Below are 144,179 nucleotides of genomic sequence, written 5' to 3' on the forward strand. Positions count from 1 at the left end.
AATTTACCTTCTTGCTATATATTTCACAAAAAGCTGGATAAGGTATTGCATTCTTGCCTCGCTCCAGACAACCAAATGCTCTTGAAGTCTGTTGGAATTTTGTCAGGGACGGCAAAAATCCAGGATTTCATATTACAGTATCATTTTTAGTGCACAATGCAGTGTCCACGGAAATGACTTGTTCTGTCACAGCTGGGCTTGGTAAGATGCTCCATGCTAGAAGGGGTGGTAGGACCTGCCTGCCTGGTGCTGAGTAGGACAGAGATGTGGGGGACTCCCAAGAGCCTGGATGGAAGGCAAACTGGCAGACGGCTGGGGAGGATTTCTTCTTCTCCTGACACAAACTCTTTGGTTTCTTTGTGTGGAGCTCTTAGGAGGGAGGAAAACAGCATGGTTGTCAGAAAACTTGTCAGAAAGCCTGCTGTAGACTAGATTTATTTGCTAGATAACTTCTAGTGCAGCTAACCTGCAACCTTCCTTACACTGAAGGTTAAACATTTCTCTGTCTGTTACTGAAATTCAATTTACAGGAATGCTAATTAATCCTAGTTGGGACTCTCAGTGCAAACTGAGAGACTTGGGGCCAAATTTTATATCTTTTATCCTCCCAGAGAGTATTTACATTGCAAAAAGGTCAGGCTTCTAACAACTAACACTGGGGAAGCTTTGCATTTCTGAAGGATTTGAATAGTGCTATTCTAGCCCATTTGCTGCAGGTTTTGTTTCCACAAAAATGACATAATCATCATAAATAGCTTTTTTTGTATGGTATTGTGCATGCCGTGGATTCATATGGTAATTCCCTGAAGCATCTGTTCCTCCATATTCATAGGTCCTTTAAAGGATCCCAGTCTATATGTACAGATCTTTGCATCCTAATATTTCCTGAATTCTGCCATAGATGAAGAACATGTTTCTCATATGCATGTCAGTGAAATTATTATTAAAGACACCTCAGCTAGATATCCTCTGAAAGATCTTCCTAACTCTGTCCTCTTGAAAGGACTTTTTGGAGGATGGGGTAGAAGGAGTATGTAAAGTACTTTGTGAGGAGCTAGGTGGTATTAAGTCTGCAGCTGTCTTGGGAAAATCTGGCATCCAGAAGCAGGGTTGGCAATGCTGACACAGAGTGATGCTCTCCAAAACCTGGTTAAGTGCTTTTTCTCTCCAACAAACCTTTCTCAGGCATAATTTAGACTGAAATGACTTGCATATTTAAAAGAAATCAGACTGCTGTGTAACAGTGTCTTTTCCGACACCAGCTTCCAGTGCAACTGCTGATTTACAGCCTTTGGTAGGGTTTGTCTGGTTGGGGAGCCGGTCTAAGCTGGGCCCTGCAGTGCTTTAGTGAAGAAACAAAAGTAAAGAAAACACTTGGCAACTGATAAGCTCCTCAGACATCTGTTGTTAAAACAAAAGTTTTATGCCAATAGCTGAATTAATACAGTTCGTTGTCCTGGGCGTTACTGAGTTTAGATCTTCTTTGATGGAGTTGGTGCTACAGTCATGTGTTTGGGCACTTATATAGCAAAGGGGAAACCTGGGCTTCCACTGACTGTTATTCAGTTTTATATTGTCATTTCTGAATTACTTACTCAACTAGGCTGGTCACAAGGCCAAGACTTCCCACCCCAACTCACACAGGATCTCTGCTGTTGAGTAAGAAAGATTCTTAGTGCAGGCCAGCAGCAAGAGTGGCAATCACAAGTTTCATCCAGAGAACATCTATTTTCCTTTCAGCATACAAAGATGTAGAGCTGGAGATGTGAGAACAGACACATCCTCTTGCTCCATGGCCAGAGCGTCAATAATTTTGTTATGCTCTGTTTGAGGATGGAGCACATTCGAGACTTGGAGAAGCCAAGAAGATATTTTCTTGGTTTGGGGAATCACTGCTAATCCACCCCAAACTCAGAGAGCCCCACGCATTCTAAAATAAAATCTACAATGTGTTACTAATTCCTCAGGCTCTTCAGAAATCCCTCACTCCTCTGCTGTACTCACTCTCCCTGCTGCTAAAGCAAGACTCTCCTAGTTATGACCCGTCAGGAAGCAGTGTCTGGGTGAGGGTTTCATGTCTTCCCTCACCATGACCTACTTCTTGCTGCTCTGTGAAGGTGGTGTCAAACAGATCATTTCAGCTTATTCAGTTTTGCTCGACTGTTTTTCTACTAAGTGATCAACTGTAATTCTTGTGAACCCACAGCAGGGATTTCCCATTGAAACCTTGGGCAGGTCCAAGCTTAGCTTATAATAGCAAGAGTGTTCAGACCATTGAAGACAAGATTTTCTTTCTTTTTTTTTGGATACTCTAAATATCAGCAAAAGAGGAGATGGTACTGCTATGTCTATGTGTGAAGGGTGATACTCTCTGTTCGCTGCTGGCACCTGTACAATCCTTATGTGGCTAAGAGGCCTATATCCCGGTCCACACTCATTTCCTTAAGAAGACCATCACCTCTGTTCCCCTTTGTCATATGCTCAGACAGATTTTTTTTCCTCTCTGGATCCCAGGCCTGCAGACTTCAAGGAAGGGATTTTCAGAAGTGACTTAAAAGAGTTTATGTTTTGAATAATACTAACTCTTTTAATCCCTTAGCTCCGAGTTGCGGCATGCTGTGCTGTTTGAGTACCAGTACATGTGCTCCACAGATTATAGGCATGGTTCTGGTATGAGGAAGCTCATGTGTAAATCAAGATTTTTCTCTGTAGCCACCCTTGATGACAAAAGAGTGTCTTGCCTTGGCTAGAGGAGCAAGTGAGTCATCAAATGTGATGACTTCATTCTTCCCACACACGAGGCAGTGTGAAGTCATCACATCTTTTCCTTTCCTTGTGTGCTAGAAGGCAGTTTGGAGGGTGAAAGATCTCCCACATGAGTTCAGGAGAGTACAGGGAGTTTTAAAACAGAAGAGAGAAGGAACCTACAGAGATTCATAGGAACCACTTAGCAGGAGGGGGAAAAGATGGACATTGTTTTATCAAGACAAAGAACTAATATTAGAGAAGGTGAAAGGCACCTGGGAATTCAGAGAACTGTCATGGAGGACATGACCTGAAGCCCCCAATATTTTATTTCCTTTGAGTCTTAGTTTGTCGTTTTCATCATACTGATACATGAGGAGAAACGATGAATTCAGAAACCTAGTGTGAAAGTCCTGTGTATTGGTGTGTGTGCATGTGTTGCATATTCCCCTGTGTACCTCCCAGAATGGCAATGGTGGTAAAAGCTGTACTGAATGCACAGGGCAATCTGAGGGCTCCTCACCAGGCACAGGAGGTGGTGTATGTACAAATACTAAGATTATATTAGGCCTTTGAGGCTGTGCCTGGAGTCCGAGGCAGGGACAATGCCAAGTTTCTGCTGAGAATCTACTTTGGCTTAAATCAAACTGAGGTTTGGGGATGCCTTGGATCTGGTGAGTGTCTGATCTGGGGAACAGGATGAAAACTGGATGTAGAAATGCCTTTCAGGTGGTTATAAGGAGCAGTCATCTCCAGGCTCCTGCTCTTGGACTCTTAGTCCTTGTAGGTGTAAATGCACAGTTGGGAAGTTCTGTGTCTGGCATTGGCAGGTACTGGAAACTTGTTGCTTGATTGATCAGTTTTCCCCACATCTGGTTTCAGCTTTCCAGAAATAGAGCAATTATTAGTAGCACAGGAAAGGAAGCAAGGAGAAAAGTGCAGGCAAAGTTGAAGGTTAGCAGATTATAAACCTTGCTACATTTAGTGAGCTCCAGGCTGAGCTGTATAGCGTTAGGAAAAGAAAGTAAAATTTTAACCCAGACATAAGTCCCAGTGGTGAATCAGCAACCTATTCTCTAAAATTACGTCCTTGCAAGCACGTCCATCATGTCTCAGAGGAGTGGGTGATACCTTTTCCTGGGACACACACCTTTCATGTGATGTTTCTGAGTTCAGTGCTGAAAGAAGAACAATGCTGCCTGGCGTGTTTTGACCTGCATGACCAATGAGCACGTCATTGCCTCTGATGAACTGTTCTCTTTCATCTTCCTTCTTCCCTTCTTGATTGTTTTTGACAATTAAGGTCTGTGGCCATAAAAAGTACTTCCGCTCATGTCCGTTGACTACAGGTCCGGGTGTGATTTGCTTCCATGTGAACATATTGATTTGTTCCTGGAAGAGAATGCCTTTTCTTGAAATGCAGATAGGAAGAGTACCTATCTTCAGGCAAGGCTATGAAGAAAAACTTCCCAAACACAGCAAATTAGCTTTCCTGATTTGCAGGTAGTATGTGCCTGTAACACCTGGTTCTGCCATGAACTCTCTTTATCTGAGGATTTCAGAACAGGTTACAGTGTACGGACATCTATTTGGGAAAACTCAGTGGGAAATTAGTGGGAAGCTAAGACACAGGGAATTTACTGTCTTGACCCTTGGCTGTTGCAGCCATCCAGCCATTCTCTTACCTCCACGAACAGCATACAGTCTGTATGTGTTTGTCTCACCTGCAATCACTTGACTGAAGGTACCCACCAGAAATTTTGACATACCAGCAATTGAGCATAAAGATGAATTGGTTGCACAAGCGCTAGCTGAATGTAGATAGAAATGTACAAAGTCATTACTAGCTTGTTAACAATCACTGAATAGGGCAACATATTGGTGGTTTAACCACTGGCCTTTCCCAGCCATCAGGAAGGCTGATGTTACATGCTCAGGGTCTGGGCACCTGGAGGGTCCCCATAGTTACAACCTGGATGCTCTTGGGCCAGGCTCTCCCCTCACTGCTGGTCCTCTCATTTCCTTCTGCAGGTTTTACTATGAGAAAGGAGAATGAGTGCTTGGTTCTCGATGATCCCTGCACAGAAATGCAGCCTCCCCTTGTCCATCCAAGCCCTTGAGGAGCAAGCAAGCTACAGCGCTGCAAGGGTGGCTTGTGCACCATCACCCTCTCTTCAGATGCCCTGTAAATTTCCTTGCAGTGATCTCTAGCTTGGACAAGGAGGACAGACCTGGGAACCTCCACAGTAAACACACCAGCAGCGGCAGCTGCTTGGGATGTGGACTGCAAGCAGTCTGCGTTGGGGTGTAGGCAAGCACCAGTGAGTTCCTGAGAGCCTCAGCGTCTGCTACCAAACAATTTCTGTTGTTGCAGGAATGAGGTGACTGACCCAGACAGGTCAGTGTGCTACCTGCCAGCCTAGTTCCAGGAGTTCTTTTTGGTCTTAGGCCTTGTCTTGCATTCACCGTGCCCCATTTTTCAGGGTGAGCCCAAAGTGACAGGCAGTCACTTGCACCACCATGGTAAGGCAAGAGGTCTGCCTTTTGGCATGGTTTTGGGCACATGCAAACAATAAGGTAATTGCCAATTCAAATTTGGATGCCTCAGTTCAGAGAGGTGCCACCTGAGCATATAATTAGAAAACACAGTTGAGCTATATAAGAAAATTTGTTGTGCTGTCAGTGGCATACAAAATACTGCCCTTCAGATAAATGTGCATGCGCTCACTGTTGTCTCTTACCACAATAAATTCAAATCTGTTGGTAAATATATGAAGATAAAGCAAAGTTTTTAAGGTTTAACACTTTGGAGAGCCCATGCAGCATTTTACACCTGGACAATGCTTCAGAAAGAATATTTTATAGTTGAGCACTATGCACCTGCAGAAGGCTGGTTCCCTTCATTGCCTGAAGCCTTACAGAAAATGCTGAAGAAAACTTTGCATCCAGGGATGACTTTGGCTTTCGCATGAAGCTTGTTTTTTCTAAGACCAAAGCTCTTCAGCCTCCCCAATGACTTTGTATAGCATTTGGGTGCTCAACAGGAGACATGCTGGGGAAGACCAATCCATGCAAGACCATTAAGCCTCTCACTGTGGTCACGGGTTTTCTTGGCACATTCTGTGGATGCTAATTTCTGTTCATGCTGCAGAGCATGGAGCTTTGCTTAGTCTTTATTGTTCTGTTGTCTGTGACCAAATTACTACTCTACCTCCAGCAAATGACAAATGGAAAATTACTGACCCCCTTTTTTGGTGGGATCTCCCCCTCTTGGTTACTCTTTTCTTTTGCCTCCTTAACCTCACTGCATATAACTGACAGAGTTAAAAAAATGATAACATATAAAAATATTGTCTCACTGAGGAGCTGGGGCTTTTCAGGCAGCTTAATAAATAGTACTATGAACCTAGGGCTGTATTTGCAATAGGTGGCTTTAATTAGTGTTTCATTTAGGCTGGAAAGAGAGGGGAATTTCAGAATCAATGCTAGGAAGCTAACAACATCATTGCCAGGTCAAGAGAGTTTCTTCTCTCAAAAGCAACCATGAAATTTGCCCTGCGGAGTTCCAGTTTTGTTGTTTCTGGCTGCCTGTGGTCAGACTTTTTCAGTTTACAGGAAGAATATGTCCATCAATCCATCTTTCCTTTCCCAGTACCACTCCTTTAAACTCTGCCTGGGCTGTTGGCATCCAGCTGTGTGCTTTCAGGCTCAGACAACATCACCAGGAGTAAAGACTGCAGAAGCATTGCTGCCCTTATTTACTTTTATGCCCCTGGATTTTACTTTGAGTGTGCTCAGGCCCATGTTCACAGCCTACTTCTCTGCTGGAGGTGATGCGGGTGAGTGGAGGCTTTGGGGCAAAGACAGCCCTAACTGGGAAGATGGAAGTGAATTAAAGAGAGGAGCTGTAGCACTTCTGCTGGGCAAAGAGGAGTTAAACCTGGTAAAGCATGTCGTTATCAGTAGAGTGGATTATGAATATACACAGAGCTTGGGGGAGAAATGAAACACGAGAAGGAATCGGAGCAATAGGGTGGGAAGGGGCACAGAGAGGTCAGCACATCCCCTGTACAGGAAGAACTGCATAAAAAGATAGTAATGCTTTATATTGCCTTAATAACACTCTTTTATAGATGTCCAAAAACTTCATACTCAGCTGATTTACCATTGCAGTGCTCAGAGACAGACCACATTGCTTCAGGTTACATGTGAACAGGTAGAGTTGTTGACTTGCCCACATTCACACAGGTAGTAATGGTAAAACTGGGAACAGCCCTAAGTCCTCCCCTATAGAAAGTACCTAGTCCAAAATTCACTGTACGACAAGATTTGTTCACCTTCTTGCTCCTCTCCCAGTAAATGGAAGCACTGGCATAGAGTAGATGGAAGATACATGGACCAGTTAACCTCCAGAGATCCCTCTGTTTCAAATTTTTCTGTGGTTCTTTGTGAACAGGTGGAGAGGAAAGGGCAACAGGAGATATTGAGAGAGCATATAAGGGGTAAAGTCTTACCAGTGTGTACATGGAGACACATGCCTGCAGAACAGCGCTGAAGCTGGGAACATGCCAGACTAGGCAGTGGGAAGGACTGGCCTGTACTGAACAGGCTAAATTTTTTTTCTCTCTAGAAACACTTGAATTTTCCTTTCCGTGTCTTAATGAATGTAGGATACAGCTGCTTACAGCCAAAATGGCCACCACCAAAAAGTCCCAATATGTTGAGAGAACAGGTGTATTTAATCCCCTTCCCAGTAGTTACTCATTAAAAGAAGATAAAAAAACAGGCAGGTATTGCAAGGGAGGAATAAATAGTTAAACATGCAGGTGATAAACATCGGAGTTACTGATTAACTCCTGGCTTTTGTAACCCCAGCAGTTCTTAAGTTGGTTTAATAGGAGACCAAAACACAGACCTGTGCCAAAAAGGCCTCAGCCTTTAACAAGTATTACACTTTATCTCTCCTTGCAACACATATCCCTAGGCTTGATAGTGAGGACAGCACTGCCCTCTATTGATGGGAAGAATTCAGACCTGTTTCAATGCCTGCAGCATTGGAGCAGAGTCAAAAAAGCAAGAGAAATTGGTGTAGGACGGGACAGATACAAATATAACCTCTTCCTTGGTGTTTCAGCTGCCAGGAGTTGAGAGAGAAGAGAGGGAATAATGGACTTGTTCTTTGTGCACATCCTCAAGCATGTGCTCCAGGACTTTCGTTACAGATGGGATGCTGGGGCAGCTGAGCCTTTGGTCTGACACTCTATGGCCAGGCTTGTGGTCTCAGGGCAAAATCCGGGCTGGATGGGAAAGGGGAGACTTAGATGTTTCAGGAGCAGCCACGGTTAGTGAAAGCAATGCAACACTATTGGCAGGATGGAAAACAGGCTGATGCTCATCTCTGAGTAAGAAAAAGGTGATTTCAGACATCTTTGGCTTCTTCCATCTGGAGAGGCTTGTTTGCCCTCCCGCACCCAAGCAGCTCCATCCAGTCTGGAGTGTTGCCTCAAGCAATATCTCTCCCTCGCTGTCATTCTTGCTGTTGTCACTTGTTATTGCAGCCTGTCACTTGGTTTAACTGAGAACATGCTGGTTGCCATCTGCAGGAAAGACTGAGGAGTAAGGTGGCAATAATCACTGCAATTAGGGGTTCAGCTGAGCCTCCTCAGAAGCTGGTTCTCCCTTATGATGGCTGACCAGAGCATCCTGAGCTCTTGCAGGGATGTGAGGAAACTCCTGAAGATGTTTGTCCCTGAAGAGGGACAATTTTGCCCTGTGGTGCAAAGGAAGTCCTTCCGAAGTTTAATAACTGTGTTTTTAACTAATCCAGCTTGTGTTCAAGCAAAGTTGCTTTGGCAAGGAACTGATCCTGCAACACCCCAACCTTTGCTTCACTCAGAGGAGGTAAATTTGAAGAAATGAGCAGAAGCAATCAGCGCCATCAGTATGGATGGACACAGGCTCGCTGGATGAGCAGGATGTCAGCACTGGTGAGAGCCAGGGGACCAGCAGACTGGGAGTGGATGATAGACCATGGTGAGCTGAGCCAAGGAGGGCCCAGTTATGTCTCCAGGGATAAAGGCTGCCCTGTGAATGGAGCCTGAAAGGATGCAAATCTGGTTCAGGTTCTGTCTTACTTCTGCTCAGCCTCTAATAATACCCCTCATTACTAAGCCAAAAACAACAATAGCCATAAAAAATACAAACTCTTGCTCATCATCATCAGCTGTCACAGAAGGAAAAAAATGCCCGTTTGCTGGGACCAGCTTATTCTGCTGCTTGACCTGCCTTTGCTGTGCTCAGCTTTAATTTTTTTCTTTAACAATTTCACAGTAAGGCTCTATTTTCCAGGTCCCAAACAAACAGCAGGGTGCACACTGAACAATAGTGAAGAGTTTGGCAGCATGCAGGTTCCTCATCTCTGCCAGAAAAGCTTCTCTAATGGCCCTGAGTTCCTCTTTACCCCCTTCTGCCAGGGGCTGACATCAGGGAAAGAGAAAATACAATTGAAAGCCATCAAGAGTAATGTCCTGTTTATTTTCCTGCTAACAGAATTATTTTAAGGACATCTCAGAAATCAGAAATGGAAGCGGGGGAGAGGGACGACAATGACAACGACGACAACGGGAAAATCAGAACAAGCACACGTTGGGATTTCATTTGCTGTTAGCAGAGAACACAGTAGAATCAGGACTAAAATGCAGGTCAGGGACAGGATAAATGAGGCTGTACATATGTCATGTGTCCTTGTTTGCCCTTTTGGGAGAAGACCATAAAGAGCTGGAGAGGTTTCTATGCCAGAAGCAGGACGATGTAATCTGTTAGTTATGTTTTTGACCATACTCCATACTCCAGTTTAGTTATTGCTGACCCCTATAACTGTGTGGGACGGCCACTCCAGAGCAGCACTAGCACCAGCATGGATTTATCAGGGGGGAAAAAAAAAAAAAGGAGATTTGGGCTCCTCATGAGCAGTGGCTGCTGCTGTTTGCCCTTGTGTCACATGACATGGTCGTGCAGCTGCAGAGCCTCTTCCTTGCTATTAGGGTGAAGTTACACAAAATGAGAGAGCCAGTCTGGCATCTCTTGCCCCTGCTGAAAGGGGCTGGTCTCACTCCCTCTCTTTTTACCTCTTCTCCTTCCCTGCCCATAGTTGCAGCAGTGCAGTCCTGCTTTCTTGCACCAGCTCTGGCTCTGCTTGGATGTGAAGAGGAAAAAATAAGCATCAGTGTGGTTTGGGCTCTACCAGCTTCTGTAAAAAAAAAAATTCTTTTCTTGTTCAGTAAGACTTCTGGGTTAAACCTGCTTCTTTACCTCTTAACAGTGAAGATCCTAGACTGTTCTTGTTCAGTAAAACTGCTCTGACTTAAAACTTGCTTCTTTGTCTCTTAACAGGGTCGATCTTAAGATGCTAAGCTTCCTTATCCAGCACACACCAGCAGGACACATGGACTATCCAGATCATCTCAGGGTTAGTGAGGTGTGCTGTGTGACATGGTTGTCTTGTGTTAGCAGGGTCTTCTTGTCCAAATGCTATGTGGCTGTTGGAGATGCTCAGTCCTGCCTTCCAGGTTTTCAGTCAGTCCTTGGGAATTCAAGGATTCTCTCTGTTCTGTGCAGGTCAGGAGAAATGAGGTGGGACACCCATGTGCTGAGACATGGGGGGAGAAAAATGGGGTGGCTTCTGTTCAGGCATGGTTTGCAAAGTGGAAATCAGAGGCCAAGTACGCTGCTCTTGACCATGCGGTCTCTGGACCACCTCTGTCCACTCCTGCATGGGAGATGTGCCTCTTCTGGTAACCACCAACTCAGGGTAGCAGGTTATGCTGTTCCCACTGCTCTAATTGCAACTCCCATCTCTGGAATTACAGCTGCTGCAAGTGACATGGATCAATAACAAACTGATGAGCAAGAGCCTTTCCTGAGGCTACTGCATGGAGCAGGGGACGAGGAACAGAGCAGAGGGCTTTCTGGCTTTCCAGCTTTTCCTCCTATCTAGCCAAGGTCAGTGAAGACCAAAAATCAGGAACAGCCATGGGCTGACTCTGCAGGGACCTCCCGCTGGGGTTGCTGCCTGCTTCCCTCTGAGCCTGGCAGCAACCCTGCAGGTCTGCCAGGCTGAGCTGACCCCACTGGAGATGATGGGGAAGAGAAGATATGAGGAGGGGATGGATAGTGGACCTGTCACCTCCTCCTGGTGTCAGGCTGATACAGGCCACGGACTTAATTGGGGGTGGGGTCATAGGCAGGACAGGGGACTTGATGTCTCTCCCTTCCCCAGGGCCATTCAGGGATGTCTTACCACAGCTAAATGTGCTATGAAATGAACAGACAATTTTCCGAGTAGTCCTTTCCATAGGAAAGAGTGAATGAAGCCATGAAATTACATTTCTGTCCTTTAATACAGCATCCAGACCCACACCTCAACTAACCTTTTAACTTGGACAAGCTACTTTACTAATCTGTGTACTGTGAACTCCCTTCCCTCACCCATTCCCATTTTGGTAGGGACTGCATTCGTGGTATCTTTTTCTTTCTACAACTATTTTCCAACATAAATTGCTTCCCATTGTTCCAGTCCAACCACCCAGTGGAAAAGCAAACATGCACGGGCTTTGATTATCATCTCTTTTGCTAGTAAAGGAGAAATGCAAAACCTGGTCTCTGAGCCAAAGCTAACAGTAGATGGCCAACACCTGCTCTGCAGTGGGGAGGAACGGTGATGGTGATGGCGAAGAACATGGGGAGGCTCTACCTGCCCCTGGCAGAGTGGCCTTTCCCACTGCTCAGGAGTACGTCAGTGGGATTTGGGTTTGAGCTGCCTCAGGTTGGGCCTATACTGATAAATAAAACAAAGCACCGACTGAAGCCCTGTCCCACAGTTGTCCCTTCTGCTTAGTTGCTTGCACATTTGCTGGCCCAGTTTTGGGAGCCATTGCCGAGAGGCAACACCTGGTACGGGGGTCTAAACGCAGCTGGCTGGGTGGATGTGAGCTGTGCCGTCTCGTAGCACCAGTACCAGGGAAAGGTCCATGACTTCTGTTCGCTGGCATGGCCATCACCTGCAGTCCTAATCCAAACCCACTAAAGAAAATGGAAAGATCTACCGGTGCCTTCAGTAGTCCCTGTGTCATGTCCTAAACTGAATTCAGGCCAACACGGGATCAGACCAACTTCACATAAGCAGCTTTAGACTGATGTCAGTGGAGCTGTTGATACAAATTTTCAATAGTGGGGTTAGCATCACAGGGTGTGGGCTTCCTGAAAACCAAGTCTGCACGTGTTATGTCAAGTCTATGAGTTTATAACTGTGAGCATGACACAGTCCAGTCAAGGTAAGTTTTAGAAATGTGACCTGGATAATGGTTAATGACTGACCTACGGAGCAAGAATGAATTATTGTAGTGTGAATCCTGTTAACCCCATGCTTAAAGCAGCCTTGCTGTACCCTCCCTCCACAGATGAGGATTCTTTCAAAAGGGAATGGGGCTTCATAAATCATTAATTTTTCCAATGAAAATTTTCACTTTGCTCCAGTGCTTTTTGGTACGTTGTAAAAGCGGGTGTTCTTTATTTTTCTCCACCTTTTAAAGTTTTTCCACAACTCCTAAAAATTTGGAAGGGGGAAAAAAGATTGGGACAGCATGTAAAAAAAAAAAAAAATCAAGCCCAAAGGAAAGGTGGACATTTGATGTGTAAATACACATATATGTCTATATGTCTCACTCTCTATATACATATACATTAGGTGTAAGGTAAGTTTGAAAATTATCTTGTCATAAATGCCATTTCTTGATTATTTTTGGTAACAGAGTGGACATATTAAATACTTACCTAGCCTTTATATCTTGGGGATAAGAATCATTTTTTGTTCTGAGTTTGTACATCTCCTGGTACTGAGGACAGACACTAGATTACTGAAGCTCCCGGATGTTTGTGCTACAGCAGCAAGGACTCATCATGTCACTATCATTTTAGTGACAACTTGTGACCCTGCTGCATACCATTAAGTGATATGATTTTTAGGAACCTGTTGAGGTGCAGCAAAATGTTTGACTGGCAGATAGGTTTTGCTGGGCATTTTTTTTCATGGCTACTGAGCAGATCAGAACTCTCTGATCAAGGCCCAGACCCTCCTGTGCTAAGCACTAGACAGGTCTGACAAAAGACAAGCTCAAATAGTTGAAGGGAAAGGATGCTAGGGTATGGCAGATCTATAAATGCAATATGGCATTTCCATAAATCCAGATCCAGAAAGTTAAATTCACTGAGAGTTCAGGTGATGACAAATATGGCAATTTTTTTCTTTACCTTTTTTTTTTCTTCTGGGATGTAATGGAAAATCCTGCTGACTGGTGTAAATTGATGTAGCTTTGACCTCTGGGAAGAGGAGCTGATCTACATCCACTGAGAACATGGCCAAGTAATAACGTGCTGCCTTGATCTCTGCACTAAGCAGGTTTACAGAGCTGATGAGTTTGGTTTGTTTAGGGGGTTGGTTTAGGTGTGCTGTATGATTGCACAGGAGAGGAGGGTCTGAAGGGCACTGTTACCAAAGGAAGTGAATACCTGAAACACAGAGCTAAAGCTGTTCTGTACCAGCTGTGAGGCCAACCTTTGCTGTTTTAAGCACAGTTACATTTCTGTCCTTCCTGCAAAATACAGCCTCTCCCAGAAGAGCTGGATGCCAGAGACTCTTTGCTGATGGGTTTAAAGAAATCTTTCTGTCTTCTCTTCAAAACTCTGCAATTTCAGCTAGTTCGCCAGAGCCATTCCACTCCCGGAGAAGCATGCTGCCCAGACATAACCCCAGCCTTGCAAATCAACAGAAAAATGCTGCAGATCTGCAGTTCACCAGAGATTCCTAAAATCTTTGGCTGAAAGGACTCTCTGAAGGTCTCTAATCCATGTGGGAATCCCCCGTGCTGTATCAGATCAGCCATGGCTTTGTCTAACCAAATCTTGATGTCCTCCAAGGACAGAGGTCCCATTTCTTCTCTTGGCTGACCTATTACCTTCTCACCCTCCTAGTGAGAAAGACCTTTTTCCTAATGTCCAGTCTAAACCTCCCAAGCTGCAGTGTATTGTTGCTTCTACTGCCATTTGATACTACTGAAATGAACTTGTCTCAGCCATCTTCACCTCTCCTTAACACAAGGGCAAGGACATCAAAGCCAGCCAGTACTTCTCAGCATCTTTATACATTGCTTGCTCTTATTGCAGAAAAGAAGTCACAGGGTATACATGCAGGCTAGGGACTAACTAGGACCAAGCTGTGTCCAGAGATCATCCATACTGTTTAGTCTGAAGTCTGTTCCCTGGCCCTGTTTTAGCTCATTGCTTCTCATCCCCTCTCAGAGAATGCCCAGGCTCAGCCTGGGGCACAGCATGAGCCAAGGACAGTTCCCAAAAGGCAGTATAGATGAAGACATCCAGTATTTTTAAGGCACAGAGGTTTAGCTCTACAGGCATACTCCATGGTACATCTGTGCCCTTAGTCACAAGAATGGGACTTGAACTATTTTATTATATCTTATTTTTATTTTTATATATTTACGTACATAAACATCTCCCCAAATGTGCCTACTGTTAACTGCCAGCTGCCAGCTCACCCTTGTACTTTCCAGCTCTCCCTTCATGCCACCTCTGGGAACACAACAGAAACATTCAGCTTTGTGTCATAGGAATCCCACTCTGATGGTGCTGCTGTAGCACTCTCACGTTATTTCACATACTTTTACCTAAAATACATATATGTTTTTAGTGATAATTCTTCTTTAAGGTTACAGGGACAGTACTCAGGGCAGACAGGAGATGCAGGGTTAAGTGCTAAGCAGCATAGATATGCTCAGTCAGCTGGAGAGAACTGGTCCTCAGCACTTTGGGTGAGGCCAGCTCCCCAAAATGAAGTATCAGCAGTGTTGATGTAGCCACAGGAATGAATAGTGGGTTATTCATGGACAGATGTCTAGAACTGGTGAGTTGAGCCTTACTGTGCTTTTCATTATCATGAAGGAAGCGTTGGGAAAAACAGCTCAGCCTTACTCTTGCAAACACAGGTCAGCATGGTCACCACAATGTACCCTAACTGCCCCTAAATTCAGATGACCCAGGGTAGGATTATTTTCAATGATGTATACGCTCAGAAGGGAAAAGTCCCATTACAAATCCCAGTGCATCCTTTCCCTGCCTGCTCTGGGCTTTTGCTGTTCCTGGGCTATGAGTAAGGACAAGCTACCATGCTGCTGAAAACAACTGGAAGCTAAGCAATGCAATAGCGGCTAGAGCATCTGCAAGCTGGGCTAGCCAATTTTACCCTGGGCTGTAATCCTGCATCACCCGTGGTCAGCTGTGAGGATCTGGCCAATGAATGGGAGTTACTGGGCTAGGTGGGAGGCCTCAAACAGATCTCAGAGTTGGTCAAAGAATGAGAATAACAAATAAAAACTCTTCAGCTCAAAATGATGAGTGGACCATGGAAGTATTCAGCAGAAGAGATGAAGTAGAACAATTGTTCGCTGTACTGATATCACAATATTGAAAACTCAGGGGCCTAATGAAGTATTTGGGCAGGAAGTTTAAAACCGAAGGCAGTAGCTGTTCAAATAGGACAATTTTAAACAGGGGGGCTTACTGCCACACACCCTGGAAAGGGCCCAGCATCACCATGGGAGGTACATCTTTCCCACGCAGGCTGAATGTGCTGCACTGGGTCAGTCTCTTTTGTTGGTCTCTCAGACTTGGCACAAGCATCTCCTCCCATAAGGTGAGTGGGAGGCAGCTCTGCATCCATGTGGGGGATGATGGGTGATGCCAACGTGCCCCAGCCAGAGCCGTGCCCAGGAGTGCCCCGGATGGATGCACTTTTCCCTGCAGCAGACAGGCAATGGGACTTGGTGTGGTCACCCAGCAGAGCCGTCCTGGGGCCTGAGGCAGGAGCCACGACCCCTGAGTCCCTGCCCAGGGCTCTGCCAAGTGGTTCCCGCTGCTTCCCACAGGGCATTCCACTCTGCCTCGGCTCTGGGGCACGGCTGAGGCATGAGTGTACGCACTGCTGGCAGTCAGCAACCAGATAGGGCTTCTGCTTTCATTGAACCCAGCTAATTAATTTACAGCATTGATTGCTTTTTACAATATATCTGCCCCTCATTTAACATCTGGGTACTACAGCTGAGAACAAATAAATCCAAAACTACACAAGCTGATTATATTGGTAGCATAATATGCAAGTCCTGTTAGAAACAACCGAGTTGTCTTTATGGTCCACAAAGGACATTTTGATCTGCTATAACTAAAGCCTTTTACATCCCCAGCTAAAAAGATTTGAGCATTACCACATAGCCAGGAGTCTCAAATATTTGTCCCCGGTTAGGGAATTAAGTTTCAAAGGAAGAATATATTTTTTTGTTGTTTTGTTTTTAAATTACAACTGTTTCTAAAGGGTCAGTACAAAAGACAACACACACATAGCTGGGAGTGTCATCCCCTCTCAAAGCAGGAAAGGAAAACTGCATGGATAACCACATTGATGTAAACCCTCAGGGTGTGAAGCCTTGCAGGACTTCTCCCGTCTCGTGCTGCCCCATCCCCTCCATGGCCAGTGGACTCCTGCATTTAGTCCTCATCCAGAGGCCAAAATAGAAAGATTTAGTAAATAACAAGCGTTATAGCTGTGAAGATAGTAATGTCAGGAGGGAACAAGCTCTGAGCCGGTGATGTGACACACGCTGCTATAAGAGAGCCCTGTGCTCCAGAAGTCACCAGATAACTCACGGGAACAGGAAAACAGCACGCTCTAGTGGGGGAAATTATTAAAATCTATTAGAAAACAAATCACTGCACTGAGCACTCCATGGGAAAGCAGCTGTTGCTTCGTATCTGTATCCAGTGTTCCTTCTCCCTTCCCTGCGCACCTCCAGTCACTCGTTGCCCCTCATACCCATTAGCCCAGGGAGGGTGACGGTATCTCCAAAGCTGTCCCGCTTACTGTGGTGCAGCTTGGGCTGATTTCTTTTTCAGGAACCAGAACTGGGTCCTCTCGCCTCTGGCTTGCTGAGCGTGCTTGGCACATCACACACATGCCCACGCCAAGGTGGTAGGGACAGTTACAAGCGTACAGGGAGGACAATCAGGTCAGTGATAGCAATGGCAAGGTGCCCTATTAGCACAGTAATTAGAGGGCTCCTTTCCTCTCCTGCCCTTTCACCATCACCCAGCAGAAAACTCCATCTCCATTAAGAAGGAGAACTCATTACTGGTGAAACAGAGACGCTAATCAGATATTAGTTGTAACCATTAATGAAAAAGCTAATGAGGTGCTGAGATCCCCAGCGCTGACTGAAATGAGTTAATCACACCTCACTGCTCAGAGACCCATTAATCTGCGTGCATGCTGGTGTTTCCCATTCCTTTGCTTATTATAGGAAATAAAAACATTGTTCCAGCCTCATTTACTTGCGCCTGCTGGATCTCTCTGCTAAGCTGTGGGCCAGACTTGCAACTGGTGGCAAGCAGCAAAGTTCCCTTGGCCCCCCAAGAAGCCACCACTATCGCTGGTGGAATGGCACACACCTTCAGGGAAGGAAGCGTTGTGCCAACCCAGGGAGGGAGGGAGGCAAACACCATGCACACAGACACATAAAACAGTGATTTCTCATTGCCCCTGGCTGTTGGTTTAAAATATTATTCCAGCTCCTACGGTAACAAGAATTGAACTGCCACCAGTGCCCCTGGCTCCACTCCTTCTGAAGCAGCTCCTAGTTTTTTCAGTTTGAATGTCATTCCTGCTAACAGTGAGTAGTAATCTCACCTGGTTCCAGTGGGTTGTCTGTGGGATGGGTGAATAATTGGGAACAACTAGTAACTGAGGTAGTTTGGTGTAGATTTGACCTAAAGATTTATCTCAGGTGTTATTGGTATTACCTGCTCTCAGACATCAGGAAAGGTCTTAGCACCTCTTGAATCCATAGACTTCTTTAAGTCTCTAGTTTATTTTAGTCTGGCTGGAATGGAGTTAACTTTTTTCATAGCAGCCCACATAGTGCTGTGTTTTGGGTTGGTGGATAAAACACTCTTGATAACACACCAGAATTTTGGCTGTTGCTGAACAGTGCAATGTCAAGACCTTCTCTGTTTCTCACTCTGCTCCCCCCCCCAGTAACTCAGCCTTTACATAGCTTGGTTTTTTTTACTTCCTTTACTGATTAAACTGTATCTCAACCCATGAGTTTTTTTACTTTTGCTCTTTTGCTCAAATGACAGAGGGTCACCTTGCAGAACTTCTCCCCACAGCCAGCTCTTTGATGTCCCCAGTGATGAACCATCGGTCATCAGTTGCTCCCATGACCCTGCCTGTGACTCCACCGCTGCAGGCAGAAGCTCGGTGCCTCACCAGTGTCTTCCGGAGCTTGCTCACACATTCCCATCCTCTGATATCTGAATGTGAGGATGAGTTATACAAAATTCTCTGACACTTAAAGGAGAAACAGGAGTGGAAATCACTCTTTCTGTTATTTTCTGTGAAAGCCACCCAGGCATGTGTGCAGGCTGAACACATGATGTGGCTACAAACTGGGCATGCTTCAAAGTACGGCCAGTCCATTCAAACACCCAGCCCAAACTGTGGATTTGGGCTGGGGGAGCAATATGCAGCTTCCACTGGATGGTGACAGCTCTTTGGGGCCAAGAAAGCAAGAAGGGGAACACAAAAAGCCACATGGGGAGAAACTGCCATAAGGGGCTCCTTGATGTAACACCTGATTTGGAGGCTTGGTTGGGGTGTCCTTGGAGGAACATCATGGTGCTGCAGGATGCAGTGTTAGTGGCATAAGCCAGGACGCTTTTCTTACTGCTTTAGTGTCTGGGTAAACAGGGAGGCAGCTGGTAGTTGCTGTGTAACTCTGGAGTCTCTGATTATGTGGAAAAAAGTAACTATTCTGGGAAATGTCCTGTCTTAGTAGGAGTGTTAATGTCACAGGTCTAAACAAATTCCCATATGGATATATTTATATTCTGCCAGGCAAAGGTTACCGTAGAAACTAAGGAGTAAAGCAACATAGTTAATTTCCTATAGGAGAAAATTAAACTGAAAACCAGAGATTTACCTCTGCATGCAAGTACCTAACCTTGGAGAACTTTTCTCTGTGTGAACCACATTTTATTTCACATTGCCTGAAGATAACAAAATGTAATGAGATCTGCTCCCTGAATGTCTGTAGGAAAGAGAAGTGAAAACAGAGATTTTTAAAAGTGGCAAGGGACTCCCTTGCCTTTTCATTTGTTGTGTTTAATTGCTATCCTGAATGTGAGCCATCAAAGGAAACCATGCCATGAAGTGAAGCCATATTGTTCCCCTGTGGGTACTTTCATTCTTCATTTGATGGTATAAGCAAAGTCCTTTGTCCAACTCCTGTGGCCGGTCCATCTGTCTGGATGTTGCTGTTGTCGCTGCTGCATGTCTTACTGGTCTCAGTGGGTCTTCAGATTGTAATTTTATGCAAATTACTTCCCTGACAAAATCATTTCAGACCTGGAAGCTTCATTTCAGTCCGCTTCTTGTGAGTGGACATTAAGCAAAATGCAAAATGATTTTCAAGAGCAAGCTGTTCCCCAGTGTTATTTTGCTTTGCTGAGGATGACAGAGGAGCAAATGCTTTGCATCCCCTCTGCACAGGGGCAAGTATGCAGGTACAGAGCCACTGTGAATGACAGTTCAGTTCAATAGCCATCCCAGGTTAGCACTCCTTTCTCTGGAACAACCCTGTGACCAGCCTGGTTATAGCTCTGGGCAGAAACCAGGCTTTGGGACCTAAAGTGACTGGGATAGCTCCTCAGACTTCTGTGCCTCTACTTCCCACTCATTTTCAACAACTGTGATGCTGGCTGGGTTGTATCCATTAGCAGTGGTTAATCTCTCACTGGTGCAGCCTGCCTAGAGCCTGGGTTGAAAAGCAAAGTGTGAAGCAGTTCCCAAGAACTTGGTCTTCTGAAGGTCCCACTGGAAAGCAGCTCTTACGGTGACCATCAGACCATTGCCTGTATCTGAACGGGAGCTTCCTGAGCTGCCCTGTGATGATTTCTTGAGCTTCTACCACTAAGCAACCAGGGTGGTTGTGTTTTAATGGGCAACTTGCATCACTGCTAGGCCATCTACCCTACTCACTCACTTAAACAATGAATGGAAACGGTGCACAAGGAAACTGAGCAGCTTATAAGGTCCACAAGAAATAGTTAAGGCGTCTTCCCATGTAAAGCCACAGTCATGCAGATGAGGTGGTGTGGCATGCTGAAGTGATACCTGATCAAAGATGTCCATCTCATAGATGGGCTTCTTCTAATGGACAGCCTAGGCCATCCATGACTAAAGTGCTTGTGTGATCATAGCAGCTGAATTAGGCCCTTAAAATAGGGACCTGGGGTGAATCCTCAGCATCTCCCCTATGAAAGAAGCCAGGTCTATCAGTCCCAAAGAACAGGTGAGTTGAATCTCTTCTCAAGCCACTGATTTCTGAGTCTGCCTTAATTTCCCTTATATATCACCTAAATAGAGCATAGATCCATCAGGAGACCACAGGCATACAAAGTTTAATTTTTTTCTCCAGAGAGGCCTAGAGGTGCCATAAGCTGGGCAGCGTGATGCCCATGACCACAAGCTTTCCAGCAACCTGAAGCATGCTGATGTCACCCGAGGGATGGGTGGGAGGGAAGTGGAATAAGGCTTCATTACACTGTTATGTGACAGAGGAGGTTCTAGGAGCTAATGGAAATATTGTGGGAAGAAGAAGGGTGCACAGAGAGAAACACCTTTGATTTGATTACAATAAAAAATTTATTTTGATTCATATCATACTGAAAAATTAAATAAATAATATGTCAAAGAATGATTGAGTGAGACTCCCCACCAACAGGGAAAAAAACCCCAAACATAATCAATCATGTAGTCAAAGAAAAATAGGAAGAAAATCTGGTCATGGGAGAAAAAAAGTGCTCAAGAGATTTGGCTTTGGTAAAAAACATAACACACACTCAAGGAGTGCTTCAGAGACTTTGCAGTGGTGGCAAATACAGTCCAAGAGTTTGAAGCCTTGACATGTTGCTAAATGTTTTCCCTTGTTCTTTTAAACAAAATAAACCCAGAAAGTTTCTAGCAGGAAATAGGACAGTCTTCAACATTGTCAGTGGGAATTAATTCTTCCCTCAGCGTCATCTGTTGGTATCTCCTTATTCTGAAGGCATTTGAAAGAGCAGCAAAATTGTGGAGAAGCTGAGACAAAGATCTAAAACAACAGTCAGTTGCCTGAAGGACTCAAGAAAAAGTTCCTCTGGAATGGAAATGTGATGGCACAGACTATGCCTCAACCTACAGCTGGAGAGGTTCACTCTCTGTTCTCCCCACACTCTGAAAAATAGACAGCAGTGGTACACAGTTGGTGCTTGCTGTCGGCAAGAAAATTAAATGGGAATTGCAGCTTGTTCCATGATGAAGACACCAAATCTATCCACAGTAGTACAAGCCACGATGTTTCGTATGTGCTGTCAGAGGCAGAATATTCAGGGGAAAATTGGAAATTTAATTTGGACAGCAAAAGGAAACTTCCAGAACAACAGAGGCTAAAAGATAGCTGATTTTTTTTACCACTTTCTTTGCTCCCAAGCTGCCACCTGTGAGAAAAAAAAAAAAATCAATGGGATTTGGGTACCAAACCACTAGGAGTTTTCTTCCAAGTCTTTCTAAAAATGACTGAAACAGCAATGAAATATTTCTGAATTACTCACATCTGTCCATGAGAAATAAAAACAAAATATTTGAAGCTCATGATGAAAAAAGTATCTCCAAAATCCAGCCACAGGGTGAAGATACCATTGGGGTGTTCCATGGAGTCTTTTTCCTCTTAAAGTTCCTTTGCTTGTATTACTGTGACATCTCACCAGAAGCATATGGATTAACAACAGTTTAAACAGTGGGAATGCTTAAAACAAACAAACAAACATGGTTCAGGTAGAAATGTTTCATTCTTTTACAAAGGACATGGAGTAGACAGTAAGCCCACTCAATTTGCTGCGCCTGTGACATGCAGGTGAGTTCTGCTGGCCACCATGCTGGGAAAGGGCTTCTTGACATGAGGATCATGAAAAGATCTCAGCATGAGGATTTGAAAATCCTGCCCTTTCCATATTGCTAAACTGAAGGGTCACGTGTGCACAGCAAAGGGAGCTCAGTTCTCTGCACAGACGTTTGGCATCCTTGGCTCTTTATACGCTGCGAGTCCAGTAATACTCACATAGGTAAAGCAGTTCATGTTGGTGAGTGGTGCTGTGGCCCAAAATAGGGATATTCCAGCTGACCGTGCCATTGTGCTGTGAATTGCTGCCTTGGAGGGGAGCTCACTGTTAACAACTGGCACGGAAAGACAAGGGGGTAGATAAATCTTGGACTGAAGCACATCACTTGTTGAAGGGCTGCGCTTTCACTGAGCTCAAATACTTACCTGCTTGGACGTGCTGCCACAACTGGTGCATGAAAGACAAGTCATTTAGATGATGATTTCTAAATTGCCACAAACCCCAACCATCGTAATACACTAAAAATGAAATATGCCATTTTTTCCAAGCCTGATCTAAAGTCCCTTGAAGGCTGTGGCACGAACTCCATTGGCTTCACCAGAGCTGAAAATGGGTCAATAATCCATGAATCCTGTTTTCATGATATCAGGAAGAAAAAAACACTGTTCTCCATTCTTCACTACCTAAACTTTTTTCTTGGATTCATACTTTATCTGTCCTTGAGGATTAAATGCATTGATTCCAGCAAAAATCTGTGGATATAAAATCTCCACTGTCACTTCCCTCCTCTCACTGCCTCGAGGTACTGACATTAATACACCCATTCCTCCAGAGATGCACATAATTTTGAAGTCTGGCTTACACTGTAAGATCAGCTTGCGTAGATTGTGTCCTTGTAGATGCTGCTACAGTGCTACAGGACAAAAGATTCCTATTGTATTACTAGCTGGTATCCCGACCCATGACATTTCTTCCATTTCAGATAGAGACCTTGTAAAGAGATACAATTTGTAAAAAAATAAGAAGAAAAGTTTCCTTGGAACTTTTGAATATTTTCCCATAAAAAAAGGTAAAACCTACCTTTAAAAATTAGTCTTGTTTGTGTTTGCTCAAATACAATATAGGAGCTGTTATTATTGTTTTTGACTACAAAAGTATACCACATGGAGGCTAAACTTTGGTAAATTTTCCCCCTTTTATAAAAAAGTTTAATTTAGGGTTTGTCATCTTAAAAAAAAATCACATCTGTTGCACAATTATAAAAGGCACATATAAACGACTGAAAGGAAAAAGTCCACTTTCCAACCTTAAACTGATTAAATAAAAATGAGCATTCCAGAGTATTTTCCACCAAAAAGAAAAAAAAAAGAAAGAAAAATTATATATAACCAAACAAGACAAACAAACAAGTGGCTAAAAAGGCCAGTTTTTTGCTGGAGTTTTCAGTATTGTTTTCTCTCTCATTATGGCTGTATAGGAAGCAATATTAAATAATATATGATCAGAGATGATTTGATCCATATTTTCTAGACACTATCAAAGCAGAATGAGGCAATGGCTGAGATATTTACTACTCCAGGCAACTTCATCATGTTTTTGCTTAATACAGCACAAACCCAGAAGTAATAGAGGAAACAGAAGAGACAGTTCAAAAAGAAGATCAACAGCACAAGTGAATTCATTTCTTTGAGGTAATCCTTACTATGATGTTCACAGCTGCCCTAGTGGGTCTCAAGTCCCAGAAGTCGTTTTCACTCTTCTTCAAGGATCTCCTGCCTTACTGGAGGAAAGAACGGACACACAAACAGCAGTTCCTGTGCCCATGTTTCCCCTAATTGCAACAGGCAGATCTTTCATCAATAATTCAAGAACTGAGCCGTAGAGCCTAAGCAGAGATTCATTTATTCCCACAACTGATTGGTAGTTTCCAGCTATCCGTAGATAGGAAATCATGTGCAGTGTGGAAGCCGGTCCTCGGCCGAGCTCCCTGCGGTGAGCATTGCAGCAGTGAGACGCTCCGAATCCACCGCAGATACGCGCATTGAAACCTGGCTGGTGCCCAGATCATCTTCACTGAGCTTTGTTCTGCTGCATGTTGGAAACTGCAGCCCCACTTTTCCCCGTGGCCAGGGTCATCTGCCCTTGAAAAAATTTATTTTTTCAATGGAAGCAAGAGTCAAAGTTACATTGAACTCAAAATCCCCGTCATGGACACCTGTCTTCCGGAAAGCCCCAGCTGAACCGTTGTTTTCCCAGTAGTGATGCCAGTGTCCTTTGCTGTCTGCTCCAAAGCCATACACGTTCACCTAGGAAGTAAGAGAGAAGTAGTCTTATGGCCTGGAAAGCAATTGGTCTTCATCTGAAATGTTGAAGAAACTCTCTTGATTCTCAGTTTAACTACAGGCAGCAGCACCTGGAGACCTCGGTGGTATGCCAAGCTATTCTGCTGCATGCGATGATGCAACCACAGAAGAATGACCAAGGCCTACTCAAGGGACATTACATCTTAAGCTATGCTGAGACCACCACCGTACCTCAACTCAGACAGAAAAGGAAATTTCTAGCCATGAATTCTTGTTTAGCAATATGAAAAACACATTCCTGTCCCCTAAGCTTGGTGTTTGACCTCAGGAGGTCAGAGGCTTGGGAAGTGAATCTCCTCTTTAGCTGGTTAAGGCCACAAAGAGTGGAAAAATTTTGGTTTTGCTCCTAGTCTTCCAAATGATGACCCATGTCGACCCCCACTTATGTGCTTAATTATACAACATTTGCAGTCACTTCAGAGGCAGATGGACATTATGTTCTTTGTGTGTATATACACCTATGGCCTTTCCTCTCCCAAAGGCTCATTCATCGATGGCTATGCCTGTCTCCTCTAGTGGTAAAAGTCCAACCATCACAGTTGATTTATTTAAACTGAGAGTGGCGATATGGCTGGGTTTGAGTGGGTCATAGTCCACAAAACAAGCACCCTAACCCACCCACACCTGGACCCACCCAAATACTAGCTGGTTTTAAGTTATTTTTGGTAATGTCAGAGCCTTGTGCATTGCCTGCTTACCAGAAAACAGATTCCACCCAAGCCGCCCCTCCTCTCTGCCTTGACTATGGTACAGTTTCTGCCAGCATCATTAGGAGTATTTCCATCACCTCTCCAAGCAACACAGGCCTAGGTGACAAAAGCTCTCTTTCATCAGCAGAACTGTGTCCAGGCCAGGGATTTTTCCAGCATAGTGATTTTTAACCCCCATGCTGACAAACCCATGCTTGCAGGATTTTGTAGAGCTGACCTGGTCTCTGAGGACTGATGCTGAGGACTCTTGCATCTGTCTGAAGAAGCAAATGGCAGAGAAGATGGAGAGGGGGAAATAAAAGCTGACTGAGTGGCCAGGGCATGTTCCTGGCACGTCAGTATGGAACGTCCTGATTTTTTATCCATGTATCCAAACATAGCCAGACTTTACCTCATCGCATACATGGAGTGCAAATATCAAAGACAGAAAGCCTGTGGAGGGGTATCTCCCATGATGCTGGAGCCAGTTTTCATAGACGTATTTTATAAAAGCTGGATTATAAACCAGGATCTAGGCAAAATTGGAGAGAAAGACTCATTAATAAAATAGCCTAGGAAAAAACAACAGTAGCATGTCATCCCTAAAGGACACTGGGGTAGGGGACAAAGGAATAATAGTTATTCCCTGAGGGCAGGTGAAAGGAAAAAATACAGTCCTATAGTTAAATGCATTGAAGGATATTTCCCATGCACAATTACACAAGAATATTCCTTCCTTGGTCTTGATACCTCACCTGCTTACACTAATGTAAATCTTGGGTGCTTCTTACTGAAACCAATGGGTATGAAATGGCACAAGTGAGAAGAAAATCAGGCATTCAACTGTCCCTGCAGCATCCTGCTGTAATGCAGATGAGCTCTGGGGAGTTGGAGGCCTGAGCAAGGCAAGCGTAAGATGCCATGCCCGATTTCATAGAATCATGGAATCATTTAGGTTTGAAAAGACCCTTAACATCTCGAGTCCTACTGTAATTTGGGTGGGAATGTAGGAGCAACTGTATCTTCTGCACAATATGCCAACCATGTCTTGGTATGTCTATAGGTACAGGTCTAAGAAAACCAGGGGTCAGGTGTAAACTATCATGAAGCCTATCAGGTTGTATCAGCTGCATTTCTCTTGTTTCCCAAACATGCTATTTTTCTATGCTTTTTTTTTTTTTTTTTTTTTTACAAAAGATAAATCGCACATGGTTATCTCCTGGGGAAATTATGAGGCCATCTAATGAAGACAGAGCACTTTTACTTAAGATCAGACCTGAGTGTACAGTAAATCCAAGGACTGGTGGGAGCCCTTGGTTTCAACCCCCTTCCCTGAATGTGGCAAAGAGAGGCTTTTCCCTCCATGCTGCGTTTGTAATTAGAGTGACAGTGTTTCAGTGCTATCTGGTTAGCTGCAGGGCTTTTCCTTTTATAAAGTCAGAGGTTAATTGCTGATATTGTATCTGTGTGTAATCGCTTCTCACAGGGTGTTTTGCATTGCATGGTGTGATAAGAAATACAAACTTCTCATCTCCCTGCTCGGGAAGCTGCTGCATATCACCAGTCGTACCCTGGGCTGGTGCTACTCAACTGTGACATGAGTTTAACAACCTGCCATAGTGCATCTCATGAGGGTTTTTCAGAGGTTATTGTGTTCCCCACAACAGGTAGGGATGAGCTAAGTGATTATTTAATACCCCCTAGAGGTCCACGGTTGGAAGCACAGGGATATAAACTGATACTGGTTAAAGGTCTCATCTGAAGCCTTTGGCAAAAGCAGGCCTCCTGAATGAAGGACATGTGCTTTAATTTGTAATTTTAATGCTCTGGGGCTAATATCAAACTTTACCAACCCTTGAGACATTAGGAGCCTGAGCTCCTTTGAAAATCAGCCTCTCGAAAGGCCGAGAGAATGAGACGTTTGTTTTGCTGGAAGGTCTATGGCAGAAGAAACATTTTTCCTCTCCATAGCCTGCCGTGGTTACATCCCCAAAGCATACAGCTACAACAAAAAAAGTCTTTGCATGGTGGCTAAAGGTGAGACACAGGAATGACCACCCTGCTGCATGGGAAAGCCTGCCTCCAGCCATAGGACATGTCTGTTAAACCACAGCATACTTGGGCAATGAGTCAGTATGCATGGGATGGGCTCTCTTCTGACTGCTGTAGGGTGGGAACCAGGTTTGTCCATCTTTCTTTGACCTTCTCCGAGAAGTGAGGTCCCCTGACTGATTGCCTTCTACACATCCACACTATGAAATAAAATGGGTGAGAGGTGTTTTGTTAGCCTTGAGGGAAGTGGCATGGCACAGATCATGTCCACGTTGCTCAGTTCTGTCCCAGTGTAAAACAGGGAATATTCCCTGGTCTGTGCTATGCTCCAAACCTTGCTTCAACATTGCCTGGGACAGTATTAATACACCTGGGACAAAACCAGCACGGACTTGGCCTGAGCCCAGTCTCCAAGCTTGTTTAATTGGGTGCAGGTAGTTATTATTACAGCTGTGGGCTAAGAGCCTTCCCCAAGAGCTGTTGATAGCATCATGAATTCTCCACTGACTTGAAAACACACATCTTTGTTCAGAGTTCACTTAGCTCCTTATGACAAGGAACTGACCCAGGAGTGAGGAACATCCTTGGAGTTCAAATAGTCAAATTATTTAAAAAAAACTTCAAAGGCTCTCCACAGCTCAAAGTGTCGTTGCATCCAAATGACTGCAACGGGTGGGAACAGAGCAACTGCTGTGAAGAGCGAGAACTGTTGGCCAACAGTGCACCTTAAATCTCCCTGAGCAGGACCAGAGGAAGCAATGAAACCTTCAGAACAGTGGTAATGCAATGGCATAGTCACAAGAGCAGTTTCTTTCCAACCTCAGTTATTTAGTGGTTGATCTATGGCCTGAATGGCACACAGGAACGAAACCTTTAGCTTAGCTGAGCCTTGTAAAGTGTGTGTATTTTGGCTGCAGTTTTTATGAACGTCAAGAGGTTCCTTGGATTCTTGCAGTTTCCCCCAAGAGACAAAAGACCTACAAGTGGATTAGAAGAACAAATTCACAAACCAGCATTGCTCACCTTCTCTTTTTTGACTTTGATTTTCCGTGGAACTGGAACATATGTGCTGTTAAAAGAAAAAAAACCACAATGCCAAGATTAATAAAAGCTCAATATAATTAATATTTTTAGGTATTTCCAAAGAAAAAAAGAATATTCTTCATGTACAGTAATAAATTCAAATTATTTGAAAGTAATAAATTCAAGAAGTTGTTGGAAAATGAGGCTGCAATTAAGTGATACAGCATGAAAAGAACTGAGCTGTCACTGAAGCAAGTTTATAGGAAGCCATTACATTTTTAAATTTTCGAGTTAATTATTGACAGTAGGACACCAAAGACTTATTTAACAATATACTGTAGAGTCAATATTAAGTGGAGCCCATGACTTCTAATTCTTGGATCACGACTGTTGCACTCTGATGACGGGGCTTTCCATGTAATTTCATGGCAGAAAAACCTTTTCCCACCAGGGGGAGACTTTTCCCCTCCTAATACTTGTAGCTACTGCATGATTTTCAGATTAGGTGGTAGCAGAGTTCATAATTTCTGTGGTTCTGTGCAACTCGGGCATTCCCAGTACACAGTCCCTCACCAGAAAGCTATTCCCCTCCTCCCCAGGGGGATGCTGAGGGCTTCCTGCAGTTTCCAGCATAAAAATTCCAAGTCATACCTTATGACTGGGTTGAAATCACAAGTCATGTCTTGAAAACAAACAAAAAAATCTTTTCTTCCCCATATCTCATGCATAGTGCATGCTGGCATTGCACAGCTTATCATGAGCGCTGTAAAAAAAAAAAAAAATCTCCCTGATTTTGTTTCAAGTGAAAAAATTCTGGTGACCTAGCTTTGTAATTGGAGTATATCCCAAAATATACCTTGCATGCTTTTTAGATGGGTTGTGGTAAATCACAAAAGCCTTCCATTAGTTCAATTTAAAGGTTTTTCACTTGATTTTTGGTAACGACAAGGTTCCTGTCATTACGGTTTTATTTCTCTTTGAACTATGGATGATCACCACTTTGAAACATTAGTCTAAGTCTCCCTGAACCAGTGGTGACCTGGCAACGTCTTCATCTCCTTAAGTACTTCTGGGCATCCCTGAGCTGCAATCCCTGCTCTGGGCTGGATGCAGTGGGATAGGTGACGGGTGGGTTCCAGCCCTCCCGAGATGAGACACAAGACACAGGGAAAGGGACAACCATGCAGACTTCTTAATCTGCTTTCAGCAAATCTGCCCTTGCATCTGCTTCCCACGCCTGACCTCAATTAGCAAAGTCAGTAGAAGTAGGCTTGGTGATCCCACATCGGTTTTGTGGTTATGAAAACAAAAGGGCTTCTTTGCTGGTAAAATCTCATTATTATATAAATAAACAGCCAATCTTTTCTAAAAAGGTGATGTGGAGGAAGCAAGGGGGACATACTTCATGGGCATCTAGCTAGGTACAGTAGAAGACCAAAGAGAACGGTATGCAGTGTTCAAGACAGTATTTGCAGACAGCTCTGCTCCAACCAGGAGACTACTGTAGCTCTTGTCAGATGACACGTTAGGCATTTTAATCATGGGATATTTCATTTTTTCAGAAGCAGTACCCAAGTCCTGCTGTCACTTGGCTGCAGAATTTCATACACCCGCACAGAAAGTATTGGCACACTGATTAAGAATGAATGGAGACCTATGCCATTATGATCACATAAAACCTGGGCTGCATAGCAGTCAGGGAGTTAGTAACCCAGTAAATACTACACAGGAACTGAACAAAGAATGAAGCCTGTGATGAAGGTGGCTACAGGTAGAATACATATAATTTGGAAAACATCTTCTATGAGCCACTTTGCAGGGTTCTAGTGAAGCCTGCCATCATTACTGGCCACCTTGTACAGGACATTTACTGTACCCTTGACCCAAGTGGAAGATATGGAACATTTTAAAGAATACAAAAATTGCTCTTTGCCAAACAAAGCAGAGATACATGGAGCTTTTTTCACTATGGAGACTCCTAAAAGACTTGCAGAAGGCAAGTTAAGGCAACTAGGCTAAATATATGACTGATGATGGCCTGAAGGTTTTCTGTCCCAGAAGGCTTTTCTTGGTCTTTTCTGGGATAATGCTCAGTCTTAGTGAGCAACTTTGGAATGGGACATCCATCAGTCAAATGGGACATGTCTGAGAGAATCGTTCAGCTATCAATTCTATCTAATATTAAGGCCATCTGCAGTTTGGCTTTTGTTTTAAGCTGTAAAAATTGCTTGAATTATAATACTACTGGGAGGAGAATATGATTAATTCACAGGTTTTGAGTCTTAGGAAATTATTACTTCATTTGAATGGGATACAGAAAATTAAACATTGTGTAAAAGTCTAATCAATACAGGATGCTTATCTTTTTAACTATGAGTGCACTTAGGTTGTTGTTAACCTAACCTCAGTTGATATTATTCAGCCTGTGCACAAGGCACAATGGCCATGTAGGTTGGGGTCAGGAGGTGAGTATTTCTTCTCTTGTAAAATACCGCATTTCAGATGGGTTTTACTTTTATTTCATGCCTTCTCCCCTTTACAAATGTACAGTCAACAATTTCTTTATACTCTGTATCTGATATTGTGTGTTTAATGCGTGCTCATAGGTTTATTCTGCTAGCCTAAAATTATGTTACATATATCGTTATGATTTGTGTGCTTACAAATTTCTGGTTTTATTATTCCACCATGTACCAGCTTATTAATTATGCAATTTCCCCACTTTGAGTATGGCAAAAATCTTAAAATACTGATATTTCTTCCATGTGGTTGCTCACACACTAATTTATACCAGATGCTTACCAAGCCCATGTATACAATCTGATTATAAAGACATAATATATCCTGTAATTTATTAAGCAAAGATGTTTTTCCTTTCATGTGCTGTGACTGCCTTGTAGTCAAGCAGTTATATCCTCCTGATAGGCTAAGGGCTCACTCAAGTTTACCACTGCAACCTACTTGCTACCACTTCTGAAGGTAAATACTCGACAAAAAATAGTGAACAGCTTTGCAATCTGGGCACAGAGCAGTGACAGTGATGGAAACATGGATGGGTGATGATGGCAGCAACTGGCCCTCTGTGGGCTCCTCTTCCCAGTGCAGGCACAGATATGACAAAGATGCAGCAAGGGGCTTCATTCAAAGGCTGTTGAAGGCAGCTGGGATCTTTCCATTGCTTCTGATAGGATTTGGATTCAGGCTTAAGGGCAGAGGTTCTCAATCTTTTTTATCAATACAGTTTCTAAAAGAAAAAAACCTAAGCCTTGCAAAAAAGGTGATATATTTTATCCAATTTTCTAAGAAGTGGGCTGATTTTTCCAAATTATGAGTGTGTCCTGAAGACGGATTTTTTTTCAAGACAACTTATGACTGTATATACTAAGTGCTGGTGGCAAAAAATGTAAAAAGAGACTAAACCAGATTTGTTACAAGTTAAGAGAATCTTAATAAGAAGTGAAAAGAATCTAAAATGCATTTTCAAAGAGAGAAAAGGAAAAGAGAAGAAGAAATAAAACTCCATTTGTTGTCCCATCAAAAAGTTTTCCTTAAAAATGCGAAGTGGGTCTTATGCCCAGTCAACAGGGACATACTTTTCCAAGTTTTTAATCTTCTGAGACTCTGAAATTGGGAAAAAAGTTGAAATGTCTTGAAATACTTCTCTCTGGAATAAACTGAACTGCTCTTGTTGTCTATGTGTAGCAGGGTGTCCCCGAGCAATCCCACAAGGTTGTGGTTTTACGTCCAGCAGATAACCTCACACACAGTACAAATGTCACGTATTTCATTCTCTGGGTTAGGAAAAACCAGCTTACAGGAAGTGAGAGAATCTGCTAGCAGGCATCCAGAAGAAACATTCATTTTGTTCACATTTCTAATTCTAGCGCTGCCATACATGTATTAAGCAGGGCATTTACTTCTGAAAGCACTCATAAAGAAGAAATGGAGAATAAATACCAGCGTGGCACATTATTGCCAGGTAGAATGTTGCGGACACATATTTAGCTAACAGTCGCAAGAGCATTCCAGATGCCTTTAGAAGGCCTTGAACAGAATAAACAAGACGACAAAAAAAGAAAGTTACCAATTAGAAGAACACAGGTGCGCATTCCATGATAAAGGGAACTTGGCACAAACAACCTCAATTCAGCAGTTTATCTTGACCAATTAGACTGAGACAAGTTTCGCATGTTTTAGTTGACATAACCAATTATGTCCTATGTTTATGCGCATGTACAGAGTTAGTATAACCAATTATGTCTTATGTTTATGCGCATGGACACTATATGCTTGCATGCGGCAACCAATCAGAGCTTTTAAGGAACTTAGAGAATTGTATAAGAATGATCTGCTATGCTCAATAAACTGGAGACTTTGATCATCATATTGGTGTGCTGTTGTCTGTCCCCGCATGGAATTTCTCTACAGTAGAACACCTGAATTTAAGGCTAAGGTACACAGATGACACACAAAACAACAGTGTCTCCTCTGCACGGCGCTCAATCATGTTCCACCAGGAAAGACAGACCAAACTCCTGACTGACCTGTCCAGGGGAGGATGCTGTGGATGGGGGACTAAGTGCTGCAGTCTGCTTCTGCTCTCACTGCCTTGCGTGAGCAACCTGCACATACTTCTCTGCCTCCTTGTCCTCTTCTGCAAGTGGGATAATGTATGTTGGAGGACCACTTGGCCATGCGAGTGTCTCAGGTGGGATAATCCAGGTGTCTAGAACCACCACTAAATGAATAACCCACCAAACACCGGATTCTGCAGATAGCTTTCTGATGGGTACGTCTGGGTATGGGCATGCTGGCTGCACTCACTATACTCCCAAGGGACCGGAGAGGAGGAAGGATGAGCAGAAGCCCAAAATGAGGCACTGAACCCCAAAGCCCAGGAAGCCACTGCTCAAACTGGCTGCCTCCAGCAGCAAAAACTCCCCTTTTCATTTCTCTGAGACCGCTGTGTGGGGCTGTGAAGAGCTGGGTCTGGTTCTTCGCCTCAGAGACTGCACCATAACATTAAGCTTTTCCTAGAAAGCAAGTGTTCAGGACTGAACTCTGACCTGAGGGGTTCTGTAAAGCTCCCTTACGCCTTATCAGAAGCCCATTGTAGGCTTTTATTTCGTACAGCAACATGAGGTGTGGGAGCTCCCACCCTTTCAGCCTGCCCTTACTCACAAGTTGATGGTGCCTGTGGTGAGAGCGGTGACAACCCAGCGCAGGTCCAGGGTTTTGAAGGGGAGCAGGATCATGCTCACGTTTTCTGCCAGGTCTTTGTAGCTCTCCGGGTAAATGAAGTGATGAGTGGTCTTGCTCCCAACATCAGATTCATAGCCAGCAGTGGGAGCACGGTTCATTCTGCAGCCCAAAAGTAAGAAGTGAGAGAGTGAAGAAGCAGGAGAGGAATTAACTAGGTACAAACATGTGTGAATCTTCCCCAGATCATTTGCTTGAGGTGGTAGGAAAATGCTCCCATGGCTAAGGAGAGTGCTGTATGCAGGCTTTTCAGATGACCTTGACAGGTGGTAGGGGTCCTCAAGCAGGCTGAAATGACCATCACCCATGTGGATAAATTAGCAGTAAATGAAAGTTCAGCTTTAGTGTGGGATTCCTTGGACTGAATGGGAGTGCCTACCAAGCAGGTGTATCTCTGAGCACATCCCTGCGTTCCCCTTACAGTCAGTGGAGAGATAGTCAAAAGAGTGGTGAGTCCATGAGGACACATCTCCCTTCATCCTAAAGCTGTAGCCTCCAGTAGGTGAGAAAAGCATTGCCCTAAAGGCCATCAGCTTGACTTCTTGCAGTTTCATTCCCCCCCATTTGTACAGGTGTATTTGGACGTCTAGGGTCAAGGTAACAAACCATGTTATGTGTGATGAGAAGCAGCAAATATTTCTTATGGTCCTCCCACGAGAAGGCACCAAACCCACAGTAGACAAATTCAGGACCTGCTGCTGACACATCATTTACTCAAACCTTACTCTGTAGTATATCCTCCAACTTTGATACATCTACTTAGGGTCACTATCCAGACATGTAGTGTGCTTTAGGTAGATCTGGGGTCAGTGTATGAAGATCTGCCCAGGGCCCACCAGGGCTCGGTCAAAACCTGTTGGCCAAACAGGGCTACCTTATGTTGGGTGTATCAGGGAATAGAGTGGGTGTTTCTGAACTCAGGACTGCAGAAAGGCCTCTACACTTGTGTTCACTTCTGAAATCAAATCTGGGGACACATCAGCAATTCCTTCCCTGATGCATTAGCTCCTCACTGGTAGAGATTTGCATGTTTCTGTGGTGCAGAGTAATGCAGATTAGAGATCCCCAAAGTGGCTCTGACTGACCTTGCATGAATCCATGGTGCTGTGCAACACCATGAAGAAGCCCCCAAACTGGCTCTGAGCAGAATGGGATTTCTTTGCAGCCCAGTGGAGTCTTCTGCAGAGACATTAGCTCAGCTCCTGGCAGAAATGCGGGGAGGACAAGGAACGATGTAGCTGATGAGGTGATGAGGAGCATTGTACATTGCCGGACAACATGCTACCCTGGTCACCGATCATGGGGGAGGCAACATCTGTTTATCAAGTCTATGCCAGGCTATGTTATTGCAGTGCTCCCCCAGGTGAATTAGTTAAGTTTATTCTGACTCCCTCGAAGGGAGTTATTAGCGTACAAAGAACAGCCTGCAAGCCTATGTGGACTTGTTATTGAGTTAGCCTCTTCCCTGCCAGTGACCCACATCGTACTGTGTAGAAATATTAGTAAAGCATGAGACTTATGATGTTTTCCTTGAGATTAGTCAGTCTAAGGTATAAAATATGGGGGTTTCTTTCCATCAGGACAAAGCCAAGGGTAGCACCTGAGTTATCTTACTCACAACCTGCCCTCAGGTCCATGTACCTTCCCCACCATCTGTGGTGGGGCTGCCTGTGTGACATGGCAGAAGGCAGTGTTCACACCCAGTCTCGGCAGGAAGGACTGAGCAGGAATTTCCTTCCGTCATGAAAGCAGATAGTTAAACAAATAAAGGTGGGCTCTGGAATACGGTGTTTGGATGGAAAGGTCTCCCCTCAGACTCCCTGGCTCTTTCCTGCACTTGGCTGTATTGCCAGAGCACGTGCAAGTGAATATCAGGTCACCAGAGATTTTGGTTTTTGGATTAACACACAGAGGGGTCACCTTCTCTGCACAAATTTCCATGGTGAATCCTAAAACCTTGTGCCATCCCTTCAGATCTGGCTTGAGATAGCTCAAATATAAATCCGAGACTGGAAGGTTCAATTCCAAGTCACAGAGAGTTTCTCCCCTGCCAGGGATGCACGGTTACGGGAAGGGCAAGGCCTCAGAGCAGAAACACGCATCTCCGTGTGTTACTCTTTAGTTACTACTCCAAAAAATAGCTTTTGAATCTAGCAAAACCTTTTCCGTGTGAATCTGGAAACATAGGCCAGGCAAGATAAGAAAGTCCACACAGGAATAGGGCTGTCTCCATAGCAAGGGACACAGAATTAAGCATGAATGCACCTCAGCTGTCTTACATTTGCAGCCTGCAGGACTAATGTCAAGGGCTCTTCCCTTCACGGATCTGAAGATCAGGTTGGCTGCCTTTGCCTTTGGGGAGGTACTTTTGGCAGAGGGTAAGGCACACAGCTGAAGGAATCAACTCCTGAAATGACTTATCGTGAACATCTAGATGTCATCTGAAGACTCTACAGCATGTCCAAGCCACATTGGAAGCCAAGTGGCCTAAGGTGGCTTAGCAGTTCAAATAGTGTTGATCTTCTGGTGACTCACTCTTGACTTCAGTGTACAGCTTCCTACTAAAGGTTACGTTATTTCTGAGAGTATAATCCCATATGTGGTATTTTCAATAGCAATCTCTCCCTTCCAGGCCCTCTGACCTGCCCCGCATTGCTCCCCAAATTGTGCTGTACTCGCTGCTGAAGTGTGAAAGCTGGACAATGTGTTGGAGGTGAACTTAGTCAGCACAAGTATCTTGGCTGCCCGCTGGGTGATTAGCTCTGTTTACCTAGTTCCTGCTTATGTTTCAGTGGGGCAAAATAGCCAACCTTCATGGCCTCAAAAGGAAGAGGCAATGCAACTCTTTACAAAGTAGCTGCAGCCAACCAGTTGTCTCCTGTCCATTGCAAAGTGACTTTGGCTTTCCCAACCCACCGTTGCTTAAGAATGAACCAGTGCAAGAAAGTCAAATCTGATACAGTCAATTAAGTGTGTAAAAGATCACTTGTGAGTACTAGCTGCAGAAATACCTTTTACTCAAAACTGCATGTTTTTTCAGCTATATTTTTTAACAGAGGCAATTATGGACAGTGCAGAACAAGCTACAGTATCAACTTCTATTCATGTTTTTTTTCCGAGCTAAAACATGAGGTCGTATCTCCAACACACATAATTTACATCCCTGGAACTTAGATTTGACCCAAGTACAGATATCACTAGATAGCTCCTGAAATCTTCTTTGCTCACTTGTCCCCCAAAATACCAGTGAATCTTAACAGAGACATGTGAAGCCGAGGTGGTGCCTACTCACCTGAGCACAAAGTCATGGGAGTCAATATCTTGGCCATACTGAGACTGCCGAAGGTTCCCAGAGTTGCCCACGACGGCGCATCGTCTGCATGTGTAGGTGCCTCTCTCCTGCAGCGGATCCCCATCCCCGGGAATGATCCCAAACAATTCCTTGAGAGTATCATTAATATTCTTTGGAGTTTTCTCTCCTTGCAATTTCTGTTAGGGAGAAAAAATCACTCCAGGTTATCAATACCGCTAGCTTCTCTGTGAGCAAGACGTAGCTTCAAATGTCTTCTCAAAGACTATTCTTGCATCTACCTGCAGACACTGTCTCCTGCAGTATGCATTACAAGGCTTAGGGTTGGGAGCAGAAGTATGAAAAAAACCCTAGAAAACCCCTTCCCATTAACTTTTTAAACTTGGTCCCCCTTTTCCCCTCCTTCTCCTTGGATTCCCACAACTCCTCAGTCTCTATCTAGCCATGGTGGAACAGATCACGCATTCTCCCCAAGGCTGACCTTAGCAGAATAAATGTTCCTCTGGTGTCTATAAGCCTAATCCCACCTTGGACCAACTATCTTCTGTTAGGGTACGTATAAGATTTCTTTTAACCCTCCTAGAAAGGACAGAAGAGTCTCAGGGAACCCAATGGAGCACAGAAGTGGCTGACATCCCTTCCACAAATTTTGGCATATGCCAGAAGTGGAAGCAGGAGATCTCATTGCTGCTGTTCTGGACTGTGGAGGAACCAGTTGCTAGTGCAATAGGAAACTACGGTAAAGTAGAGTTAGCCCCGAGAGCTGGGATGTAAAATAATTGAAAAAATTCTCCAGGATGAAGAAAACCACCCGGACCTTGGTCATTGTGTCTGTTGCCATGGAGGGAAACTCTTTTGTAGCAGCTCTGTGGTGCATGGTAGAAACAATGGCTGGATGGGGAAGGTACAGGCAAGGTGCAGGGCAGGTGATGGTCAGACACTCTCTTTCTGGAGCTCTGCTCTCTGAGGGCTACAAAAGAGATTGGGAGTGCTGGCAGGCTCACGAAAAGCATTGCCCACCCTTGTGGTGCCGCTGGCTTGCAAGCTCACAAAGGGAGAACGTCTCCTAACACGAAATCTGCCAAAAGGCTCTGCCCTGGCTCTGCCAGCCTAGGGCAAGGAGAGACAGGGAGGGAGAGAGGAGAAACACCTTTTCCCATGACTCCCAGCAATGGCCTGGGGTAATTTGGCTTTAGTTTCCGATGTGTTTCCCTTGACTGCACCAGGAACTGTTAATTTGTCCTGCTTGCTCTCTTTCTCACAAACACAGACAGATGTATCACTGTAATTTTTGTTTAAATTTCATGCTGTCTCTTTGCAGAACTAGGTAAGGCAACCTTATTTGCACTGAACCGAAAAACACGTCTGTGGAGCTCAGAACTTCAAGACAATATTGGGGCCAAGAACTTGAAACAAAGAAGACAAAGAAATGTTGCATACATAGACTTAATCGTTCTGCTAATCCTTGCTAGCCTATATACTCATATATGGACTGCACAAGGTGATTAGGATGCAAGGTAATTAGGATGACCAGACAAGCACTGTCATTATTACCATGTATGTCACTATTCAGTGGATGGCTCAATTATTTAAGTGAAAAAAGTTATCTTCTAAATTTGTGTGTGATGCTACAAACACATGTTCACATATCTAAACTCTTGTGTATTCTTTATGAATCCGATCTAACCTGTTTTTACTCTCAATATATGAAAAAACACTTAAAGTTAGAAAGCCTGCAGCCTTCAAAATAAATGGAAACTTCATAGATGTCTTAGAGTGTAGTATCAGGTGTATAATGTAGAAAAATCCAACCCTTTTAAAAAAGGAACTTATTTTGATTTTTTGAACACATATGTACATACACCCATGTAGACTGTCTCTCTGTAAAGGTGAGCTGACTTTAACTGACTTTAAGAAATTGAAGGGAAAACCACCAAACATGCACCAAAACATTTTTAAGAACATAGTAATTCTGGGAAAAAAAACAAAAACCTGTTCTTGAAATGATTTTGCCTGAGAAAATTCAGATGAGGAAGGTAATTTTCAGAAAATTGTAAGTACCTGAGCCCCCTTTTTAAGTTAAATTGCCTTTTCAACCAGAGTGATAGCATCAGGAAAGGACCTGGAGTATTGACTTCTGTTTGATGTATTAAAATGGTAAGAAACATTATCATGGATAGGCACCTCCATTTACACAGAAGAGGGATCTGCCTTTTCTTTCTGTTATGCTGCTGTCGGTCTAGAGCAACTCGGTTGCAACCAAGTTAAAACATGGGCACCAACACCAGCCTGAAAGCAGGACACTGTCATCCTACGATCCCTCAGTTGTGCCCAACTTCCACAGCAGAGATTATTACTTATGTTAGAGATTCCCTCAATGACCTCAAATAGGATGATGACCTTATCGCACTGTGTGCTGAACTCCATACAATAAGACATCCATCCTTAACTCATTAAAAGTGCTCTGTTTTAATTTCCTCAGTGATTATCTGATTGGACTACATTTTTCAGGCCTAATCTTCAATCAGCACTGGTTAGTCTTTGACATTTCAGCAAAACAGAGCAGAGCAGGCAATGACGCTGGTTAACTCCAACGCAGATACAGCTTTTAAAAGTTCAGACTTAATGTGCAGCCAGTTCCTTATTGCACAATGTTTACTTGACTTCTTGAAAAAGGCCATTTTAATAGCATTACAATTACAAGCCAATTATAGTTCACTTTCCCACACCGAATTTTTGTCCCTTTTTTTGAGTAATATTGTCTTTTTTTTTAACAAGCTCCCACCAGTCTAGCCTTTCCCATAAATCAACAAAAGCACTGGGTGAAAGTTTGTCTATGCAGAGCCGTGTCAGCGCCATGTGGCTTTGCTGGGACAGCATCCTCCCTCCAAGTGCCATAGATGTGTGCCAGGGATACGTGTATGGAGATAGCTGCTAGAAGTGGGTTTAAATACACTGAAATACCTGACCCCTGTGTCCTGAGTGAAGTGGCTGCTTTTCTCGGAAGTCTGTGCAATCAATAGCCATGTCTAATGATGCAGCTTAACCTCTTGCCCAAGACCAAAAAGCATCTTAACCCACCTTGTGTCCACATATAAAATATCACTAGATCACTTAAAACTCCAGCTCCCCTCCATAAAATATTTGTCTGGCACTTGAGAGTCAACTCTTCACCTTAGATTGTTAAAAACTGTAATTGGGAGTCCAGATTGAGAAGTTTCCTAATCATCTTCACAGGGAAGACAAACTACACCATCCTCCCAGCCTTAGAAACTCCCCACTTCAGATACAGAAGTTTACTAGCTGTTTTTGCTTCTTCTTATTTAAAAAAAAAAGCAAGAAAAAAGAAACCGAGAAAAAAGAACCCTCAAAGTTTTTGCACTTCCTTTCTTTACCCATGAATGGCTTTCCAAGGAAGAGCCTGTTGCTCCTTCTCTCATCACTACGTGTACACCTCCATTAAGGATGACAAGAGACTTTGCTGCTTTTATAACCTTCTCGGAAGGCTTTCCTGGGCTCTCCGGTACCATCACATTGCCAGCGATTGCCAAGAAGCAATATCCAAAACTCAGCTAAAGGGATGCAAAGGGAGGGTGTGAATTCAGAGCTAATAGCTTGGAGTGGTGAGGACACAGCTACAGCCAGGAAAGCCTCAAAGGAAAGCTCTCCCGGTGACCGTGCATCCTGCATCCATGGACAAGTTTGGCAGCATATTAAATACACCTTCAAAATCCCAACTTATTAGCAGGTAGGAAATATCCTGCTTAACCTGTAATCATTGGTGTGATGTGGATGCAGATGGACCAAGACACAACCCTCGTGGTGGACAGGCAGGCGTTGCTGTGGTTCTGGCAGCAGCCGGCACTGCCAGGGCAGCCCCGCAAGCACACAGCCAGGCTGCCTGGGAAAGTTGGTGTAGCAATACTGTGTTTTGTGGCTTTTCTAATTTTTTTTAACTGTTTTTAAGAGATAAAGAGGGAATAAAGCCCCATGAGAATCTCTTTTGCACAGCTACTAATTGCCTCACTGCAGCAGTTTGGAGGCATTAATACTCACGCAGCACTTCCCAGCTATAAGACATTGTACAAAGATTAATCATAGCAACAGCCTGGTGGGGCAAATCCAGGTAATCTCCATTTTGCAGATTGAAGGAGAGGTTAAAAGGAAACCATCAATTTTAAAAATGCCTCCTTGGTCTGGAAAATATGGAATTATTATTGTTATATTTAATGTCCTGCAATTACTATGTATCAAAGAGATTAACGAGAAGAATATAGGGGCTTTCAAGAGTTCGGTCTTTGTTTAATGATTTGTGTCTGTCAAAAAATACACATTCTCAAACATGAATGTAATGTGCATATATTATGTAAATAACATACACTAATATGCGTATGCCAAATTGTATGATTTCTGACTTCCATGGCTGCTACGGGTCACCTCTACACTACTCTAAGGAGCAAAGACCCTGCCTCTGCCAGCTCTGTGTGCACTCGTTTCTGGCTGCAGGATGCTTGCAGCTCGGCAGAGCGCATCGCAGGGCTTAGAGGGACCCATGAGCTTGGACCACCTTCAGATCCATCTGTCCTCGCCGGGGGGGACCCTGGAGCTGCAGCCCAGCTGGATGTACGCAGGGGCTGCCAGTGGGAAAAACAGGTAGCCCAGGGTCAGGTTCTCCCGGTATGGCCAAGGCCGGTCTAAATGTCATGCTTGCACCCAAGCAGTACAAACCCAGGTGGGACTGGGCACTGGGACTAGAGCCTGGGATCTGGGCTGGATTTGGTTCCACTTGCTGCAGCTCTCTGGTAGCTACATGCCACCTTCAGCGCGCTGAGCCCTTTGTATTGCTTTCAAAGTATATCACAGACAGCGTCCCAGTTTTAAAGACGACTTTGGGTGATCAAAGTATTTGGGCAAATTTTCTACAAAGAGCATTCAAAATGCATGACTCAGGTGCCAAGTAGCTCTGCTGCTGTCTTAAAAATAAGTGCAGATTCCACAACTTCCCCTGCGCACATGTTGGGGATGCCCTTTTGTTCGCTGTCTGGTTAGCAAATCTTTTAATTACTTTTTTCCTACAAACGTTAACAACTAAAAGCTAACATTTTCTTTTAGATACACTAATCACATGGCCCCAAGAGCTGAGCTTTCTTCCAAAAAAAAAAAAAGAAAGCAAAATCCTCAAATGTCATAAGACTCGAGATAAAAATTGTTATAAAGTGGTAGTTTATGAACAAGGTGTTACAGATAAGATGGCCAAGGAACTCTGAGCCTGATTTTATTTATCACAGCTTTAATCCATCAACCTCAACAGGGTTATTTTGAATTTAGAACAGCAGGTTCTGATCTCATATTTTTAATACTTTCTGACCACCAAAACCAATGCCAAAAACCCCTGAGAATGAAACGAGAACTATAAATAAATGCTATGCTGTGTTACAGCATATAATTCTTGCCCTGTTTCCTTATATACAGGTTACTAAATTTAGTGGAAATGTCCACAGCATGTGTGTCATGGAACAACAATGAAAAACTTGTAGGTGAACCAGCTCAGGGAGGCGGGGAAGAAAATACAAGCAGAAAGAAAAGCATCGCCTAAAATAAGGTGCTAACTTCCAAAACACTGAGACTCTCACAGTCCCTGAGCGTAAGATGAGGGAAGGCAGACAGACAGACAGACACACACGCATGTAGAGGAGAAGAGAAAGGGAGAGCGGAGGAGAGAGAGGAGGAGGAGGAAGGAATGGAGGGACAAGGGGGGGAAGGAAGGGAGGAAGGAAAGAAGGAAGGAATTTCTAACAAGCTGGCTACAGTTCGGAGTATTATTAATGCCCAGATCATCTCCAAGAGAGGAGGCCTCCAATTCAAGTCACAAAAAGCACAGAGCAGCTGCAGGGGTATACCCAGGAGAAGAATTTTGGCCATTACTTGTTACCCAACTAAAGTAACTAAGGGAGAGTTTATCAGCTGGGTAGGTTTAAGCAAATGAAAAGCAAGTAACAGCCCTGACAACAGCCCCCTTGTTTCCATGAACACAGAAACAGAGACGTACATTTTCAGGTGCCTTCTCCAGAAGCAGCCTTGCCCCGTGCAGCAAGATGAGCTGCTGCAGCGATGGTGGCACTGACCTTCTCTTCCCTGCTCCTTCCCACCAGCACAGGTGGCACCACTAACTCCAGTATGGACAACGCAGTTTTATTCACAGCAGCCAGGAATATTTCCTTCCAAAAGGCCACATCCTACCAAACTGGAAGAGCTGAAACCATGTATTCTCCAAATAAACCACAAAGCAGCCTGGCAGTCATGTGAAGAGCTGTAAGCAAGTGAAACCAACCCATCCTTTGGCCCCAAATGTCACTGCTTCGCAAATACTGGTCATTAGGCTCTGAAATCAGTCCTCGCCTTCCTAGAAGTGGAGGGATACTAATGCTACAGGATTATTTGGATGAATAATCCTTATTCACATATACAGCAACAGGGTTAATGGGAAGGGAGGGCAGACTGAGGTTGGTAGACAGACAGCTCTCCAGCAAGGGCTCTGCCTGTGTTTAGTCCAAGCACATCACATGGGTGTCCCTGTGATAGGGAAGTCACAGCCTTATAATAAATAGCTCCAGTGCAGTCACCGTTGTCTCAGTTACAGCATAACAAAACAACCACGCTGTCTCAAGTCAGTTCCTGAGAATGAATGTACAGTCATTTCTCCCCTGAAACAAAGTTTAAGCACTCTCAGGTCTCTTCATGCCTCATCCTTTAAGTACAAATATAGTAAAAAGTCACAAATTATTGAGTTGGCAAAGCAAGCAAGAGTAAAATATGGCCATGAGCAATGTTTTCTTTAAGACTGGCTGAACTCTCAGAATCACTTTGAAGACAAGCCTAAAAATGAACAACAAAAAGGGAGCGCAGTCAGGATGCACCTGGGAATTACTTACTGTAGAAATGACACTGACTGTCTCGGAAAGGCTTACCCAAAGCAACATGTATATAGTAAATACATCGCAATGAGGACCTGAGGCCATGTCATGCCTGGGTTTACCCAGAAGCATCTTTCAGAGGAGTCAGGGCACCTTCTCCATCTATCACAGATTAGGGCAAGCATTTTCAGTATGTAGCTGACTTCCAATACACAATGCAGTTTTGGGGGACACCAAAATATTGCACACATTCTGGTTGAAGATAACTTCTAGCTGAAAAAAAATATGGTGGGAAAAGGAAAGAAATCTTAGAAGATTTATTTTTATCATCTAAAAAAAAACTGATTTGATTTTGTGTTCTGAAATGGTGTATTCCCTTTGAACTTGACCTGAATTCAAAAAATGAATGAAAACACTAAAAACAGGGTTAGACAGCCCTGAAAATTAATGGACAGCTTTTATTTGGGCTGGGGGGGAGAAAAAGAAGACTTTGGGCTGTCCTGAAAGTCACTAGTTTTTAATTTAGCTGAAAACAAAACAACCCTCCCCCCCCAAATCTGTTTCAGCTTGAGCTGAAGTGAGATATTTGTGCCTTTTTTTTTTTTTGGTTTCACTACAAGATGGAGAATCAGAAATTCAGACCTCTGTACTGAAAGTCCCAAGCTTTTTCTTCCTTTTCAATTTTTTTTTTTAAAGAGAATGCATTGAGACACCATGTTTAAATCAGAGTGGTGTCTGAGTGCAGAATGCAGTGTGGCTTTGCTCACAGGGCTCCTCCTCAGCCCGGGTGCTGCAGGAGTGCAGCCCCTGCACCGATGCCAGGATTTAGGATTGATCATCCCACCCTCCCCTCGGCACCTCTTCAAGGTGCTGAGTGCTCCTGGTTTCTGTATTCAGAAGCAACCAGGAGGCACTTCACAACCAGCCTCAACACTCATGGTGTCCGTGAACAACCTCATCCTCTCATCTACTGAGCTCAATTTGGGGTATCCCCCCTCTCTGAAAACTGCCAGTTGTTAGATCAGATCAGCTCCCTGGTGAAACCTCACCCCGGGGCAAGGGAAACTAGGACCTGAGCTTGCTATCTTCCCTTCTCATGGCTCTGGCAAAGCCCAGCTAGGAAATGTGGGGATCAGAAGCAAAAATGTCTGGGGGCTGCAAGAAAAAACACAAGGAATGGGAAATCTGAGTCATGGCCAAGGGGCAGGTGAAAGGATACAATGCCTGGAGTATGTGAGACTCTCAGCAAAAAGGAGGGTTTCATCATAAAACAAGGATATCATTTATGCAACAGTTAAAGACGTCGGAGTTCAGTGGCATCTCTTTTTTACCAGTAAATGCAACAGCCAGTGGAGTGAGAAGTGATAAATCAGATACAGCCTCATTCCCACAGCACTTGACACTTCCTCCAAAACTTCCAAAACTGCAAAAAGTGGGTGCCTGTCGCAGGGGTCTCCCCAGGGCACCAGGGAAGGGCTGAAAGCCCCAAATTCAACATCGAGGGTTGTGCTCGCCACAGCACACCAAGTTGCAGGCTGTTGTGCGTTCAAAGAAAGGCACAAGGAGACTATTTTTTCTCAGGAGTGGGAAAGCAAGTCATAACGAAACTGTGATCTGACTGGGGTTGCTGCAGCCAGAACCTGCGCTTTAGCAGCTCACCAGTGCAGGCCATGAGCAATTCATTTAATCAATGCCTTCTTTCAAGAGAACATAAAAGGAGTTTTAATTAGGCAAAACATCAGGATACACCTTCTTCCTTTCTGTGCTTTTCGAACAAGGTATCTGCTAGATTTCATGATGCTTGGATCGGGCTCTTTGGACCACCCTGCTCAGGGATACGCAGGGGCTGCTCCTTTCCAGTGACCCACAGCCGCCCATGCGCTTTACAGATCCATTTTACATCATCAGCCACAACGGAGACTGTTCTCATACACACGGAATTAATAATTTTCTATTTAATCCTGCTAATTATTTACATGTCTTATGGTAGGGAGAGCCCCGGGGAAATTACACACTTCACAATGAGTTTGCTTTGCTACCTCGATGGATGGCAAAAGCCCTTTTTACCATCTGAAGTGAAACAAGCCAGCTGACGAAGTCTAGTCTTTCAAAGAGAAGGGAGAAAAAGGCAATATTGACATTTGCAAATTCTAGCTTCACCACCTAACTCTGCCAGGGACTTTTCTAGCTTGGAGCAAATGAACATGCACTCCGAGCTCCTGCAAGCTAAACAGCAGCACAAACACCTGTTTTCTTCCACCTCTGCCTGCCTCATCAGCTAAGACGGCAAATGCTTTTGGCAGGAACCGTCTCTCACTATCTGCTTGGCATCACTCGAAGCCTAACACAACCGTTGCACGAACTCTGGGCCGTATCCACACCTTCCACTTACCAGCCACCACCTGTAGCTGTCTTCTGGGATCAAGGCATTTTGTGAGGTCAGGAAAGGTTGCATAGTTGAATTAAACCTCTGGTCGAACCAGAGGGAATGTCCTAGCTCAGAAATGCATGTGCGACAGCTGCACGGTCTCCTGGGGTGCTTGAAGACTTTTTGGACTTGCTCTGAAAACTGCATGACGAGATGTCTCAGATCCCAGGTAGTCATGGTCACCTGGTGCGTGTAGTTCAGCAGAAATGACGTTACTGTGATGAGCAAAAAGGCGAAGGTAAACACTTTCACGTTCCTCCTCCTTACGACGACCATCTTTCCCGCTCGGGTTCTGCCGTCGCTGCTGACCAAGTACGGTGTAGGGTCCAACGTAAGGCAAAAAGGAAGGGTTGCTGCAGCTGCCTGCCAGTTACCACCTCGGGCTTAGGCTGAACACACTAACTCCACTACCTCCATCCATAAAGGAAGAAGCTTTGTTTCCTCCAAATGGGCTTAAAAAAGGCAAAGCTGGGTATTTCCTTTCACCTTCTCACAGTGCTTCCCAGTCTCTTCCACTTCTCCCTGACCTCCTTCCTGCTAACCTCTCCCAATGAGGGTTCAGCAAAGATGGACCCTTGCCCTTCTATGTACCAGAAGATTTAGAGGGGAGCAATCCCAGCATTAAAATTTAGGTTTTCTGTATGGGAGCAAGCCATAAATTAAAGCAAGCGAACTGTAGCAAGAAGAGGGTGGTTATTTTTTTCCTTGGAAGTTAGTTCATGAAGGATCAGATCATCTGGGGAGGTACATGCCAGCAGAGAGATATCCTTTGATGTCCATTTAAGCCATGGAGAACAGTTTGCAGCCTGGACACACACACACAAAAAGAAAGAAAAATTATTGTCAGAAAGTTTTTTGCATTCCTCCCAGCCTTATTTCTCTGCTTTTCTCTGCCCATCCCAAAACTTCTGATCAGCTCAGAGCCCTTGACACAGTAGCTCTGGCTGCAATTTCTATTGTGGTATTTGCATTCTGAGAAGTTTCAGGGTGAAATTTCCAAAAGGGCAGAGCATCGACCTGTAGACATTGAGTCCCTTTGTATCGAATCAGCCCCGGTGCTCTGGCCTTATTTGAATTACAGTTTGTAGCCTTTTGCAAGGCAATGACTCACCTCCTTCCCTTAGGCTGACCTTGATAGCCACAAGATACACAGCAAAGTATTCATAACCCAAAGCAGCTGAACAAAAAGCACTCGGCAAAAGAGGGAGGAGCAGGACATGGAGGAAGAGGAATCAGTTCCTTTCTCTTCCTCCCCTCAACCGGCTTAATTTCTTAAGGATCGGGGCTGGGCTCGTGATTCAGAGAGAGCCAAGCAAGAACAACTCATACGTTCTGGGACAGACGGGGGAAATCAAAGTATAAGTGGCCTTTGTTTCACGTGGATTATTGCTATTTTTCCTGCCAAGAAAGGGTAGGTGAGGGCAGCCAGTGATCTCAGAGAGTTCCCGTGAGACCCTGAGCCAGGCAGGGAGGCAGGAAGATTCTTTGCCTCAGCGAGTCGGGGCATACAGAGGGACCCGGAGCTGCTCTCTGTTCCCCTCCTGGTGTCCCCTGCCTGGCAGCAGTGTTTTAAACAACTTTTTAAAAGTCAAAAAATGGATCCCTTCTTCCCACAATGCCATTGTTTTGTGGGAAGAAAAACATGTGGGTTTTAAAACTTCAGATGTTTGCAAAAAGCCCCCAAAGTGTCATTGCTTAAATAACACTCTTTTGAGTTAAACAAAAAAAAAAAAAGAAAGAAAAAAGAAAGAAATCGGAGAAGCAACTGTGTCAGAATATATGCAATTTATGAACAAGCAAGAGCCTAGCAAGAAAAGTCTCATTTGCTGCTCAGCTGCAGGCTTCAGGCCAGCAAACAAAAAGCAAAACGGAAACTGTTACTGTTAAACCCCATCATTTTAACCCTTTCTGTGCACTACATTGATGCAGAATCCCCTCACTTCATCACTCAAATCCCATGTGTACCCAGACATGGGGGAAGTGCACCTGGTGGCCACAGGTCTGGGCTGGGCGCAGCATCCCCAGCTTTGCTGCTGGCTTTTCTCCTGGGGATCCGCGAGGAGCTGCCCAAGGCCAAACTGCTTTTCCAAGGGGTTTGACATGGTGTCTTGGAGACAGCACAGGCCTGGTTTTTAAAGGCAGCGTGTAAATATTTGCCGAGTCCTGTAAATCCAACTCCGAAGGCAGGAGCCTCAGACCGTGGTCTTAAGCCTTTGCTCTGCTTCAGGTTTCACATCTGCAGCCCATGATGGGTAGTGTGTGCCATTCAATTAGCTGCTGTTTGCCAAATGCCTTGAGATTTATTTTAAGTCTGGCCCCTACAAATGCATTTACAGGAGCTCAAGGGCTGACAAGTGGGTCAGGCTGGATAACAAAAGGCTTTATTAACCCCGGCTGCTCGGGCTCGCCTGCACCAGTAAATTAAACTGTACCAGGGAACAATCCTGCGCCCGCTTTAACTTTTTAGAGGGAAGTTTTGGGGCTAACCAGAAATCTTCCAAACTATTCCTGGATAAAATTCAGGAATCGCAACCCAAAAGGTGGTGGGGATGCTGCTACTGTGCCTTGGAGAGTTAGACAGGGAGCTTAAGAGCACGGCCCCATCCACGCCAGCTGGCCTCTGTGCCGGAGTGGCCCCAAATGCATTTGCTTTACTAGCCTGGATGTAGTTGTTACTCTAAACAAAAACACAGCCTCTAAACCCCCCCAAAATATGCCAAATCCCAGAAGTAGATCGGTTTATGGAGTGGATAATTCAAGAGCTGTGATGCTGGCGGGTCGAACCCCTACTGCTGTTACGGCTGGGCCAATTCAGTATTTGTAAACACAGCTCCTGCTTTTCTATTATTTTTTTTAAGTGGAGGAAGGAGGGGGATTATCCAGGCTTTCTTGGGAAAGCCTATAAAATGGAGTATTGTTCATAAAAGAAACAGTTCTGGCCTCCAAAATAAACATCCATTTCACCAGATTTTGTTTTTGGTTTTGGTTTTTTTTTTTTTTTGCAACTGAGCTAAGGTTAAACTTATACTTAGAATTTGAAAAAAAAAAACCAACCCCAAACCAGTGTTTATGAGTGGACTGCAGTGTCTCCAAACTCCTAATCATCCCGCCTTTTACAGCACGTGATGAGAAGGTGAGAAGCCAGAAGAACTCCCCAGGCCCTTCTCCAGTGTGGAAATAAACACCAGATACTCTATTTTAATTCTCACTACTTACAGTTTCCTATGAAAGCTCATGTTTCCCATGGATACTCATGATAGAAAAAAAAATACATATAACCTGACAGAAAGGCTCTTAACCTGACAGAAAGGCTCTGGGGACTATAAATGTGATTTAGGGCCTGAGGGAAAGGAAGGCTGAAATAAATGGAAAATGCTTTCATTGAGTTCACTGTGACTTGGACTGGGACTGGTTTTTTCCTTTCTTAAAACACACATCAGATCCAACCCAGACATCGGTACTTTCACTCTTCCCAACATCTTGCACCTCATCTCAGACCGTCCCTGTGTCATAAATCTTTGCAAAAGGGTTTCCATAGGATTCGCCAAGGTGCCGGGAAGCGGGAAGGACAGGGACCATGCCAAAGCAGCAGCTGGTGTGAAAAACCATGCAGGCCTGCCAAACCCAGCTGTTGGGAATGTTTTACCTCCTGATATTATTTGTGATAGTTAATCTAAGCCATTACAAGTAAGTAGCGTGATACTAGCCACGCTCCTTATCAACATACCTCAGTGTGACCTTGGCATTAGTACATCTGTGAACAGGAGATTTTGGCCTCAACCCAGAAACAACTTCTGGGGACTTCAGGTATGGAGATTTAAATTACGTGCCCAGCCCTCGTCCCAGCTATGGTCCCCTGAGAGTTAAAGAGAGTTTAAGTACAACATGCCTGTGGCTAAGCCTTCGGGCAGCTATCCCAGCTCAGCTCATACAAGCAGCAGGTTAAGCTACCTTAAGTGATTGGGTGCTTAAGGTCTTATTTATGGTCTGGATTTCTCCTGCTACCTTCCCACCTCCTCCCCCTTCCTACATAATATACCCTTGTCTCCATGTAAGACACTCCTGTATATCCCGGGATAACTTATTTTATGTGCAATGCAGGGAAAATGTGAACTGAGGTGTCCCAGGCAAGAGCAGAGGGGGGCAGCTTCAGAAGAAGGGGTAGGTTCCTCCAAGCTCTGTCCTGAGTGTAGGAGTGGGTCCAGTGTGATTAAATGGCCATAAAGGAAAGCAGAGCTTAATCTTTTGTCTACATTTTATATTATAAAATATACTGGGTTCAATCTATTGCAGTTGTTTGTCTTCATTGTCTTCTCACATTTTAGAAAGAAGGAACAGAAAGAGCACTTTTTTTTTCTTTTTTTTTTCCTTTTTTTCCCCTGGGTAGATCTTTTTTGTATTGTAAACTCACAATCTGAAGAATGTTCCTGGTCCCTTGCCAATCTGGCAATTAACAGACAAGAACTAGTATAAAGCAATTCTTAACACCTTCAGAAAATATTTTTTTGACAAACCCACCTACAAATGCAATGTATTCTCACTGCACTTGTTAGGTTATGTGATAAAAGCTCATCTGCACACCCACAAAGGAGCACAGAGGGACAATGGCAGGAGGGGAGCCCAAATAATACCTTGCCCCAGCTGCTCCCAGGCCAGTCCCAGGAGCCATCAGCCCATCAAAGGCCTGTCTGCACCAGACCAGAGGAGCACAGGGGCAGCACAAAGGCAGGTGGGAACCTGAAATAAGGACTCAGAACAAGGGACACCCTGTCTGGGTCCCTCCCAGGACTGGCCCAGGACAGCCTCAGCCCAAGGCATGAAACTCAGCCAGATGAGTCAACATCAGAGCACCTTTGGGAGTGAGATGAGTTGCTGCCTGGGGACATGGCACATGTTATGGGGTGCGGTGAAAGAACATTTGGGGATTGCACAAGATCTGTATGGTCGGTCACACAATATTAGCAGAATACTTAATTTCTTTTTTTTTTTTTTTTTAAAGATGGGTCTTAAACAAAAAGCATGTAGAAAATAATAGTGAAAAAACATTGAGAAAAAAATCACTGCACTTCTCATCCCCCCCAACTTGTAAATGTCCCACTACACTAAGGTAGAGTTTGACCCCTTTTTGATGCCTACTTTGCTAGCAAAGAAGTACTTAGTATCAGCACCACTTGAGGAGATCTTTGTTAGCTCATGTTAGATGCCAACGGTTCAGGATCCAGCTTTTGCCTTCTGGTCCGTAACTCACATTAAAACCCTGGTGTGAAACGCATTTCTCTAGTTTAAAGTTGCCAGCATTTTCCAGACGCAGCGTGTCAGGCAGAACAGCACAAAGGCAACAGGGAACAGCATCCCTGTACAGGGATATTTCCAGCTTTCTATTCACTGCTTGAATAGTTCAAAGGTCCCAAAGTCCTTTAGACTCAAAACCCACATACCCACCTGCCCTGATGGAAGATGGGGAAGGACAATGTGGCCTGCTGCAGCTCTCTCATGACTGATGGTGGCCATCATACAACCTTTCTACGACCCATAGTATTTTACAGCTGGAAACTGTATACTTCAAGGAGTAGAGATTTGCTGCAATTTGACTTCGAGAGACTGTGCTGTGCTAGAAAGGTCTCAGCAGCCAGAACTGCAAGTGCTCATTTTCAGAAGCACAGCTCAGATCCCTGCCTTGCAAAACCTCCAAAGATGAATTAGTTTCCCAGCTAAGCCACTGACAGCTATATTGTTATAAAGCCTTTTGGCAACACAAACAGTATGTCCTCAAGCATCCTTCCTGCTGTTTTGGGTCTTTCTTCCCATCCGCACTCCTTGCGAGTAACTACTTGAGCAACCCTCAGTCTCAAAGCCCTGGCCTGGGAGAGGATGGAATGTTAAATCTTACTTTACTGCACCCACAAAGGCCCAGAGCAGTCTCGGAGGATGTCATCCTGGGGCAGCAAAAAGCCTGTCCCTGGAAAAATACACATAAATTTCCGCCCCAGGTCTATGCTTAGGGCTGGAGAGGAACAATGGAGGGGACTGTTTCACTCCAAACCACAGGCTTGTCTGCCCTGCCCTGGCTCATCGCTGGCTGCCTCCCACTGCCCGGAGCTGGCTGACATTTAGAAAGACACACTTCATTGGGCTGACACCTTGCCAGAGACCTCTGAGCATGAGGCTTTTGCTACGTGAAATAGATTGTGCAATTACGAGACGGCCTGGCAGCCCGTCAGTTAAACACAGGGCAGAAACGTGAATCTCCCTTAACCATATGATTCTGGGAGCCCATGCAAGACCTCTGGTCCATCTCCTTCAGCTCCAGGAGATCAGTCTCACCATGCATCGAAGGCCACATGAGGGCTGGAGATACGAGGGGGTGCTGCCTGTGCCCCAGCACAGCCTCTGCGATTTCAGCCTGTTCCTGTGTGACTTCTCACGTGCTGCTGGCCCCATGGCACTGGCAGGCAAAGGTGAGCCCCGTCCTTCTCAGACACCAAAAGCCATCACAGAATGCAATTTTGGAAAAGCACCAGCTGCCACATGACTTTCCCCTTTTCCATCCTGTCGTGGTTTAACCCCAGCCAGCAACTAAGCACTGCACAGCCGCTCACTCACCTCCCTCACAGTGGGATGGGGGAGAGAAGCAGAAGGGTAAAAGTGAGAAAACTCGTGGGTTGAGATTAGAGCAGTTTAACAGGTAAAGCAAAAACCACGCATGCAAGCAAAGCAAAACAAGGAATTCGTTCACTACTTCCCATGGGCAGGCAGGTGTTCAGCCAACTCCAGGAAAGCAGGGCTCTGTCATGCGTAACGGTTACTTGGGAAGACAAACACCATCACTCCAAATGTGCCCCCTTCCTCCTTCTTCCCCCAGCTTTTATTGCTGATCATGACATCCTATGGTCCGGAATACCCCTTTGGTCAGTTGGGGTCGGCTGTCCCAGCTGTGTCCCCTCCCAAATTCTTGTGCACCCCCAGCCTACTCGCTGGTGGGGTGGGGTGAGGAGCAGAAAAGGCCTTGGCTCTGTGTAAGCACTGCTCAGCAGTAACAAAAACATCCCTGTATTTTCAACACTGCAGCACAAATCCCAAACATAGACCCATACTAGCTACTATGAAGAAAATTAACTCTATCCCAGCCAAAACCAGCACACATCCATAACAATTAAAATCAGACTGTGTTTTGTTTCTCAGAGCTAACTGACTCTTCTCTCCTGTCTATCGTTAGATCCTCAGAGGGATGACATAGGTGCTGCTGTCCCGTGTGCTCACAGCCACGGAAAAGCAGCCCCAAGCCTCCTCTGCCATTTAATCAGGGAGAAAATGATCTGTAACTCTTCTGCCCCATCCCTGACCATGCTGCAAGGCATAAATCTGTTTGACTGTTACTGTCAAACAGGGTCACAGCATTGAAGTCAGGCAAGCCGGTCCATATATCACTCTTGGATTTATTAAAAAGCTCACCCGAAGCAACTCCAACTAATCATATCAACACTGCCTAGAAAACAAAACCATTCACGAACATTTAAGACATGAGAAAAGGTAGCTTTAGACAAATTTGAAGGCAGCAACTCCTCCATGCTTCTTGAATTTGGAGCCAGCTATTGGGCAGTGTTTCATCCATCACAGTGAACAGAAGAAAAACTGAAGGTGGTTTATGGAATGTAACTGCATGGCATTTTAGGTGCCAGCAATCTGAAAAAAAATCATTACCTACTTGACTTTTATCAGTGGGCAGGTTTGCTGGCAGGCTCAGGCTGGCCAGGTAGATAGGAGATCTCCCTGGTACTTTTAGACAGCCTGCGCTGCTTACGTGCATAACAGGTCTGTGTAGTCAGGGTAAGCAAACAGTTTTTTGTGCAAGATGTGTATAAGATTAAGAGAAACTTGGGTGGAGAATTTGCATTCTGTTGCCTCAAAATAAATCTTTATCTTGGCAGACTTTATCAGGCATGTTGCTGAGCGGTCTGGAAATGAAAACTCCCTCGCAATGCTTGAGGAAAGGGCTGGAGTCTCTGGCTCAGAAAGGGTCATGAGCCTGCCCGTACCCTTGGGTGTTTAGAGCTGCCATCCCTGCTTCCTCCCACTGGGGTGAAGCCGTTTTGTTCTCCACCGCTGCAGAGGTGTTTGCAGTAGCAAAAGCTCACATACCAAAAGTCGATTCCTGCAAGGAGTGTTTGGTCTAGAGAAACTGCAGTGGTAGTATCCAGGATTAATTGTGCTGTCCTCCATGGACTACGGTTCCTACTCATGTCTTCAGGCCAAGTGGGAATTTTTGCTTTGAATGGGGCTGGAAGTGCCATGAAAGATGGTCTGGCTCCAAAATCTCTGCCCTCGCCGGTCCAACATGTCTATGGCAAAGTCGTCTTAGGAGCTGAGCATGGAGAAGGGTAGATGCTCCAACCACCTCTCCTGTGGGGCTATAGGACAACTTCACTCTGCTCCTGGGGAGCCATAGGTAGCCTCGGCTACATAACAAGAAGCATGGCCAGCAGGTTGAGGGAGGTGATTCTGCCCCTCTACTCCCCTCTGGTGAGACCCCACCTGGAGTACTGCATTCAGCTCTGGAGTCCTCAGTACAGGAAAGACATGGACCTGTTGGAGCGGGTCCAGAGGAGGGCCACAAAAATGATCAGAGTGATGGAACACCTCTCCTGTGAGGACAGGCTGAGACAGTTGGGGTTGTTCAGCCTGGAGAAGAGAAGGATCCAGGGACGCCTTATTGCAGCCTTCCAGTACTTAAAGGGGGCTTATAAGAAAGATGGGGACAAACTTTTTATTAGGGCCTGTTGCGGTAGGACAAGGGGTAATGGTTTTAAACTAAAAGAGGGTAGATTCAGACTAGATATAAGGAAGAAACTTTTCACAATGAGGGTGGTGAAACACTGGAACAGGTTGCCCAGAGAGGTGGTAGATGCCCCATCCCTGGAAACCTTCAAGGTCAGGTTGGATGCGGCTCTGAGCAACCTGGTCTAGTTGAAGATGCCCCTGCTCATTGCAGGGGGGTTGGACTAGGTGACCTTTAAAGGTCCCTTCCAACCCAAACCATTCTATGATTCTATGAATAAGAAATGCTGATGCTGCAAATTCATTCCAGGATCCAAATCAAACTGGCACCAATCTGTTAAACGCTGTGTCCCCTACTGCCATCTCTTCATACCGCACCTGATCTTCAGCCTTGAGAGCGGAGCGAAACTGGGCTTGGGGTGAAGGGCAAGGCTGTGGGGAGCCCAGGTGCCTCCCCTGGTGGCAGCAGCTATGCAAGGACAACATTCAGCTGGGTACCATTTATCACTGAGAAACACATGGATGACTGTGACTGTGGAGATAACCTCATGATCAATTTATTTCCAGTGGGAGTAAGTAAATAAGTATGTAAATAAGTCACTGTTTATATAATAGCCCTTTGTTACGGAGGCCAGGCTTGGTATCATGCCAGGGTCAGTGAAAAGGCCCACTGATAATGTACCAAAACTTGCCAATGTAAGCCTAGTCTTAACTTTTCCTGGTTATTACGGTGCCAGGGGAGCACTCAGCCACATCTGCAGACCATGAAGCAACCAGCCCTTGCAAAACTGGCCCCTCTGTGTCTTTTTCATGGGATAAAACGGAATAGGCCAGTGAAAAGGGCGATTAATTCAAACTTAACGGACAGCTCCACTGCTGACCTGTTTATGGTCCATTCCTTTGGCTCAAGCCTCAGATCAAGTATTTTCAGGACAAAATAGGAGCACTAGAACGAGAGCGCTGTCCAGCCAAGCCATGAACAGTAGTGATTACGGCCAAGAGGCTGGAGGCTGCCAGGTCTCGCCAGGGATGTGCTGAAAAACAACAGTGGAAAAATAAGCTGCGGGTAGTAATGTCTTTCACAGCCTCTGACTTGCTAGAAGGTGATTTTGGAGGAGCTATACCTCTTTGCACACACTCTATTAATCAAGAAATGGCACCTCTGCTTCCCTGGTGGTACTTAATTTTCTTCAATATATACCAAATCCCCTTCCCCACAGACACACTGATGTTTTAAATAGCAAATATATCACTACAAGCTCTTTAAATATATGCTTTTCCTTCCTCATCCTGTAGTTTGCAATGCTGGACAGACACATAGGTTTAACCTGCTGGTTTATGAGAGCTTTTCTGTGGTGGGCCAATATCCACCGATGGGTTGGGATGGGAGTTTTTGTGTTGTCTTTATATAGGCCAGCACACTGAGAGCCCAAAGCTGGGGCAATGGAAAGAATAACTATGGTGAAAATCCTAAACTAAAATTCACTGACTAAACATTCACTCTATCTCTGTGAATTGATCTACTTCGAAGAGTTCTTTAAAAACATCCAAGCAGACAACGGGACATATAAAAATTGCTGTTTGATTCCTGTTGACAACCTTTGATAGCAGAGTCCATGGTGGACAGAGTGCCCTTGTGGTGGGTTGACCCTGCCTGGACATCAGGTGCTCACCGAAGCCACTCTATCACTCCCCCTCCTCAGCTGGGCAGAGGAGAGAAAATACAACAAAGGGCTTGTGGGTCAAGATAAGGACAGGGAGAGATCATATCCCAATTACCGTCAAGGGCAAACCAGACTTGACTTGGGGAAATTAGTTTAATTTACTGCCAATCAAAAGTCAGAGCAGGGTAATAAGAAATAAAACCAAATCTTAAAAAACCTTCCCCCTGCCCCTGCCTTCCTCCCAGGCACAGCTTCACTCCTGAATTCTCTACCTCCTTCCCCTCAGTAGCACAGGGGGATGGGGAATGGGGTTTGGGATCTGTTCATCACATCATCGTTGTCTCTGCTGCTCCCTCCTCCTCAGGGGGAGGACTCCTGCTCCAGAGTGGGGTCCCTTCCACGGGCTGCAGACCTTCAGGCACAGACTGCTCCAGCGTGGGTCCTCCACAGGGTCACAAGTCCTGCCAGAAAACCTGCTCCAGCGTGGGCTCCTCTCTCCATGGGGCCACAGGTCCTGCCAGGAGCCTGCTCCAGCGCGGGGTTCCCACGGGGTCACAGCCTCCTTCGGGCATCCCCCTGCTCTGGCGTGGGGTCCTCCCCGGGCTGCAGGTGGAGATCTGCTCCACCGTGGACCTCCCTGGGCTGCAGGGGGACAGCCTGCCTCACCATGGTCTTCCCCACGGGCTGCAGGGGAATATCTGCTCCGGCGCCTGGACCACCTCCTCCCCCTCCTTCTTCACTGACCTGGGAGTCTCAAGGGTTGTTTCTCTCACATATTCTCACTTTCAAAAAAGAACGATCTTCAACATTTTAAACAAAAAATTCTAGTTTCAAAAAAAACTTCTTCTAGAAAATGTGTAATTTATGGTAATTAAAGGAAAGGAAAACATTTAGAAGTTCAATATGAAAAAAAAACAAGCTCTATTTTCACTCCTGCTAGGAGAAGGGTGAAAAAAATTACCACCTCTTCTATTTGGTTTTACCTTCATATTGGGCTGGCTATGTATTTTTTTTAAAGTCTTTCTAATTCCCCAGAGACAGTAAGAATGCTACTTTCAGGCAATCCAAATACAAAAAGACAAACTAACGATGGCAACAGTCACAGTAGAAATAGAGGCAAGCTAAAAGTATTGTAGAAGTGAATTCCTGTACATGCATTAGTTTCAGTTTTACAGGATTACAGGTGAGGATATAGGATTATTTCAGATTATAGGAGACTCTAAACTAAAGGTGGAACTCAATCACATTGACAGCAGGTGTTTTCCTAGACTGTCTATGAGTATCCAGCTCAAAAATATTCACCAATCTTATTTCTTGGTTAAAACTGTAGGGAAATGTATGTGACTATAAATACAGTTGTTCACGTGGAACAGACTTCAAAGGATATGTTGTGAGGAACTCTGATTTCTGATATTAAGAGAGTGATTAACACACCACAGGGACCCTCATGGCATTATAATTCTAAATGCAGAGAAAGATCAGATGATAATGATAATGATAATATTGATGGTATTTTCAATAAACCCTAAAATCTAGGAAACATGTTTCCGTGCCCATGTGAGCATCTCTGACTCTCTTCACTGAGATTCCTGCCCTGAAGCAATACCAAGCAGTTGTTGGCACTGTGAGGTTGTTAACTCATGTTCACACTGATGGGCTCCTCGTTAAACCAACAGTGTTTATCTTACAATCGATGACACCAACTGATACGGCTCTGCATTAAACATTTATTTATCAGACTGAATTCACCCTGGAGAAGGTTTCATGACACCACAGGGATTTTCTCCTTCATTAACCTGTGATTTACATTTAGTCTTTCTCATGCTACGAAGGTGTCAAACTGCCCACAATTAAATTCAGAGGTGTTTTAGCATCTCTGCATAGTCTGGACTTGGCAGTCAGTGCAAACTATGGCGAGTACAAAATAATACTTTGAGTTTTCCATTTATGTGCACACTTCTGAGAGTTTGGCAGCCACAGTAAGTTTATAAGGCATCAATAAATAATACATTAAAAGCCCAGGCATCATCCAGCTTCTGTGCATATGGTGACGGTCCCATTCCAGCTCTTGCCCTACATCTACAATGTTGTTGACAGTCAAGAAAGAAATGAATGATTCAGACTGCCTTTTATCCAGAGGAGTGCCAGATCTTAGGTTGTCTCTGATACCTGATGGAGAGAAGTAGCTGCCCCGAGCAGGCAATATGAATATGGCCCTTTGGTGCTCCATCGGTGGCAGATTTGCTTTGGACCATGTGGTAGCCTGGGTACAGAAAAACCACAGGTTTTCAGTGAAGAAGAAATTTGTCTTTTTTTCTGGACTTTTAAAAGTGTTTTGAGAGAAATAAAGATTAGCATACATCAGAGTGGCACAGAAAAGGCTTCCCATAATCCTGAATATGAAAATATGTCAAGAGCTGCATGCAAAATGGATTTACATACATCAGAACTGCACATACAGCCGCTCAACTGGGCAACCTGAAGTGCATTAAAAATGTTAATACTGAATTATGTGGATGCTGATAATTGAATGCTGGAGAAACATACACAGACATGCACAAAACTACGGCATCTTTTCCACTTGTCTTACTTATATGGTTAAAACATAAAAAGGGAGACTGCTAAGGTAGACAGCAATCCGTGAATATTTAAGGGCTTTCTGGTTCAAAGAGAAATTCAGAGTATCACTTATCCATACAGAAATAATTAGCAGAGGAAGATTTAATTTATTTAGTATTAAGATTTTAAATTCTAAAATAGCATCATACTATCAGCCATTGATTTTGTAAAAGCAGAAATTTGAACACAAGAAAGTGGTGATCAATTCAATATTGCTTTGGTCTTGCCCTCTGCAGTGCTGCCAACCACATCCTACCTAGAAATCAAGCCATAGCAGGCCAGATGCTGGAAACATCAGCCTGGATTTATTCTTTTAGTGATGACAAAGAGTGGAAGAGAGAGGATGTCTGTCCTTGGGCTCTGATTATCGAACCAGGTCAGGGAAGCCTCTGCTGCTTACTTTTCCCCAACAATAATTTCCAACATCCGCCCAGTTGCTGGTGCATTAGAAAACCAAGAACTTTTTCTCCTGCATCACCAAAAGATAAACACCAGTCCTACACGGGCTGGTTTGGCACTGGTCAGAAATCCCAGCTTCAGCCCTGGGGTCACTATCCTTAAGTGACCATAACCATATCAGCACTATGTCAGCACAAACCCCACAGAGGAGCAACATCTAAAGCTAAATCCTGTCTTTGAGTTCAAGATCATGTCTCCCTTTCAAACACTGAGAACAGGAATCCCACATTCATTGCAATATCCTTTCCCTATCTAAAACATCCCTCCATTTTCAGTGGCACAGGGACTCTTTTTCTTTCTGTTGCAAGCTTTTGTGCATATTACTATTGCAATAAATGTGGCATCCCATTCCCACTCTGATGAAAAGTTTCACATTAACTTTTAAAATGGGACTTACAAAAATGTCACCACTTGCTCTAGCCATAAAGCTCCTGGCAAGTTTTAATGGGCACAGTGTTAAAAACTAACAGTCCTCAATGACCGCAGGCAGTGGAGCCCTGGGACTTTGGGTTTTCTTTTAAATGAGCCACCAATTTGTGTCAAAAATTTGCTTTGCAAGTGGGAGCTACAGGATTTTTATTTGTGTTTTGCCTTTATAAAGCAAAGGAAAAAGAAAAGTCATTTCACCTTTAATTAAAACCTCTCAAGGATTTCCCAGGAACTGTATACCAAGAAAGACTTGAAAACACGCTGTTCTGCTTGGCTAGGTTTTAAACAGGGTGAGATGAGTTTTTAATCTCTTTTATTATGTCTCTCTTGCTCAAAACCCAAATTGAATGCTGAAAAATAATGACTGCATCCAAAGGGAAGTCATTACAAATAGACCTTAAACATTCCCAGAGGAGAACTGACCTATGACTTCTTATGGAGGAGATGTAGTATCAAATGAAGGGTATCATTGCTTTTAAGTTGCTCTAAAAGGGGACAAGAGTCCTCAGCCCCAGAACTGTTGTCACACTCAGCTACAAGGGGTTAATCCAGTACATGGTAGTTGTTGTTGCTGGGGTATTCCCATCCTTAGGAAAAGAGAGTGGATACAAGGGGATCCTGTGCCTCGACAGATTCCTGGATCACTCCTAAATCTTTTGTTTAAAAGATGAAGTTTCCAGTGACCAGCATGGCTGTGCAGAGGCATTTCCAAACTTGCAGTTGATGGAAATCATTCTCATGTTACAGCCCCTTGTATTTCGTACTTCTGAATTTCATTGACCTTGCTCTGATTTACGTGCACAGCAGATTTGGTGCCTCACTGATTTGTATGAAAAACAGCGAGGAAAGTGTGGGAGACAGACGGCGATGGGGCTCACAGTGACAGCACATGGCATACGAAGGCAAAATGATCTTGCCTGAGTTTTACAAATATATGCATTCATTTCTGTTCACAGAGCTATCAACCAGAAAGAGAGAGAGGACTGCTTACCCCCCCGCAGCCACTCAGCAAGGTGCAGCTCCTGCCTGACACCCAAAACTGACACGATTTGGCTTTAATTCTGGACATTTGTTCATAGACTCACAGGATGCTCAGCTGGGTGGGGTGCTAAGAGGTTTCCTCCCGCGCAAAGACGGCACCAACAAGTTACACATAACTATTTTAATAGAAGTTTGTCTTAACTCCTGAAAACAGCCAGTAGAGGAAATCCTCCTGCCTCTCTGAGCAATTTGTTATCCATACAAGAATATCCCTGGCTCAGACAATAGCAAAAACAGCCCTTCCCCAAACTCCCATTTGAGTTAGTCTTAAAGAAAGAAATTGAAACAAGTCCAGCTTTCAGATGAAACACTATGCTGCAAACCTTTCAGCCCTGAACCAAAACCAAATTCTTTGGGAACACCTCAGAGCATCGCCCTGTAGCATCTGTGAGCATCCACCTGCTGCTGAAGCTGCACCCCGGCTTGCACAGCGGTGCAGGGGGGCAAGAATCACAGGAGCATTTACATTGGAAAAGACATTTAAGATCATCGAGTCCTACCGTAAACCTAACACTGCCAAGTCCACCACTAAACCATGTCCCTAAGTGCCACGTCGTCTACAAGTCTTTTAATACCTCCAGGGTTGGTGACTCCACCAATTCCCTGGGCAGCCTGTTCCAATGCTTGACAACCCTTTCAGTGAAGAAATTTTTCCTAATATCCAATCTAAACCTCCCCTGGTGCAACTTGAGGAGGTTTCCTCTCGTGCTATCACCTGTTATCTGGGAAAAGAGAGTGACCTCCACCTTGCTACAGCCTCCTTTCAGGTAATTGTAGAAAGCAAGCGAGAAGGTCTACCTGTCTCCTCTCAGCCTCCTTTTTTCCAGACTAAACAACCCCAGGAGGAATGTCCCCCTGCTTCCAGATACAGGTGTCCTGGGAAACAGCTTCAGCCTGTGATCCCATCCCTCACTTACAGGACATGACACTATGCCAGGAACGATAGGAAAAATCCCGGGATGCTGTGGGCCAGGTGGCCAAATGGGGAGGACCATATAGGCTGAGTAAACTGCATATAGTCGTATGCACGTAGCCTGCAGGGACAGCAGGGGCTACGCTGTACCTGTGGGAAACTGAAGTGTGCTTCTGTAACTTCCCTTTGTCCTCACCTTTTTACCCCAAGGTAGTGGGAGAAAGAGGAGAAGGTACAAGGAAAGAGGATTTGCCTGGATTAGCTGGGAGCAGGAAGGGTCTGGGAGCAGGTTTACTGCCCGTCTGACAGGGCTTACAGCTGGAATTAACCCTTAGATGGATCATACCACTGCGTGCAAGGAGGCTGAGGGGCACACAAGGATCTAGCCACTGTCAAAATTTCTGGTGGTCTGAACCAAACCAACCTCCCACCGTGATAAAAAGCCTCTTCTACAGTAAGGCCTGAAACAAATGAGAGGGACATCACCCCTTTTCCTCCCCATGGCTTGTATTAGAATCACAGAATCATAGAATAGTTTGAGTTGGAAGGGACCTTTAAAGGTCATCTAGTCCAAGCCCCCTGCCATGAGCAGGGACATCTTCAACTTGACCAGGTTGCTCAGAGCCGCATCCAACCTGACCTTGAAGGTTTCCAGGGATGGGGCATCTACCACCTCTCTGGGCAACCTGTTCCAGTGTTTCACCACCCTCATCGTAAAAAATTTCTTCCTTATATCTAGTCCAAATCTACCCTCTTTTAGTTTAAAACCATTACCCCTTGACCTATCGCTACAGGCCCTTGGGGATTACTGGTACCGTCTCCAACTCATCCTCTGCAAAGCAGCGCTGAGGCTGCAAAGCATCCATGGGATGAAACATGATTTATGGCTCAACCTGCTCAACACAGGCAGGATAAAAATGGGATTTGCTTTCAAAAACAGCTTTACAAAAATCATGGAGGTGAGCTGCATGTTTGGTGACTGGGCTCCACGGCATCATCACAGCAAACAGAGGGAATGAAGAAGATTTGCAGCCCACCAGTGCTACTGGGGAGGAATAAAGCCCCTTTGCTGCCCAGATGCCCATCAGCAATGTTCCCCTGCATGCAGGTGAGGTTCCTGTGGACGATACTTGCCCAAGCCCCAACAATACAGCTTTGTGAGAGCACATGTGGCATGTACGTGTTCTCCCAACTCCAGGCCACCTAGCCCTGATATGTAAATCCCTTGGCTTGACAGGTGTTGCACATTACTTCAAGTTGTTTAGACATCTTTAAGTGACTGTAGAAATACCAGGCTAATTAAGAAATGAAAATAGAGCTGTCTTCCTGATGAGCGAGCAAAAAAAGAAAAACCCTAATAGTCCTAGAGGAAAAAAAAAAAAAATCCCTGGCAACGGCAGACTTGAAGTGACAAAATCCGGGTGGCATTTGTGGCTGCATGTTGACAACCAAGTACCAGCCAAAGCACTCACTGATTACAGTTAGGGTAGTCCACTTGAGACGTTTGGGGGCTGAGTTTCCAGAAATGCTGAGCACCCACCCCTCACTGGTTTCCACAATTTTAGCCACTCAACGACCTCAAGAAGCCAGAGCAGAATCCCTCAGGATTGCTGTTCCTCAAACTGAGAAACCCCCAATTTATCCCTGTTTTCAGCAACATCCAGCTTTGGGCTGAGAGCATCTCTTCCCACGTTCATACACAGACATCACAAACAGCCCAGGTGAGACAGGGCTTCGCTACTGGTTTCAGAGCACATTAGAAAGGTGTCACAGAAAAGGATTTACCATCTCTGTTTTCATTTCCTGACCCACCAAGGCTGGTTTGCTACGGGAAGGTTAACCTGGGGCCAAACCCTCAGACGGGGAGGTGACAAATGAGCTGCTTATTCAACTCCCATGACAACTCTTCACCACAAGCCTTTTTTTCCATGATCCCCCGAATACCACCATGCACAAGACAGGCTGCTGTCAGCTCTGCTTTACAGATGGGGAAGGGTTGAGCGAGCCTGCAGGCATCCATCTTTTTCTCACCCTTACAGAGCTCAAGGCAGAAATGCAACATCCATGCCCGGCTCCCAACTCTGCTCCTGACTCCGCTTCTTCCCTTTCCCACTGCTGCTCAGCATTTCAAATGTAAATTATTAGGAGTGGGAAGCTGGAGCAGTAACAGAAATGTTACTTTGCCCTCTGCAGCCCCCTTCACACCTCCGACCCGCAGCTTTTTCAGGGCTGTGTGTTCAGCCTGGGTCCTCCGAGCACTTGTTAGGCAGCCGTCCCTGGCAGGGGTAAAAATTAGTTTAAGATGGAGTTGGCTGCTGTTCCCATCGCTCTTTGCCAAGTCTGATGCGGCCCTCAGCAAATTTCTGGCATAATGGGCCACAGTCGGATGGAAAAAGAAGCACAATGCATGCAAGGGCTACTGATAAGGGCAATTTACTTTGCAAATGCGTGGCTAGCCATCTTAACACCAAGAAGGTAACAGAAGATTCAAAGTATAAAAATTTATTTTAAGGCTTCTTTGGTCCAGTTCACATCCTTGTGCGATGTTTGTGGCGACGCAAGGTGAGTTTCATTTACGTTCATTGTACAGAGAGTGCTGCATCCCATCGGCTGGCAGTGCACAACCTGCAGTCACGGTGGTCACTCCTCCGTCATTAATGATGGGAGTTTGGGGATCCACTGGAGAGCCTGTACCCCTCCACCCCATCCCCAGCTGTGTTGGGACATTAAGCCCTATTGCCACTTCCAAAGGTGTTCATTTTGCAGTGGCTACAATGGCTCCTGCTGCAGAGCTTTCCCATTCCCACTTGCCTTCGCTGACACCAACAGAGCTGCTAATTTGAGTTACTGCCCCTTGACCCCCATATGATAATCCCCATCTATACGAACCCTAGAGTTAAGGAGTCACATGTTCCTTTTTATAAGTTTACCACCAACTCAGTTTTTAAAAGCCTTTTCTTTCACTGTTCTGGACAAGATTATCCCCTGCAACTTGATTGTGTTGCTATGGCAGTAATAAGAAAAAAAGTAATTTCTTTTTCTTAAAAAAAAAAAATCAATAATTGGTATTACTGTGCAAGGTCCCTAACATTAATTATAAATAAATGTTAGACCTACTAAAATAAGAGAGTGAATTTACGGCAGCAGGCTGCACGCTGCTGTTGCTGAAGCCTGTGCAGCTGCCACAATACAGATGATACAAAATATAAAAACTATTGGGGACTGCAGTTTGCATTTTATTGCCTAGGAAAATGAATGTGTAAATAGCAATAAAATGCACAATTATTTAGCACAAAGCCAAAATACTCCGCAGCATTTATAGGCTGATGGATGGCTTGCCTGCCTGCTCTAATTTACCATAAAACAAGGAAGACAAGGACGGAGGAAAATAAACAATGGCTCCTGTCAATATGATTAGCTGCAAGATGCCAGGTGAGAGCAGCCGGTCTCCGAAGAGGGTAACACTGCACCGCTTCAGCTGGCTTTTGCTTCGGTAATTTAGCCCAGATTGCCGAGCTGCTTGGCAAAGGCAGCATCGCGGGAGCTGAGTGGAGAGGCTGGGATTGCTGCTCCTGGGGTCTTTATGTGCCCATCCCTGACGCCTCCGGCAGAAGGATGGAGCAGCCGCTCGAGGTGGGGTGAGGGCTTGGTGCCGGTGGCAGGAGGAAGGGGTTATTAGGCAGCCTTGTAAAAGATCGGTCTCTGGACAAGAAAAAAGCTTGCTGGCGCAGAAGTCAGCAGTCAGCTGTCAGGGGCATCACCCGTGACATGACGAGAGGCAGGGAGAGCCTAAAAAAGACTCAGGGAAAAAAAAGGTAAAAGTCCTTCAATGCCATCTGTTAAAAAGCAAGGAGAGAGAGGTGGGGCGGGGGGGGAAGCATTTGAAACACTTTATGGGATAAAGCAAAGTGCAGACAGAGAGCATGTTACCAGCTGGCTCACTGGCTGCGATTCAGCGACCCGCGGCGATGCCTGCGAAGGAGCCGCAGGGTCCCAGGCTGGGTCCTGGCGGCAGGAGCCAGTTTGCCCAGCAGCCACCACCACATTTACCCGCTGCCTCCACCTGCATCTAGGAGACACCGTGATATTGTCACCCACCCTATTCAAGAGCATTTTTGAGTGTGATACGGGTACATATTATCAACTCAAGGTTTTTATTTGTTTTCTAGCTGTGTATCTCCATGTAGGCATACAAGTCCAAATTTCACATACTGCCTTTCTCTGGGGCTGAGAAGCCATGTGCATCTACTCACACTTGCACAACCCCTTTTAGGTCACTGAGGTTGCAGAGACGTGAATCTGGTGCTTAGCGTGACACTACCAGCAGGTTCCTTACACAGTGGTGCTCCTGCAGAGGGTAATGTAAACCACCTAAGGATGATGGAGCAGGTGAATGGAGGTAGGTAAGCACTTGGGTCACTCCTCACGAACAGCTGGGACGAGAGCCAGGACGTGCAGCTCAAGCCCGGTGCTGGAACATGTGCCTCGATCTCACACTTTCAACTCATACTTGTAATTTCCAAGTTAAATTACTCCACTGAGTGACCGTGGCGCGGGAACTCGCTCCCTCCATTGGCAATGTGGGGAGCCTTGCCTTCTCATTTACTGAGCTCCTGATTTAGACATCAAAATTAAGTGCCTAAGGAGAGGCAGTGCGAATAACCCAGAGTGCAGGGGAAGGTTACATTAGCTGACAACAAACACAGAGATTTTTTTCACTGCTGGACTTAGTGTATTTTGAGCCTGCTCCAAGTTCACATACAGCCAGCTGAGTCTTCCAAATGATTTTCACTAGCCGTTTTATCTAAAAAGTCCCTTTTTTCGAAATTCAGGATGAATCTTAAAATTGCTGCTGTTTACAACAGTGGACATTACATTCAGGACAGCTCCTATATTCAACAGGATCAAGACCAAAAAATACAAAGTAACAGAATGGGGACAGGTGCTTTCTATCCAGATCTACTCCATTCACTTCAATGAAAACTCCAGAAGCAGGTCCTGCAAGAAGGATCTTACTCTAGCTAGAGCAAGCATCCTGTGAAGGATGCCTGATGTGGCTTCTCAGACCTGGTTCAAAGCACAAAGCCAACAGAAAAGCTTCTAGCAACACATGCCAGGATCTTTAATCAGTTACCAAGCTGCAACGTAGAGTCAAAAGTAGAATGCTAAATACCGAGTTCTACCCTTCCCCACACATTTACCTTTATAAGAGGGAAAAAAATCAGTAATCATCAGCATGACTGCCTACTTGGATTTGAAAGCCGATAATAAATAGTACATCCATCTTTTAGTTATTAACATAACTAAGCTTATTGCATAATATGTGCTTATTTTTTGGAAAGCAGCCCTTTATACCTGTCCCAACAGCACATTACTGAGTTGGCAAGAGGCAGGAGCTTTTGAGTGAGTAAGAGAATTTCTTCAGATCAAACTCACTTGCCAAAATTTTGTCTTGAAAGTCTGGGTCACCAATTACATAACTTTTTGAAAGAGAAAGTCTCCTTGACTTAAAAGTTCCTTGTTATAGTCCCCTTAACCATAGTCCCCTTCGCTGTAGCTTCCATTTCATTTGGCTGTGTGTGATGCTTGCAGTTTATTTATCTCACGATTACAAAGACAATTTCGGTAGAGAGGACTCCTCTGCCAGATCACACAGTCAGAGTGCTGAGATGACATACCTCCTCCCACCTTTTTTTGCTCAGGACAAAACCTGTTGCTCCAAACACAGGGTTAGACTCTCAGAAAATGGTCCACGATGGCTATCACCCTGCACCCTGTGCCGGTTCTGATCCCTGGATCTGGAGGCTTGATCCTGGACCATGCAGAGGATGAACACCACAGAATACCCTGATTGGGCTTGAGCCCCAGGACATCTCATCCCTGCACCACCAACACATCTGCAACAGCTGATGACTTCCTGCAATGTTTTGATGGCTTCTCTCTGCTGTTCTGTGCTGGCTCTTGATAACTGGACAGACTGGTGGTATAGTCCGAGTAGCCAGTCCCACTGTGCCTGTCATCCAGTGTTTATATTCCTTAGTTTGTCTCATAAATAGCCCAATTGCTGGTCTTGGAACAATAAATCAGCATTTCAGAATTTACTCTTGCTTCCATGCAGTGCTATCAATCACATCCAATATATATTTTACAGTGCTTACTGTGGCGGGTTGACCCTGGCTGGATGCCAGGTGCCCACCAAAGCCACTCTATCACTCCCCCTCAGCTGGACAGGGGAGAGAAAATATAATGAAAGGCTTGTGGGTCAAGATAAGGACAAGGAGACCACTCAGCAATTACTGTCATGGGCAAAACAGACTTGACCTGGGAAAATTAGTTTAATTTACTGCCAATCAAAAGTCAGAGCAGGGTAATAAGAAATAAAATCAGATCTTAAAACACCTTCCCCCCACCCCTCCCTTCTTCCCAGGCTTAACTCTACCCTGGATTTTCGCTACCTCCTTCCCCCGAGCGGCACAGGGGGACAGGGAATGGGGGTTGGGGTCAGTTTGTCACACATTGTCTCTGCCGCTCCTTCCTCCTCAGGGGGAGGACTCCTCATTCTTCACCTGCTCCAACGTGGGTCCCTTCCCACGGGCTGCAGTCCTTCAGGCACAGACTGCTCCAGCGTGGGTCCTCTGCAGGGTCACAAGTCCTGCCAGAAAACCTGCTCCAGCGTGGGCTCCTCTCTCCACGGGGCCGCAGGTCCTGCCAGGAGCCTGCTCCAGCACAGGCTTCCCATGGGGTCACAGCCTCCTTCGGGAACCCACTTGCTCCGGTGTGGGGTCCTCCACGGGCTGCAGGTGGATATCTGCTCCACCGTGGACCTCCCTGGGCTGCAGGGGGACAGCCTGCCTCACCATGGTCTTCCCCACGGGCTGCAGGGGAATCTCTGCTCCGGCTCCTGGAGCATCTCCTCCCCCTCCTTCTTCACTGACCTGGGGGTCTGCAGGGCTGTTTCTCTCACATATTCTCACTCCTCTCTCCTGGCTGCTGTTGTGCACCAGTTTTTTTTTTCCCCTTCTTAAATCTGTTCTCCCAGAGGCACTACCACCGTCACTGATGGGCTTGGCCTTGGCCAGCAACGGGTCTGTCTTGGAGCCGGCTGGCATTGGCTGTATCAGACATGGGGGAAGCTTCCAGCAGCTTCTCACAGAAGGCACCCCTGTAGCCCCCCAACTACCAAAAACCTTGACACTCAAACCCAATACACTTCCCTTTGACTTAACCATATTTTTGTACAAAGCACAGTGCTGGAGGGGGTGGGGGGGGGTGGGAGAACACCACCAGCATGTATCTGAATATGAACAATTACAAGATTTTAGAGTTTAGGGTGTTGTGCTGGATCTGTATCTCTGAGTGGAGTTCTCAAGTTTTTATGAAGACAACAAAGCCCCTGCTCCATGCCTTGGGATGCTTTAGCACTCTCGTGCTCATAAAGCTGATGATAGAAAGAAAAAGACCAAACACATTAACCTTTCTGACTCTGCTTAGTCTAGTTTTGTCCCAGCAAGGGAGAGTCAACACTGCAGGAATACATTAGCACAACAAATAAGGCACTAGCTGGCAATTTAAGTGGCTCCTAATGTCCCTCCACAACAGTGCAATGTGCTGTCATCATGACAAGCAAGGCACCAGATGCCTTTATTTTTAATTGCACTGAAGAGATACGGTCTTATATCACAGGCTCTGCCCAAAGGCAAGACTGGTCACAGCCCCTCCCCAGGCAAGTGCTGCTCCGAGATGCCCTTTTCCTGCGCACTGAAAAATGTTTCTAGTTCATAAATTCATGGCGTGGGTTCAAATGTCTCCCAGAAGCTCTTTCAGCCACAGCCACAAATATGGTTTCACTCTTCAAATGCTGCATTGGCAGCAAAATCAAAGCTTTACCACTGCTCGGCCGTTCCAGTTTGGAAACAAATTTTTTGGCTAAGATTTCTCCAGTCAACCTAATTCCCACTAGCCATGAATCGCAACGGTCTGCTCAGATGAAGGCAATAGTCTGAAAGCTTTGCCTACAGAGAAGTAACCCCTTGATTTTGGTGCTCTTATGAGCTTTTCCTCAAAGGTGAATTTCTCTACGTGAATCATTTAGACAGAACCATTCTCTCTTCTGGCTTGCTATTGAACTGTCTAGGAGACAGCATTTAAATGCAAGAAGGCAAAACAATAGTATTGACTGTCCTTTGTCCAGGTTTATTTAATTCTGTAAAGCAAACAGTTTGTGTGAAATGCATTCCTGGTAATAAAATCGTATTGCACATTTGCTTATAGAGGGTCACCAGGGAGAGCAAATGCGCCTGTACTCAGCAATAAATGTTTGATTCCGTGTTGCACAGCAATTATTCAAAATGAGAGAGACTATTGGATCCAAGAGTGCTGCCCTTTAGGACTCAGCCTGTCAAGTTGCATTGCTCTGTGCTTTTTATCCAAGTGGATTTCATCTCCACAGTCTTATTGCTGGGTGATACTCAAGTCTTTAAGTCCAGGTTGCACCGAGCTTGAAAAACAACATTTGACTGCCAGACTGCCCTTTCTTTGTTAAAAGGAGCATTGTTTTTTTATTATTATTATTTATCAATATGCCATAGCATATTAGAGAAGTAAAATTTAAAATGCATGGATGGTTTATTCTGAGAGGACAGGGAAAGACAGAGATTTCAATTTAATCACCCCTAAAACTGCTTCTTCCCTAGCTTTAAAAATGCTGTAGCTTTAGTCATCAAGGGGAAGTTAAGATGCTATCATATATCTATTTTCTCTGGGTTTTGTATATACTTTGGAAATTTATCAGGAATCTGGTATTTTTCTGTCTTCTGAAATTAAACAAGAAGTCATTAATATCTGTTACACATACATCCCCCTATAGATACTTTCTCAACATTTATTACCTATCTAGCCTTGCACTTGATGATAGACTTTTACATATTGCTCAGCAAAGAGAAATATAACGAAATTCCACAGAGCTTAAGCGCATGCAGAGATGTGTGCCGTTTCCTCTTAAAGTAAGATTTAATAAAAGCAGTGTGCCACCTCAACCCTGACCAGATGATCAGTCAATGCAGCTCTGAGTAATATCTTGGAAAGTCTGAGCCTACAGACAATTACAGACCACTTAATCACAAAATTTAATCAAGATAATAATTAGGCGCTGCATCCTGTTTAATGCACAAGGATGTGAGCCTTCCAGCTCCCACTGCCAGATTGGAACTGAACACAGGAATGAGGGAAAGAATGAGTGAAGTGAAGTCAACGGACTATATCCTTGATGACAGAGGAAAAACTAAACTCAAACAGCTTCCCAAATCCTTAAGAAGAACTCCAACGCTTTATGCCAGTTGAAAACCCAACCCTACAAGATTCTTTCAAAGATCTATTTCTTCAGAAGACCAACTTATTATTTTTTATTTGACCAGGCTTGAGAGATAAAGCTCAGGGTCCTGGCACAGTAGGTACTCTACTGATGCTTAGTAAGCACTTTTTGCTCAGATAAACCTTGCCCTGCAGAATGGACAAGGACGGAAAGGAAAAGCTCTATTAAGTGACTTTTCCAAGGTCAAAATGAAGAATATAAATCTGCCAGTCATCTTAGCCACTGTACTACACTGCCTCTGTTGGATCAGCTTTGTAGGTCTAAGCAAAGAGTTACAAGACTCTGTAGTTAATAAATTTTTTGAAGTACCTCATATTTACTGTAAGCTAAGCAAAGTCACTTTCTGGAATAGATGCTGTTAAGAGGATTTTTCCATATTTTCCTCTGACTTCAAAGTGCTGTGTGAGTCTCCTTGTTAGAGCTGAGTGACATCCACACATTACTGAGCTGGAGAACCAGCGGCAGCAGCAATGCATCTGTAAACATTAAAAAGCCCAGAAACATGAAGGCTTGGAAGAGGAGTGGAGGGGTGTAGAAAATGGACTAGACGACCCAGAAGGTCACTTTCATTTCTAAATTCTACAAACTCTCTGCGTTAAAAATCAGATGAAAAGTAGATCTTTTTTTCTTTACACCAGTGCTATGTTATAGGTTGAGAGTAATTAGAAGGTCACAAGTGACTATATATGCTCTGTCTGTGCAGAGAGAATGTGTCTGTGAGAGGGTGCTAAACACTGCCTTTGCAAGTATGGGCATGTTTTAAAGATCTGTTGGACGGCTTCATTTATATTAAAGTTCATATTAGTCACAGTGGTTGGAAATCAGGTGCCAAGTCATTTGAAACAACATCTCAATGTAACCTACATGTTGTCTTTTCTTCTGCTTATGCATGGTTTGCTGTGAAAGGAAGAGGGGCAGAAAAACCTAGGAAAGGTGCATACTTTCATTGCACCGAGACTTCACCTCTCCCATTGTGGTGCTGAGACCAGTTTGTACCAGCTGGGGATACTGGTGAATATTTTAAATTCAAAAAGTGAGTAGCTTCTCATAGGGGCCAGCAGAAAACCAACTCTACAGACTACACAGGGAAGTGAAATACTCTTTACACATACAAGACAAAAAAAAAAAAAGAAAAGAAAAAGTAGAGCTGAATGATGATAACATCTCAATCTTCAGAGCCACTGTTAGCTGTGATGAATCCCTTTTGTAAATGCAGTGTCCTGAGCTGCAAATACTTATCAAGAGTGTTATTATCAGCCACTGTGAGGCTGGCTGAACAAGAATTCCCACTGTATTTTAATGGCTGCTGGCCATATCCATCAAAAAGGGGACTCTAACAGACATACAGTTATCATTGTTCAAATTTTAATGAATATATGGCATTCCCATTCATTATTTAAGTGACGTTCAGATGCAGTTTCAGTCAAAGCTGCCTCTTCATAAATGTTATTAGCTACAAATGCGGCTTTAATAAAATATTACACTGTGTGAAAATAAAGTGTTGTACTGATAATCAAAGGAAAATGAATAGAAGTAACTAAAATCCACAGCAATACAGTCTGAACTCCTCATTCACTCAAAAACCTCTTTGATTTTAATGGGCAATTTCTCAGAGCCCAGCACAGGAATGCAGGGTCAGGCCCACTGGGCACACACAGACACAAGAAGCACCTTCTCCACACTCCTGTGGCTCACACGCAGACTGCTCCTCGATTATTTGAGTCGGAACAGGTCTATCTGTGGTCAGTTTGACCACAACTCAATAATACTGTCTGCAAATCCAATATACATGGCCCTCTGGACAGCTTTACATTCATTATCCAACTGTTTGGACCGCGCACTTTGGAAAACACTCTGTAAATTAGTGTTTGGGCTGTTAAATGTGGTTCAATGCAGTTAAAGCTCTGCTTTTCTCATGGGTGCTTGTGTTTTTTGATAAAATTGTGTGCTGAGGTATCTCAGGTTAGGTACTCAGAACTGAAACATCCTAAATCTAATCAGGTTGCAAATGCTGGCCCCAGACTGCTTGCTACCCAAGCCAGGAAGCAGCTATTTATTTTCTCTAAATTAATCCCAGCTCAGCAAGACACTTAAATGAACATCTAACTTTATAAAGACAGAGTGGGTTTCCCACTCACTTAAATAATGCAGATGCAAATGCTCTGCTGAATCAGGTTTATAAAAATCCAATAGCAGTCAGTAATAAATACTGTGACATACAAGAGCAATCTCTGCTCCACAGCCAGGAGGTTGGAGCGCACTGCTGGGATCTGTAATGTAGTGTCCTCACCAGTGCCATGGGACTGCCTCCGCTTCGCCGCCTCCCACTCTATTCCCTGGGCTGAGAGCCACACACACTCCTCCTCCTCTCTCTGTCTGGGAATAAGATATGTCTCTGTATTGAAGGTATCTATTATGCAAGATTTATCTTGGGTTTCCCTGCCCCGCTCTTCTAACCATGCATTTGAGATGAAAATACTGTCAGCGCCTAGGCTGGGTGTCTGAAGCAAGAGGGGCAGAAGCAGAGACGGTTTACTTGCCAGAGCAGAAGGCTTTTCTTCTGCAGCAACTTTCTATTAAATTGGTTTTATTTCTGCCAGGATAAAAGACCAAACCGACACTTCACTGGAGTTGGGAACCTGCCCCCACTAACAATATACATGGAGCACGCCAAAGACAAAGGCAAAACCAGTCCCTGCTAAACCTGGTCAGCTCTGATAGACTCTGCTCCAGGAAAGGGTCAGAGAGACAAGAAGAGACTTTAGTCTCTTGTTGCCTCTGGATGCATGAGTGCAAACTTGCACATCTAACCCTTTCTAGTTAGCAGCCCTCTTCCCACACTGGCTCCTAAACTCTGCAGGGACTTTGTCTTAAAGGAAAAAAATTATCATTATTATTATTTAATATATAATAATAATTATTATCATAGTAGTAGTAGTAGTAGTAGTAGTAGTAGTAGTAGTAATGTTCCCAGAGGTACCAGGGGTGATGTCCCTGCACATTGCAGGAGTATGTATTTGCCATCTATCTCATGGCTGCGCACAACAGGCACCCAAAAATCAGGCATTCCTGTGTCTGTGCTTCCTTGGGGTCTCCACATTGTATGTGTTGTGCCCAACACACATGGACAAGGGGGGCTTTTGCAGAAAAGTCAGCCACAAGATCAGTTTTGTTGAGAAGGAGACTGAGGTACATCCTCCCTTCCCACTGCTGAGTGCTCTGCTCAGGATCTCACCTGCAGGATTAATAGTCTGTGCCGTGAAAGAAGATAGCCAGTACTGCTTGTTGGGGGGGAGGAAGAGCTTGGGAGGTACTTTTGGGTAAAGGTTCAAGGTGAGGGATCTGGAGCACAAGAAAGGTAGCCTCCTTGTGGCTTTGAATAAGGCCTTCAGAAAGGCATGACTTCATCCACATACAGGTCCTGTGAAGATCTGGCCCTGACTGATGTATGATACATAAATGATACTTAGTGGCTGAAGGAAAAAAAAACCACCACCCTCTAACATTAGCCAATTTAATAGCTTTAGGAGATGGACGATCAGCATCAAGAAAGACGGGGCCATGGAGAGATGCTCCAGGGCAGAGCGCAGTTTTATCAGAGTAAATCTGGATTAATTCAGCCATTTTTGGTTCATACTCATCCCAGAGAAACACACCAGTTTCTCTATGCATCGATAATGGTTTTTTTCCTACACTTCGGGTAAGCTCTTCACAGATACCCACCATTTGATCCTGAAGGTTCGACTTTGTAAAGAAGATGCAGTGGGAGGTGGTTATCCTCCAGCCTGGGTGGAATCTGTCACTGTTGTCATTTTAAAAGGCGATCGAGAGAAGGCATCTCACCAGGCTGCAAGAAACAGCATCTTAATCTTGAAACTCTTTCTGTTCTGCAGGATTAGTTCCATGGAGCCAGAGGTAGGAAGCACCGTCTCCACTGCTGCTCCTTGGGTAGAGTTAAAATGCTCTCCAAATCATACATTTATAAGCAAGGTAACTTCTCAGTGCCTTTGCTAGATTTAAAAATTAAAATTAAAGCTTTATTAGGGGCTAAGGGTCAGGCATATACCCAGCCAACTAGCTGGCAATGTCTCCACCTGGAACAAAGGGATACCAAAATAAACTTTTTTAATGAGAAGGATGGCGAAAAGCCAAGCCGAAGTTGCAGAGGATACCTCATTAAAGAAATTGATAAGCCTAAGTCAGGTCAATCTGTTTAAGTAACTCAATGGCTTCAGTCTGATAGGAATAGATCTGTTTAATTTGCCTTCAGAAAAGCAGCAGCACAGTGGGAGCGGAGGAGGAGACCTCGTAGGGAGCCATAAGCTTTCCATAAAAGTTGGTAATCATGCGGGAAGTCGCATCTGTGGTTTACTCACTTGGAAGAGAGACATCTCACACAAAGTGAGCTGAAACAGTTGTAGGCAGCGAGAGCAGCCACACACGAGGAGTGGATCTGCATTCGGCAACATGTGCTAATACCGTGGGATCTTCCCTGCACAGCCACAGCCTGTACGGGGAACACAGGGCCGACCAAAAGAGCCAATCTGGCAAATGCAAAAAATTAAATTTAAGGCGTGAGCCAGAACCTGATTTCTTTTTACACCTTTGCAGCACTAAGAGAGCTTCAGCAGGAAAAAGCAAGCTCATTTTCTGCTGGAACAAAAAGCTCAGAATATGGCTCTGTTTTGAAAGTCAAGCCCAGGGGCCCCAAATGGGAAAATAAATTCTTGCGGTTCGAAAAGACTGCCCTGTGAACTAAACAGCATTGCCGGGCCTCCATCAGGATGTCTGCTCTGCTTATATTCACCCGTGCTGACGGCAGGGTTATCACTTACTTCAGGATTTCCGTGATGCTGAGAACAGCACAGCCACCAGTGTGCTGTGCGTTCAGGCTGGAAACTGCCAGCAGCCGAACAGCATCTTGCTAATGATTGCTGCTTACAGGGCACGGTATCAGCAGTAATTAGCAAACCGCTGCTAAGCTCAGAGATCTCATTTGCAGGTATCCGGGTGACCTCACTGATACGACTTTGGGGCTTATTTCACCATTGACCAGAAAAATAATGTCTTCAAGTAATTGCATAGTCTGGTAATAGGTAAATAAAAACTTTGCTTCAAAAAAATTAAAATATACACATGGCTGGTTTTATCTGGCAGATCTCAGCAGCAACCCAATAGGAGGTTTTGTCATGATTGGACTTAATCTACCTTTTAGAGATGACGTATAATAAATTATCATAATGATTAAGAGCCAAACACAGCATAAATGGAGCCCCTATCACCCAGGCTTCAAGCAAACATTAAGCTTTGTAATGAGTGTACACAGTAATGAATAAGTATGTCTCTCAGGCTTTTGTTTCTTGCAGGCATACCCTGAGGGGTTTGGTGAAAGTCAGCAGCCCCAACCATTAAATAACCTTCAGTCAGGCCTCAGAAATCAGGAGGTTTTGAATTCTTTGAACAGACCTTCTGGTCTCAGCACTGGGAATCACACCTCAAAGCTTCTCCTGCTAATAAGAAAGTTAGAAAACAACTTAAAAGGTGAAGGAAGAGATGCCCACATTTCTACTCAACCTGAAAAGGAGGCGTTTTGGGGAAACACCATTAAGATAATCATGACAACATCATTAATCTTATCAACACAGCAATAAACACAAGACTAAAGCCTGCAGCTCCAATGTCAAAGTGAAACCCATTTGTCTGGAACTGAGTAGATTACTTTTTACCCTGGAAAAAGGTACTACATCCTGATTGAATGCTCTCCTGATTTTCCTAAAGGGACCATGTTAGTCACATACTTCACCAGGGATGTGGGGATCCCAGGGGTCCCAGCCACTTCTGCTGGACCAACTTCGCCTGCCCTGCTCATGGCATAGAATCATAGTATCACAGAGTGGTTTGGGTTGGAAGGGAACTTACAGATCATCTAGTTCCAACCCCCCTGCCATGGGCAGGGACACCTTCCACTAGACCAGGTTGCTCAAAGCCTCATCCAGTCTCGCCTTGAACACAAAACAAGGACCCTCCAATACCCCACCACACACACAAATGTTGTCCCCTTTGGGCTGAAAGGAGGCAAACCCAGGAGCTACACAGGTTGGAGGGATGAGGATATTTTAGCCAGATTTTGGCTAGATGATTACTATAGACATTAAGCTGTTCTCCTCTGGCTGCATTTATTGTTGACTCAACAAAAGAAAGCACAGAGAGCTGAGTACCTGCCAAGCCTGTGCAGAGCAGTTGCGCCAAATGCAAAAAAATTTAAAAAAAAGCCAGCGTAAAATCAGAGGGAAGTCACAGACACTTGTTTTCTCTTACACCTGCAAACCCAAAGCTAACTTCCCTTTTCTCTCAATGGAAAACCTGCAAATGCAGAGCCTTGGGAGAAAACCACCCCCCCCCCCACTGTGAATACTCAAAATGGACGTTTAAAAATCCCCCCCCCTTCGCAAACTTCACTTCCTGAAGTTGAGCATATTTTGATTCACCTTCTCCTAGCAACTTGCAGTTCATCTTCTAGGGGATATGAATGATAAAGCAATGAGAAGGGGGAAAAGCAAACCTGACACATGCCCACGTCCCCAAGACAGCCAGCTCCAAGCAGGTGGACACAGCAGGAATCACTTGCGTCTCAAGAGCAGCGAGAGATGGGTGATCTGGATCTGCAGAGAGCTTGGGTTAGTCAAATGACTTTTTCAGGGCTTTGTGCCAGAGCGAAGCAGAATCAAACAGAGATAATCTGCTGAAAGAATGCCCCATACAGCAGGGGAAGAGCCAGATGCTTCCTGTGCATGACATTTCAGGGTAGCATAAGATACATATCAGGACACGGGTTCAGCACGGTCATCAGCAGCAGGTCAGAGGGAGAAAGAAAAGGTAAAAAAAATTTGAAATATGACAATGCAAAAGCAGAACTACAGGGCCAGTGCGTAGTGCTGGTAAGTTATCGCTCCCTGAGGTCTGGCATTGAGAAAGGGCAGCGGCCAGAGCACCGGAGAGCCAACCCAGTGCAAAGCTGCACGCAGGCGGATAGTAATCCGGGGGATTGTGCGAAACCAGATATTCATGAATGGTTCAGCACAAACCTTGGAAATAAGGAAAGCATCACTGTGAAACAGACTGAGCATTCCCAGCAACCTGAAATGCAACTTTTGATTTCAAAGCTACCAAAATTAAAAAAAAAAAAAAAAAAATCAGCCTGCTAAAGTGGCATAGACTAGAGGTTTGTTTGGTTTTCTGGAAGCATCTGTATTTCGAAAGTCTGTCTAAGGATCATCCATCACAGTCATTTTAGACCTCAAAAGAACTGCCTGCAACTTAGTTGTTGGTTTGGTTTTTTTAACACAGTTCCTTAAATGTCCAAAATTAGGTAATTAAGCAAATAGTGCCTCTAGCAGACATTGGGCTTTCTGTGGTCAGACTTTTCAGTTACATCATGTACTCTTTAGCAACACCTTTCCTTGCATCCAAGTATTTCTGTGTCTCAGAGGATTTTAGATCACATCGTATCTAAGGCTATAGCTGTCCAGCTTAGTCACAAATACTCAAAATATTATGAGTTGAACACACAGAGAGACACAGAGCAGAGCACCGAGCGGCAGAGGTGTGATGCAGAATTACAATCCAAAATCTTCTGAACGAGAATCATGTTTTCACATCCCACAGCTGCATTTGCAAGGCAGTGGTGCTTTTATTTCTCTACAGAATGACCAATATTTTTAGCTTTATTCTTTTACATATTTAGAGAACAGAAAAGGTGTTTCTCTACTAAAGAAATTTCACTTCTGCATCCCCTCATCCCTTCCTGAGAAAAGCCAACAAAAGCACTTTTTTGCAATGACAGTGAACACGTGTAAGAGCAATGGGCTATCAAGTTAAAGGCAAACGTGTTATAATATCAACGGTGAATTGCATACACGGCAGAGCTATCCTACTGAAAAAAGAGCTCATGAATCCTCTGCTACAAAACATCAGCAAAAGCATCTGAACAGTGTGAACAAAGGGAAATTGCCACAAATTACAACTGATCAGATGTTTGTGCAGGAAAAATTCCATCCTGAGGTTATCACCAGCAATTGGTGCTTCAGAAGACCACCAGAAAGTTGTGAAAGGCTCTTTAAGATAGGAAAAGCCATCTCCTCCTCAACCTTTTGGAGACAGCAATACAGCCCAAAGCACGAGATACAACATCTGGCATATCAGAAACCTTGTTTTTCTGGCTTACTCAAAACTGTAGCGCAGTGGCAAGTTTCAGGGTCAGCTGGACTTTGACAAAGCAGCAACGCCTCACTGGAACTTAAATGTTGCTATTCTTTCATTGCAGTAAAAAAAGTCGCTAACATTTGCCCTGTGGCAGAGGGCTCACAGCATCCTTTCAAGCAGGGGACAAGGCTAAATATTAAACACTTGAGGAAGTTGTTTTCACACGTGGAAAATCAACACTTTGCAAAAGGCTTCACTCACTGCACATGTGAGCGCCTGGGATCAGGTCAGTCTGGACCTCTCATCTATGAGAGGGTACAGGGGGTGTACGCAGGGGGAAGACACCAGCTGGGTTAGTTTTCAGCTAAGCCATGCATCTTAGTATGATTGATTATTTGGGGTCTGACTCTATTTATATGTAGTAAGCTTTTATGAAAAAGAGTCTGGGTCCTGGGGTCTGCAGGGCAGCTCTGAGTCAATCAGGCCAGTAAGTTTTTTTCCTTCCTACAGAAAGAGGAGCAGATCCTGTTAATTTGGACCATAAAGATGCTTCTCCATCTCTTTCACAGTCATTTACAAGGGACAACACCTATGTGCTGGATGTTTTCTCAATAGATAACACCAAAATATATATTTATTTTTTTATTTTTTTAAAGAAGCAGGAAGGCTCAGCTCTCACTGACTTTCAGTAAGGTGCAGACAACCCAGTGCTGTTTGGGCTCTGAAAGCCTCCCATCAGCTTACCTGAGGGACACAGCCTCAGGACTTCAATTCTCCACAGAAGGAGAAAATCACAAAACCAGTATTAGCTCCTTCGGTTTAAATGCCCCAGCCTCTACCCTCTGGCACTTGCCTCCCTAGCAAAGAGGTTAATGGGATCTCGCTCCTAGCCATGCTGGGGCAGGACCCATCTGATCTAACATTACACCTCAATGCCTGAGCAAGCCATCAAGGCTTCTTCAAGTGTCAACAGGGATGAAGTCCCACCTCCAGAGCCTATTTTTTCGATGTTTCCTCTAAAATGAGACAAATGACATACTAAAGTACCTATTTCTCTTTGCCACCTACAAAAGGAGGACAGATAAACAGCTCTGACAGCAGCGCGTGCATTGCAGATGCTGGCACTCAGTCGGATGCATCCCACACTGATCTCCTGCACTCTAAGCAAATTCCCAGCACAGGAAAACACTCCTTGCTCCAGAAGGAGCACAAACTGCTTCCCCCTCCCCATGCCTGTCCTCCATGTGCTCCCTTTCATTTCATAAGGCGAGCAGTTTTCTCCCAATTAAAAGAAACCGGAGTTTTCTTAAAAGAAAATGAAGCGCCAATTCCCTTGGCGACGCCGGACAACATACTCCCTTCTGCAAGGTCGTTTTTAAATTATGGGGTTGCAGCAGCCTATTATTCCCAGTATTGATTCTGCCAGTAGCTCTGTCAGCCGGCAGCACTGAGGTGGGCAGGTGGAGTGGGAGTCCTGCCCACGAGAGCCACACGTGTGCGAGACCTGGAGCAAGACAGAGAAACCAAGCCCTACCCTCAGCGCTGAAAGGCGGGGCTTGTTGCCAAACATAAGCATGGTTTTCCTTCATATCTTAGTCATCCCACATGTTTTTGCTTCCATTGTACTTCCTACGGAAATGAGTCCCAGAAGCCAAGCTTTTTTCCTAGCTGTTTGTTTTCTCGGCTACTTTGAGCACTGACTCGGTTTGACGGCTTTCCCTCGCCCCTTTTTGTCCTCACCGCCAGCCCAGGACACCCAGGAGGACAGCGCTCTCAGCGCTTCCTCACTTGAAAAGCCACAGAAATGAAGAATAAAGACTTGCCTGGGAAAAAAAAAAAAAATACTGGAGCTGCCACGGTTGGGAAACCCTGCAAACCCAAAACCACCTTCCCCAGCATGGGTACAATTGCCACATCTCCATCCCCCTTCCCAGCACTGTGACCAAGAGGAGAGAGAGATAACACTGTTCCAGGTTTCATCCTGTCAGAGAAGAAAAGACGAGTGTTGTGGTAGCGGCTCCCTCCACTCTCCATCACTGCATGTCAAGTGAAGTATGAGAGTAACATCTCTCCGTAGGTACCTGTATTGGCTTTGTGTGGCAAGGTTTTGGTAGCGGGGTGGGGTTACAGGGGTGGCTTCTGTGAGAAGCTGCTGGAAGCTTCCCCTGTGTTCGAGAGCGCCCATACCAGCCGGCTCTAAGACAGACCCGCCACCGGCCAAGGCCGAGCCAATCAGCGATAGTGGTAATGCCTCTGTGATAACATTTTTAAGAAGGAAAAAAAGTTGGGACAGACAAAAACGGCAGCCGTAGAGAGGAGTGAGAACATGTAAGAGAAACAACCCTGCGGACACCAAGGTCAGTGAAGAAGGAGGGGGAGGAGGTGCTCCAGGCGCCGGAGCAGAGATTCCCCTGCAGCCCGTGGGGAAGACCATGGTGAGGCAGGCTGTCCCCCTGCAGCCCAGGGAGGTCCACGGGGGAGCAGATATCCACCTGCAGCCCGTGGAGGACCCCACGCCGGAGCAGGTGGGTTCCCGAAGGAGGCTGTGACCCTGTGGGAACCCCGCGCTGGAGCAGGCTCCTGGCAGGACCTGCGGATCTGTGGAGAGAGAAGCCCACGGAGCAGGTTTTCTGGCAGGACTTGTGACCCCGTGGGGGGCCCACGCTGGAGCAGTCTGTGCCTGAAGGGCTGCACACCGTGGAAAGGACCCATGCTGGAGCAGTTCGTGAAGAACTGCAGCCCGTGGGAAGGACCCACGTTGGAGAAGTTCGTGGAGGACTGTCTCCCGTGGGTGGGACCCCACGCTGGAGCAGGGGAAGAGTGTGATGAGTCCTCCCCCTGAGGAGGATGAAGCGGCAGAAAATAACGTGTGATGAACTGACCGTAAACCCCATCCCCGTCCCCCTGTGCCGCTGGGGGCTGGTAGAGAATCCGGGAGTGAACTTGTGCCTGGGAAGAAGGGAGGGGTGGAGGGAAGGTGTTCTGAGATTTGTTTTTATTTCTCATTACCCTACTCTGGTTGATTTGTAATAAATTGAGTTAATTTCCCCCAAGCTGAGTCTGTTTTGCCCGTGACGGTAATTGGTGAGTGATCTCTCCTGTCCTTATCTCGACCCACAAGCTCTTTGTTATATTTTCTCTCCCCTGTCCAGCTGAGGAGGGGGAGTGATAGAACGGCTTTGGTGGGCACCTGGCACTCAGCCAGGGTCAACCCATCACAGTACCAGAGTAATTGCAGTCCGTAAGGCACCTCAGATTACGGAGTTGCCTGGGCAGCAGTAATTCTTCCGCCCATCAAGGTTTTCTGCTTGAAAGGTTGACACACTTGCAGCTACTTTAGGCCTGGCAGCTCTCTAAACTACGCTCCCACAGGGCACTACTGTGCACCTGGACTGATTAATTCCCATACCCATGCACCCTTCACTGCTCAAGAGTCATCGTGGCTGGATTTTACTTCTGCTTTCATGGGCAGGCAGCCAGCAGCATCCCACTTTGATACCCTCTCCAGGGATATTCCACCTCTTTGCCAAGCAGGGCCACGAAATCCTGCCGAGGGGCACCTACTCTCAATACACTGCCAATCACATGCTGTCATTTGCAACCATGTCTGCTACCTGTTGAGAGCTATTAATCATAGAATCATAGAATGGTTTGGATTGGAAGGGACCTTAAAGATCATCTAGTTCCAACCCCCCTGCCATGGCCAGGGACACCTTCCACTAGACCAGGCTGCTCAAAGCCCCATCCAACCTGGCCTTGAACTCTTCCAGGGAGGGGGCATCCACAACTTCTCCGGGCAGCCAGTTCCAGTGCCTCACCACTGTCACAGTAAACGAGCCCCATTCATTTTTCTCATCTAGTATATTAAGGTTTACAAGGTTGTAGCTTACAAAACCAAAACCACTTAGTTAAGACTCTCATATACTGAGAGCTTAGGTATCATTCACTACCTGTCCAGCAAAAGGAAGCACACTTTTATTTTTACAAATAGGTATATTTAGGATCAAGTAAGCATTAAAGTCTCTTTTCCCCATCCAAACCAGTGAGTCTCTAGGAATATTACTCTGGCGCATTTTAACATCTCATCGGTCATGTTTGCACAACATGGGATATGGAGAACCCTTAAAGAGAGAAAAAAAGAGCCCATAGTGTTATTTATCCTACTGGAGTCTCCTTATACTGCAAATTCAAAGGTTCCCCATATATCTTCATTACTTTAAACTTTTGGCATCTGTGACTTCCCCATGGAATAAGCCATCTGCATTTCAGCTCTTCAGCGGTAGGTGCCTAAGGATTGTCAGTACTTCAATATACTGTGGAGATCCATCCAGCGCTGTTCCAAAAAGTTTTAGTGTGATAGCACATTTAAAAAAGGGATAGAAAAGAAATATTAATTAAAACCAGACGAGCTCTGAAAGAGGTGCAAAATAGCAGCTACAGTCTATAGCTGCCAAAGCCACACCAGAGTTCCCAGCTCTTCTAAGGCAGAGACAGAAATGAAACCCTGTCTTCAATCCAGTGTCCTATCCAAAGTCTATCCCCTTTTGCCCACTTTAAAAATGAGCAGTCTCTATTTACATAATCTCTACGAACAGGACCCCTTCAAAGGCTGGAATCTGAGATCGTATCACGGACTTTTGTTGGAACAAAGATAAAGTAAATGTCCCTGAAACTGTAGGTCACCAGTGCTCAGCCTGTGATTACGCAGTAGTTAAGAATAAGCTCAGATCAATATTGTCACTGAAACCCATCTTTTCAAAGCAGTGGCTATAGCAGCACTGCAGGTAGAGGGGCCAAGTGTTACCAGACGTTGTTGGAAAGTGCAGTTGGGAGGCTAGTGATTCAGGCTTGTATCGGCAGAATGTGTTACAGACATATTCTGGATATTTCATAAATAACAGACTTCAGTCAGCCAGCAGTGTTCTTCCTTGATTAAGGATGGGTTGATAGATAATTGTATATATATGTATACCTCCTCACCTGCTCTAAGAGGTACCTTGTGTAGGGAAAATCTGTGTTCAGCTTGTCCAAATGCTCCATCTAAACCCGCCTCTTTTTCTTTCCTGTACATTAGAAGGCAAGAGAGCTGCTCCCATTTTTCTTGTAGTTGGGGACCTCACAATGTAGACCTTGCTAGTTTTTATTATTCCCGCATGTGGCAGAGTTCCCCTTCCTGTTGTTATCCACTGACACATTGTCACTGCAGGGGAAAAAGGAAGGAGAAGAAGGTAATGACACGAAACACAAAGTTGTAACCTGAAGTTTACTCCTTTTTGGCTTTCGGAGGCTGCTTGAAGCATGAATCCAGTTCTGCTGTTTAAAAAAGGAATTACCCAAGTGACTCATGTCTTGCTGAGAGAGACCGCTAGCTTGTTCATCACATGCCAGCGTTCAGAGCACGCCACTTGTCCGTGCTTACAGCAAGAACCTGACTCCTGCAATTTATTCCTGGGTCTGCTGTGGATAGCATGGCTTTGGGGAAATAGCGATAAAAACTAGAAAACTTAACGATTTTAAACTGATGCTTCCCTTCCCAACAGACTCTACCATCACAGACTTAAGTTCAAATACTGAAGCTGAGACTTTAAACTTGTGCTTATATTTTAAGTCTCGTTCACATAGTCATTAGCAGCATTAAATTGGGGGAGAATCTGCTATGAAATTTAGTCACCTGGTACCATGAAAAAGTGTTGGCATGGTGGTTTGATGTTCTGAGAGGAGCTGGTACTCCAAACCAGAAGATACCAGAGCTTTTCAAGTCCTGCTCATTATTTGCTTTGCAATGACACAGGAAACAGTAACGGCTTTAATCTGTAAATAATCTTTCCTTCAGGGATCTGGGAACAATCTACAGGACGCAGCAGTTGCATTTTTTTTCCCCCATGAAATGCTTCATTAAAGTACTGCTCACTTAATAAAAAGTTTTGGGAGAGAAAAAAAAAAAAAGAAGCGATGCGTTTTCATGCAAAGCCAAAACTCCTGCACCTCTTTGCCTTGTTGTGCTACAAACAGCTTGCTTGAGTTGCAGGAGATTTGGCTTTGCATAAGAATGTTTCACAGAACAAGAGGGAAAAACAATTCTTAAACACAAGGGAAAAATTAAGAGGGAAAATGCAAGGTAAAATGGCCAGATGAGCTGCTAAAGGCTCTGACACCTTGATCTCGCACATCAAATAGAATACATCTACTTACATGCAGACTGTGCCCTTCTCCTAAAAGTACACTCCCGCTCGGTACACAGATACTCAACTTCAGATCAAAGCATTCTCAAGGATTTTTCTTTTCTTTCAGCCACTTCCAGTCACTTCCTCCAGTCACCCTCACTCCTTCCTACACCTCTTGATACATCAGATACAGGGCAGCACTTCGGATTCGAGTTTTAATGCTGTACATGACCATGATTGATCGGACTTCAGCAAAAAGACTGTGCAACAATGATTTCAGAAAGAGGGAGGATTACTTTTGGTGTGATACTGCAAATCAATCTTCATTTTAGAGTAATTAATTCCAGCAGCTACAAGACTGGCAACACAGACACTAGTGCTGCAGGTACCCAGTAACAGTACCACCCAGGTACCCTGCAGCAATGCAAGCTACGGGCTTTGTAACTAAGATTTATGATGGGACTCTTCTGCCAAGCAACCCCCACTAGTGAGACAGTATTATTTCTGCAACAGGTTGCCCAGAGAGGTGGTAGATGCCCCATCCCTGGAAACATTCAAGGTCAGGTTGGACAGGGCTCTGAGCAACCTGGTCAAGTTGAAGATGTCCCTGCTCATGGCAGGGGGCTTGGACTAGATGACCTTTAAAGGTCCCTTCCAACTCAAACTATTCTATGATTCTGTGATTCTTTTATCCTGCCAGCCTATTCCCAAGATCAGAGGCAGAGGACTATGCTTGCAGGTTAGAGGAGCAGCAAATACAAGAAACACCTAAGGGAGGCACACTGCTTGTCCAGGCAAAATGGGGTGAAATCCTGGCCATGGCAAATTTTGTAAAAGCTGCAGACAGAGGAAGGAACTCAACAGTCTGATTTGCGGTGGCTGGTTATATTAAGGATACTGGAAAATGCATTGATGATCCTGGTTGCATAATTAAGAGCATCAAACTAAAACTTTGGGCCAAATTATGTTCCCATTTTAGTTCATTTAGATCTGTGAAAATGAAATTAATTACTCAAGATCTTCACCGACATAATAAAGCTGGTCATTTTGGCATTGCAATCTATGGGTACTCATTACAGAAGCTAAACCACAGGCTCGCTCCAGATGGCTTGTTTCTATAACACAGCATACATCCAAGGCACTTCATAAACTAATCACCTACTGATCATATCCCTTCAATTAAAAATTACTCAATATTTCCAAGTGCTGGCATCCATTTTAGAAATACCAGAAAATTATGAAGTGCTTGGCCAATAATATGCAGTATTTCCTACATTAGAGAAATGACATTAACCAGTTCAGTAAGGCAGTATAGTTTATATCTGGCACATGGTGTATTTGGAAGTTTCTCCACCTCTACACGTGCTGTGGCAACAGCCTTGGTGGGACCAGCTAAGAGGAGACATGAATAGAGAAAAAATGTTTCTTGCCCTACAGTGGGGACACAGATGGAGAAAATTTTTAGAGCAAAAGCTCCAAAGGAAGCTCCAGCATCGCTCCTTTTCGATGAAGCGGACCCAGGTTGATGCACATGTTGCCGCAGAGGAGAGGACACAGGAGGGGAAGAGCTTTGCTGAGCGGTGCGTGGTTAACCAGGAGGTTTCATTCCCCCACTAAATCGCACATTTGCTTACACGGTTGTGCCACTTACTCTGGTTTATATCAGGTGAATATGGAAAAGTAGAGAGGCGTGGACCTGAGAAGATGATGATGATGATGATGGGTTTTTCTGTGGTAAACAAAAATAGAGAGAGCTCACTACAGGGTTTTCTGGTTTCCTTATATAAAGTATAGACACAAAGTGAACTGGTTTTTTTATTCTTAATGGAAAGTCCTCAGAGCATCACTCACCAGCTATTTCAGTTTGAATCAATGAAGTCTCTTCTCCAGGAATACAGTCATTAGCTCCTCCAGTCTCTGCTGATAGACAGGCAGGGCTTACATTAGTCATGGCTAGCAACTTGGAGCAACTTGCAATAAAGCTAAATTACGCCTTTGACAAAGTAGCAGACTTCCTTACCTCATTGTAAAGAAAATTAAGGGTATTCTCCAGTCAAATGGCTGTGCATGGCAAATTTGGTTCAATATATTTAACATCGTAGCCACGCTTTCAGCCAGGAAAAGGTGGCTCAGCTCCACAGCAGGAGCAGATGTTTGTATGGGATAACTGAACCAGGGTGAGCAAAATCTTCCTGTACTGCGCCTTTTTGACAAGTGTCCCAGAATTCAGTGGTTTTTCACGACACTGGGTGAATCATGGGCTGTAGGTATCCTATGGTCCATAAACACAGGACCCTCCACAGTCATCTAAACAACCTTGTATGTGCCTTGTCATCTCCCTTTGCGAATACACCTTGCTAGTCTGCCGAGACAGCCATTTACCACCTCTTCCCAAAGACAGTAATTAAGACATTTGATTCAGTCACTCATGTCCCCCATGCTTTTAGTGTTTATAAATATTAATGACCCTGACTGCTATATAGCACTACTGTAGTTTAAAGCTTGGAGCATCTCAAATAGTCATGGCAAAGCGACAGTTATTGGGAAATCAAAGCTGACAAGAGAATTCAAGAATAAAATTTTCAAAGGGAGTAAGGTGGGCCATCGCATGAGGCCACCCATCTTGCTCCTTGACATTATTTGGCTGTGTTTAGGTAGTTCAAACACTGTGCAAGTGTGTCACTACACCAAAATTGTGCTTTGCAGCAATGACAAATGTGACTTGTTCATTTTAGAATATGCAGGGGTATAATAACGTACCAGTTGCCTTTAGAGCAGCCCTATGAAAAGGTATATTCAAATTCCCTTTTATCACGATACAGACCAGTATGATATAAACACAGCCTTAAAAATAAGCATGTAGACAATCAAAATGTAAATAAAAAGTATATAAATTTGGGGCTGTAAAGGAATTGGCCATGGTGATCTAAAGGCAACCTGTGCTTCCCCACCCAAAACTGTACGTTTGCCTTTGATACTTGTCTCGGTGAACACTAGCTTAACTTGTGCTAATAAAGATCAATTTTCTTCACAGCAGATAGGTATGCTGTAGCCTTTATTCCAGAAACCCCAGTATTTTCAGCTAAGAGCTTCACCCCATTCTAGGTTGCAGACCTTTTCTTACAGATACCACTCATGACCAGAAACCTAGTGTACTACCTTATTTTTACTTCACTGCTAGCAACTAGAGTCGCTGCAGGTCATTAACGAGACTTGTCTGGCTGAACAGCTTCCAGAATTGCAATGAAGTAGCTATTTAATATCCTCAGACAAAAGGTACAATGCAAATAAAAAGCACTGTGTTGTACCAAAGAGGGTCCTCTGATTACCATCTCTTATTAGTCCAATAGAGGTAAATGGATTCTAGCCTGAGTTTTCACGATACAGTTTCCCGGATAAAGAGTCTTTAGTTTAAAATAAACCCTGCTAAACAAGCTATAGTCCACTTAGCTTGTCAAATTTAAACAATTAACCTGGGGGAAGACAAGCTTCTTTTTCGTATTTGCAGGTCAGCTGCCTTGAGACAATGTCTGAAGTACAAATAGGCTTTCAGGGTCAGATTCTGATTTCATTCAGCACGGTGTAAATCAGGAATAATCCCTTTAGAGATTAGTAGGAATGAGATCAGATTCAGGCTCTTGGAATTAAGCACAAACCATGTGCTTGCTGGGCTTCTTCTAATTCTGCTAAGTACAAAGCAATTCTCCTTCAGCATGTCCCTCTCCCATTCTGTCTAAAGCACTCTGAGCTGAGGAGCAAAGGAAGTGCTGCTGATAACACCCAAAGGAAGACATTTGTCATTGCAAAATACTTTTGCCTACAATGTTATTAAGTAAGCCTTGCAGTTAAAAAAAAGAGACACCCCCCCCCTCAAATTACACAGGCAGAGCAAAGTTGTGTTTAAAGATCCCTCCTGACCCCTGAACCATGAAATGAACTACAGTAACCATCTTTTACAAGAAACAAACACATTTAATTACTTTGATTTACAGCATCTGTCTCTGGTTCTGGCTATATATCAAAGGAAAATATAAGCAGAGCTTTTGCTAGATGCATGCAACATCCTTAGGAAGCATCTCAACAGGAATTCCAGCATTGTTAAATGAATGCAATGTCATCTGAAAGTCATTTGTGTCTTTCCCCTGCCACCGTCGCCTTTGAAAGGTCAGGCAATAAAAAGACAAACATGCCAGTGAGTACCTTGCTTATTTTTAGGTAAGGTCAAAAACCAAGTCACCACCTCGATGAAACTGTGCGTCACTGTGCAACTATACCAAAATGATATAACTTTTGCCATTCATCGTGCTTGTGGTACATCTCTGCTAACATACCCGTTTGAGTGTGCACCTAGAGAATCGTGGTGAAAGAGGCTAAGATAAAAGTCTCCATCCTATTTAGCTCAAGATACAAACCTCACAAGTGATGGGGAACTATGAAGTTACCCACTGAGAAGGATAGCATGAGCCTGCATAAATACTATTCTCATTTGATGTGGAGTAGTTTAGTCTCTCTGCCGTGATGCTTACATCGTTTATGCCTCCCAAAATAGCCTATTGAGCAGACTGAAGGACACCTTTAATTCTAGATGCCAGCTGCGCTGCTTTGCTCTGCACCTCCTGAAAAAAACCCCAATTTTAACTCTCCCAACACCCAAGTCACTCTGCAGGGTCCCACTGCATGCCTCAAAGATCACTCATCAGGTTTGAAATCTTTTACCATGTAATGTTGACAAGGATCCCTTACTCTGTGGCCTTTGAGGAAGAAAAACAGTCTTGTAACATTCTCATGTCCCAACAACTTTGGACAGGAAGTTGAAATTCAATAGGAGCTATAAGTGGACTGTCAAAGGCTGTCACGCCTATGAAAGAATTTCCTTTAGGAAGGGGAAGGTAACTTTGTAAGAAAGAAAATTTTATCTTTATTTACCTTCACCTGGACTTTCGGATGTTGATGACTGATAGCTCTAAGAAAAGTACTCTGCTATACATATTGAAGAGTCCTGTTGGCTTTGGGTAAGGAAACCACCATCGACAAGCCTGTTCGTACAACTGCCATGTGTTTTAAAGATTATGAGACGTCACAAGCTTTGTTAAGTCTCATTAAGCAGATGACAGCTTCAGCAATCGATTCAAACACACATGCTGAGCAACATCCCTGTGTTGACTCAGAGGGAACCATGCTACTCACTCCGGCTCCGTGAGATATTTTGGTCTTGCCTTCAACAGTCTCCAGGTAATGAGCAGATCAAGCCCTAATGAGCTCATTAGATATGACAAGTCTATACTCAAGGTTACTGTGCACGACCCTATTCTCTCTTGGAGCAAGGTGAAACCGTCATGCAGCATTTGTTACTGATGGAAGAGAGCATTAAACCCAAAACATGGCACTTGGTCCGAGATGTGGAAACACCTTAATTTCCTTGGAAGTCAATATTGTTGGTGCCAGCCAAAGCAATGCTGCCACATACCTGCTCAGGAGTAGCAATCAGCTCAGAAGAGAGCGTGGCAGCTGGAAGGGGAGATCTGAAAGATTGATTCTGACAGCTATAAAAGCAAGAGGGTTTTTAATATTCAGAAGAGTGTCAGTGCCCTAATAACAAAATTTCCGTCTCTAAGAGCTACACTTGTCAAATGAAACCTGATTAGATACAAAAGTAAAAAAGGCATCTGGGCTTTGACAAATTCAGAACGGTTTCCTCTGTAGACGTGAGGGACTGTGAAGGAGATAGATAGATACTTTTCAAAACGAACAAGTCTCACCTGGTTTTACCCTCAACATGACCCTCAGGCACCGATGGCAGAATGCCACATTTCACAATTTAAGTGAGGAGGATGCCAGCAGTGGAGGAGCAGGTGGCACCAGTTTCAACGGCACCAAGTTTCACCCTGCGGAAGAGCTGTCTTGCAAAGCCGGCTGGTTTCTTCCGAGTGGGAAGGGTTACACACCAGCCTGGTAATCCCACCCACGGTGAGCGCACCTCTGCCAAGCAAGCCTGAAACTCCCATAGGAAGCAAACCAGGTTGCCTCAGGGTCTCTTGTTCCACCTCCAGTCTGTTCCATGAGAAGTACCTTACTGAGGACACACACCGATATCTTTTGCGTCTGCATATCGCAGCCAGTAAATTTCCAAGCAAGACAGTAAGGGCGTAAAATTTTTACTGGCAGACAACAGCCAAGACTCATAATATTATTTTCCAAATTCAGAGACATGCCAAAAGTGTGGCTAGCAGCTCTGAGACCAACCTCAGGGGAGAGTTACACCTTGACGAAATGCCTTTTTTCCAAAACAAAGCTGTGCTGGTTTTTTTTTTTTTTTCATAAAATGCAGAGAACCTCTAAGTTTACGTGTGGTAAGATAAATCAGGGAAATGACATTTTGAGCAAAGCGTCTTTAAGAATTCACACACACACACAAAAGAAGAAAAGTTGGATGTGTGAATCCCTGACAGCTCGCCTGAGGAGGATCTAAGGATTGTTTTCTGCTGCACTAACATCTAACTCTTGGTCAGGCTTGTTCCCACAGGACAACTGTCTTTCTTCCAAAAGAACAACTTTAAATGGGGCAAAATTCTTAGGATTGTTTGTCAATTAGTGTGATGACAGTCCCCACAGACAGGACTTGGGTATTTTAAGCCACAGGGACAAAGGGCTACTATCTAAACTGGGGTGGGGGAAGCTCCTCTCCAAGAAACAATAGAGGCAGTGACCGCACTGAGCACTTCTGGCTGAATCTGGTAGAATTTTAGCTTTATATAGCATTCTTCATCCAGAGCTTTTACAGGTAAAGGAAAAGCGAGTATCCTCCTTTTAAGCCGGCAGAAACAAAGCACGACAAATGAACCCCTCCGCTACGCCAGCAGCGGGTCAGATGGCAGCAGAGGAGAAACGAGCAGCCTCTTCTCCTGGTGCTCTGTGAGGCCAAGACATACCCCTCCGAACAATCTGGGAATGTAAATCTAACCTATCGATTCTTTTCCATCCAAACCTCCGGTTTTTCCCCTATTAAAAAAAAAAAATCCCAGAAATGAATTGCAATTACATAGCAACATCCTCTGCCAATACTTAGACTCAACCTGGTATCGACAGGAGACTCTTGCCTTGCAGAGAGGCAGCTTACTCTAAACTCCTTTGTTCCATTGCTACTAGCAAATGTTTTAGCCACTTCTGCAATTACTGAATCACCTTGTAATTTTCAACAACCTTGTATTTTTTCAACAGCCAGCATCTATCTCCTGCTCCTTCGCTCTTTGGCCTCATGACCACCTATGTAGTTGCTCGAGGCTTGCTTCTGTTTGAAGCACTGGCCATTTTACACAGCAGAGTTACAGTGCTTTTGGAGAAGCCCAGGTAGGGCACAAATCAGTGTCTTAACTGGGCATTTACACTCAACTCTTGTTGGTGTAATTTAACTGTCTGAATTGTGAGCGTTATGTCAAATCACAGCAATACCTGGAGGGCAAATATATATATTGACATTATACATATTTTTTCTGAAAGCTTCCATGATTTTAAAGGACTATGGAAAAAAAAAACCAGAAGAAGGTGTCTCAATTTCTATCACTTTTATTTCCTGTAACTTGAGTGAAATTCCCACTTGTAAGAGATCTAACCCACCCCATTTTTCCTCAGTCTGGAACGTGCATGACAGTTCTCCAGTGTCCTCAAATATTTTAGAGCGCACGTATCCTACAGATGAATGAAACACTTCCAGTTTCTCAAAGGGGCCAAAAAGCACCTGAATATTGCACACAACTATGTATGTAGTTAAACTAGTCCTGTCAAACCTAATCTGGTGGCCTGGGGTGAAGTTTGTCTGTAATCAGTACGCTTTTTAATAGGTTTGCTTTATTAGGTTGTCTCCCTGACTACACATACATCTTGCTGCCCTAGCAAGCTAATGAAGTGGCCATTTGAGATGGCAGGATGGCTATGCTCCAGCGTCCCCACAGTTTTATCACAGAGTTGTGTAGCTGCTGCTATTTCACGCATCCTGCTACCACGATACAGGCTTTTACTCTATCATTTCTCGTCTGCAGCAGTTTTTAATTTTGCATATCTATTTTTGCATATTTTTGCAATATTCACAGAAAATCTGCTGTGACAGCAGATTCCCTTGTAAGGTCTCAGGAACCAGGCAAGCAAAAGCAGCGCACCGACAGCCACGTGGAAAAAGCACCAAACTGCACGATCCTTGCAGCACTACAGCGATAACCTCACTGCAGTAGACAAAGCAGAAATATAGGTGGGTTTTGTTGCATCGGCAGTGCTTTTGTACATCGCTGATGACTGCACTACTCAATGGAGTGGCAGACAGTGAATCGCTAAAGCCAACGTCTCATCTCTAAAGCTCTTCTGTCCATGCAGTTTAAGATTTTCTTTTACCTTCCCTATATCAAAATCAAGCTGTTGGTTAAACGAGCAATGTTTATGTCCTTAGTGGAGTCTCTACGCGTTTTACAGGCTGAACCAAACCTCCAGGAAATAGAAACACCGTCATTTACAGCTGGCAAGACTGGAGCAGAGAGCTGAGACGGGACAGGGCTCGGCTCTCCAAGCCAACTCCAGGTTCTCAGCCACAAGCGTGTCCTCCCACCACCACGCGCTTGTCCTCAGATGCAAAGTTTAAGCGTCCCCAGCTCTCCCGATGTCTTGGTTCTCTCTGACCTTGGCTCACAGAGAACAAAGCATGGCAGAGGAAGGGGAGTGGTGGGAGCCACAGAAATAGTCTGCTCTCCTCTAGCAAGCAGCAGTTGTGGAAATGGGACTGGTAAGAGGAAGAACACATGCAAAAGAAGGACAAAAACCACAGAAAGGTACCAGAACAGCAGGGCTGAAGGACATTTCAGCATCTACTCAGGAAGGAGAGAAATGTAGATGAAACTAGGAAAACTCTCCCTGAAGCTCTGAAGAAGCTCTCAGTATCTCACATACACTTTGTATTTCTACAGGCACCTCAAGTCACCACATCGCAGCCATCAGAATAACATCAGTGGAGGTAAGATTTTCACCTGGAGATGAGATCTTGAAGCAAAGCTCTATCCTCCGGCCCCACAGCTGCACCTCCTGCCCAGGCACTCCCTGTGAATCTATTACAGATTCCCCAGTTACAAGGGTACACCATAGGCATTTCTGGCAGCCCAAAAGAAAGGAGCTGCCTTTTGCCAAATTTATAAAGCAACCCCACACTACCCTTCCAAACTGTTTTTCTCCTCTTAGCACAATAAAAGAGGACTTTGATTTCCATATTATATTTTCTAGGAACTCCTTTACGTTTGAATATTGCCTTCCTAAGCAAAAGAAGATTTCACAAGAGTCTGTTTAACTATTAGCCTTTTAGAAAAGCTAATGCAATTTTTCCTTGCATTTCTGTGTTGCCGTTACAGCATTATCTCCAGAGCATGACAGATAACTTTCTAACTTGTGCAACTTTATTGCAAAGGTTATGTCTCAGCTGCTGAACTGTATGTGCCTCCACGTCCTGTATGCAAACTCAGTATCTACCCGCTTTGTGTTTCCACCAGTACTACTGCTTGATTACCTAGAGATATTATTAGGTAGCCCTCAGAATTAACATTGGAAGTTTGATGCTGAACTTTTGTTAACAGGATACAGGGCAAGCAAAAGTTCATTTTTACTTTTCAGGGTGATTTTTTTAGGTTAGAATTAAGCCAACTGTTTGGGAATAGCAGCAGGTCTGTTTGTAAGACACAGAGTGAAGCCACAAGAGACCTGCTCATACAGTCTTCACTTCTCAATAAGAGCAAATTTTATCTGAAGGGAAAAAGCAAAGGATGTGGGAGGGGGAAAGAGAAGGGAAAGATCAAGAAGGAAGACTTCTAATTCTTCTAAGAAGGATTAGACTGAGAAGCAGGAGAGATCTTTCTTTACTTGAAATGCACAGAATTGCCCCTGAAGAGAAAAGCTGGGTGAACCTTCTGAAGAATAGTAAGTTCAATACAAAAATAGTTTCAAAGAGACAAGAAACAAAAACCCAAATTCAGGTATAATATCAATATTGCCATTGGCTGACATAAACTGTGTCGATGCAGGTCACATCAAATTCAGAGAAATCATTCTGACATTTCTGAAGGCAAACTTTCTTCTTGGGTCTTTCAAAATTACTAATTTTGACTACCTGAGAGTTTGAAATGGACCTGGAATTAAGATTACATAAACCAAAAAGCAAGAATGCTTCACTTGATCAAAACCATAATTAACTTGACCTGCCTTTGTTTAACTGAAGTTTGCTTTGATTCAATGTACACCAGCATTTTCCTCAGTTTTGTCACCAAAAAATCTAAGTCAGATCATCTGCACAAACAGATTTAAACCAAGATCTAGTAAGAGAAAGTATTAGATGCATGGTGCGACAGCATTAGCAGCTAAAGTCTCGCACTAATGCAGGCTGCAGCCTGTATACCTGCTCAAGGGCAGGTCATGTAAAAGGCATCACCATTTCCCATCAGACTAAAGGAATTTAAGATATAGGCATGGATGCTCTTATTGCACCGACAGCTTCATGTGCACTGTAGAGTGTCATAAAAGAGACAAATACTGTAAGGTCAGCTCTGATTTAAGTTGCAGGTAGCCCTATACCGTGTTCTTTACACATGACTTTGTAGAAGTCTCAGGATGAAGTAACACAGGTCTCTGCTTCAAGACTAATCCCAAAGGACTGTCTGTAGGACTCAAACAGGTATGTTTCAACCCAAATATTCAGATGACATCTTCCAATTTGATCTACGGTTTTAGATGCCAGGATGTAAGCAGGTACCTTAAAAAAAATATCCAAATCTGGCCACGTGTAGTGTGCACTGAATTTGAGCTGGAGATAGGGAACCTGATTCCTACCTAAAAAAAATGGAGAGGTGACGCCTTATGCTTCCCTGGCAGGGTCATATTAACTGAGCTGGCAGATTTGATAGAATTAGATTTCTTTGTCGAGCTGGTACAGCGCTGTGATGTGTCAGCACACACAGCATTTCAGATAAGTAAGATTAAGTCATTGATTGAAGATCCAGCCTCCAGAAATAATGTAGTGTCCTTTAAAAGGAACAACCTTTGTTTTGTGTTGGTGTGCCACAGCTGAAAAAAAAAGTTAAAAAATCCACCAATCCTGGGAAAATGTCAGTAGCAATTATCTAGTCCAGAGAGATTTTAAAATTGCATCCAATTTAATACCTCAGCTTCACTGTGCCAGTTTTTGCTCTGCAGAATGATCCTCCAAAGGGATGGAGAAGGACTGATCTGGCTCGGGGGAGTTTTAGGGATACCCAGAGTATGCGTGGTCACCTCCATGCCAGCAGCAGTCCTGTGTCGGGCACCAGCGAGGTGGGGAAGGTCATGCTTGGACCCTGTGGGCTCTGACCACAGCCACTCACTTCTCCTTTACCCAAACCCTTTGGGGTGGAAAGCTACAGAGGGCTGAGCCTGCATTGAAAACTACTGCTGGGAGAAAGGACTTCCAAAGAAATGGAAAAGCTCCTACAAAAAACAAAGGCTCTGTTGAGATGATGTCCTCAGAACAAGAAAGCTACACTTCAAACATTTGTCACCAGACACTGGGTACAACCATTTACATTGTGCCTCTTTTGCACTCTGCGATACCTCACGATCGGCCGACAGAACTGGCTGTGGTTTTACGATGTTTAGATTTCCTGAAATAATACAACCGCTCTCTGCCCAAAGGCTTTGTCATCTTGTACGCAAGGCACAAGTCTTCTTCTCCCAGAGGAAGGACGCGCACGTCAGTCCAGATGAACGAACTTAATCGAGAGCACTTCAAAGCACAGCAGAGCCAGGAACGAATCGCTTTCTGCCCTCCTTTCCCCCCAGAATTATATTTTAACAATTACTACAGTCTTTACAATTGACGACATCCCTAATCTTAACTCATGCTTCAGAGCAAGCTTCTACCAATGTTATTGGGAGTTTCTTTTAAAAAGAGTCCCCCAAGGCCCCCCATTTTCCACACTCCACGGCTATTTCACAGCTGTGGGTGTTGCGCAGCCCTGACTTACAGGAGCTTTTCAAAGCCTTATAGGACGTTATCCACAAAGTGACTTGAGTTTGCTACTTACAAACTAGAGCACGGGACGCCCATCACCGGTGGAAAGAGGAAGCTGGGTAAGAGTGGGAAAGGTGACCAGATGGGTGATGGCAGTTCCTCTGTGGCTGCTGTCAATGAGTGCCAGGGTGGCCCAGAACCCTTGTCAGAACAAGAGGAGTCACAGGAGGTAGGAGACAACTCCTCTCTAATGAACTTGCCTCCTAAATAGAGGCCACTTGCGTTGATGTTGTTACCTGTTTTGTAAGTTAAAGGTTAGTGCCCAGAAACCACATCTAGCTCCCACAGGGTCAATTCAGTTGCCAAACACAGGTTTCAGATGCCACTGGAGATGCCCTAGATATCAAAGTCACCTTCCTGGGGTCTGAAACATGCCACAAGGAGTCAAAGACTCACACAGGCACTATGGCCATAAAATCAATACAAACATTTACAACAGCAATTTGACTGCAAGTTTGTGTGTCTAGCATTAGTCGTAGTTCTCAGGAAACATCTGTATGGGACAAGGATGTTTCTCGTAAGTAATTCCACTCTAAATTGTAAGTGACAGATAGTCCTAAAGTTATTTTTAACTTGCATACCTCTGACTTACTTAGATTTTCATTTAGCAGTTATTAGGCATAACAAACATGACAGGTTTTGATGCAGTTAGGCAGAACTACATACTTAAGAGAAAGGCAAAAGTATGCCTTATTCAGTGGCATTTATGCCCATATTTTAACCTGTACCAGTAATCTCAGATCAGTCAAAAATGCAGCTGCTTCTCTTCTTGCAAGTTTGAGTATACGCAGGCTGTTTAGCACGTATTTATATCAAAGTTATTAGTACAAAGCTAACCAGGCTTGCACTGAAAGGTTTCATCAGAGTGTCTTGGAAGAGGGGCTGGCTATTAAAAATAATTCTTCCACTTAAGAAGTGCTCCTAGGTGAAAACAAATAGCTTCTGGATGCCCAGGTTACAGTCATGTTCTATGCCAGCATCGTATTGCCTTTGAAAAAAAAAAAAAGCATGCTGCAAGGGAAAGACAAGGACAGGAAAGAAGAAATTTATCTCCTACTTCACTGATTCGTCTATCTACAGAGGAGTGCTCTTTCAGATGAGACACCGATAGTCCTGTGCTGCCTTTTGCAAAGTATAAAATATATAGAAGATACAGGAAATTAATTAAGTCTGGTATGAGAAAGAAAAAAGTTAAAGAAACTTTACATGTAGCGTCTGACAGTGTTGAAACAAGACAAAAAATACATCCTTATTCAGAGTTCCCTCAGCCAGTGCCATGAAAAGCTCCACCAGGTGGTGGGATTAACAGCACTTGAAACATGCTATGGAGCTGGATTTGCTCTTACTCCTTTGCTTTTAAAAGCACATTTCTGCTTCACCATGCTTTTGAAAATACTTCTGAAAGAAGCTCCAAATAAAAACGTATTGCTATGATCATTTAACAGAAGTGTTTGCAATGCACTTGGCATAAAAGATGCTGTTATAACCTAGAAGATGGAACCACCATCTGCATGACCCTAATTTCCCCTCAAATTACTCCCAGTTTTACATAAACAAAAAAGCAAATTGATAAGCAGATACAAAGTCTTATATAAAATGATGTTTAGTTTTAAAAGCTACCTTCCTCAATTGAGATGCCATCACCATTACTAATATCATCAAGTTTGGAAGAAAAACTGCAAACAAGGCTGCAAGCTCCTTTCTGGCCGGGATGTGCGAAAAAATTCATACAAATAGGGCAACTCACTCTCTCCACTGCACAATCAGACTGCGCACCGAGCGAGCGAGCCAAAAGAATAAGGAATTGGATTCTTCTCTTCTTTTCTTCTTTCAGAGACTATGCTCTTACATGCTACTAGCAGAAAGGTGAAATAAATGTGTATTAGACAGAAGTGTACTTTAAAAATCTAGTGGTAGCTTTAAAGCTGCTTTGACAGGACCCTAGACCGGGACTTTGTTGAGGCACAGGATTTAAACCTGCTGCCGCTGAAATGTTACCCTACAGCAGCACCAAAATAGAGTAAATGAAGTGAGAAATTGGCAGAGGAACAGAGCGCCAAGTTCACCATAGACCTACGCTGGGGTTTTGTTGTTTCCAGGATAATCAAGAAAACAAGTGCCTTTAACTAATAAACAAATCCGCCTTTTTTATTCACATCCAACCATTCCCTCCTCCACCCCCAGCCACCACCTGAACATGCGTTCAAACAGAAAAAACCGTCAGGCTCCCAGAGGAGCCCAGAAAGGACCTCCAGCGCAGCTGTGCCCTGCAGAAAACCATCGTGCTGTTGCCAAAACCAGGGAGGAGGACCCAGGGCCAACGCCAACTTCTTCTAACATGAGAGCAGCACCACCACCTTTGGATCGAGCCATAAAAATTAAGGAAGGGTGAACATATCGGCTGCAGAAGGCACTGGCTGGCATGGATAGCACGGGACGCTATGGATGTAGCAATCCAAATATTTCCAAGCAGATGCTTTTCACAGAGCCACCCCTCCAGCTAAAGCCGTGTAAATAATATACAGGAGGAGTGTGCTGCTAATTGAGTATCTTCGGAACTGCCAAGAGGCAGGAAGACTCCAGTTAAAGGCAACTCTTCATTTTAACTTATGTCACTGAAGAACACCAACGTACACGAACTCCTGAGGACAGGATCAAAGTAGAATAGGGACTTTCTTTTTTATATCCTTGAATTTCCTGTCCCTTTTCCACACCGAAATTTAATTTCCTTTTCAAAGCAAGCTTTTAGAGCTTATGAAAATTGACCCAAAAGATTACAAGGGCTTTGTCACCCTTCCAATCTCTCTGAAAGATCCATAATTAGGGAGGTTTTCCCTTTAACGTGTGTGCCCAGCAGGCAAATATATAATTCGGACATACAATTATATATACAATGAGTTATTTCAGTGTATTGGATACATACAAGCCCAACCATTACAAAGAGTTGAAAAACCTTGTGCGTCTCAAATGAGTAAATATGCATCAAGGCATTTTTTTACCGGTTTGTTTTCATTTATGCCAAGACTAAAAGCAATCACAGTAAGGACCTTGGATTTATGTTTGCTATAGACATAAATATATCGAGTGCAATAAAAACACACCTAACAACCAAACTGCTGACCTCGAAGATTATTTATTTATACTTCACTAGAAATTAATTCTGCAAGCAGAGATGTGCGAGCAGGTACCTAAGACAGCTAGTCTGCTTTTTTCCCCTCTAACGGAGTAATACTGACTTTCCTCTCTCGCCGCACAGTCTACCCCAGGGGGAAAAAAAAAAAAAAAAAAGAAAACCAAAACCAAGTACAATAAAAAAAAAAAAGCAGGGTGCAGGACTTCGCCAGGCTGGTCCCTCCCGCCTGCCAGCGCCCACCCTGCAGCAGAGCGGCTCCGCCGCGCGGGGCACGGGGCAGGACCGGTCCCCCGTGGGCCGGGGATGCCGTGGGGCAGCCTGGGGAGACGGGGGGGGGTGTCCCCGCACGGGCATCGCCCGAAGGTGCGCCTGAGCTCCGGAGCCCACCTCGGTACCCGCAGCCTCCCCTCTGTCCCCCTCCACCGGGGAAATCCCGGCTGGCCGGGGCGAAGCCTCCCCCGCTCCGGAGTGCCGGGGCACCCGCCGGATGATGCTGCAAGCTCCGCCAGCGCCGGGACCACCCCTTTGCTTCTAAATAACAAGACTAGTGATTAAAAAAGAAACCAACTTAACGGCCGAACGAGGAGCTGGAAGGGAGGGGGAGGCTCCCGCCGCGCCTTTTGCAGCAGCAGCAGCAGCGGGGGGGGGGGGGGGGTTGGAAAGCGGGAGGATTTGCAGGTAAGCGGGGAGGAAGGCGGAGGAAGAGGAGGAGGAGGGCGGCGGGTCCCGCGGTACTCACGGCGGGGCGCGGGGGGCCGGCGGGCCGCCAAGCCCCATGGCCAGGGAAGGGCGGTCGCTGCTGGTGGTGCCGGTGCCGCCGCCGCCGCTTCCTCGCTCTCTGCCTGCGCTGCCCGCGGAGCCTCTCCGGGCGGGGGCCCCGTCCCTCCCCTTCCCTCCCCGGCACGGCTTCCTGCCCGCTCATATAGCGCGCCCCCAGCCACGTAGACGGCGCCGGGGGCCCCCGGCGGCTCCTCCTCGGAGCAGGGCAGGGCGGTGCCGGGGCGGCCCCCGGGCGGCCCCCCCCTTCCCTTCCCTTCCCTTCCCTTCCCTTCCCTTCCCTTCCCTTCCCTTCCCTTCCCTTCCCTTCCCTTCCCTTCCCTTCCCTTCCCTTCCCTTCCCTTCCCTTCCCTTCCCTTCCCTTCCCTTCCCTTCCCTTCCCTTCCCTTCCCCACTCCCATCCCATCCCGTCCCATCCCACCGGGCGGCGGAGCGGGGCTGCGCCCCCGCGGGGGTTGCGCGGAGGAGAGGTGCGCGCCGCGCCCGTCGGGGCTGAGGGGGCGAGGGATGGGGGGGGGGGGGCGGCTCACGGCAGCCAAGCCGAGTTTCTTTCCCCCCTGAAGGGGTGAAATGCCTGCTCCCGATGGGACCTCTCGAGAGGGTCACCGCCCAGAAATTTCTCTCCCCCCCCCCCCCACCCCGAAACTCCTGAAATGGGGCTGCGTGGATCCTGAAAGGTGAGCGCAGCAGGGAAAGTGGGAAGAAATGCCGTGCTTCTCGCAGGAGAAAGCGTACGTTGCATCATTAACGATAATAAAAATTAGCACAGAGTAAATAATGCTTTCTCTCGGTCCGGCATCAGACGGTTTTAAGGTGACTATAAAACGCTGTGGAATTAAAAAGAATACAGCATCATTAAAGAGTCTCCCCGACAGATACATTCAACTGATAAAGTGTCTGCTAAAACTATTTAACAACATAATGCTGGCTTTTTTAGTGTCGGTGTGTAAAGACTGGAGCCAAGACGAGAAGCGGGGAGGTTAGAGCACCTCCAAAGCAGCAAATGATCTCTCTGGTCTTCTCTCTAGTCCTCATCCCCCACCCCCCTAGGCAGCGTAACATGCACAGTGAACATCCACAGCAGATGTCAGGGGGGAGAAGATATTCCTGAGCTCTGAAAAACATGTTCCTTAATGCTGGACAGCCGGTGCATAACTCCTTTTGTGAAGTGGACGAGTTTATAGGTTATTAATCTACCTACTGAAACTGCCCACGTCGTTGGTTTATTACATCCAGCACAACATACTTCCACTGGAAACTGTAACGCACTATGTAGGAGCTGTAAGTCATCAATCATCACTGAGCTTGTTTCCATAGAGTTACATTAGTAAAAGCTTAAGTGTGAATTTAGACCGGTGTCACATCGTGTACCGCGTTGTGCAGATATTTGCATTTGGGTGTGAGTACCTGTGACAGGCTGAGCTTTCTGCTTAGGAGCATAAGCCTGTCCAAAACCTTCAAGGGGCTCACCCCATCGCTAAATCCTGCCCCTGGATACCGCAGAGAGACATGGTATTATGTCCTTCATAAACAGGGCTTGGAAGGGATCTAATCTAAAGTAATGAGGGTAAAAAAACCTAGCCTTTTACAAGGAATGTATCAACACAAGGAATTAGTGTGTGGGGGAAACAGTGTATTAAATAGCTCTTCACTGCTTTTTCCCAGGAGCTGCTTGCCACTTTGCAGGAGGTGGGATAGGGCCCTTGAGGAGCTCCAATTTGATCACCTGTGACAATTTCTGTAACCCTCTTGACTTGACACTCTCATACCTTCAGGCAAATTAGTTGAATTTGCTGCTTCATTTCCTTCCTGTTGATTGTGGGTGAGTGGGTCTGTTTATGAAAATATCACTGGGGAACAGCTCATCAGCAAAAAAGCTGTGCATCAGGTTTAGAGCATTTCTCCCAAGCATTTCTGAGGTGACGGAGGGAGTGAGAGTGTGATGAGGGCTCCGAAGAAGATCCTGTGAAAGCAACAATGCCTGGGGAAGGAAGAGGCTGAGCACCCTGCGTTTCACTACCTGTCGTACCACACCTTGTCTGTCCCTGAGTTTAACAGAGAAAAAGGATGATTCTAGCAAAACAGGTGATTTCTCATCTTACAGTATATAAATTTTTACTAGTGTGTCTACAGGTTGTATCTAGGAAAGCACCCTGCAGTCAAGAGTGGCCTAATTAATGATAATCAAGATGACTCTGGAACAGGTTGCCCAGGGAAGCTGTGGATGCCCCATCCCTGGAAGTGTTCAAGGCCAGGTTGGATGGGGCTTTGAGCAACCTGGTCTAGTGGAAGGTGTCCCTGCCCATGGCAGGGGGTTGGAACTAGGTGATCTTTAAGGTCCCTTCTAATCCAAAACATTCTATGATTCTATGACTGAAGAAAGGGAGCAGGGGATAACATGACATTTTCTCTGCATTGTCAGTCCTATCTCTGCATCATTTCTCTGGAGTACGCAAGGGATAAGACATGGTGCCCCCCCTCCAAGCAGCCACACCAGCTTTGGTTACAAGTTGCAAGGAGGAGATATGGAACTGAGCTCTGCAGTGGCTGGTTTTGGTCAGAAAAGCTCCTTTCTGTAGGCCAAGGCAGAAGAGGAGGGTGCTTGCCCCAGGGGAGCCTCGGGGAGGCATGACACAGCGATACAGGTGGAACATAGAGAAGTTCCTCAAGTCTCTGCCAGTGCTTGGCTAAGCCAGGAACAGAGAACAAGAACAAATCCTCCTGAAACAGCAAGCGTGGCACCTATTCCTCTTTAATAACCAGTGTTACACTCAGTTAAATCCTTTGCATGCTCTCAACTTCACCAATGGACCCCAATGAGAGCACAGGTAGCAAGTGCTCTCTGATAATTCCGCAGTAATTACAGCAGGGTCCAACCTGGAGGGTTGGATCTGCTCCCCTTTATACTGTAGCATTTCCCTAGCAAGTGTCATTTAGATGTTTTTGGGAAAGAATCCAGGATTTGTTTCACAGACAGTATTTCCTCAACAGCTCAGTGAATATGAAATAGTTTGAACTAACCATGCAAATCTCGCTTGTCTTCTTATGTAGAGAAACGATATCTATTCTAAACTCTGGGCCAGGGCTTTCAGCTGCTGATGGGGAATAGCTATGCAGACATCAAAGGAGCTGTATCAGCTTTCACCAAGTGGGGATCCAGCCCTTTATTCATATTTTAAAATTCAGAAACTGTGTCTAAGTAAAGCATCTTTCTCTATATTTTTAAGTAGCCAGTATTTTATTTTATGGCTGTTCCCTCAGTGGTAGGATTGTTTCTCTTAGTCAATGTTTAAAGGCCCTTCAAGGCTGAAGGAATTAAAAATGAATAATTTAAAGCTGGTCTATGATGCAGAATTTTTAACATATGTTTTACAGGCCATGTAGAACAATTTTTTTTTTTGTCTTGTCAGTAGATATTTTACAAACATGCTGTGCTGGAACCAAACCCCTTTCTTATTTAAGACTCAGATTTGAGCCCTCCTATGCATCGACACAGCAGCATGCTGGAGTCTACAAGCCATAACAAGGAAATCATTATCACCAGCACTGATCAGAAAAGAGGAGGAATGAAGCAATCTCACTGCTTTTTCCTCTTACACACACCGGTAAACCAGATGTGGGCAGGACTGTGGCTCTCCCATCTCAAAAAAACTCATCCCAAGGTAGAGACAGAGGAACTGTACTTTGTTTAACCTAAAGCTACAAAAGGGCTGCACCCAGGTGGTGTTGGAGAAGGAGGCCTTAGACTGTGATGCTCCCAACATGTTGGCTTTTGGCTATTTTTTGAAGGTTGGCTGGACTATTTTTTTTTGCCAATCTCCTGTTAACTTTATAAAAAATGTAGTGCTAGGAATGCTGGCTTAGTCACTCTTGGCAGTTTTAATAGGCAATGCTAAGTGCTGGTAAATAACCAATGATTCACCTTTTATGGATTTCACTTGTCCCTTCCTAAATCCTTGCAACAGCAAAGGGACGAGGCACCTACTCTGCGGATGCTCAAAATCACCACGGGTTTCAGCCTTATGGACTGGTTTCCACACTCTTCCTTGTTTTCCTGGATTGTCCAGCTTTTCATTTCTATTTTATAGTTACTCCAGATTTGCAATTAAAAAGAAATAACTTTGATTATTTTAAAAGCTCTTTGGGCCCCAAATCAATTTCAAGTATTTCAGCAGGATGTAAGGTTAGGCACCGCACTGGGAGAGTGCAGATTTGGGCTTGCGTTTGCTCTACCCTCATTTTCTCTCCCTTCAGTAGGTAATCTGTCATCTTTCAAACAAGCCAATTGCCATTGTGTCTAGGCCAAGAAGAAGACGTTAAAATAGAAAATCAGCATTTGGTGTGTATGCAGTTGCCAAGAAGATATTTCTCCTCGCCTGTGTAAATAAATTGTCATTCAGAAATGGTTGGCTTGCTCTAAAAGATGGGCTAAGTGCTACCACTGCACCGTGCTCCCAATGGGAGGAAAGAGAAGAGGATCCAGGAGCGTGGCCAACTGATGCCCCATCCCCAGCTTTCCCCACTAGTTCTGTTGAAGGGGACCATTCTTTGGACAGGCCGAAATGTTGTTGGATAATTGCTGTCTCAATTAACATAGCGAGAGTGATTACTGACCTTCCAGTTATGTCCCCAGTCCAGGACCAAGCTCCATGCAGGTGGGTCCCTTTACAAGGCAAAGTGATTTACTGGTAAATCTATATATTTTTATGTAGCTAATCATTTGTGTTTATTATGTCTTGTACAGAAACACATCTATTGATTGGCACGACTAGCTGTGAAAGAGATTAAATACTTCCAACAAAACTTTATAAACGTGAAACTAAGAATATTGGCCACAAATGGACTCTACGCAATTTGTTTATTCTGATTGGTAAGAGAGACAGAGTGTCTACATATATCTTACCTCCACTGAAGAGATAAAAGCTGTTCTGTATTTGAACGTGTAAGAGGCACTGCCCTTATTTTCATAACTTGCTACAGTAGCATGTTACTTACAGTGAGAACAAACTTTGTAATGCTATCTGATGGCAACTGACTTAGCCATTAATTGACAGACCATTTTATCTTGTCCGGTTTGGTCGTCTTTTTTTTTTTTTTTTTTTGCAAACAACACCCTGCACTTCTGACAGATGTTGCAGAACTGTGATAGTCTCCCCTGATCCAAAGCCTACTAAAGGCAACAGGTAAGAGCTCAGAGATTTAAAATGGGCTTTTAGATCACATCCTCAGCCTCCATATTTCACCAAACCACACTCTGGCATTGAGGTGTGTTAAAAGCAAAGAGAAATAAAACAAAAAAGCATCCAACATCCTTCCCTGCTTGCTCTTGGAGTTCAAATGGTGAGGAGCTGCAAGAGCTCAGTGGTACTGACATATGGCCAGCGCTCTCAGCATCTGCTTTGCAGCACCTAGGTGCAGGACCATATCTGAGATAGCTTTGACATCAGAGCGGGATTTCTTTTGAGGCCAAACTATTACACAGAGATGTTTTTACCTTCTAGGACTCATTAGTGCTGTATACGGGAGTATCGGCTGTGGGTGAAGGTTGTGATATGGTGTAACCTGCTCTCAAGAAATATCTGAGAAAGTCAGAAAAACCTTTCAGTATTGCAGCACATAAAAACACACAGTAAACACCAAAAGCTCGATCTGCAGAAATGTTCAGCAAATCTGGAGATCAAGCAAACTCACATAAAAAACAATCCGAGCTATGAAACAATTTTTGCTTTTGTGCTCTTAGATAAATGCAATTTTTTCTATAAGGACAATACAAAGCCTGAGAGGAATAATAAACACTAAATAAGAATAAAACACTGTGGGGATATTAAAATAGATAAAACCATAGTACCTCTGTCAGGATACAGGAAGTTAAATTCATGTAGGAAAATTCATCAGCCATCAATAATTTACTGCAGAATAAATGAATGGCATAAGCACATAAAATGAGGATAAAGGTGAGTAACTACACAGCAAAGAGACACAAATATAGTATACTTTTTAGGTGTTTCATACACATGTAGCATGTTCAATCTCCCCAACATAAATGACCCTTCTTGGCAGTTCAGGCGTCACCAACGGAAAGTCACAACAGTAAAATTCACCTGATTTACCTTCGTGCATCTTGACCCCATAGGGCCTTGAGTAGCATCTATTCCCAGCCACTTCAGCTGAAAACCCTCAGCTTTTCCCAAGCAAAGACTTGAAAATGTGTGCATTAACTGATTGTGAAGTTATTAGCATAATTTCATTTTATTTCATTTCGGCTATCCCCCAGGGCAGTCAGGAATAAACCGGAAGGTGAAATTAGACTTAGACTCAGAAAATTAATGTTGTTGATTAGGTTGAAGTGTCTATTAGGCTTGTGTTTGAGTTTCCAGCCCACAAGAAGAATGGCAAGCAAAGCCTGTTAAAGAAACATTTTGACAAGAATGCATTTTTCTGTGGCTCAAACAAAATAAATATAGTAACGCAGAAGAACCTTTTCAAAGTCAGGCTTATGTGCTTGTCTGATCAGCACCAGCTAACCGTTTCATCTCTCTTGAATGTCACAGAAGCACGCAAGCTGTGCACCGTGCAGTTTTCAAGATAAATGTTTTTCCTCAAAGGACATCGCACACATACCAAGGGCTGTACATGCTGCATTACGTTAAATACACTAACAAAACAAAACAAAACACTAATTGCATGTGGAAGTCATCCTCTGGGAAAATTATGAGTAAAACAGTGAACCACACCTGGCAGATGTTAGTCACATAGCTTAATTTAGTATGGGAAGGCATTTGTGGAATCTTAGAAAAGTAATATAATAAGCTAGATAGGGTAGAAAAAAAATTTTCTTGCTAGATATATAGGTTAAAATAAGATTTTGCAGTCCCTTGCAGCTGGTGGGATGGGCTGGGCAGGGATAAATGGTGTGGGCAGAATCCCTCCAGGGAGGGACAGTGAGCAGTTGTGCTGGGGTAGTGCTGAAGACCCGCTGTTAACCCACAGTGTAGGACAGAGTATCTGAGATGTTACTAGAGAAAAAAAAATAGGTCTAGAAATAAATTTCCCAGATATAGACTGGAAAATACTTAGGTCGCATTATTTCTGTGTGCAAAAGCTAGCAAAATTCTTCACTAAAGCAGAACTAAGTCAGCTGTAATGCTGTTTTAGAACTGGTATTAACAAATCAGTGCTTAGAGAAGAGCTTGTCATCAAAGATGGCTTTGGAGTAACTGATCATGACTTTTTTCTGCTGAAGTTGCATGGTATGATAAACAAAAGCAAGACTACAAATGCAGTTCCCCTATTACAGAAGAGCAAAGTTGGGTAAAATGAGGAATTCATTTAATGGTTAGAGATGAGAGCTGGACAAAAGGTTTCAAAGACTTGAAAATGGTCTTTCTGTAAACCAGACAGGTGCTACATTCAGAACATAACCTACATCTAAGAAACTGAAAAAAAAAGTGATCTGGAAAATCAGAGAACAATTAATCTAAGCTTAATACAGTGTGGTTTCTTAGAGTAAATTTAGAAAGAAAATTAATTTAAGATCTGGAGATAAATACAAAATGGGATAAAAGGCAATCCTGTGTTTACCAGAAGGAGATTAAACAAGATTAATTTGTAAGTTTATTTGAGACAAGAAGTGATTCTGAGGAAAAGATTAATGTAGTAGACTGAGTTTAACTGGTCTTTGATGAAGAAGAAAAGATAGTGCTACTCAGACAATTGGCTGTTTTCTTGGAAGCTAAGACTGGTGGTCCAACTTCCATGTGTGCTGAGCATGAACTGTTAGAAGTTACAGACAAAGCCTTTGGTGCTTTATGTGAAAGTGGGTTCAAAATAGCTTCTTAAGAAGAATATGGGAACCTTTGCACTTTTGCCTATCTCCTACCATCTCATTGGATGTACCAGCTTTGCCTGGTGTTGAGGTGCTCATCTTCACCACTGCAGAATCTCAGCTGATCTAGAAGGCTCTGCATGCATCCAGGGTGCAGAAACAGGTCTGTCCCCCAGCTGTGAAGCAGGGTGCATGTCCACTGTAGTTTAAAATGCTGCATAACACATCTCCATGCTATCACAGAGGCAGAAGGATGTCTTGTCATCCGAGCCAAGCAAGAAGATAAGCCCACCACTCAGGAAGAGGAGGTAGCCAGCTAAAGCACAGCTCTTGGGTATGTAGGAAGAGTTACCTGGGCTGGGAGGTTACCTGCTTCACGGCTGGAAAGCAGTCAGCAAATTTGAGTGAGTTGTCAAGGTACAATTTAGACCAAGGTAGAGTGAGGTGAACCTCACCCTTAGGAATTAATAAAACCATCTGCCTTGAGATAAGAGCTCTTTACTTGCTTCCAAATGAGGAGAGGAAGGATTGTGGTGTACAAGATGACTCTAAGCTCACAGCAGGATGAAGCCATGAAATGGGCAAATGAGATTTGCTCAGCCCTGCAAAGTGAAAGCTGAGGGGGAATCCGACTACTCTCGATTGATTGGGAAGTAAATGTCAGGGAAGGGGGGAAAGTATAGCAGCTAAAGGAGGAACGAGTATCAGCTGCAGGTGGAGGTATTCAGGTTGTAAATTGAAATATGTTACTAACGATCATACAAAGAGACAAAAAGTTGCAAGAAAGCCTCCAGTGCAGAAGGGAGGACAAATTCTCTGAATTTTACATATGGGGCTTGATGCATTCCTGGGGAATATTTTATATGGTTTCCTGTCTGAGAAAACAACCTACCTTAAAGAATTAGACCTACACCTCCTTGTATAAAGAAATGTAGCTTGATGTTGCATGTGCTCAAAGATATGCATCACTAGCAAGTGGCACCAGTTATATTGTGCTGTGTGCTGGTTTGGGCTGGGCTAGAGTTAATTTTCTTCATAGTAGCTGGCGTGGGGCTACGGTTTGGATTTGTGCTGCAAACAGTGTTGATAATGCCGAGATGTTTCTGTTACTGCTGAGCAGTGCTTACACAGAGCCAAGGCCTTTCCTGCTTCTCACCCCACCCCACCAGTGAGTAGGCTGGGGATGGACAAGAAGTTGGGAGGGGACACAGCTGGGACAGCCGACCCCAACTGACTGAAGGGGTATTCCCGACCATATGACGTCATGCTCAGTATATAAAGCTGGGGAAAGAAGAAGGAAGGGGAGATGTTTGGAGTGATGGTGTTTGTCTTCCCAAGTAACTGTTACGTGTGATGGAGCTCTGCTTTCCTGGAGATGGCTGAACACCTGCCTGCTGATGGGAAGTGGTGAATTAATTCCTTGTTTTGCTTTGCTTACGCATGTAGCTTTTGCTTTACTTATTAAACTGTCCTTATCTCAACCCATGAACTTTCTCACTGTCACTTCCCAATTTCTCAGGAAGATGACTCAGTTTGCTTATTTCCAGGTCATGATTAAGGTGAAACGACACCAGCCACGCACCCTTTAACCCACAAAACTCAATTTTTATTTGCTCACAACAAGAATTGGCATGCTAACCTCCAAAATTGGTATGCTCACGACAAAAATTGACATGAAGCTTGTCAGTAAACTGTGTAACACATGCTAACCATACATCACTAAACATATACTACAGGCCTTGCTTATTTGGGAGTCAGTTCAGCGAAGACAATAAGGAGATCCCTCCTGCAGAGTCACGAGGTTCAGAGCAGACCCCCTTGCTTTCTAGACTCCTTCTCAGCAACGAGCCTATGGGTGGCTGGATCCACTCCTAGTCCCAGACTTGGTCAACAGTTTATGTCTAAAGGGATGAGGTGTAGGGATTACGGAAAAGGAAAAGGGGGAGAGAGAGACAAGAGGAAGATTTCACCAGTCCTGTGTCCAGCATTGGTTCTGTAAGCCGAGGGGTCCGGTTCCAGTGGGCTTGCGTGCATGAGGCTTCAGTTTGTGTCCTCTTATCATCCTTGCCCCTCCTTTGGGTGGGCACTCGAACTCATTAGGCTAATTAGGTAGCCTTTGGGCTGTGGGCTTGGGGGTTGTTTCGGGAGTAGCTTCCCCTTCCTTGCAGACGTGATCTTTCGCTACCCATGTTGAGCTGCCCTGTTCGGCACATCAGACCAGCACGTCAGAACAGGGAGCTGCGCACCCTCCAGCACACCCTCCCCTTCCTGTTGCTGATGTCTGAGCTGATAGGTTTTTCACCTTGGTTCCTTGCTGTACAGGGTTTGTCTTTAAGCAGAACTTACCCCACCACAATGTTTGAGACATTAACTCCTTCAGTCTCTCACACTCACTTTTACTCTTCTCTCCCCCATCCCACCTGGCAGGGAGTAAGCGAGTGGCTGTGGGGTGCTTAGTTGCTGGCTGGGGTTAAACCACGGATAAAGCCGTGAAATGGGCAAATGAGATTTGCTCAACCTTGCAAAATGAAAGCTGAGGGGGAGTCCAACTGCTCTCGATTGATTGGGAAGTAAATGCAGGGAAGGGGGGAATGTATAGCAGCTAAAGGAGGAACGAGTATCAGCTGCAGGTGGAGGTATTCAGGCTGTAAATTAAAATATGTTACTAACTATCATACAAAGAGACAAAAAGTTGCAAGAAAGCCTCCAGTGCAGAAGGGAGGACAAATTCTCTGAATTTTACATATGGGGCTTGATGCATTCCTGGGGAATATTTTATATGGTTTCCTGTCTGAGAAAACAACCTACCTTAAAGAATTAGACCTACACCTCCTTGTATAAAGAAATGTAGCTTGATGTTGCATGTGCTCAAAGATATGCATCACTAGCAAGTGGCACCAGTTATATTGTCCCAAAAGGAGTAAGAAACAAAGACATTAAACAGCCTGGTAGAGATTGTGCTGGCTCTACAAAGGCCACCATCCACAACCTGTTCATAACCTCTCAGATGGGCGAAGGGATGCCTGGTTTGCTCCTATGAGAGTACTGAGGTTATGACCAGGCCACAGAAAGCTGAAAATAGGGAGCTGCTTGTCGTGGGAAGTGCTGTTTGAGATCTGATATTATTAATGTGTTCACACAAACAGTCACATACTATGCAACGTTAAAGTTTCTCACAAATAAATTGTTCCCGAATGCAGTTTCTAAACGTTTGCTTTTGGGGGGAGGAAGGATTTTTCATTTAAAAAAAGCAGCTAGCTGGTAGAGCACAGTAGTGTTTCCACAGTATAACATGAGCTACTGTTCCATTTCCTCTGTTACTGCTAGTCTGTGTCATCAAATGTACTTTTTATCTTTTTCCTTACTTAGATTGTACTTTGAGCAGTTTGAGAAGTCAAAATGAGTTTTGCCCAAGATACAGAGAGGAAAAAAACCTGCTGTGATACAGGCTGACATTCCAGTTTCATCACTGTTAATTAAATAGGATGCATTTCAAAGTCAGCTTCATGAATACATACAAGGTTGCAATGCCTTTGCAATTGTCCCAGTCTTCTACTATTTCTTTAAGAGGACATTTTTCCCTGGTTGAGAACTCTTCCACATAGTGTGCCTGAGCATTGAAACTTGATCTATCGATAACTTTGGACACAAGGTCTCCATCCTCAGCTAGTATAAATCAGCTTTTTGGTGCCTTCCATAGATCTATGATGATTTGTGCCATCCAAGGATCTACCTTCATCTTTTATTTTGTATGACACTCATTATGTCTTTCCTTTCTTCTACCATTCACATCATTAACAGTTCCATCCAAGTATTAACCCTATGTAGAATATACATCATAGGAACATAGATCGTAGACTAGGAGCTGAAAATATACAGTTGTCTAGGAAATAAAACACTGGGCTGTTACGATCCCTTTTTTCGCATGGTATCTTCATAGATTTTCTCAGTGATATACCCTGCAACTCTTTACTTCAGAAATACACCCATCCTAATGCATATAAAATGCTGTTTCTCTGTTCCACTTCCATTCTCTATACTGTATTAAATCCTATGTATGGTCATCATTGGATGATATCTGTATCATTTACACTGTCATCATTCCTAGCAGTCCCCATCAAGGGTCAAGGACCTATTTAGTACAAACACGCATTTCCTACTGCAACTGGCTTATACTCCAGCCGATCCTTCCCAAAAAGCAGTTGCATTAGGAGCTGAGATGCCATCCTTATGGGATGTTCTTATATCTCTGAGCACTGAGAAGAGAGATGCAGCTTCCTGCAAAACTATTTCTTGTTTTACACCAAGGAAAATGAGCAAAGCAGGAAACAATATGTGTAAAGACAGGAGGACAGAGCACAGTGCATACATCACCTCCCAGCTGCCCCCGTGACGCATTAACTCTGCTCCACAGAGGAGTCAGAAGAGCTGGTTGGCAGCAGTTCACGTGAGGCAGTAGAATGTGTTCTACGGAATTCTCTAAGATCTGAATTGAGCCTGAAATGCAGGACTCAGCGCAAATATTTCTCTTTAGCTCAGAAACTAGATGGTTATGGACACTGGTACTACCTGAAGGAGGCTGAACAAACTCAAACCCTCTAATCTCCATTTGTCATTTGAAGGAGGTATAAGACTGAAGAACCGTTGCTTCCAGGGGCAGCAGCTCAGAAGACTTGTCCTATTTTGCTTGCAAAATTGTTCGTATCTGTGCAAACCAAATCCTTGTGATCATTCCCATGACTATGTAGAATGTAGTCATGTCCAAAAAGGATTGGCTCTCTTTTTTAGCAAACAAAATAACCTGCTGTATTTTTATTTATTTATTTATTTCCCCTGCAGAACAGAGGAGAATGTGGACTTTTAGGTATAGAAAAGTATGCAAGCTTCAAAATAAATTTAAGACAGGCATCAGCTAGAAGATCTGGACAAGTCAACTGATCTGATTTCTGGAGCAACACAGTCCATAGGGGTTTATTCAGTTAACCCTTACTAAGTGGAACAAGGACCATTGGTCTGAACAGGCATTTCAGAAAGACATCAGAAGCTCGCAGAGACCAAGAAGCCACATCTTCTCTTGCTACTGTTTGACAATGGTTTGTCTCACTCATACAAAAAAATCTCACTTTCTATACTCTTTGCATGTATCTGGCTTCACCTCAATTCTTGTTTCTCTCTGCTGGATAACAATGCCCATTGGAAACAGAATTGTCTTCATTTGAAGGTGCTCCATGCTATAATCAAGTTAGCACTATGATCTGCTTCTGATCAATTAAGTAGATTGAGCTTTTTCAATCTCTCACGTGGGATATATCTGACCAGATGTGAACTTCTACCCAACAGATGGCTATACAGCACTAGTCACCATCCCTTTGGAGTCAGCACAGAGAAACGAGCCCTTCCAGGGTGAAGTTCATCTCATCTTAAAGTGGATGTTTAAAACAGACCAGATGAATGTCCCTTGCAGCATTCCTATTTCTCTCTAGCAACAATCAAGGAAGCCTGTGCTGACTACCTGTCACGTCACTGCCTGCATTATAGACCTCTGTATTTAGGCAAGATTAATCTGACTCTTCGACTAAGTCATTTTCCCAGCTTTGAATCATTTCCTTGCCTTTGTCCTGTGCACATCACACTGATGAGACTTTGCAGCATCTCCAGCAGATGCATGACATTAATGTCTATGTATGAGGAGGTCTCACTCTTAAGTGCTGGGAGTGCACACTGGGGCAGTTCACTGAAAATCTGATTAGGGAGGTATAGCAGGATTTCAATATGTATGTTGTCCATAGCCTGTACTTTTTATTGATTGTACCTTTTTAATGAGATGCACGTGGCACTGATAAGAAAAAAAATAATTACGGTCCCCCTGGAAAAGACCAGATTATGTAACTATTAATCTTGATATTTTTGTTCCATATCTGTTTTCCATTTTTCTGATACTAACAACCCCTACAGCATCACAGACTTCAGCTCCTTCCATCCAGCTTGGTTTCCAGCATTAGCCATTCAGCTGTATGTAATCATACCAGGCTCAGCCACTAGCCCAGCCAGACAGCTGCCAGATGTTTTATTTTTAAATACTTACATCTGTCGAGTTATAAAGCAGAGAGCAATGAATCCACTCTTGATGGCTTTTTTTTTCTCTGCCACTTGAAGAAGACAAGCTAAGAATTACACAAACTCTGTAACAAAAGACAAAGGATTCATGTATCTGAGCAGGTTCCCTTTAATTTCTACAAAGCATGTTCAAGTGTCGGTGTGTTAACCATCACTCCATAGTGGTTTATTAGGTCTGAAGGAAAGAAGTGTAATGAAAACCCTTTCCGTTGCCCAACACCTTATCCCTGTTTTAAGCACGGCCGGTTGTAATGCTCTCATGTGATAAATATGATCAGTATAATACATTTATATGTTGCTTACTTGCCTGAGCAGTCGAGTAGCCGGCATGGCTGAGTAGGAACTTGCACGTCTTTCTGGCTGGGAGACATGAGAAGTTTTCCCATCAGAGTCCTGCTGTTCCCTTTTGGGGGTCTTCTACCACAAACTGTAGGAACAGCTCAGGCGTGTCCTATCCCTGTCTGTCCCCCTCTCCCCTCTGTCTTGCCCACTCTTTCTCGATCCTTGCCTTCTTCCCTCCATCACGTTTACTAGCTCTGACTGCAGACACTTTCAGGAAACTGGACAGCACTTTTGGACAAGTGTTGCCATTTTTTCTTACCTGTGGCTGTGTCCCCACAGATGTACAGACCATGTTAGAGAACCAAGTTTCAGCCTACACTTGCTGTACCATCTCACATCGATTTTATCTTTACCTGTAAACTGGTCCAATACAGATAATGAAGGCAGATTGTACTGGCCGTTTGTGATGTTGCATTCTCATGTGCTCATACCATGGCTTTCTTTTTGGGAAAGCAAGAACGACTCATGCTAGTGAAGAGATTCCTCCAAAGGATTGATTTTTCTTGTTACATTTTGCTGCACACTATTGCGGTCAGTGAGCCAAGACGATTCAGGTGAGACCACAAAACCTCCCTGCATCTCCCTCCACATTGCTCTAAAAGTGATTTGTATCCATTTAGTTTTAGTTGGTAGGAATCAAGTTAAATCAATATAATGTGGGTTTCTATTGATTTGAGAAGGTTCACACAATGGGTTGTGATGGTTTAAATAATCATTTTCAAAATGTTTGGTATCTTTAGTTAAAAAATGGCACATAAGCCAGTTTGAGAGCTACAGATAAAACAAGTATTTTTAGTGGTGGTTCATTGCAGGGGTAGTAAAGACTAGCCAAAAGTGAAAATCTTGTGGGATAAATGTGGAAGTGTTAGAGGCATGAAATAATTCAGTAAGAATTCAAGCCATGTGTGGTATTTTGAAACTAATCTTTACTTAGCTAATATAATCCTGCATTTAAAAAAAAAAAAAAAAGTAGGGTGTTAATTTCTTCCCTTATTTTTCTGCTATTTATATCAGAAGATTTTTGTAATCATCTGCTCACAACATCACACAAACAACCCTGTGACAATCGGAATAATGTTTCCTAGAGGATTAGGGGAATTTGTAGAAAGAATCATTGCTTCATGTGGGAACAATCAAACACTCATTGCAGACATCTTTGTTCCTTAATTTCTTTGTGCCAGTACCTTGATTTGTTTCTCAAATTTAACAAAGAAGGGTACGAAGCCACTAAAAATCTAAAATTACAATGTAACCATATGGAAATATTAAGTTTAGGAAGTCTAAGCACTTAAACCAACTGTTCAGGGTATTTTCCCCTTAATGTGCTTACATAAATCACATTAGTTTTTATGAGAGTTATTTTTCAAATTTATAGACTTTTTCAGATGGATCTTCATCTCCCAAGGTAGCATATGCAGAGGCTGAGTGTGTTTCTGCAAATTAAAGACTATGGAGTTCAAATTTTAACTCTGACACTGGATTTGTGGATGTCAATGCATACACTAGTTACGCCTGGACTTTTGGAAATAGCTTTTACTTTTTAATGCTCAGCTTTAGAAAGCTGAATTGTCATTTCTGAATACCCAGCATTCAAATTACTGATGTGACATGCAACATTTTTGTGGCAGCTTTAGAACTGGTCTGTGCTATGACTTAATCTGTAGCAAAATCTAAAGGGGAGAAAAATCACTGCCACTATTTGAGCAAACACACTGCATAGAACTGCTGTCTATCTTGGACTCCTCATCAAGGTTTCACTGAAATCACCCATTTCTGGAAATAGCTGATTTGAGGGTGTTGTGGTTTAACCCCGGTAGGCAGCTCAGCCTCATGGTGGGATGGGAGAGGGAATCGGAAGGGTAAAAGTGAGAAAGCTCGTGGGTTGAGATTAGAATCGTTTAATAGGTAAACCAAAAGCTGCATGCCCAAGCAAAGCAAAACAAGGAATTTGTTCACCACTTCCCATGGGCAGGCAGGTGTTCAGCCATCTCCAGGAAAGCAGGGCTCCGTCACTCTTTACTTGGGAAGACAAACACCATCACTCCAAATGTGCCCCCTTCCTCCTTCTTCCCCCAGCTTTTATTGCTGATCATGACATCCTATGGTCCGGAATATCCCTTAGGTCAGCTGGGGTCAGCTGTCCCAGCTGGGTCCCCTCCAACTTCCTGTGCACCCCCAGCCTACTCGCTGGTGGGGTGGGGAGAGAAGCAGAAAAGGCCTGGACTCTGCAAGCACTGCTCAGCAGTAACAAACATCTCTGTGTTATCAATACTGTTTTGGTCACAAATCAAAACCACAGCACCATGTGACCTGCTAGGAAGAAAATTGACATTCCAGCAAAAACCAGTACAGGGGAATATCTCAAAATTTAGAAAAATAATATTTCTAGCTTTGATGAGCTATATTAATATGTATGTATTTAAACTTTTATATTTATATAAGAATGCTTTTATATAATGTAAATGTATATTAATTGCACTTTTATTTTTATATACTAATTCTAATTTTGGCAAGAATGTGCACTGAATGTGCCCTGAAGGTTCAGAAAGAAGAAGGCAATTCAAAACTTTCCAACATTTGTTATAGAATTGAATGCAGAGTTGTTTTAACATTGATTTGGAGATTTTGGGATGACCTAGTTCACCCATTTTGAATTTGGCATTATTGTGGAAGTCAGTCAGAATCTCTTGAGTGCATTTGGCTACGCTAAACCCAAGAGAAAAACCAACACACAGCGAAGCTTCCTCCTCATCCCATAGCAAAACTACCCCAACGCAGGTTGATTCCCAGCCCTTGCTAAGCTTTGAAGCCATGTGTGCTGACTGGTAGCCCCGCATAGTGCTACAGAGAGCTCATGTGGAGCGGGCAGTGCTCCATGCCTGCACGCTGAGGGTCTAAGGAGAGATTTCAGCTGCTCAGCTTCCAGCTGAGAAGCAGAAACCATACTAGACAAAGCACAAGGCTCCGAGTACCTCACACGTCCTGCCAGCCAAACCAGGTTTTGCCTTGGAGCTCTTGAATTCACCTTGACCCGCCCTTTTTGCACCACTCCTTCTGCAGGTATGGGTGTAGATTTTGGAGGCACAGCTGACCTTATACTTCCTATGTACAACCACAGCTTCACCATACCCAGTGAGGGCCAGTGTCTGGAAAGTGAACCTAAACATATTTACAACACAAATAAGGTGAAAGTTTGTCACAACAAGGCTAATAAGTAGGACAAATCAGGGAGTTATGCTGCTAGCTAGACATACCTTTGGAACAGAGGCTGGATCCTGACTCATGTCCCTCCGTGCTTAAGCATCTTCCAACGTTTGTTACAGCGCTCTGTCTTTCCCTGGTAAGACTTTGAAAATTCTTTAGAAAAAGAACAAAGGCTCACCAAAAGGTCAAAGTAGTCACCAAGAAGGTTTTGTTCCACCCTTGATACCAACAGTGACTCACACAAAGAGCAATTAGCAGCTGTGATAGGGTGCCATCAGCTGCTGCCCCTTAGCAAGGCTGATGGATGGAGACCACTCTCCCTTCCCTCCTCTGCTCTGGAACATCCTCCTCAAGGAGGACTAACTCCTTAGGGCTGGGGTGCATTACATACTTGAAGTCTTTTCTCTTGGCTAAAAGACATCAACTAACAGCATAACTTCTGAACAAGTTCAAGGCCTACCATCTTCCCTCTGAGACAGGAACTAGGCCAATTTTTATGCCAAGAGGTGGTTAGTCCTAGTTAGGACATGAGAGGAGTGGTGTGAGAGACTGAAAGAGTTAATGTCTCAAACATTGTGGTGGGGCAAGTTCTGCTTAAAGAGAAACCCTGCACAGCAAGGAACCAAGGTGAAAAGCCCATCAGCTCAGGCATCAGCAACAGGAGGGGGAGGGCATGCTGGAGGGTGCACAGCTCCCTTTTCTGATAAGCTGTTCTGATACAAAGATCAAACAATGGCTGTGTCTGCAGGGAAGGAGAAGTTACTCCACAAACCACCCCCAAGCCCAAAGGCTCACAAACTGCTCATTAACCTGATGGGTTCAGGTGCCTGCCCGAAGGAGGGGCAAAGATGATAAAAGGACACCAACTGAAGCCCTGGGTGCGCAAGCCCACCGGGACTGGACCCCTTGGCTGACTGAACCAACGCTGGACCCAGGACTGGTGAAATTTTGCTCTCTTCTTTGCTCTCTTCTTTGCTCTCTTCTTTGCTCTCTTCTTTGCTCTCTTCTTTGCTCTCTTCTTTGCTCTCTTCAAGACATAAACCGTTGACCAGGTCTGAGACTAAGAGTAGATCCAACCACCCCTGAGCCCTTCTCTGAGGAGGAGTCTAGAAAGCAAGGGGGTCTGCTCTGAACCTCGTAACTCAAAGGGAGGGATCTCCTTATTCCCTGAATTGATGTATGTGGTTACATGGTTTACAGAAGTAGTCTTATGCCAATTCCTGTTGTGAGAAACCCTGCCACCTACTACCCCACCTCCCAAGTTCTGTTTGCTTCTGTCACAAATAAAATCTTTAACTGATCATTTGGTGTTGTTTCACCTTAATTTAGCCCTAGGGAGTTTCGAATTAAACACAACTCCCTGGTCTGTCCAGTCTGGGTCGTGACAAGTGGGTGTCACAGAAACACTAGGCTGACAGTGATTTGTTTCAAAAGTGAATTTTCTTTAATGGTATTAAAATGCAAGGGTCAAATTGAACACGAATGTTATGTGGTATTGAGATGTAACAGCCAGATTGAACAGGAATGTTAGGTTGTAAACACCGTAAGAAACACAACTTATTTACACATTCAGGATGTCAGTTGGGAACTATCACTACACAAACTGTGGCCAAATCTAAGCTTAGAATGATGATTCAAAACACACTTATCACTCACTGATAAGGCAAGGCACTCAAACCCAGGGAGTTTCCTTAGATGGCGTCCCGATCTAAGATGTAAGGGGAGAGTCTCTGACTGCAGACCTGCTGCTCTGAGGAAGATTGGCTCAAAGGGATCTTCCAGTGGAATCCATTTATACCCTAGGTTGGATTGGGGGTCATGTTCATATATGGTCAGGGGTCTAGAAGCTTCTCTTAACTGAGGTGTTTCGTTGGATGAGGTGTTTCTGGTGGGCTCAGGTAGCTGGGGTACATGACTTGGGGCACTCCGTGTACATGACTTGAGTCACCACCTCGGCTCCTACTTTAACTCTTTCCTGTCAGTGGTTGAGAAGTTTCGGTCTTTATTGGTGTGGGTATACCTGCCATAGTGGGTTGAGAGGTTTTCCAGGCCAAAGCCAAACCTACCTCCTAACATATCCTTCCTGAGGGCAATGGGGTGTTATCTGTCACTTGACATCTTTACCCAAGGCTTAGAGTTTAGGCTGGCTCTGTGCCATCCTAAAGAGACTTATGCTCAGCCATGAGCCATGGGCTTGATGTGGGAAGCATTGGTGAAACACTGGTGTACATTATGTAGGAGTTCAGCAGTGATGACCGTGATGACTCCTGCTGGTCTTACTGCCACTATTACTTTTCTTTTTGCCCTACGTAATGCTTGCTACCAGCTAAGCTTTCACCAACTCAGGGCTCCTCAGACCTTCTCGGTTTCTCAAGCATCACAGTCCTATCAGCCTTGAGAAAACTTTAGGACTGCTTGGATCTGGGTTTTAAATACTTTGCCTTTTAGCTGTAGCCTAGTTCCTGCACCTCAAAAATGAGCTTTTCCATTTAAGTTCACACTTTCATGGCAATGAAGTGTTTTGAATAACCAAACCCTCACTTTTTTTCTTCTCTGACGTGGGTGGGTTGAACGGGTCAGTGTACATGAAGAGTCATAGCTACCTAATTTGCTGTATTAGTGACATGAACTGGTGATTGTGCACTCACACTGAAAGAATGTGGACATACAGGGATAAGGGAAGAGGAATTGCATGGTTACATAGGATTTATTTTGCCTGGAGGTCCGGTCTTCTGCTTCTTATTTATTTTGGGGAACTTTTTTTTCTCTTTCTTTGCTGAAGCAGTTAAATACAGCTGTAACTCCTGATCTGCAGTGTTGGGAGCAGGCAAGTACATCCCGAACTGGGCAGTTGCCTGTATTATATTTCAATGAGATAAAAACCACTGTTATGTGCTACAGAAAAGAACAAATTCCTTTCCCGTTTTAATGGCAGGTGACACCTGTATTGCCAAATGGACTGCCCAATGAGCTTTTTAAAATAATCACCTCTTAGTGTAGCTCAGATCTCATTCCCATCTCCTTCTCAGTTTCTTTTGCTGCCACAGGTGGGGGAGGGCTGTGCTGTGCTGGTTGGGCAGCAGATTTACAGTGCACAGTAACAGCCGCCAGATTCCTTCAGCTTAAATGGCATTAAAATAAATTCTTTCGTTGAATAAAAAACAAAACAAAGAAGGATAAGAGAAAAGCCTGTGTGAGGGAGCACAGCATGTTAACCAGCTGGGCTTGTTCCATCCTGTGCAAGGGGAGGTTTCATGGGAGACTGTTTGCTTCGAAATGCAGAGGTGTGACAGAGCCGAAAGCTCAGATGCATCAGTGCATATCCCAGCAGGCTTGCTGTTGCATGATCGCTGCGCTTCTTTAGACTGGTTAAAAAAATCTGCAAATTTATCCTAAGGTTGTTGGCTTGATGTTGCTAAAGAACTTGATGTGTTGAAGCCTCCCCTCTTCACAGGGTTTCCACTTTCTCACCCCTGTCCCATCTCCAGGAAACACCTTTGAAACAGCTCAAGCCACTCATTCCTCTTCCTCCCCGTAAGTGTGGATGAGCATTTTGTTGCCCTTATGGGTCTCCACAGGGAACTGTCTCTCTGGCTCACAACCCCCTCTGCTCTCTGCACTGGCTGTCACAGAGCACCTGAAGAGCTTCAGACTCATTGGGAATTGGAAGAACATCCAAAGATATAACCCTCCATAGGTTATGTCCTCAACATACATCCATAAATCTCAGCTGTGATTTTCAAAGTTACTTAATACCCACAAATGCAGAAAGGAAGTGGGATTTTTAAAATCCCCAACTGCTTAGGCATCCAACTTCCATTATCCCCCTAGTATCCCTTCTCCCCCCCCCCCCCCCCCCCCAATTTTGGCAAAAATTTCTGCATCTACAGACACTTTTCAAAATATACCCATAAATATGTTTCCAGACTGGTAGTCTATATTGGTCTGACACTGATTAGTGCTCCAAGCAGCAGGTAAGTCAGAAGCAGAAGCTAGGAAGACTCAACATCTCCCCATCACCACTACCATTACCCAGAGCTATGCTTATGCTTTTTTGCTTTTTTGCAACAGCAACTGTGCAATGGGCCTCACCTCTTTTTCCTTCTCTGGGCACCACACAGCTGCGGACAGAGCAGTTTGGGCAATGATAGGGTGCTTCTGCAAATAGCCTGCTGTGAAGTGACACATTCCTATCAGCAGAAAGCTCTACAGATGTTCTCTAATCTCTGAACAGTGTAAACATTTCTGCGCCACCCTAGCAGGATGACCGTCCTTGTTACGGTATAACAGAGCAACTTTGTTCTTTTTCATAATATGCTACACCACAACTTTGTGCGGCATGGTGAGCTGCACCAGGCAAGCAAATTTGTTGACTAAGCCATCAGTGGACACAAAGATTTATTTCTGAAGAGAAAGTTGAGCAAGATAAAATCGCCATGGCAATGTTCAGGTATCTGAGGGTCCAGAGATTATGAACAAGCAGCAGGGTAAAGCCACACACCATCAACAGCTGAGTGGGTAACTCAGCAAATCATGTTTTTTTGACAATCAGGTTTTGATTGAGTTCACCCTTTTCCTAGCCACAGACAAATCGTTAAAGCTCTTGGAAGTCCTCTACTTGCTTGTGGTAATTACAAATTGAGCCCTTTATGCAGAAGACCAATGTAAGTACTGTGTATCTGTTAAATCCCCTGAAGCCCTGGAGATAGAAGGTGTTTCAGCATCCAAGGTATTTCAGAGACTTTGAGGATCTTGTCACTGGGTGAATTCCACCTACTCTGAAATCTTGCCTTTTGCAGTCAAGAGACTGCAATAACTCAGAAGTACCCTTATCTCCTGTGTTGAAGGCAGGAGCCTGGCAAAATGGAAGCGGCGTACACTGGTGCACAAACAACAAGGCTAGGGGACATGGGTTGTGTCACTGGTTTCTTGATAAAGAGCACAGGTCATTTGTGCTTGTCCCCTATATGTACATGGAACATATAAGAACACAGAGACACCCGAACAAGTCCATAGTTACTGAAGAGCAAATGTGTCTGTTTAAGCTATATTCACATTCCCTGATCATCCAGCCATTCTGACATGTTGGCTTGCAGTCTGGGTGTAGACAGGAGCCAGCAAACTTCAGGCACAGCAAGAACCAGCTCACACATGAGTATAGATGTAGCCTAAGATAGTTAGGTAGCCCACATCACCATAGTAACTGCATGCTGTTGCATTAATTTCAGCGAAATAAATGAAGCTTGTAAGTCAAAGGGTATCTATGCAGAGTAGTGCAATAGCACATAAAAAACCTGCAACATTTATGAGACAGCCAGCCTTTCCTGTCTGGTTTATCCTGTTTTCAGGAGGGCTCATTGCCTGGTTGGAAGACTTCATTAGCATGGTTAGCCTGCTTTCAATATCTGAGCTGGTGTGTTCAGATACAGCTTGGGTATATCTGCACAGCACTGCATTGAGCCATATAGGACCAACCAGAAGTATGAAAAAGCCTCTACAGTACTGGACAGGTTTTCAGAAACTGTGGTTGTGATAAAAGAATTTAGCAGGTTTTAGTATTCCCCTTCTCACTGGTGAAGTTTGCTTAGCATCTTTTACATATTGATAAAGACAGGATGAATTGTTCTTTACAGGGAAAACAAGAAGCTAGCTAAGATGGGCTGGGATCCTCATTTCGCTGCTGTTGCCAAAAGCCCACCCTGTTTTCTTTAAAAAATGAAACAAACATACTCACCAGGGGCAAACACAGGTACAAAATTCTGATTCATCTGAGCTGACTTAAAGGTAGCCTTGCTGGGAGGGGAGCAGGCAAGCACATGGCTTGTTGGCCACTCTAACTGTCAAAATGCATTGGTGTCTGGCAGCGTGTTGACTTCCCCTTTAGTCAGAAGTTTGCAGAAGTGTTATAAAAAGGAGAGTCTGACTAATCCAAGAACTTTGGTGTCAGAAGGAAGAAAAGAAAAGGATTAAAAAGAAGGAAGAAGATGATGAACAGAAGAATTGGCCTCAGTGATAAATACGCTGCTGATTGCAAAGGTGCTCTCCAGGTCAGATTTAAATGGCTTTTATACCATGGGACTGGTAGGTCACCCAAGTCTGACCTCCAGATGACCCAGGGGGTTGTGTGGCTGAGTCTGTTAACTGTCCTTCTGGCAATGCATCCATCCAGAAGTGGGGCAGGACGCAGGCTGTCATGCTCACAGCTGCTCCAGAAGCTCCTCCATCCCTCATATTTTGGCAGTGACTCAGGAACATCATCTGAGTGAAGGACTCCAGGTGCCAGCAGTCTTAAACCTCCACAGAACCCCATTGGGAGGATGATCACAAAAAATGGGCGATGGTCTGAGGACAACCCTAAGCCATGACACTTCTTTGGTTGGGGTTTTTTCTCAGCTTAGTGGAAATTAGAGCTGCATCCAATTAACCGCAGGCTGGGGAATGCATTTTTGCGGGCTTTAGCTGAAGAAGGCATGAAGGCAGTTTGCAGCATCCCTGGCCTGTGGTTCACACGGACCAGTTACACTCTGCAGCCTGATCCATCATTAAGGATGTTCTGATCATGTCCTCTTTGCTTATGTGCAATATAAAGAAGTGGGGTTTTTTTCCTTTTATTTTAATAAATGCTCTGCCCACCAGTTTGATTTCTTTTCCCTGAAAAGCTATCTATTTTCCAATAATCCCTCTGGCAGCACAGACGGTGATAATTCAGGTCACAGGTTGTGACAGAGAAACCACATCATCAGCAAGTCAATGCTAATGAATATGTTTTTTTCTTGCTCCTTGTGGATTTCTTCTCATGTCCAGCACTCCACTACTTGGAGTGGGAGTGAAAGATTTGTTGCAGCAGCAGCTTAGAAACCTTCTAAATCCTTGCATGGGGCTGCCCCTTTGCTGACCTTTTAATTCCATGAAGGGTGGGTGAATCCAGGACATGAACAAGGTGAGCAGCAAAGTCACACCCTGTGCTGGGAAGTCTGGAGGAGGCATCATGCAACAGAGGGAACATCTCAGGGCACCACCACTACCTCTGCAGAGACCGAATGAGGGTGTGGGATGGTGGGAAGAGCACAGCCATGCCACAGGGCAAGTCTTGGTTTTCATGCAGAAGTACTGGGAAGTTTTGACTGACGTTCAGCTGGGAAGGCACAGTGAAGGAGAACACTTTCTTCCTGCTGCTGGCCACTTGCACAGGGTGAGGCAAACATACGGCAATAATTTTACGGCAAACATGATGATTTTCAGTCACATTGTGAGGTTCCACCTCAGAATTAGCACATCCAATGCCTGTTTTGTTAGAAAATTAACTCCAAAGGAACTCAAACGAGGGTCAGAAGATACCTTGAGAACAGGTCCTGTTGTGCATTGATTTCAGCACTTGTGTGAGTATCCCTGGAGCTCTGGGCTGAGTTGAGGCCACAGACAGATTCTTGCAGTGAGTTGATTGCTGCTGCCAATGTCATCTTTATAAATCAGCTATATCTCAATTGATTTCAGTGACACTCTGCTGGATTTATACTTGAGAGCAGACACTGACCTTAAGCACATGGTCTGAACAGGGCCCAGTCCTGCTCAACCAAAGCTATTTGGAGCTTTTCCAATACCATTTGACTGGCATTAAGACTAGATCTGTAATGAAAGAGTATATAATAGCCTGAGAATTGAAGCAAATATATCTAGCCTGGGTCAGATCCTCAGACAGGAATGTTGATGGATCTTAAGCCAGCTCAGTGCAGGTTTTAACCAAAAATAAGGGCATGGCTCTTTAAATGTCACTGTGAAAGGCTCATTTTAGATTACGTAATAATAATGTTTTAATTTGAGCTTGTTCCTCAACAGCACACATCTTGCTCGCTCATTAAAATTAATAAGATACTTTCTCTGGGAAAGACAATACCCACACCTATGCTTCAGGAAGAAGGTGACAAGAAAACAAGGACGACACGACAGTTCAGGAATGCCCAAAGCCCTTCCTTACTTTAATGCGATGCAGAGAACAATTTTGCGCAGCTCCTTAGCTGGAGCAGCTCTCTCCCCTGGGCTTTCCAATCTCTAATTTCTATGACCCTGTGAATCTAGTGTACACACAACGCGTGACTGATGCTTCTACACGGAACAAGCCGCATTAATTTTTTATTCTCACCAACCACAGAACTAGAAAATTGCTTCCAAGATTGTGTGAAAGTTCATCCCTGGAAAGACATCTGACTTTGGTGGGTGGATTTGATCACAGATTAGGTTTGAGAAGGCAGGAAGGAGGGAGGGAGTAAAGCATTGGCTAGATTTGAGGAGTAATTACAGATTTTCCTTTATGAAGACAGGAGCTTTCTATAATGCAAGTGGAGGAGCAAGGAAGGGAAGAGGGGCTATGAAACCCACAGATCAGACGGGCTCATGGCTGATGGATGCAGCTGCTACTGTGGCCTGGGTTTTATAGCTGTGCTTTCCCTTTCCTTCTTTCCTTGGCCTTTTCTGCTGGGGCAATGATGTTGGGCTGCCAGAGATGGCAAGCAGCTCCCATCTGTACCTAGAGGTGTTGTCATGTCAGTGGTGATGGTTGCTGTTAGGGGAGCCTGGATCCAGCAGCCTGAGGGAGGTGAAGCTGGGGCAGCTCCATGCCCCAGGTCCCACCAGTAGCCAGGCTCAGCACTTATTCCCTGCAGGCACACACACAGAGAGCACACCTACACACCATACATCTATACATACAGACGGCTGGCCACACAGCTTACAGACACACAGAGAACTCATATGAACACAGAAAGCACCAATGGCCTCATCCTGCTCCCCTCTCATTCTGAGCAGGACAACGGTCAGTAAGTGGGAATATATATATACACACACACATATAGGTACAGTTTGGATCCCTCCAGCAGCTGGGCTCAGACACTCCATCTGCCCAGTAGCTGCCCCTGGATCCCAGTCTCCCCGGCTGCTGGCACTCGGAGATATAAACCCCTGAGGCCACACCGCAGTTCAGCTGCTATTACAGACCATCTCACTCACACAGAAAGCTGTCTGGGACTCCCCTGGTCTTTCCAAGTCTCCTTTGGTCTTTCCCTCAGAGACTCACTCACCCCCTTGCTCCCAGGCCGTGTCACCCACTCGCTGGCTGGTCCAGCTCGATCTTCACTAGTGGTCACAGACTCAGTCCCACACCCACACCCACTCCAGTTGCTGCACCACAGACACTTGGGCCCCACGACTCCTGGTTCCACTCCAGTTGCTGCACTCGGAGCACCACCCCCCCCCCCTCCATACACACAGAGACTCTCTCATCCAGGAAAAGAGGGCCTAAATGAGGTTTAAAATAGGGTTTAATGAGAAGACAGAACAGACAGCACTCATGAGGCACAGGGCATGGCCAGGCAAGCGTGCTGTCCAGCAACCCATTTACACTTGACTAGCCACTTTATCCCCTTATCATCCCTCTATTTTCCCAGGCTTGTTCCTCCCCAGTCCTTGCTAATACTTTCCTTTCCCTGCCTTTGGTTACTCCCCTAACCGTCCCTTAATAAGCCTTGTGCAATACAAAGATGCTCTTTCCCTGCATCCCGCAGTGTCCCATACCCCAGGCAGAGACCCTCCTCGGTCAGCGAGGAGCCCCAGAGAGCTGCTCGCATTACCCCATAGCGTGGGTGCCACCCCCAGCCCATCGAGCCAAAACTCCTCTTGGACAGCCCTGGCAGGTGTTGAGGCAGGGGCTCGTGTCTCTGACTGGGGTATTGGGGGTCTCCCAATTCCCACTGCCTGTGGGCTCCTTTGTGTGTGTGTGTGGAGACGAGCTTTTGTTGTGTAACTGTTACGAGGTGGAGCTGGAAGAGGGAGTGGATGGGGTGACCCTGCATGGTGGTTCTACATAGCTCAGGGGTCACCATAATGGTAAAGCCAAGCTGAAGTACTTTTCCCTGAAATGGGACAAAAAAAAAAAAATCATGCTTGCACACTTTTTTAAATTTTACATGAAGCATTAGGGCTTCAGGGAAGGGCCTGACTGTCCAAATCCATTCAGCCTCCACTATTCTGTTTGGCCTTAAATGACAACAACTTTCAAGTCCACCTTTACAGTGTTGTGTTGCCTCTGTTGCAAACCTGCTTCCTCCCATCCTGCTTGCAACTGTTGCTGCTGTGAGGTGAATGGAGAAAATCATTCATGAAAACGAGCAGAATGGGAAACCCTTGAGTAATGATGGCACTGTGAACAGAGCTGAGGTTTGGGGACTGCGGTACTGTTTCTTCCAAAATTATTTTGGCATTTAGAGACTACGCTATCCCCTTACATGTTGCAACAAGCCAAAGTTAACACTTGGGTTCACTGACATTCATTTTTCACACTAGCTTGAATAATACTTAGGGCAAATTTTTTCAGGATGTTTAGATACTAAACTCATACTGAAAAAAACTGGCTTTAAAAAGCTGTCTCTGAATCCTCTTCATTGCATAAGAAGAGATTTGGCCATCAGTAAAATTCTGCTTCATCCCGTCTGTGTGGGACTCCTTTGCTGAGCTGTGAGACACGGGCAAGATAACAAGGAGCGGAAAAAGGGATCAGCAGCCTGCTGGGTCACATCTGTTGCTTTTCTCTCCACAGTGAGACATTTACTGTCCTGCCAGCATCTTCTCCCATAAAGTGGTACTAGAAAAATTGTAAAGATATGGTTACTAATTTTAATGAAAATAAACTGTTTCAGATATCTCCAACTTATGCACAGGATGGATTTAGCAATCCAGTATAAGGGTTCAGCAATGTTATGCTACATAATAAATATAATTATCAGGGTAATGCTCAGGTTAATCAACTCCAGCCTAATTGGATTTTGCTGCTGATCATTCCCCAATCATGATGTCAGGGATGACTCTCTCAACATAAGTGAAATGGATGTAAGCAAGGTCAAAAATACTGCTGGCTGAAACTGAATTTCCAATTGCTTTGATATTACCAAATTTTAATTTCAAAAGCTCTGGCAGGTGGTGTGCTGGAAAGAGAGGTTCTTCAGAAGTCAGCCAGTCAGATCTGACCAGCATATGATTTTCAGTCAGATTCATTTGTGAACCTTGGGCAGTTCATCCTCCCAGGCTGTCTGGGGAGGTAGGGCTTCTGTGCTTCTGGAGGGTTCAGCCCGAAGTCAGGCAACATGGGAAGAATTAATGTCTCTTATACAAGGACACATATTGGTTTGTTGGTTTTTTTTTCCAGAGCTCCTAACATTGGAATCTTGTCTCTTAATCTCCATCCACCTCAGCATAGGTATGAAAATCCCATGTCAACATGGGGATCTCAAGTTTTCCAAACATTTACAGAAGACTTGGGAGCGGTACCAAAATTCAAGATGAAGTTTTTAAAGGTTTGGAACTGCTCGGGAACTGATGTTTGATTAAAGACCTTAGTACCTACCAGTACAGCAGAGAGCCCTGGGATCTCCTATGGTTTCCAAACTCAAAGGTACCATGCAAGTTTACAGTTTAATGAAAGATTGCTGCAACGGATACATTTCCATGGATATTTCAAATTGGCATTTTCTAGCAAAATTCAGTTCTATAGACTGCATTATCTTTATTGTCTCCTGGTTCTACTCAGTTTACAACACTAAGTCCTATCCCTCTAAAGTCTACATTATGGTATGCAAAGACTGAGATGACTAACAACTAGGAATATTAGGAAGTCTTCTAGGAATTTATGAATCTCCTAGGAACAGAAATGTCTTCAGTGTGTAATTTGAGATCCGCTAGTCCTGTTTCCAATCTAGAGCTATCAGATAGTCTTAGATTGCTATTCTGGAATTATTTCTATTTCCAGGCCCCTACAAACACTCCATTAGATTGCTCAAAGCCTGCCTTCACAGTAATGTTTTGCTATCGCCTCATGACTGCAAGGTACAGATAGACCAAGATCCTCACTCCTTCCCTTATATATGTTACTAGCTGTGCTTGCATGTTATAATTTTCTTCCATTCCTTTAACTTGCCTGGCTTATACATGCTTATGGATTATGGAAAACATCTGTTGTGGTTTCAGCCCAGCCGGTAACAAAGCACCACGCAGCCGCTCTCTCACTCCTCCCCCCCCCAGCCACGGTGGGATGAGGAGAAAACATAAAGAAAAGCTCGTGGGTCAAGACAAGGACTGGGAGGGATCACTCACCACTTATGGTCTTGGGCAAAAGACAAGCTCAACTTGGGGAAGAAACAAAATCAATTTAATTTACTACGAATCAAATCAAAACAAGGATAATGGGAAGTAAAACCAAACCTTAGAATACCTTCCCCCTACCCCTCCCTCCTTCCCGGCTCAACTTCACTCCCAATTTTCTCTCCCTCCTCCCCCCAGCAGCACAGGGGGACGGGGAATGGGGGTTGGGGTCAGTTCATCACACCTTGTCTCTGCCGCTCCTTCCTCCTCAGGGGGAGGACTCCTCACATGCTTCTGCTCCAGCGTGGGGTCCCTCCCATGGGAGATAGTCCTTCATGAACTTCTCCAGCGTGAGTCCTTTCCCCAGGCCTCAGCCCTTCAGTCAGAGACTGCTCCAGCATGGGCTTTCCCATGGAGTGGTGGCCATCTTGGGGGGCCTCCTTCCCCCTGCTCCGGCGTGGGCTCCTCTCTCCCCGGGCTGCAGGTGGGCATCTGCTCCCCCGCTCCCCTCCATGGGCTAGGGGTGGACAGCTCGTCCTCTCTTCCTCCTCCCCCTTCCTCACTGACCTCGGTATCTGCAGAGGGGTTCCTCTCACATTCCAATCCCCCTACTCACTGCAGGTTCCCCTTCTGAAATCTGTTCTCCCAGAGCGCTACCACCGTCACTGATGGGCTCGGCCTGGGCCAGAGGTGGGTCCGACTTGGAGCCGGGGAAGCTTCCAGCAGCTTCTCACAGGAGCCACCCTGGGGCCCCCTCACCCGCTACCAAAAAAACCATGCCACACAAACCCATAACACCATGGAATATAGAGGGGGACCAGACTGATTGTTAAAAGTTAAAGATTACTACCAAGGGAAAGAAAACCAACCACTTGTTAGAATCCAGCTCCTTTTTTTCATTTTTTGGGGGAGAAAAAAAAAAAAAAAGATTCCCAAGGAAACTGCTGCTCTGATGTCTGGCTTCATGCAGGGCAAAGGATCCATGCTGAACCATGAGAATGAGGCAACTACTGTGCCCGTTGGCAAGGACCTGATGGGCTTCCTTTTCTTGCTAGCTGAACAACAGAGTAAATGGACACAGGAAAGTTATATAGATTTGCTGTCATATAAATATAGTTTGCACACAGTGATGAATTCAGCAAGTGTAGTAGTGCGTTCTCTTGGCCTCAAGGGAGTGGATGAAAGAAGCATCGATACCTGGGTTTAATGCCCAAAATGAGGAAAATGGGCAGTATGGGATAAAGGGTGTGTGGTAGCACATGGTAGCATGCGTCCAGGATTCTGGCCTTCTGTCCCATGCACCCCTGGAGGCTTATTCCATGATGCAGAGACCACAAATCATTTCCATATGACCAAGATTTCCAAGTACTCTTTAACTGAACCCAGATGTCCCAAGTCCCCAGACAGTATCCTTGTGCCAGGACAGTTCTGTCTCTCTCTTTCCTTTTCATTTCTAACATACCTGGAAGAACACAGGCCTCTGTGTTTCCTTCTTTAAGCCTTTTCTCAACCATTAAAAAAGTGCACAACATCATCACCCTTCTCCACTCACCCAGTATATGATGCCCCATGGTATACACCAAGTAAGTGTCTTTCTTAAAGCTGTACAGCAAGGCTGCAATACACAGATGCAGAGCTCAGCAAGCAGTAGGACAGCTCCAGGGGTTTGTTCTTGGGGTCTTCCTTCATCTGACGTGAAATATTTTGGAAGAACTGTATTAGGCTGTGTGATGAAAGGCTCATCTCCACACATACAGGGAACCCAGAGGCACAAGGGCAAGCAGGGGACCCACAATATCCCAGTCAGAGACAAAAGTCCCTGAGCTGGGCTGGGGCTATCCCAGAGGAGCTTCAGCTTCATGGGCTGGAGGTAGGACCCTCCCCAGGGGAAACAGGAGCAGCTCCCCAGCTCACCTCACAGGTCAGAGAGGTATCACTGCCTGGGTATGGGACACATTACAGGATGCAGGGGAAGAGCATCTGCTGATTGCACAGAACCTAGTATGGGGTGGCTTAGGGGAGGAACCAGTGTCAAGGAAAAGGAGGGATCTAACTGGTTTAGGGAGGAACAAGTGTGGGAAAGTAGAGGGAAAAGGGGATCAAGTGGCCAGTCCCCTGTAAACAGGTTGCCAGTTGGTGTGCTTGTATGCAGGTCATGCTCCCCAGCAATAAGCCCAGGAGAAGAGATTTGTGGGGAGCTGTTAGCAAGTTGGTGGCCCTGTTTTACAAGAAGATCTTTCCTTTGGTAATTAATTGCTTCATCTCATGCTTTGCTCTAGCATAGCCCAGCAAGTGGGGTGTTATTCACACCCCAAAGCAGCAGTCATGAGTGGTGAAGACAGAAATGCATCTTACTACTCTGTTCCAGGTTTCTTTTGTGTGTTTGTAGGGGCACTGTCAACTGACCAACAGACTGAGGAGTTCACCTTCTGATTTCCTTAGAGCCAATTGCACTTCTGGGGCTAAACGCCTTGTTGAGAGCAACAAAACAAAGAGAATCATTTGCATTAAACCAGACAGGTGTAGACCCTAAAACAATTCCATCATATAAGGAACATCCAGTCTTGAATAAACTTAAATTCAGTTCTGAATTTGCTAGTTTAGAAGTCTGAGAGCTCCCCAAAGGCCCTAATCCTTATCATGAAATACAAGTCCCCATAAACCAGCAAAACACATAAAGCCTGTCTGTGCTAATTATTTGGCAGATGACAACTAGTGTTACATTACACACAAGGATCTGTGTTGCGATCCCAAGGAGCTCATAAATACAGCCAACTGATGATGAGAACTTCCTGTTGGCTCTAATTTCTTTGGTTTTGCTTTTAGTGTGTTTGGGTCCGCTCTGGATTAAAACTATGATTTCTGAACCTGGAAGCCCTCCAATCTTTTGCTTTCCACCAGACTGATGTTCTTGTCAGGTTCACAGCAAAGATCAACTGCAGTGAAAGGGAGCTTTGTGTGTTCAGGGTCACAGGGACACAGAGAAGACCCACTGCGCTCAGAGTCTTGCCTTGGGTTACTGCAGGTGTCTTCTCAAATGCCAGATGTTTTCAGTGAAGCAGCCTGGGCTCTGTGGACTGAAGCTGTGCACAGAAAGACTTTCAGTAAGTTTTGCTGCTACACAGCAAAACTGTGGGGATGGTTTGACTTACCCATGTATAATTTCTTCTTTGGATAGTTTGTAAGTATTCGCAATTGCTTTGGGATGCCATCTTTTCTATTGCCCAAATCTCAAACATCATTTCACGTCAGACCTGCCCCTGAAACAGTCTGATTTGTATGACTCTACTTTCATGCATGGGGAAGTGACTCCTTGAATTGTACAGTTCAAGACAAAATATAATGCAGTGAAAGAAGTATATTTGAGGTCTGTAGGCAGTTTTGTACCACTCAAAATATCAGCCTTCTCCCTACAGTGATGTGTGCAAACCCCACTTTAAGACAGTATTTCCCAGTTTCTCTCACTGGCATTTGCTTCCTGGGTTTCAAATCACGATGAGGATAAATCCTGCTTATGTAGGAAAAGGTCTTCTGCATCTGAGAAACAAAATTAGGTTATTTGATGACAAAAGCTCCCACAATGAGCACATGTCTATCCTCACACTGGTGACTTTCCTCCTTAGGCACACTAAGCTCCTCAAGGCAATTGAGACCCTTAGCTTTCACCAGAGTCCTCAGGGCTTGAAAATTGTTTGGCATTTGCTCGGAGTATTGTAGGATGAGGCCTCATTTCATGCTGGTGTATTAAAAGGCCTTAAAGTATTTATTTTTGCATTAAGCTATTCTTTCCTCAAACAACTGGGAACAATATGCCTCCCTTAGGGTGGAAGTTTGTTCTGATGATACAATATATCTAACGCTTTTCTGTAGCAGGTGGTCTTCTCAAAATATCACATTAAATTGATAACCTTCAAGTAAGCATTGTACCTCACGTGATGACTGCTTGATATTTTATTATGACAGTGAGAGTTGTTTTAAGATCTCCTACTCTTCCATCCCCTATAGGACCTGCAAGGAGGTAGGTGGCACTCATGTGACACCTGTGCTGGTGGCTCAGGCAACAATCCCACCAAATTCTGTGTCATTGGTGCCTTTGGCAACCCTCCTGGGGCTCAGAAGCAGGCAAGCAAGATGAGTATGCATGAGAAATGAAGATATCCATACGGTCACTCCATGCATGCGTGGCTAAAATAATGCTTGCAAGCTGCAGCATCTTTGAAAATATTTCTCTCAGAAAAAGAGCTGCTTTAATTTTGTGAGATTTGAGTTCTTTCATGGTGTCATGGTTTAAGCCCAGCCAGCAACAAAGCACCATGAAGCTGCTCGCTCACTCCTCCCTGTCCGGTCCCTGTGGGATGAGGAGGAGAAAATATAAAGAAACACTTGTGGGTCGAGACAAGGACAGGGAGGGATCACTCACCACTTATGGTCATGGGCAAAAGACAGGCTCAACTTGGGGAAGAAACAAAATCAATTTAATTTACTACCAATCAAATCAAAACAAGGATAATGAGAAGTAAAACCAACCTTAGAACACCTTCTCCCCACCTCAACTCCACTCCAAATTTTCCTTCCCTCCTCCCCCCCAGCAGCACAGGGGGACGGGGAATGGGTTTTGGGGTCAGTTCACCACACCTTATCTCTGTCGCTCCTTCCTCCTCAGGGGGAGGACTCCTCACTCGTCCCCTGCTCCAGTGTGGGGTCCCTCCCATGGGACACAGTTCTCCACGAACTTTTCTGGCATGGGTCCATCCCGCAGGCTGCAGTCCTTCACGAGCTCCTCCAGTGTGGGTCCCTTCCATGGGCTGCAGTCCTTCAGGCACAGGCTGCTCCAGTGTGGGCTTTCCCATGGAGTCATGGCCATCTTGGGGTCACCTACCTGCTCTGGCATGGGCTCCTCCCCACGCTGCAGGTGTCATCTGCTCCCCCGCTCCCCTCCATGGGCTGGGGGGGGGGACAGCCTGCTGTCTCACCATGGGCTGCAGGGGCATCCTCTCCTCCCCCTCCTTCTGCACTGACCTCGTTATCTGCAGAGGGGTTCCTCTCACATTCCAATCTCCTCCCCTGCTGCAGGTTTACCCCCTGAAATCTGTTCTCCCACAGGTGTTACCACCGTCACTGATGGGCTCAGCCTTGGCCAGAGGCGGGTCGGACTTGGAGCTGGGGAAGCTTCCAGCAGCTTCTCACAGGAGCCACCCCTGCAGCCCCTTCCCCGCTACCAAAAACCATACCACACAAACCCAAATCACATGGTCATTACCCATTACAGAGAAACCAGCACTCCTGAGTCAGTTTTTTAGAAGGGCTTGTCTTCCCTGTTAAAACTAATTGAAACTGATGCAGATACGGAGACATATATTTTCCTTTGGGGGTGGAAGACTGGGGTCTTTCATTATCCAAAATCTTATCTACCAGAGTTTAATTAGAAAAAAAAAAACCCCATATATAAGCTAATAAGGTTTTTTCCTAAGCCCTCTGAAGTCAATGGACAAGGCCCTATAATCCTTACCAGTTTCAGTGATTTGTTCATATGCACCTACTCTTCTGAGGTTACAGACATTGCTGTTGCTCTGGTTCTGAGAGGTCTTAAATGAGGGGCAGTGAAATCATTGTCCTAGTTTATAGATGGACTTGGGACAGCAATGTGGTTTCTGTCTTGCAGACTTACAGTCTTCTTGCCCGTGTTTTTAATCACTGTGTAAATTCCCTGTTTCCTTGGTTATGTACATGTGTCCCACATGGCTCATGCATAAGCATTTCAAAATAATCAAAATGCCTCCAGTCCTAAGTCCAATTTTATTACATTCTTAACAGTTTATTTTTAGAGTTAACAGGATGGACAAATTTCACTTGTGCCTAAGCGGTGCATAACCTTTAGCTTTCCGTAAAAACAGGCCTCTCCATCTGTGTGATCTTTACAAAGCAAAATGTCGTTTAATTAAATCTAATATTCCATTTACAACTCTTGCCAGGGTAGCTTCCACCACTGCTTTGGGCCCAGCTGACTCTGCATGGACCAGGTTCCTACGCGAAAAAAAGCACATGGACCGAGGAGAAACTTTCTCACTTGTTAATTATGTTGGTGTGCTACACTGCTCATACTTACCGGCACTGGATCAGGACAGGGTTATGTTACCCCAACCACAGTATAATTTTACTAATATAAACTGCAAACTATATTAGCTTCACGGTCAAGACAATCATCCTGTTGTCACAGTATGAGAACTAGGTGATTGTTACTGACTCTCTCCGTGTCCTCCAGGAAGTCACTTAAACCTCCACTCTTCTCCCCTATTTCCTTCTGCAGGTCTTTGTCTCTCAGCCTGCCCTATAACACAAGGGAATTGATGCTAATCAAATTCATACTTTGATAATAAAGTTATGAGCATTTTGGAAAAGAAATATCTATATGTATACTTATGTGTATGTATACATGTAGCTCATATCTCTGTACATCTCTTCATAATTCAGTCTCTCCAGCCTTCTTGTCTATAAATTTTGGCTTATTTGGATATTACTAGATTTCATACTAGGTACCAACAGAGCCCAAACCAAGTTTATGAGTACTTCCCTTCTTTCAAAAGACATAGATTAACTGTTTGAAAAGAACACAGTGGACTTCTGTTCCCAGGGATGTGGCCGAGTCTTGGTGCAAGAACCTGAACAACTGTATGACTGACTTTCATACTGAACCTCACCAAACCAAGTTTAATCTGTATTATGCTCTCTTTGAATCAAAGTTCAGCGACCTGTTTCTTGCACTCATGTTGTTATATACAAAGGGGAAGGAATACGATAGGTTTTAAAACCATGGTATACGTCCAGGTCACTAGAAACAATGCCTGAACTAGCCTAGGTGTAGTTCTCTGTGGACACCTTAAAATAGACCCCAGAAATGTGTCTATGTTCGTTGCCAAGAAGAGAATTGTCTGCAGTACAGCCCTTGTCTTAATTGCTATAGCAATTGTAGCAAAGCCTCTTGGAGACGATTCTTGGCAGTTATAAACCATTGTCATTCTTTGAAGGAGAAGATCCTGGATTACTCTCCACACCCTAGTGACATCACCTGTTATGCAGAGGGAGGGTATATAAATAGGAGTGCATGTGTTTGTTTTATTATAAGTAATTGATTGGTGCCCAGTCATGGTACAAAGTCAATACAACAGCAGTAGATAAACTCCAGGACACACAGCAACATCTGCACCATGAGAACAGCAGGAGCACAACACAACCCTAGAAAATAAAATAACCTTGTAAGTTGTTAGCATTGAGTCACTTCATCTTTAACCTCACAAGTCCGAGGGTTTTCAGAGGCTCTTAGCCAATACGTAAACAAAGTTCTGCTAATTGTCTTGAGCAAAACTAGATGAATTAACTTCCTGAATTCTGTTGAGTGAGGAGCCAGAATCCATTTTAGGGGTTTGTGATCAAGCTCTTTTCCTGACAATAAGATTAAAAGGGTGGCTGAGAAATAGGTGACAGTGGCATCACAGTGGAAGGGGAATACAGACATACATTAAAGGACAGCAGCAGTGACAAAGAGTCATTCTCTGCTTGCAGCCAACAGCAAGAGCAATACATGGACAAGGGCTTATTTAGGAAGCAATAGGTTGCTTCATTCAATAAGGCAATAATCTGCTTCTCTCTCTCCCCCTTGATGGATAAAGTTCCTGTCTGAAGGCAGAGTGGATTATTCTCTGTGTGGAAATTGGATTATGATTGAAGAAAATGGAGCACTCTGCTGTTACGGCTCATTAGACAGAGGCTTAAACGTCACCTCCCCACAGATCTGCTTGGTTCAGGTGCTGGAGGCAATGCTGCAAGTGATACCTACTGATGTGGTTCAGGGTGCAGATGACAGCACTTAACAATTCCTTTGCTGCTGTGGATGTGAAAAAAGGACCAGGATTTGACAACTGTCCGGAGAAAGCCCATCTGCTTTGGGCTTGACTAAACCCTCAGAGTTTGTTTTTTTAACATTCAACTTCTTTACCAAAACAAGATCCCTTTTAGCCTCTTCCCCTCCTCTCTTTCCACCAGGTATTGGAGGTGGCTTAGGTTTTGTCTGAACAAGTCAGTTGATGTAGCTGAACAACATGACCACTGGCTCTAGCTCAGGCCCTTGTGAGCCTTGCCATTGCTAATGCACATTCAGTACGCTGAAGGCAAGGCTGGAGCAACTGTCTTGTTACCAGCTCAGGAGCCAGGTTACTCAGACCTTCCTCATGGGTCTCCTCTCTGGGCTGAAGGTGGATCCTGACAGGACCTTTCTGGCTCATCTCCAGCTCACCTCCAAATGTATTGCAAAGCTGCACTACAAGGAATGGTATGAGAATCTTGTATGGAAGCTGCATGTTCTTCTTCCTTTGCCTGTCCCTTGACATCGGTGTGCTTGAAGGCTGTCTTTCCAGCCCATTTCACACTGAAGCGTCAGATGACATTTAGGTGATTTCAGTTACATACGGCAAGCAAATCCAAACTATATGCCTCGAGGAACAAAGGAAAAGCAGCATCTGATACTGAAGGAGAATATGTGACTGCTGCTCTTCTATGGCTTTTCTAAAAGTGAATGTAATGATGAATGGGCGGCAAAAGAGACTGACGGTCCACACACAGCTGGGCAATGAGAGGATGTGTCCTTCATATTATGCCAATAAGCATAATATTGCTCTTATTTGGAGAGACTAATTCCCTAATATACCTTCCCTGAAGATAAAATTTCCTCTAGTTTTCTCCTTTCCTTTCCTTTCCTTTCCTTTCCTTTCCTTTCCTTTCCTTTCCTTTCCTTTCCTTTCCTTTCCTTTCCTTTCCTTTCCTTTCCTTTCCTTTCCTTTCCTTTCCTTTCCTTTCCTTTCCTTTCCTTTCCTTTCCTTTCCTTTCCTTTCCTTTCCTTTCCTTTCCTTTCCTTTCCTTTCCTTTCCTCTTTCAAAGAAGTGTCTGTCTAGCAGCACAGGGAGCTGTTGATTTCTTTCCTTTCCAACATAAGTTAAACTAAAGATTCACTAGTGAAAGAGCACCACTGGCAGCCATAAATTAGATTTCTGGTAAGTAAAATTCTTGCTGTTTTATCACTCTGAATGGCTCTTATTACACATAGGGGCTGTGCAGCATTCAAAGAAAAAGGGCTGCAGAGAATGAAGTGAAGGTAGTGAGACCCTTTCCCAAAGCTGGGTTGCGGTGATCGATATGCAGTGGTAGGCACGTATCATCCATTTATCTTCTGGTGTTTTTTAAACCATCTAAGGCTGTAACTCTCCATAAGTTCAAAAATACAATTTTTGCCTGCCCTGTTGTAACTTCTTATAAAATATAAGCCACCTTTTAGCGTAAATTTGGCAAGTGTGTGCTATAGGTGTCGCAGAATGTTACAAATAAGTGATTTAGTAACTCAGGATACTCAAAACCTTCATGGAATCAGCTTTTGAGGAAACATTCTTGAATCTAACCTTCAAGTTTCATTGTATTTTTTTTTTTTTCTAAACCACTATCTAAACCACTGTTTGGGTAAAGGATTACCTTGCTGACTAATTGTGTGCTGCTCATGTCTGATCACTGAGGGGATTCCCTGCTGATGTAATGACAATGGTGAGAACTATTCATCACTTGGAAAGGTCTAAGCCCATAGCAAAGCCATTCTTTCTTCACCTGAAGATCACCTGTGGTTGCTAGGGTTTTGTTCTGTGATAGTGGCTCCACCTAACCCTTACAGGAAAAGCAGAGAGAGCATGACTTGTGTGGTCTTCACCCCACTTGGGAAGCCTGGTGGTGTGTAAACGTTGTTCGTTCACCTGGAGTTCAGCAGGTCCTCGGGACCTGGGGCTTGGACATGCAACCAGGGTCTGTGAGGCACTAAGATATTTATGGACCAAGATGGTGCACAGTGCCCTGTGGACTCCCTAGGAATTCACAATGTAAGTCAGAAGTCTGACAGGTCTTTCCTTCCTTCCTTCCTCCCTTCCTTCCTTCCTTCCTTCCTTCCTGCCTTTCTTCCTTCCTTCCTTCCTTCCCCCAGCCATTCTCCAACAGCTAGTGCTAATATGCGTATGACAGGCATCCCCTCTGGGATAGATTCAAGGGAATGGAATTTGTTGTCACAGCCCCATGGGTTTTCGCTCTCTATCCAGACGCAGACAATATGATCTAATAAGCCTGTGGTGAGGTTGAGACTAATGCATTTTTGGATCAATGGATGGCAGTCGCAGGGACGCAGATGAAAACATCAAGTGTGAGACATGCTGAATCCAGGTGCTTTCATTCAAGGCCTGAAAATGTATACAAGGACAATGATTTTCTTATTGAGACAGACCATCCTCACAGTGTGTTAACAAAACTGCTCTGAGCAGCTCATCTGAACTGCAGTGCCCAGCACCATCATCTGCTGCCCAAGTTAAATGACCTAATAGTTCTGCAACTAGAGTCCACAGCTGATTAGCAAGACTGTTTGTGTACAAGATATGATGAGGGATTGATTGCTTTCTTGAATGTGGTATCCATGGGCAAGCTCTCTGTTCAAAACCTAAGCCATTAAAAGTCCCGTGACTGAGACCCTTCACAGTCTACAGCAATGCATGGAGATTTTTCTGTATGGAAATGATTAAAAATGAATGGTGGAGGAAAAAAATGGGAGGCACAAATGTAAATTGCTTTACAGATCTACTTTGATAGTAGAAATACTAGCAAATCAGAACAACCAGCCATTCCTCCTATACCTGGATGTTTCTAACACTGCCTACTCACGTGCCTTCCCAAAGTAAGAAACACCTTAGGCTTTGCCTTGCCATCTGTACAGTCCACAGCACAGAAGCAAGATGCAGGGCATTTTCTGACCTCCCCTGACTACTACCTTCTGGCCTCAGTATGAGACATTACTCTTTTTGTACCTAAGTCTGCCAGGCTGTCAATGCCCCAATAGTCCAACACACAAAACTTGGACTACCATTGCAACAACACACAGAGGAGGCACTGCAAAGTATTATAAACAGAAGTGTTAGTTAATTAATTAATAACCAAGAAGCAGGATTTATTGCATATGATTACTGAAACCAATTATATCTCCTTTGGGGACTGGGTAATGAAAAGTCTCCCATGTGCTTTCCCAAAGTACTACAAATCTGATGTGTTCTTCAGTGTCCTCACCTAGAAAATGGTTCTAGTTGTGTGAGCTGCAGCAAGCAAGGACTCACTGGTTCCTGCTACCCAACGGGTCTGAACTGGCAGCAAGACAAAGAATTCTATTTAGGATCTCCACCCTTTTTAATAAAATACGGTTGGGGTTTTTTTGCTTGTTTTTTTGGTGTGGTTGTTGTTGGATTTTGGGGGGGTTGGAGGGGTGGGGGGTGGGGTTTGCTTGTTTTCCAAATAAAATAATGGACAGTTCCTGAGTTACTTATTTAGAGATTTAATTTAATTAATTTATTTTGTCATTGTATGTCCAGGATGCTACAGATTCCACTCCATGTGTAAACACTCCTCATAACTCTAGCTGCAGAGAGATGGCAGGACAGAACCTGCAATGTAATTCAGACATATCTTTCCAGTTCCTTAAGACTTTTAATCTTGAAGCACCTGAATCTAAACTGATTGTGAATTTAAATCTCAAAACATCTTTTATGTCAATCTCTTCACAGAAAAAAAGATAGGAATAGTGAAAAGACTATGTTTAATTATTATAATAAGTACAACACCAGACATATTTATTCCAGATGCACCTGGTAACCTGAATAATTATAATGGATGGTGAGAAAAAAAATGGCTGAGAAATTGTCAGTGTCTGCCACTAGATTCAGCAAATAAGAGAGGAGGGTCAAAGAATTGAAACTTAATGGCCAAGGTGTTTATGCACACAGGCAGTTCTGCTTCACTGTTTGAACTGATCGGGGCAGTGACTCAGAAAGCAGCAGCTCACTGTTGTCCTACTACTCTTCTTCCTTTAACTACCTCTTTTCTTTGTAGCTGCACTATGTTGCCATCTTTCTAGATAGTAGTATTTGGGACCATAGGATATATTGCTCTGCAATATGTTTATGCATCCTACATTTACTATACTGGGCCTGAGACAAATCCTATGCCTCCTAGGGCACGCTCCAGCTCAGCCTTGTTTGCAAGTGGAGCTTTGGGCTGTGCTCTTTGCCACTTACAGCCATTGTCCAACTTTTAATTGCTTCCTCAACTAGACTGAAATGTCAGGCTGACATTCTTTTCTATAGGATATACTCTGTTGGGTGATATCTGTGGATGGACAGTCAGCCAGGTGGATTTCTGGGCTACAGCGATGCAGTATGAAGGATGATAATAGAGTTGAGGAATTACTTTTGCTGGGAAATTATGTGGTACTGGCTGTCTGCTTAGCTCATGTGTGTCTCTTGCTGGCTACTGCAGCCTTGGGGTGAAGGGAATGAACTCAGGATGGAAAAGACTAGTTTTGCAGATTACCTGAAAAAGAATTGGTAAGGGAGACTCTCTCTGAATGAAGCAGTGGGTAGCCATCACTGCTCCACTTCTTGGTACTGGACAGTACTAACCAGAAAATTAACAGTGGAGGATGTTTCTTGACTTCTGCCCCAGTGATGTGCTCTGCCTCGAATCGCAGAGCAGGGCAGCACAGGGAAGAGGATAGACAGATCTGCCAAGCTTTGGGCTCCAACTTGAAGGCTACCAGTCATGACTTGGGTCCTGTACCTGGTTGCCAAGTTCAAAGGGAGAAGGAGCATAAAGGCATAAAGCCACCAGGAAATGGAGATGGGAGGTTAGCATGCTTAGCTGACATTTGTAAGATTTGTTATATAGAGAGAAACAAGCTTTGGGATGCCATATCTTTTACATGAGCATGGTAGGATGGGAGAAGTGCCACCAAAGGCAGAGAGGGAGGTCTCTGTTTCAACCTTCTGACTGGGACTGCAAAGAAAGTGGAGGGTCAAGAAGATGGCAAATGTGTGTTCACAAGAAGAAGGGATAGACATAGCATCAGTCTTCCCTAGACAGGTTCTTACTAACACTCAAACTACTGAAGATAGCAAGGAAGCTCACCCTGAAGTAATTCACCTCCTAGCTGTGCTGATTAAAATGATTGCAAGACCCTAAACCATCCCTGACACAGCATAGCAATGGGTG

At 44.5% G+C, this 144,179-nt stretch overlaps 1 protein-coding gene across 3 annotated transcripts; it reads right to left on the reverse strand.

Annotated features, from left to right (window-relative positions):
• Positions 1 to 23,378: 23,378 nt before the first annotated feature.
• Positions 23,379 to 101,564, reverse strand: ST3GAL1 (ST3 beta-galactoside alpha-2,3-sialyltransferase 1). Of its 3 annotated transcripts, XM_052787526.1 has the most exons (8): positions 101,418 to 101,564; positions 77,675 to 77,774; positions 45,807 to 46,648; positions 36,483 to 36,679; positions 33,113 to 33,292; positions 27,932 to 27,977; positions 25,269 to 25,388; positions 23,379 to 24,110 (listed from the first exon to the last, which is right to left on the reverse strand). In XM_052787526.1, the coding sequence occupies exons 3-8, from the start codon at positions 46,116 to 46,118 to the stop codon at positions 23,937 to 23,939; spliced, it is 1,029 nt and encodes a 342-aa protein (XP_052643486.1). In that variant the 5' UTR covers positions 46,119 to 46,648; positions 77,675 to 77,774; positions 101,418 to 101,564; the 3' UTR covers positions 23,379 to 23,936. The 3 variants fall into 3 exon arrangements, with proteins under 3 accessions (XP_052643486.1, XP_052643485.1, XP_052643487.1); XM_052787525.1 differs by lacking the exon at positions 77,675 to 77,774; XM_052787527.1 differs by lacking the exons at positions 77,675 to 77,774; positions 101,418 to 101,564 and adding an exon at positions 46,954 to 47,248.
• Positions 101,565 to 144,179: the final 42,615 nt, after the last annotated feature.

The sequence above is a fragment of the Harpia harpyja genome, chromosome 5 (assembly GCF_026419915.1).
Source record: "Harpia harpyja isolate bHarHar1 chromosome 5, bHarHar1 primary haplotype, whole genome shotgun sequence".
Taxonomy (NCBI): Eukaryota; Metazoa; Chordata; class Aves; order Accipitriformes; family Accipitridae; genus Harpia; species Harpia harpyja.

What these genes read in the sequence shown, in the direction of transcription:
- ST3GAL1 (XM_052787525.1), bottom strand. Translation starts at nt 46,118, where the DNA reads ATGGTCGTCGTAAGGAGGAGGAACGTGAAAGTGTTTACCTTCGCCTTT. An exon ending in TCCCATGACTTTGTGCTCAG is followed by an intron (nt 33,293 to 36,482) that starts GTGAGTAGGCAC and finishes TTTGGGCTGCAG; the next exon opens with AATGAACCGTGCTCCCACTG. An exon ending in ACCACAGGCACCATCAACTT is followed by an intron (nt 27,978 to 33,112) that starts GTGAGTAAGGGC and finishes TTCTTTTAACAG; the next exon opens with CACATATGTTCCAGTTCCAC.